Below are 144,179 nucleotides of genomic sequence, written 5' to 3'. Positions count from 1 at the left end.
CTATATATCTCTCTCCACATCTGAATTGAGACTCTCTGCGTGAAAATCCCCATAGAAGTTGGGATGTTGATTTACAAGTCCCTCTACATAAAATAATATGTTCTCTGCCTTTTGTCAAATGGTAGAACAACTGGTGGATGAAGGCGATGTGGCCTAGAGACAACCAGCTTCAACTGATGATATTGGCTTAATGCCCTGAGTGGATGATGATTGTAAGAAAGTGAAGTGGTTATTTGATCTTTGATAGCTGGTGGGTGGACATGAAGCAACCTCGAGACACCCTGTTTTAGTTGATAATATCAGTTTAATATTCCTCTAAAAACACTCTACCTCAAGCTTTAGAATCTAGCTCGGGGGTGACAATTACAAGAAAGAGTTGACTATAGCTTGTGTATGGTTGGGTGGAGAGTTTAAGTCCCAATATTAGTTGCCAAACCTTTAATTTATGAGATATGTCTTTACTCAAGCTCTTGTAGCTTGAATGTTATTCATATGTTTAATGTGTCAATTTAATTCCTACGTTGTTATGGGTTAATGTGCTGTTTAATACTGTGATATGCTGAGGAAATCAATTCTTGTATAATTCCAAGATTTCTGCCATGGATGAGGAATGATTCATTTTCGGAAGACTGATATATCTATTTTTGCTCATGTTCCATGTACTGACTATTATATGCTGGCACAAGGTCATTAATTTTCTTTGCTCAAGTTAATGACCAGGGATGCCAATTTGGCATGTATATGTATTATAGGTGCCTAGAATATATTTTAAGGAATGATTTTATTATCTGTGTTCATCATGGGCCTAGAATTTGGCTCGAGGGTTGTGTATGGTGAGATGGGAACACCTCTGTTAATTAATTAGATGTTAAAATTTGAATTAAATTGGATATTTGGCCTTGATTTAAATCATGTACGCTTAGGAGGCATAACAATCATATATATCTTAGTATTATATATATATATATATATATATATATATGTCTTTGTAGGCTACAAGATGATTGACTTTATAACATTGCAAGTATGATAGGCCAAATTTTGGAGTCAAGCCCCAAATTCTTACGAAAACCATCGTAGCCAAGACTTGGACTAAGTCCTTTGAAAAACCATTGGATTCAAGATTCATGCATATGGTTCGAGCAGGGGTTGAGCCTTAATAATTTTAGGGCCCGTGCACTAAGCCACGACGACCCATGTGCAATAGAACCACTATGACAAAGTAATGAGGGCAGAAAATAGCCCAAACCATATAGTTATACTTGTGCCGTGGGGTTGGTAGATTAAGGCTCGAAGGAGCTAGGAGGTCTGAGTCTTAAACTCCGAGTGAGCAAGCACTACGTCTAAGGGTGGAAGAGGAGGAATATGGACTATTGAGGGCTAAGAATTGTATAACCGTTGGATGAACCTTGAAAGAATTCTCTTGAATAATATGAGGGGAGCCCCAAAGGAAACTCTCGAGATTTTATTCCCGAGGTGACTTGGTGCTATGGGGCTAGTTGAATACTCTAGCACAAAGCGATGAAGAGAAAAATTGAATCAACCCATAACGCGAACATGTGCATTCCAAGAGGTCAGAGCTTGTGGTGGGACCTAGGCTGAAGAGGCCTATGACATGGTAGATAGGTGACATGGTTCCCTTGTGGTGTTCTATGTGGAACCTTGTTTTAGCCTTTTCGTGGGTCCAAGGGGGGTTGAAATCATGTGACATGTTTCGCTCTTGGAGGAGGGCACATGGGTGGTATGATGTCACCTGGTGTTTGATTGTGATGATGTCACCTTGACGCCCCGAACCTTGGAGGTTTTGAGCAGAGGCACTATGGAAACTCCAGGGATTTTATCCCTAGGAGGTCGTGGAAAGATGGGCTAATGGAATTTCAGGATTGGAGTAAGGAAACCTCATAGGCTATTTGCATCACTCGAAAATTTTAAGTGCTAAGTCATCTCGGCTATGTTTCAAGTGTCACAAGATGGAATGGTTGGGATTAACTAGCATGGTGGTGCTTTAGCGCACAGTTGAAATGAAGGTGTTGGGACACATTTGTGGCGGAGTCTGTGAGAGGTGCACGTAATCCCATAGAGATTAGTCTTGAAGATACGACGAGGGACTACAAGGCGAATTTTGTAGATTTAATCTTCAGGATGAGGTGGTAGGGATAAGCTGGCGTAATGCATGAAAGGGTTACAAAAAAGGGGCCATCCTTGTAATATATTATAGACGCGAACCATTGATAAAGGGTGTCAAACTAGTATAAGCTGGTTAGTAGCTACCACTTGGAGATGATATGGATAGCCATGTGGGAACCACGTGGAAAGTTTGATGATGTGGCACTATAGGATAGGCCATTATTTAATCATCCATATCTTTTGATCGGGGAGCCGAATTGAGACAAATTTTATATCATTGGAAAGGTCTCGTTGAGATGAACACACTGATGTCATCCATTTTAAGTTTTAAGAAAGTAAAAAAAGGTCAAAAAATTTACACCCCATTTCCATCTTGGAGGTCGAGTCATTAGAGTAACTTCCTCCTTCTACCCTTAGTAGGGGCTAGGGATAGTAGGGGGTATGTTACAAAGTGGTATCTGAGCTTTTAGGTTCAACACTTGGAATTGATGGGCTTTATCGCAAAATAAATGAAGGCATGGTGTTTGTGACACTATTAGATAGTCAAGTAGTTTGGTTATTTCTTGTTGTAGGTGATGGTTACAACACTATAATCATGTCTTGTATATTGATTGTTTTTGTGCAAGTGAATGTTGGATGTAGAATTGGGATGGAATTGTCTTGAGTTGATTGCATGCATAACCTTGATACCTTGATATATATATATATAAGATGGCAGATGCTGATGTGACATATTATTTTCTAACTAACCCCTTGATATTACAAAAGCCATTAATTGTTGACTTCGACAAAGAGGTTGAATGAAATGAACGCTGATGGTTTTGGTAAAAAGACCGATTTTAAAACTTGTGTAGGCATGATTTTAAATGGACTGATTCACTGATGTGCTTGAAAGTTTTAATTTTGAAAATTTTGCTGAGATATAAGTATGCATAATTATGTCCTAGATTTTGAGACATGTCACTAATGAATAAACTAATGTATGTGTGTAGTTGCAAGACAATATGCTTGGTATAACATGGAAGGGAAACAACCAATATGTATTTTGTATTAATAAAACTAAAAACTGAATGTAAGTGGAAACACATAAATAGATTGGTACATCAAGAAAAGGAATAGCTAGTAAGAACTCTTAGACACTTGAAACAAGAAGGCAAAATTCTAAAAGAAAAGAAAGAGGAGTGGGGCTCCCTTGACACCCTCTTATAAGCATCGAAAAAATTCCTTTTGGGAGAAATTGGAGGGGCACCACAAAATTAAAATGCTACCATGCAAGCTTGAAGAAGGCTCAAGATGAGTTTTATTTATGAACTATTGGAAACAATAAAACTCATGGGGATTGAGTTGTTATGGTTATTAAAGTTTTTATGGTTTTTTTTCTCGTTTGATTTATGTTTGAATTGTCCCTTTTACTATTGAATTGCACATGGACATGCTATCTTGTTTTGCGATTTTATGATTGTTGTCCTTTTATGATTGGGGGCATTGGGAACATTTGTTGGGCATGGCAGGAAAGCAACAAGACTCTGGTAAGAGATCCAAGGAGGCCCTACGCAAAAATAAAGTACATAAAAAAATGAGAAAGGCTAGTGGGTGATGGGTCAGGAAATACCTTCAATTGTGTGTGTTGGAGCATCACTCCTGAATGTGACAACTGACATAAATGAGGAAATATGCATGTGCTAGTTTGGTCCATGGGGATAATGGAAAACCAGATGACAACCATGAAAATGGCTCAAAGGAGGTTCCCTTGACCTTGACTCTAATTACATATACAAATGTATTTTCATAATTATGATGTTGATGTGTGTGTGATTTTTTTTATTTTTTATTTTTTTATTTTTCCTGATATTGTCTTGTCAAGAATCATTCTTGTGGAAGAATGATTGTATTAAAAAAAATGATGCAAATGCAAATGACAAGTTTGGGGCATGTACTCTACTAAGCGTAGTGTTGATGCCAAAAGAGAGTTTAGTGGAATAGAGAAGCTCTGATGATAGCATATTTGATAAACCCATGAGGGTTGTTTGTTGATAATCGTAGAGCATAACTCTGATGATAGCATAGCTAAGAAAGAAATAAGGATTATTGATTGATAACCACAGAGGAGCTTTGATGATAACACAACTAAGAAAACCATGATGCTTGCTGCCTAATAATAATAGAGTAAGGTCATATGATAGTTTAGATGAGAAACCTAAAAGGCTCGCTCGTTGATAATCACTGAGTAGTGGTTGTGCCTTATAGGGCCGATAAATCCACTAGAGACTATGCTGACTGATAACTTCTATGAGGTTGAGGCACCTAGGGCTAGTGGGTTGATAACACCTTATGGTAGTTCCACGTGGCTGGGTTGAGAACATGGGTGGAAGTTCCATTGAAAATTTTCTAGAGAGTGTGCTCTTATTCCTTCAAGAGTAATGCAACTGATAAAACATCCTCACTATTAACTATATCTCTCTCTCCAAGGTTGAACTTAGACTCTCTATGCTTTGCATGAACCTCTGCATTAATTTGTAGTCAATGTGGTGTAATAACGAGATGTTGAGTGTTGGGTTGTGTTATATTCTTTCCACGACTAGCCTACCTATGGTTTTGTGCATGGATTTCACACATGGTTTTGGGCGCGATGGTTTTCGGTCCATAGTATTTTGTAGATCTAGTCAAGGGAACTAATCTAGGGCTAATGGATTGGGGTTTATGGATGCTTCGACATGTATGTATATGTATTTTAACATTGAAAGGAATATAATGAAAAATCAATTTGGTAGCCTCATTTTTGGGATCTAGGGGAAAATATTTGTGTATATTTGTTTTATGTGTTATGCTCCTGCCATTGTTTATTTTCTGTTTTTAGAATTTATATGCAGGTAGTTTCTGTACAGGGTTAAAATCTACATTTGGTATCAGAGTTGTTTTGGCTTCAAGGGGACGCCTTTGTTGCTGAGGTGTTTTACTCGGGCATGTGGTAGACCTTGTTCAGTGGGAGATATGCATGATCAATTCTTGTGGTAAAAGAAGATGGTGAGCAGTGGAAAGATAGAGATCGAGAAATTTAATGGTCAGAGATTTGAGTTGTGGAAACTCAAGATGGATGATCTGCTGGTGGATAAAGATCAGTGGATAGCGATAGACTTAGGTACTAAACGAACGATAGTGTCTGATGAAGAATGGAAGAAGTTGGATCGGAAGGCAAAAAGCACAATACGATTGTGTGTCTCAGATTTAGTATTGCTGAATGTATCAGGAGCTATGGTGAAGGCTTTGTGGGACAAGTTAGGGACTTTGTACCAATCTAAGCCTTTGGTGAATAAACTGTTCCGACGAAAAATATATATAACTTGAGGATGAAAGGTGGAGACTCGGTGACAGAGCATCTGAACAAATTTAATACTATGGTAAGCAAGTTATTGAATGTTGATATTAAAATTTTAGATGAAGATAAGTGCATCAATTTGTTGTGTTCTCTACCAGATTTGTGGGATAGTCTGGTTGTTGTAATAGGTAGCAATGCAACTGCTTTGCAATTCGATGAAATAGTCTCATCCTTGCTGACGGAGGAGATGAGAAGGAAAAATATGGAGAGCCAAAATGGTGATTCCTTGTCTGTACGAGGATGGTCATAACTCCTTGAGTGGGAGATCTAAATATAGAGGGAGATCTAAATCTCCAGGAAAACCTGTAAAGGTGTGCTGGAAATGCGGAAAGGAAGGGCACTACAAAAGGGACTGTAAATCTAAAGCTCCTAAGAAAGGAAAGGAATATGATGATGCTCCTTCTGTAGAGGCGAAAACCACCTCAGATGAAGGTGGGGATGTGTATTTGTCTTCTTCTTCAAGTACTCATGTAGATCATGAGGCATGGTTGATATACTCAGGTGCATATTTTCACTTCACTCCCCATAGAGAGTGGTTTTGCGAGTATGAGAAATATGATGTTGGTGATGTCTTCTTAGAGGATGACAGGAAGGCTAGAATCATTGGTTGTGGAAATTTCAAGTTGAAGTTGTAAGGTGAAAGGATTAGAACACTTCCAGGTGTTCTGCATATTCTTGCATTAGCCAAAAATCTGATTTTTGTAAGCAAGCTGGATGATGCCAATGTAAAAATAGTGTTCGAGAAAGATACCTGCAAGATGGTTTGGGAGCACTGGTATTGATGTCGGGAGTTCGGATTGGAACCCTGTACAAGCTGAAAGGCAGCACTGTTGTTGATGGGTGCAACAGTTCTGTGGTCCTTGAAAGTGGAGCAGAAAATCTAGTGGTCTCTAGAGAAAAGACCATGCTATGGCATCAAAGGCTTGGACATATTGGAGAGAAGGGCCTTTGAATACTTCATGGTAAAGGTATGGTAGAATGTATGTCTAATAACTCTCTGGATTTTGATTTCTATGAAAATTGTGTATATGGGAAGCATAATCGAGTGAGTTTCCCCTCTGGTGGTAAGAAGGAGAAACATATACTAGAGCTTGTGCATAGTGATGTGTTTGGACTTGTGTCTGTTCCATCACTAGGTAAGTCTGTGTACTATGTATCATTTATAGATGAATTCTCAAGGAATACATGGATATATTTCCTCAAAAATAAATCTGAAGTCTTTGACATGTTTAAATAATTTAAGGCTTCGGTGGAAAACCAGATAGAGAAGAAGATAAAGATGCTAAGGACAAATAATGGTGGAGAGTTTTGCAAGAAGGAATTTGAAGTGTTGTGTAAGAAGTGTGGTATATCACAACAGAAGACTACTCCATACACACCTAAGAAAAATGGAGTTGCAGAAAGAATGAACAAGACGTTGATGGAAAGGTAAAGAAGCATGCTCAGTGGTGCTGAGTTAGGACAAGAATTTGGGCAGAGGCAGTGGAAACTGCATGTTAATTGGTCAACAGATCACCTTCATCAGCGTTGGAGGATAAGACTCCACAAGAGGTATGGACTGGTAAGAAACCTTCTCTTTCACATCTGAGGGTATTTGGATGTGATGCATATGCACATGTTCCAAAGGAGAAAAGAAAAAAGCTGGATGGTAAATTTGAAAAGTGCAACTTTATTGGGTATAAGGATGGTTTAAAAGGTTATAAGCTTTGGAACCCAGTAACAAGGAAGGTTGTGTATAATTGAGATGTGGTGTTTAAAGAGTTGAAAGATTTTATTAAACATGAATTCCTACCAAAGGAACTTGAGAAGATAGAGTTTGAACTAAAGGAGGAAGAATCAGACTCTACATCAAAAGAAGAATTAGAAGATGAAGAGCCACAAATTCCAGCTGTGAGAAGATCATTTCAAAAAAGAAGGCAACCAGAATGGTATAGCCCATCTACTTTCTATTCAAATTTTGTTTTATCTATTACTGATGATGATCCCAGAACTGTGAAGGAAGTAGTAGATTCATAGGATGGAAAACTATGGAAAGAGGCCATCGTTGATGAAATGACATCTTTGCACAAAAATGAGGCTTGGGATATGGTGGAGTTGCTGGCTGGAGGGAAACCCATTCGCAACAAATGGGTGTTCAAGAAGAAGATGAATGTAGAAGGAAAGGTGGAGAAATACAAAGCTCGGTTGGTAGAAAAAGGTTATTCCCAAGTGTCGGGAAATGATTTTCGTGATATTTTTTCTCCTGTTGCCAAGGTAGCTTCTATTAGATTGCTTTTATTTGTTGCTGCTACTTTTGATATTGAGGTAGAACAGATGGATGCGAAGACAAAATTTCTTCACTGGGATCTGGAAGAAGAGATGTACTTGAAGCAACCTAAAGGCTTTGCGGTGAAGGGTAGGAAAGAACTGGTATGCAAGTTAAAAAAGTCTCTGTATGCTTTAAAACAATCACCAAGGATGTGGTATAAGGAATTTGATACATTTATACAGGGACTTGGCTTCACTAGAAGCAAAGAAGATCACTGTGTGTATTTTAAATTAATTGGTGACCGTTTTATTTATCTGGTCTTGTATGTGGATTATATGTTGCTGGTTGGAAATGACAAAGAAATTATCCAGGATTTGAAGACCAAATTGTCTTCCAAATTTGACATGAAATATCTTGGTATTGTAAACTATAATTTGGGCATGGAAATTAAACGAGATCGGGCAAAGAGGAATCTCTGGTTAAACCAGAGGAAGTATGTCGAGACAATACTGCAAAGGTTTAATATGCAAGATAGTAAACCAATGAAGGTTCCTATTCCTATAGGTGTAAAGTTATTTGCTGAATAGTGTCCCAAGACACAAGAAAAGGAAGAGGACATGTCCCATGCTCCATATGAAAGTGAATTTGGTAGGCTGATGTATGCGATGGTCTGTACTAGACCAGACATTGCACATGTAGTGGTAGTATTGAGCAGGTTTATGTCGAAACCAGGGAAGGAGCATTAGACAACAGTGGAGCGGGTTTTCAGGTATTTGCGTGGCACTAGTGATTATGGTTTGTGCTACCAAGGAAGACCAAGATTGCATAGATTTTTGGACATCTGTGGCTTTGTTGATGCAGACTGGGCTGGAGATCTAGATCAATGAAGATCTACAAGTGGATATGTGTTTAAGCTATTTGGAGGTGCAGTCAGTTGGATGAGTAAGAGACAATTTGTAGTTGCACTTTCAACTACAAAGGCAGAATACATTAAAAAAAATCTTGCAAGTAAGGAAGCAGTTTGGTTGTAGAGATTGTGTTCAAGTATGGAGTTAGTAGATCGAGCTATAAGGATAGATTGTGATAGGCAAAGTGCAATTTTATTGGCAAAGAACCCTTTCAAAGACAAAGAACATTGATGTTCAATATCAATTTGTGAGGGATACGGTAGAAGAAAAAAATGTGTTGTTGGTAAAGGTGGACACTTTGAAGAACACTGCAAATGCATTGACAAAGTCTGCGAGCATTGGGAAGTCCTCTTGGTGTAGAGAAACAATTGGAGTTGTAGGGTTGGATCAATGACTAAGCTGTCATGTGAAAAGAAAACAACAAGTGGGAGAATGTTGAATTGTGTTATATTGTTTCCACGGGCACTGCTGGGGGGTGGTAGCCCCCTTGCATAGGGTTTGGGGCAATGCCCCGGGAATTTTTTTGGACCCTACATTAGGTGCGCAGACCTACTTATGGTTTTGTGCATGGATTTCACACATGGTTTTGGGTATGATGGTTTTCGGTCCATGGTGTTTTGTAAATACAGTGAAGGGAACTACGATTATGTTCTAATCTAGGGTTAATGGATTGGGGTTTATGGATGCTTTGACATGTATATATATGTATTGTAACAATGAAAGGAATATAATGAAAAATCTATCTGGTAGTCCTGGTTTTGGGATCCAGGGGAAAATATCTATGTATATTTGTTTTATGTGTTATGCTCTCGCCATTGTTTATTTTTTGTTTTTAGAATTCGTATGCATGTAATTTCTATACGAGGTTAAAACCTACATTAAGAACACTTGATAAACAAGCTTGTTAATTATTGATCTATGGCCACTGTGTTGTAATAATTAGGAGCCATTGAGAAAACATGATAAATGGCCTTTGTTAAAGACATGTGTGAATGGCTAATCAACCATTCAAAGGACAATAAAAGAGGTATAATTTATTTTTTTGAAGATTCTTTATGATGAATATCATGAGAGTTGTATACCATATTACAAGAAAGAATTGGAATTTCAAAGTCTCAATGAATGAATTTGATTGAAAATAGGATTGCAACAACTTGAAGATATCATAGTTTGCAGTAGAGGCACCAATAAGGCTACAAAGGAGCCACAAAAAGTGGCCAATCTAAGGTTAATTTTCATGATTATTTAGTTGCTGGGTGAACAACTGTATATGTGAACTATAATTGTAATCGAGCTATAAATATAAAGCTCCAAATAATACATGCTTGGGTTAAGCATGTTTTCCTTTGTTTTTGGAATCAAAACACCAAGGATGATGTTCCTCCAAGGGGGTGGGATTGTGACATCCCTTGCGGGTTAGTTCCCCTTGCAAAACTTTCCCCATGTACTTATGCAATTATAAATTAAAATGGATAAGAGAGGGACACATATTCCATTACTTGAGGAAGTGGGTTGTTGTAAATATTAGTCATGGGATGATTGAGTGGTTTTTAATGAGACAAATGCGTATTAAATCAATTGAAAAACAAATCCATGCCCATGTTCTCTTTGGGAAACAATACAAGCAAGAAATGAAGAAAAAGTTTATGAGGAGTATGGTTTGTGCTGCCCAATGTTGTGGGACCACGTAGAACAATCCGAATGATAGAACCATGATGGATGAGAGGGGGGTTGATACTCACTTAGGTAGTATAAAGATGAGGGGATACAAGAGTTACCATGACCGCGAGAAGAAGAGGCAGGAGGGTCCTAGGGAAAACAAGCAAAGAGAGGCCAAGAGGCTCTTGTAGAATAAAGTAGAGGGAGACAAAGAGGCTCCTTTTGAAGAGAAATTACATGCGATTGCATACACACAAGTAGAAAAGGGAGAAAGAAAAAGAGGAGGCTGAGAGGCTCTTGAGGATCAAGCTCATTTCTGAGAGGGAAGTGAAGGTATTAAGACTAAGATAATTTAGGGAAAAGAGAAAACTATGATGATAACACGATTGAGAAACCCATGAGGCTTGCTGGCTGATAATCACCAAGTAGCTTTGTTGATAGCATGAATAAGAAAACCATAAGGCTTGCTGGATGATAATCACAGAAAAAATCTGGTGATAACATAGCTAAGAAACCCACAAGACTTATAGGATGATAATCACAGAGTGGGCTCAGATGATTGTCCAATTGATAAACCCAGATGGGCTGTTGGCTAATAATCAATGAGTAGTGGTTGTGCCTTATAGAGATGATAAATATACTGGAGACTATGAAGGTTAATAACCTTTGGGAGGTGGAGGCACCCAGGGCTACTGGGTTGATGACACCTAATGGTAGTTCCATGGGATTGGAATGAGAACACAGGTGGAAGATTCCACCAAGATGATGGAAAATGCACTCTGATTCCTTTAGAGGTAATACAACTAACAAAACCTCCATATCATTAACTATATATCTCTCTCTCTCCACATATGAATTGAGAGTCTTCATGTCTAAATCTTGAGAGAAGTTAAGATGCTAATTTATAAGTCCCTCTGCATAAAATAATGTGTTCCTTGCATTGTGTGCAATGGTTGAATAGTTGATGGGTGAAGGTGGTGTGGCCTTGAGATACTTTGTTTCAGATAATGATATTGACTTAATCGCCTGAGTGGATGATGAATATAAGCAAGTGAAGTAGTTACTTGATATTTAATAACTGGTGGGTGGAGGTGAGGCAACCTCGAGACACATTGTTTCAGTTGATAATATCGCTTTAAAATTCCCCTGAAATCACTCTATCTCAAGCTTTCAAATCTAGCTCGAGGGTGACAATTGCAAGAAAGATTTGACTGCAAACTCATCTATGGCTGGGTGGAGAGTTGAAGTCCCAATCTCAGTTGCTAGAACTTCAATTTATGAATACGTGTTTTCTCAAGATCTTGTACTTTGAATGTTATGCATATTTTTAATGTGTTTATTTAATGCTTGCATTGATATGTGTTAATGCACTATTTAATAGCGTGATATGTTGAGGAAATGAATTCCTATATGATGCTAAGATTTGTGCCATGGATGAGGAATGATTCATTCCTGGAGGAATGATATATCTATTTTTTCTTTTGTCCATGTATTGATTATTATATGTTGGCACAAGGATATTAATTTGCTCAAGTTAATGACCAGGGATGTCAATCTGGCATGGAAATGTATTGCAGGTGCCTAAAATATATTTTAAGGAATGAGTTTATTCTCTGTTTTCATCTTGAGCTTGGAATTTGTTTAAAGGGATATCTATGGTGAGGTGGGTACATCTCTATTAATTATTAGATGTTCAAACTTGAATTAAATTGGCTATTCAGACTTGATTTAAATCTTGTAAGCTTATGAGTGATAATAATTTTTTATATCTATTTATATAATACATATGTATATAAATGTTTTTGTAGGCTACAGACTGAAGGGATTTATAAGATCACAAGTATGACATGCCAAATTTTGGAGTTAGACCCAAAATTCTTACTAGAACCACCACAACCAAGAATTGGACTAAGTCTGTTATGAAACCAGCTCACAAAAAGATAGAAAAGAGAGATCCACGCCTTAGAATTCAGCCTCTTCGAGGGGGCAACCTCCTTTACATTACATAAATGAACAATTCTTGGATGATACAAATGACAAACCCTCCTTTCTATATATAGGAGTCTAAGGAGTCACAATATAATCCAGCCGACCTAACAATAATAATATAAAGCCACAAAAATAACAATAGAGGGATTCTATGGGGCACAGAAATAACAATATGGGGGTAATAGGGGCACAACAATATAAATAAGGGGTATAACTACAATAGTAATGGGGTAATCACTAGTATTATAGGGACCCAACATGCCCCTCTCCTTCAAAAAAGTGTTGTCCTCAACGCTTGAGTAGTTCTGGATACTTCTGCATAAAATTCTCATCCTCCCATGTGGAATCTTCAGCGGATAAGTTCTTCCACTTGATAAGATACTCTGAAATTGATCGATTTCGTAGCTGTCGAGTTCTTGTTTCTGTGACTGCTTCCGGTTCCAATATAATTTTTCCTTCCTCGTCAAGTTCTGGCAATATTGTTTGAATTGGGAGCTTGTCACCTATAACCTTCTTTAAACATGAAACATGGAAAACTGGGTGCAATCGAGAAGCTGCAGGAAGCTCCAATTTGTATGCCATAGTACCAATCTTTTGCAACACCTTGTACGGACCATAATACTTTGGTGATAATTTATTATCCTTCTTAGCTTGCTTTAGGGACATTTGCTTATATGGTTGTAGCCGTAGGAATACCCAATCACCTACATCAAAACTTCTTTCACTGCGATGTTGATCTGCCTGTTGTTTCATTCTATTTTGTGCCAACACGAGGTTATCCTTTAAGAGTTGGAGGACTTGTTGTTGATGTTCGATGTGATGTTCCACTGCCTGAACCTTAGAATTTTCTCTTAAATATGATGTGATGGATGGTGGTTGATACCCATAAAGTGCCATAAATGGGGTCATTTTTGTTGCTGTATGGAAGGAAGTGTTATACCACCATTCAGCCAGAGGCAACCATTTGACCCATTGTGTCTGTTTATCAGATACAAAGCAACGAAGATATCCTTCCAAACATTTGTTTACTATCTCAGTTTGCCCATCAGATTGAGGATGATAAGATGAGCTATGAGCTAACTGAGTACCAAGACAAGAAAATAATTCTGTCCAAAAATTTCCAGTGAAAATGGGATCTCTGTCACTTACAATAATCTTTGGGTTTCCATGTAGCTTTTGAACTGTTTCCATAAATGCAGTAGAAACTGTACTGGCTTTAAATGGATGTGATAATGCACAAAAGTGTGCATACTTGGTAAGTCTGTCAACTACCACCATGATGACACTCTTTCCCTCAGACTTGGGTAAACCTGTGATAAAATCCATTGAAACCTCCTCCCAACGTTGGCTTGGAATGGATAAAGGTTGTAATAGACCCGGTGTCTTAATTGTTTCAACTTTATTTTGTTGGCAAACCAAACATTCCGCCACAAACTTTTGAATATCTGATTTAAGGCCATCCCAAAAAAATTCCTTCTTAACCCTGTGGTAAGTTTTTAAAAATCCTGAGTGCCCTCCTAAGGGAGAAGTGTGCAATTCCATAAGAATCTTTTGTTTTAGCTGGGAATTCTTACAGAGGTATAAGCGATCTTTGTACCATAACGAATCATTTTGCCAGCTAAATGTATCAGAAGTACTGGAATCTTGTTGTAGCTTTCGAATAAGTGCCCACACTTCTTCGTCATTCTTCCATTCCTCCCTTGCTTCGTTTATCCAATCTGGTTGGATAATAGAAATGGCACACAACAATGCTTCCACATCCTCATCCTTTCTTGAGAGTGCATCTGCCACCACATTTTGCTTCCCTTTTTTGTAGATGATTTCAAAGTCATAACCCAACATCTTTGTGACCCACTTTTGTTGCTCTTCAGAGGATAATCTTTGTTCTAAAAAGTATTTAAGGCTATCATGATCCGTTTTTACCTTGAAGTGTCTTCCCATTAGGTAGGGTCGCCATTTCTTAAGTGCATGGAGTATTGCCAACATTTCCTTCTCATAAATAGCTTTGCTTAAAAACTTTCCCTTGATTGGACGACTTTCAAAAGCAATGGGTCTTTCATCTTCCATTTCCTGAAGCATCACATTCCACAATAAAGGTTTTTGTGAAGTCCGGTGTAGCTAAGACCGGTGCTTGGCACATTGCCTCTTTAAGATGTTCAAAGGCCTTTGTTGCTTCCGGAGTCCATGAAAATGAATCTTTCTTCAATAATGTTGTTAGAGGTGCTGCTATTCTCCCATAATTCTTAACAAACTTGCGATAATACCCTGTCAACCCAAGAAATCCTCGCAGATGCTTTATGGATGTGGGGATTTTCCATTCCTTAATGGCTTTAATTTTGCTAGGGTCTACCTTAACTCCTTCATGAGATACAATATGACCCAAATATTCCACCTCCTGGACTCCAAAGAAACATTTGGATCTTTTTGCATATAATTGTTTCTCCTCCAATAGTTGTAGCACCCTGTCAACATGTTCAACATGATCCTTCCAAGACTTGCTGTAGATTAGTATATCATCAAAAAATACTAACACAAATTTTCTAAGGAATGGTTTGAAAATTGAATTCATCAAACCTTGAAATGTTGAAGGTGCATTGGTAAGGCCAAAAGGCATGACCAAAAATTCATAATGACCCTCATGAGTTCTAAATGCCGTTTTCGGAATGTCTTCAATCTTCATTCTGATTTGATGATATCCCGAACGAAGATCCAACTTGGTGAAGTAAATTGATCCATGCAATTCATCCAGTAATTCATCAATGACAGGAATGGGGAACTTATCTTTAATAGTGAGCTTGTTGAGCTCCCTATAATCCGGACACATGCGCCATGATCCATCCTTCTTGTGCACCAATACTACTGGAGCTGAGAAAGAACTTTGACTCGGTTGAATTATACCAGCCTCTAGCATTTCTGCAACCATACGTTCAATTTCACTTTTTTGGACATAGGGATATCTGTACGGCCTGATGTTTGGAGGAACACTTCCTGGAATCAGATGAATAGCATGATCATGATCACGCATAGGTGGGAGACCTTTGGGAGTCTCAAATACCTTGGAATGATTGTCCAGGACTTTTTGGAGATCTGGAGAAATAGATGATTCCAATGTGGAAACATCTAGCGAACATAATTGTGCAATTACACCTCTTTGCTCCTTTTTTAGAAGCTTTGTCATGCCATTAGAGCTGATTATCTTTCCTGGTTTCCCTGCAATACAACTTCCTTTCCTTCCGTAGAAAATTTGATGAAAAGTTCTTGAAAATTAAAAGCTATTGTACCCAAGGATTGTAGCCATTGGACTCCTAGTACAACATCAGCACCTCCCATTGGAATGGAAAGCATTGGGCTAGTCAATACATATTCTCCCATGGATAGCTTGATATTATGGCACTTTCCAGAGCAATTTATTGTTCCTCCATTTGCAATCATCACTTGACACTCTGGTGCTGGATATAGGAAGCAATTCAATTCTTTTGCTACCCTACAATGAATAAAATTGTGGGTGCTTCCTGAATCAATCAACACTATTACCTTTTTCTTCTTGATTTGTCCTTCTATCTTGATGGTTTGAGGAGTGGTAATTCCCGCCAATGCATTACAAGATATGGTCGGATTTATTTGTTCTTCATCTAGGCTTTGTTCCTGGAGTATATCTTCTTCTTTTGACCTTTCTTGCTCCTTTTCTTCTTCCTCTTCACAATCTATGTAGAATAATTTCTTCTCAGCACACTTATGACCTTTAGTGTATTTGCTATCACAACTGTAACAAAGCCCTTTTGCTCTTTTTTCTTCCAATTGTTGTGGTGTCAACCTTATAGGTTGTGGAAGACTAGGGGCAACAACACTTCCGTCTTTATAGTTGTGAGTGGTATGCTTCCTGGTTGCCATAATTTTGCTTTCCATTTTTCTTGCTAACCTGAATGCCTTCTCTAATGAATCAGGTTCCCAAAGGCGAACATCATGTTGGATATTATCCTTTAAAGACCCTATGAACACATCAATCCTATGCTCCTCTGGAATATCTTTTACCCTTATGTTCAATTTTTGGAACTCCTCAATGTGCTCCATTATTGAACCCTTTTGTTTGAGACTTATCAATTGGCTAAAAAAAGTGTTGCTTTTTGTATCTTCATAATGTGCTATCAATTCTTCCGTAAAAATTGCCCAAGTGATAAATTGTTTACGAGAGCAAAGCCATTGATACCATACAAACTGATTTGGTTCCAAATATAAAGTTGCCATACGTACCTTTTGTGTGTTTTGCACATTATTGAGATCGAAGAATTGCTCCATCTGTAATATCCATGTGGCGGGATCCTTGCCATCAAACTTCCTCATATCGATTTTTGGAATATGGTGATTCTTCGATCCAACATTAGCGTCTATGGAATCATGATTAACATTTCTTTTGTTCTCATCATGAGTTTCCTTTACTACCTTTTCACCATTAGTGACCCTTTCTTGTAGCAACTTCTTCAATTCTTCCATGTCTGTCTTCAAATCTATCTTCAAATCTGCCATCGAATCCTCCTTCTTAGATTCCATGCCCTTTATCTTAGATTCCATGCCATTTATCTTAGATTCCACGCCACTTATCTTAGCTTCTGTTAGCTTTTGTGAGCGTGACATTTGTTGCACTTGTTCTTGTAATTTTGATATATCATGTAGCATTTCTTCCTCTTCTTCATGAGTCATGCTAGAGCTTTCAGGTTCCTTACTAGGTGTTTGCATTTTCTTTCCTCGGGGCATCAGTTACCGATAATAATGCTTTACTATGCCCTTTGAATTCCGTTAAACCAAGCTTACAAAAAAATTAAAAAAAAAAACTACACACCTTTTTTCACTTTGTAGAAGCCTGATATTGAATCTGATGTATCTCTGTAATTTGGATCATCTAGTTCTGAAATTGCTACCTGTAGTAGCCTTCTGCGTCCTCTTTCCAATGCCACAAGTCTGAGCCAAATTGGATTCTCCAAGGAAGAGTTATGTGAAATCTCCCACAGTGACTTGCTTTTAGACTGGTTCAGTAGAGCGAACTTGTACGACGTGCCACGAGTCACTGTTTCAACCTTTGAATCTAAAACACACACACAAGAAACTACAGTCCGTCCTCTTTCTGTACCTTCTTACGAAATTTCAATCCGATCCCTAGAGAGAAAGTTATGACGATTTTCCCCAGGTCACCTGTTTTGAATGTAATTCAGGAGTCTGCAAAAAGACCAACTTCCTCAGATCATATCTCCGCAAATATCGCGAAAAAAGCTCTGAAATTCGGACCCAAGGTTCAGCGCGATTTCTTCTCAAATGGGTTTTTTTTGTGACTTCTGAAACGTCACAGAAAAAAAGTTATAGCGAAAATGCCACGATGACCTGTTTGGAGCAGCGAAACCCTAGAATCCAAAGCTCTGATACCAAATGTTATGAAACCAGCTCACAAAAAGATAGAAAAGAGAGATCCACGCCTTAGAATTCAGCCTCTTCGAGGGGGCAACCTCCTTTACATTACATAAATGAACAATTCTTGGATGATACAAATGACAAAACCTCCTTTCTATATATAGGAGTCTAAGGAGTCACAATATAATCCAGCCGACCTAACAATAATAATATAAAGCCACAAAAATAACAATAGAGGGATTCTATGGGGCACAGAAATAACAATATGGGGGTAATAGGGGCACAACAATATAAATAAGGGGTATAACTACAATAGTAATGGGGTAATCACTAGTATTATAGGGACCCAACAAAGTCCTTTGAAAAACCATTGGATTCAAGCTTCATGCATATAGTGCAAGTAGGGGTTGAGCCTTAATACTCTCAGTGCTTGGGGACTAGGCCACAACGACCCATGTGCAGTAGAACCACTGTGACCAAACATTGAGGGTGTAAAATAACCCAAACCATATAGTTATACTTGTTTTGCAGGGTTGGTATATCAGGGCCCAAAGGAGCCAAGGGGCTCGGGTCTTAAACTCCAAGTGATCGAGCACTACATCCAAGGAAAAAGAGGAGGAATATGTGTCGTTGAGGGCTGAGAATTATATAACCGTCGAATGAACCCCGAAAGAATTCTCTCAAGGAATTCAAGGGGATCTCCAAAGGAAACTCCCAAGATTTTATTCCCAGGGTGAGTTGGCACTATGGCGCCAGTTGAACACTCTAGCACAAAGTGACGAAGAGAAAGCCCAAATCAACCCATAACATGAACATGCACATTCCAAGAGGTTGGAGCTTTTGGTGGGACCCAAGTTGACGAGGCATATGACATGGAAAAGAGGTGATGTGGTGCCCTTGTGGCATGCCATGTGGAACCTTGTTTTTAGCCTTTTGTTTGGGACCTTGTTTTGGGAAAATTTCATGTGGAATAAATTATGTTTTTTCATGTATTTAAAATTTTTCATGTAGTATGGTCCGTCAATAGTATGCAACATGGGTACTCCTTGGATGAAAAATTAAATTTTTCATCCAACAAGTGATCACTCTCAAAATTAGAGTAAAATAGTAGGGAGATAAGTTGAAAATATGAGCTGAAAAAGTTATTATTATTATTATTTTTTTCCCTCCAAAACTTGATGAGGCAATCTAATCTTATTTTATTGTTTCCACTATTATTTTATAATATTCCTTAGGAGGTCCCTTTTAGACCTCAAATGTTCTCTAATGAGGGGGGATTAAATCATTATACAAGTGGTGCTCCCAGAGGAGGCTGCATAGGTGGCATGATGTCATTCGACGTCACCCTAGCATTTGATTGTGATGACATCACCCCGATTCCCTTGGCCGTGGAGGTTTTGAGTGGAGGCACTATGGAAATGCCTGAGATTTTATCCTAGGAAGGTCGTGGCAAGGTGGGCCAATTGACTCATCATGATTGGAGCATGGAAGCCTTGTAGGATATCTACATCAACCTAGAAGTTTAAGGGCTAGGTCATCTTGATCGTGTTGAAAGCATCACAAGAGGGAATGGTCGAGATGAAGTGGCATGGTGGAGCCTGAGCATGTATCCGAAACGAAGGTGTTAGGAAAAGTTGGCAGTAAGGTTTGTGAGAGGTCCAAGTAATCTCAGAAAGATTACCTAGGACTATATGAAGAGTGACTTCAAGGGGAATTCCTAGGATTTAATCTCTAGGATGAGGTGGCAGGGAGATTCTCGCGTGACACATGAAAGGTTTAGAAAGGGGGTGATAACCCTTGTAATGTATTATAGACCGAACTATTGATAAAGGGTTGTAACTTGGTATGAGTAGTTCGATAACTACCACTTGGTGATGATATGGATATGATCTGGATAGCCACGTGTGAGCCACAAGGTAGGTTTGATAATGTGGCACTATATGATAGGCCAATATTTAATCGTCCATATATTTTGACATGAGAGTCGAATTAATTGTTTTTTAATATCGTTGGAAAGGTCTTGATGAGTCCAATGCAATGACATCATCTGTTTTATGTTTTAGGAAAGTAAAAAAAGGTCAAAATATTTAGATGCCATTTACATGACTGGAATTTGGAGGTCGACTCATTAAAGTAACTGCCTCCTTCTACCCTTAGTAGGGATTAGGGATAGTAGGGTGTTTGTTGCATTTTGGATCTTCTCAAAAAATTTGGCTGCCCTATCTACTTCGATGTGAGCATGGCAGGAATGTTTCAGTGAAGATGCAATGGGCATAGCTACAATAATTGGGACCAATGGTTGGAACCCCAAGTACACTTGAAAAGGACTATGGAAAATAGAGATATGGAGGGCTCAATTATAACTATATTGAACATATGGAAGAATTTTATCCCAGGTATGAGGATGCTTGGAGTTGTATGAGTGCAAGATATGAAAAATCCTCCAGTTGACCACTTCTGTTTGACCATTTGATTTTGGATGAAAGGTAGTCGATTTGGTAAACTTAGTATCCATGAGAGACCATAGGTTGGACCAAAAGGTGCTAAGGAACCTACTGCCCCTACCTGATATAATGGTCCAAGGTAGCCAAAGATGAACCTAAACACACTCAAAGAAGAGTTTACCAATGGATTCATCTATGATACTCTTCTTGCATGGTGGCAAAATGGCCATCTTGGAGAACTAATCAGCAACCACAAAGACACAATAATTACCATGTTTTGTGGATGGAAAAACTAACATATAATCCATGGAGACTAACTCCTAAGGATTTTTTTAGGTATGTAGAGGAGTGTACAACCCCTACTTATTGATGGTTGATTTAGAAATGGCGCAGACAGTGCATGCTTTGATATATTACTATACATCCTGTTGAAGCTTTGGGTAGTAGAAATAATTTTGTAGTACTATTATTGTATTCTTGACACCAAAGTTCCCGTGCCACCTACCTGTAATGTGCCTCCTAGATCATATTAGCATGCTTTCTTGACAAAACACAAAGGTGGCCCCGATAGCACAAGAGGCATCCTGGAGGTCGAAGTCTAGAACTTGTTTTCATACCATCAACATTTGGTATATGGAACGAAGTTAGAGTCAATGTTGTATAACTGGGGCCACCTAGAGGTCTTATGCCCACACAAGTTAAGAACTATGGTTAACACCACAATTGGGGGTCGACTAAGATATTCTACGATGTGATTAGTGCCAACCTTCTTGTATTTGATGTCAAATGGAATTGTTTTAGGTGTGTGGATCATTTTTGATGGAAACCATTATGTAACTTTTCTTGTGTTTACATAAATTGCAAAGGCATGTGATCAATATGGATGATTGTCTCTTTCCCTAGAATATAATGCTTCAATTGTTGATAGGCTTTCATGGTGGAGTACATTTCCTTATCATAGGTGGGGTATCTATGGACAATATTAGAGAGTGTTTCACCATGATATGCCACCTAATGTCCTTGTTGAGTGAGGAATACACCAATAGAATAGTCAGAGGCATATGTATCAATCCCAAATGGTTGTTTCAAGTATGGAAGGGTGATGATTGTTGTAGAGAAAAGGCAGTGTTTCAAATCCTTGAATGTATTTTTCCATGAATCAGACTAGAATTTTTTTTCTTTTTCTCCTCCTTTGGTCTCTTGACTTAAGGTCCAAGTGATATAAGTGAATCCGAACAAAAATCTTCAATAGAAGTTAGAAAGGCCCAAGAAGCTACAAAGCTATGTTAGAGTCGTTGTGGCTAGCCAATATTGAAGGAATTGGATTTTGGATGGGTCCACATGCACCCCGTGTCCATCCATAATGTATCCCAAGTATTGTATTCTCTGCATGCCAAATGATAATTTTTCCAAATTGGCATACAACTTGTGTTGTTGCAGGGTGCTCAATGCTTGTTGAATGTGCTACAAATTCTCCACCCAAATTCAGTGAAAGATGAGGATGTCCCAAAATATACAACCACAAAATAGTTTGTGAATGATCACATGATATCACCCATCATCCCCATGAATGTTGTTGGAGAATTAGTCAAGCCAAATAGCATGACCAATCACTAAAAAATTCTTGTTTATATTTGAATGCCATCTTCCATATATCATTTTATTCAATTGGAGCTTATTGGTAGCTTGAATTCACATCAATCTTACTAAAGAACTTGGAATCCTTAAGTTGTTAAAGAAGATCATTATTACTGGGGATTGAGTATCTATTCTTGATAATTATTTTGTTTATGGATTGATAATCAATACTAAGTGTCCTTGTCCCATCCTTCTTCTGCACTAATACAATTGGACTCCTACAAGGTGAGGAGCTTGCTTGAATGTGGCCTTTTTCGATAGGCTCATGAATCTGACATTTTATTTCCTTATTCTCCAAGAAAGAGCATCTATATATTGGACCATTAGGTAAAGGATAACTAGGTATTAACTCAATTCAATGTTTGACTTGGTAGTGTAGGGGCACCCCCATAGCTGGAGCGAAGATATATTTGTATGTATCTACAATCTTGTCCACTTGCTTCTATTGTGTAGAGAGGCCTCATGCAAAGGTCGTGGTGGTTGCAATGACCTTCCTTTCACCTTCTAATTGAAACATGAAGAGAACAAAATTTGTAGTTTGAGAGGTTAGATTTTGGAACTATTTTGCTGAGATAATTGAAACTACAGTGGTTGGGACTACCTATAGTATCTTATAGAGTCAACCTATGAGAGTAAAAATGAAATTACAAGGACGAAACTTATAAATAGTATGGAATTTCCACATATAATATTGTATTGAAAGAAACTCAAAAACCTCAAGTGGGGAAACATCACACAATTTCTCATCTTTGAAGGGCTTGATGTCATAGGACATTCAACACTTCTTGTTGGAATTATGATTCATGTGTTTTCCTTGATGGAAACTCACTTATAAACATAATTCACAAGCTAGCTCATATGTGACAGAATGCATTACATTTCAGAGGAATCAGTTCAGAGGAATGATAAAATTGGAAGTTCAAGAACAATACGTGGGTTTTGTTAAGCCAAGTTGCGTATGCACACGAGTTTAGTGAAGAAAAGTAGCGTATGGTTTTTGTACCATGGTATTCTAAACACCAGGGGTCCTTACCATGGTATTGGACCATTTTAATGAGCATGATAATGAATATTGATCCCATCAAATATTACCACCGAAACTAATGTTTTTGGAAAGGTTTTTTGATGAATACTTCAATCTGAAGTATATTTGCATTGTAAGGGCCATAGTTATCACATTGATCTAAAATAATTATGCACCGATGAATACAATGATGGACCAGGATCATGAGACCTAAAATGACTGTTCATTGTATGTTCTGTTCAAGGATTTATTGGATGTAAGAACTGATGCATGTTTTTATCTTTGATTATTATGACCTGGGTCTTTCTGAAGTTTTGAAGAGCTGCACAATTTTAGGTCAAAATTTGTAGATCTATACGCTGGTTGGTTTCAGGAAAAGTGTGTACAAACATAGGCTCACTTATGCAAATTCACGTATATAAAGTAAGGAGTTTCTGTTCACAAATGGCTGATCAACCTGATCAGTGTTGCTATTTCTCTGCTATCTGCCAATGATCTCCTCATGTTGATATGGGTTGAGTGATAATGTATGACATATATCTAATTGAATGATGAAGTTGAATTTGGTTATTAATTGATTGAAGAATGTTAAGATTACTTACTGATTATGATTGAATATTAGAGACAGTTCTGTGATTGGCTGATAATGTTGCAGTGGATTTGAGTATGATTCGGTGTTATTTTCAGAATTTGCCGTGGTCAAGTTTTCAGTATATTAAGATATGTATGTGGGTTTCTCTCCAGAAAAGCGTGTATGCATGCAGGTTGCCTTAAGAGAAGTAGCATATAGATTTTTTCATACAAATTATCAATGTTGCAGTTGATTCTGTGTGTTGATGCATCATTCTGAGTTCTCTTCTATGTATTGGTTATAGTGATCTGACTGTTCCAGTTGATTGGCTAAGTTTTGGTTATGTAGCAATTTTTTGGGTTTCAGTGTTTGGTTGATTTTGTCAAAGATGGATGATTGTATTACAATGATGATTGAGCATAAGTGTTGATATTGTATCCAGTTTGAAAATTTGATGAAACGTGGTCCATGGATGTTGCTGAGGGTTGGAGCCTTCATTAAGGAAGTCAAAGCTTCCTGTCATTAGTAGCTGGTGATCAGATTAGGGGGTTGGAGCTCCCTTCCAATAGTAGCTAGAGAACAAGTGAAGGTTGTAGCCTTCAACAAGTGGGTGCCTGCGTACTGGTATGAGTCTGCACCAATACAAGAATTTAAGAAGTTTTTGATATTAATAAGTTTTGAAGATTGAGACGACAAAAACGATCGTTTTCTCCCACATTGTGTTTCCATCTTAAATCTTGGTGTTCATGTTTACTTATGTGTGATACTTTATTTTGTTCTACACCTGTTTATTTGTTATTAAATTCCTGATAAATATCTTACATTCTGGTTCAAATTTTAACAGACAAAGAATTAGTTGGTTTATAAAGCTTACTGGGCATACACTAGATTATTTTACAACAGTAGCGTATATATGCTAGTTGGGTTCAGTCAAGTTGCGTATACATTTTAGAAAAGAAAAATTATTATTGTGAGTTTTTAAAATATTGATTCACCCCCCCTCTCAGTATTTTTCTGAACACTACCGACTGACACAATTGTCTCATCCATGGCTCAACCAACCAATGGTGTATGGTTTGGGGTGTGGCACTATCGATAGCTTCAATATCTTGTTGACATCAGATGATATCAGGTTCTTCTGGCTCCTTCTATATGATGAAATGGAGTGGGGTCCCCTTAACCCACATCTGTGAGTGGAAGAGGCACCCCCTTCTTCAAACTCATTTAGTTCTTTCAGTTGGATATTTATGGTCATAATGGTAGCACTCAATTTTGCATCGATGATCCACTTTCCTTGATCATATTCTAAATTATAATAAGAGCCAAATTCTGTTTCCTTTTCTTTAAGCTCTGCCAATAAAGATTGTTTCGAGAAACATTCATCAATTTTGTGCTAGGTTTTTCTTTGGAACTCAAACCACTTTCTAGTGTCCCTTTTTGACTTCCCATTACCCTTCTGCGCTTGTGACTTGGGATAGTTGTATTGAGTTTGTCCCTCCCTATTTTTCCCCTTGTTTCGTGAGTTAAAGTTTCATTTTCTAGCTTCTGTTGCGACATATTTGAAGACTCAAACTCCTGCTTATTATACTGCTTCAGTTTATGCTCGATTTTGAAATTGTATCAATAAGCAACTCCCAATGAAGAGATGTCCAAGAAATCCATCTCTGTTTATATGTACCTATGTAGGCCACTACGATACTTCAAGAAAAGGCACCACTCAGAGTCTTGATACCTAGCTTTGAGCACAATGTATGGAAATTATTGGTGTACTTTGGCACCATCTGGTCTCTCTCCAATTGTAACATTGTCCATCTCGTGTATTGGTCATCATAGTTCCCTCGAGGGTAATATTCCTCCTTAAGGGAATAAAAAAATGTGGCCCAAGTTGGACCTATATTGAATATCGCAGACTCATCTTTGTTGTGTCTCTCCCAATAACCTTTCCACCAAATTTTTACATGGGGAACGAATTCCAGTAGTGCAAATATGATCTTCTCATTTTTAGATTTTTTTTGGATAGAGTTATAGCTCTATGACATATTTAACCATTTCCCTAAGGAATTTAAATCTATTTGACCTTTGAATAAGGGGATATAAAAGTTAAATTGTACCTTTAAGGGTATTGTGCCTATAAAATTGTTGCTTGTTGAAGGTGCTTTGACTGTTGTTGGTAGTCATTGAAGGATCTAGGGGAAATTTTCCATCATCTCATTCCTTTGTCTTGCAAGTGCTTCCTCGAGCAAAAACTTGATAGGATATCCTACTCCATTATCTATTTTTTCTTCTGCCATGGGAGGCTACTTGGGTTTGTGAGAGTGATCAATCCCAAGTGAAACTAGTTCGAGACCCAACTCTCTATACCATAACATTGTTAGGGATGTGCACTGAGAACAATAAGAAGCAGATTGTTGTAATACCATTGATCTAGGGTGTATAAGGAATGAAATGAAATGTCAGAAAGTAAATGGAACACACACATAGAAATATATTAGAGATTACAATAATGTGGTGGAAAGCCAAAATTTGTTAATAAATGAAATACCATAATACTGTAGAACAAAAAAGCTAGAATGGTGGTAGCTATCTTTGAATAAAGAGACATGGCAACTACACACATTCAAAAAGTATATTATGATGATGTTTAAAGTTTAATTTTAAGATAAAACAATGATGAAAAAACTCTAAACAACCCTAAACCTAATCCTAGGAGATGAAATGCCAAAGGTTTGTGGCCTTGATGTGGTTATTTGATACACCAACTTCCAGGGGTTGTAACTTTTGCATATGATATCCATTTGGCATGCTCAATAGATCATTGGAAAGGTCTCACCAAGAAGTACACATTTCAAATCAGCCTGAGCTATGCCTACAACTATCTTATGGGCCCCTTCCATGTTAAAAATAATTGTTTTTGGCCTCAAAATGAACTTAGAAGTTTTGGACCCAAAAAACAATAGAAAAAATATCAAGATGGAGAAATGTGCATTGAGCTAGTGGAATAGGTGGGTGGAAACCAATATCCACCTAGATCAAGATATCTCTTATCATACACTTAAGTGTTGATATGTTTATATTACGCCCCTCATAGATTTTTTAAGAGTTTTAATGTTTACACATGGTTTTCTTTGATGTTGGCAAGGGCTTATGAAGTCCTATTCTATGATTCTCCTCCTTAGAAATCAATGAGTATTTCCTTAAAGGGTTGTTTTGATTGATATGGGTTTTGGTCTTTTTTTTTTCTAGTCTTTTTGAATCTTGCTCGACTTGATCTATCTGCCTTATATTTTAGGTCTAGGATTGCTTTTTATTTATTTATTTATCTCAGTTTACCTTCTATATGGATTTTATTTTTTGAATAGTCACGTACATACAAAATTGATTCTTGTGGATTTTTCTGTAGATTCAACAACTCATGTGATATACTAAAACATAAGACAAGAATATACTATACTCTTTATAGAAGAATCCAATAATGATTGATGAAAACAATAATTAGGAAGAGGAAGAATATCAATCGCACATAACACAATATTTCTCTGCGGAAAACAACTGCTCAAAAACCCGACTATCTATATTGCATTAACTAGAAGATCTGAAAAGAAAATACAATGCTTTTTCACACTAGAAAAATCCCTACACAAGTATGATCTAACTCTCCGCTTCCTAGGTTGACTTTGGTAAAAACTTAGCCAATTTACTAGCCTTCTAAGCCCCTACATCCTTTCGCCCTAGTCAAATAATCTAGATGAATACAATATGATCTTCTCAACCTTGAGCTCAACCTGCACAAGTATTTTCTATCCTCTACCTGACCGACTTCCTTTGGCCAATATTAGCCAAATTTCCAAGCCTCCAAGCTATTGATTCCTTGCAGCATTCCTAGGAGAATTAGCCTCTATTTAATGCGTAAATTCCCTCTATAACTCTGCAACCCAAACATAGGTCCTCAACTGATTGCATGCACCATCTGTAAAATTCAGAAAATTATACAACTGATAGTACACTATCCCTGAACTTTATTCTCAACTGGGTCTTCCTTTGAACTGACATGCATGAGTTATTTATGAGTGAATCTTTAGTTAACTAGTGTGGTACTGGTGATGCACTAGTGCACTACACTACTAGACCTCTACTAGTTCCTCCAACAATTAGAACTAGTTTAACTGACTATAACTTAGTTAGATTGAGTTAATTAATTACAACTCAAAAGAACTCAAGCTGGGCCCTTAAAATTTAGGTATCACTCTACATGACTCTAGAAATACTTTTGAATCAAATTTCCTAAGTCAATTAAGTCAATTTAACTTAATTAACTATTACAAGTTGCTATGAGAATAGAATTACACTTTAATTCACAATTTAATTCAAGGACAAATTAAATTGGAATTTCTAGATTCTATTTTTAACATTTCTTGTTGCTATTTTAACACTCCATCTCAAAAAGAAATGAATTCAGCTCTATCTCGATCTGGTACCTTTGAAATGTTTTGCATGCAACACTTTAATGTTGTTGCTATTGCAACATCTAAAAAAAAAAAAAACTAGTTTCACTGACTATAACTTAGTTAAATTGAGTTAATTAATTACAACTCAAAAGAACTCAAGCTGGGCCCCTAAAATTTAGGGATCAGTCTACATGACTCTAGATAGACTTCCGACTCAAATTTCGTATGTCAATTAAGTCAATTTAACTTAATTAACTATTACAAGTTGCTATGAGAATAGAATTACACTTTAATTCACAATTTAATTCAAGGACAAATTAAATTTGAATTTCTAGATTCTATTTTTAACATTTCTTGTTGCTATTTTCAACACTCCATATCAACAATAAATGAATTCAGTTCTATCTCGATCTTGTACCTTTGGAATGTTTTGCATGCAACACTTCTCTCTAATGTTGTTGCTACTGCAACATCTGAAAAAAAGAAAAAAGAAAAAAAAGAAAAAGAAAAAGAAAATTGAATAAGTATGATGCATTTATCACCAAAGTCTCTGAATGTTACTTTCTCTTCCTCTATTGACCAAAAACTCCGCGCTTCTGTTGACTCTGCCTCTCTACCATTTGCATTGTTTTCAACTCTTCTACGTGCTCCCCAGTATCCGACTGTTGCTAGCCTCTGCCTCTGTCACTTTGATATTTGACTGCATCAACTACCACCAATCCATGCTGTTACTATGTATTGTGGGCTCCCGTAGCAAGGTATTGATCCATGATACAAAAACTCGCAATGTACCCTACCCAAATTTTAGCACTCTTAGGACTAATACTTCACATTACCCCACCTCTCACTTGAAGGTATGGCTGCATGTTCTCCGTCTGCCCACATGGCTCAAACTTTCTCCCTACTGGAGGTCTCTAATTGAGTGGATGCCTCCAATCGGTCTCCTCTCTACTTGTCCAATTTTGGATACTCCAAAACATATGGGGCTGCTTCTTCTCTGCTTGATTGGATTTCTCCACTTGGTCTCTGCTCCGCTTCTCCAATTGTGGCTGCTCTACAACTTTCTGAGACTACTTCTGAGGCTTCTTCTGGGGCTACATGTTGAGAGGTAATTCATGCTCCCTCTCAACCAAACAGTCTCTAACATTTTCCTTTCTCCTTAAGGCTTTGCATGCATATTGTACCTCAAGTGCATATAGGTTATTGACCCTCACACTAATAAAAAAAATAAAAAAATCCAAACTGAATCAGTATGATGCATCTGTCACCAAAGTCCCTGAATATTACTAGCTCTTTCTATGTCGGCTAAAAACTTTGTGCTTATGTTGACTCTTCCTCTGTGCCATTTGCAATGTTGTCAACTCTACTCTATGCTCTTTAGCATCTGATCGTTTCTAGCCTTTGCTTCTGTCACTATGATATTTGACTGCATCAACTACCACTGATCCATCCTGTTACTATGTACTGTGGGCTCCTATAGCAAGGTAATGATCCATGATACAAAACCTCTCAATGGACCCTGTCCAAATTTCTGCATTGTTAGGACTAATACTTCACATTGCCCCACCTCTCACCAGGAGGTATGGCTTCATTTGCTCCCTCTGCCCACTTGGCTAGAAATTTCCCGTACTGGAGGTCTATACTTGAGTGGACATCTCCAATCGGTCTCCTCTCTGCTTGTCCAATTGTGGCTACTCCACAACATATGAGGCTGCTTCTTCTCTGCTTGAGTGGATTTATCCACTCAGTCTCCTCTCTACTTCTCCAATTGAGGCTGCTCTACAACTCTCTGAGACTACTTCCGAGGCTTCTTCTGGGGCTACATGTTGAGAGGTAATTCATGCTCCCTCTCAATCACCAAGTCTCTAACCTGTGCCTTTCTCCTCAAGGATTTTCATGCATATTGTACCTCAAGTGCATACAGGTTATTGACTCGCACACCAATAAAAATAAAAAATAAAAATTTCCAAACTAAATCTGTATGATGCATCTGTCACCAAAGTCTCTGAATGTTACTAGCTCTTCCTCTGTTGAGTAAAAACTCTGCACTTCTATTGACTCTGCCTCTGTGCCATCTGCACTGTTGTAAAATCTACTTTGCACTCTCCAATATCTGATTATTGCTAGCCTCTTCCTCTATCACTCTGATATTTGACTGCATCAACTACCACCGATCCATCCTATTACTCTGTACTGTGGTCTCTTGTAGCAAGGTAATGATCCATGAGACAAACCCTCTCAATGGAACCTGCCCAAATTTCTGCACTCTTAGGACTAATACTTCACATTGCCCCACCTCTCACCTAAAAGTATGGTTGCATGTGCTCCCTCTACCCACTTGGCTCAAAATTTCCCCCTACTGGAGGTCTCTACTTGAGTGGATGCCTCCAATCAGTCTCCTCTCTGCTTGTCCAATTTTGGCTACTCCACAACATATGAGGTTGCTTCTTCTCTACTTGAGTGGATTTCTCCACTCGGTCTCCTCTCTACTTCTCCAATTGTGGCTGCTCAACAACTTTCTGAGACTACTTTTGAAGCATCTTCTGGGGCTACATGTTGAGAGGTAATTCATGCACCCTCTCAACCACCAGGTCTCTAACCTTTTCCTTTCTCCTCAAGGCTTTTCATGCATATTGTACCTCAAGTGCATACAATTTATTGACTCACAAACCAATAAAAAAAAAGAAATCCAAACCGAATCAATATGATGCATCTGTCACCAAAGTGTCTGAATGTTACTATCTCTTCCTCTGTCGACTAAAAAATTTGCGCTTCTGTTGACTCTTCCTCTGTGCCATATGCAATATTGTAAACTTTGCTTTGTGATCTCCAGTATCTGAATGTTGCTAGCCTCTGCCTCTGTCACTCTGATATTTGACTGCATCAACTACCACTGATCCATCCTATTACTATTTACTGTCGGCTCCCGTAGCAAGGTAATGATCCATGAGACAAAACCTCTTAATGGACCCTCCCCAAATTTCTGCACTCTTAGGACTAATACTTCAAATTTCCCCACCTCTCACCTAGCGGTATGGATGCATGTGCTCGCTCCGCCCACTTGGCTCAAAATTCCCCCCTACTAGAGGTCTCTACTTGAGTGGATGCCTCCAATCAGTCTCCTATCTGCTTTTCCAATTGTGGCTACTTCACAACATATGAGGCTGCTTCTTCTCTACTTGAGTAGATTTCTCCACTCGGTCTCCTCTCTGCTTCTCCAATTGTGGTTGCTCTACAACTTTCTGAGACTACTTTTGAGGCTTCTTCTAGGGCTGCATGTTGAGAATTAATTCACGCTCCCCTCTCAACCTCCAAGTCTCTAACCTTTTCCTTTCTCCTCAAGGCTTTGCATGCATATTGTACCTCAAGTGCATACAAGTTATTGACTTGCAAACCAATAAAAAAAATCCAAACTGAATTAGTATGATGCATTTATCACCAAAGTCTCTGAATGTTACTAGCGCTTCCTCTATCGACTAAAAACTCTATGATTCTGTTGACTCTTCCTTTGTGCCATCTGCACTGTTGTCAATTCTGCTATACACTCTTCAGTATCTGATTGTTGCTAGCCTATGCCTTTGTCACTCTGATATTTGACTTCATAAACTACCACCGATCCATCCTGTTATTATTTATTGTCGGCTCCCGTAGCAAGGTAATAATCCATTAGACAAAACCTCTCAATGGACCCTACCCAAATTTCTGCACTCTTAGGACTAATACTTCACATTGCCCCACTTCTCACCTAGAGGTATGGCTGCATGTGCTCCCTCTGCCCACTTGGCTCGAAATTCCCCCCTACTGGAGGTCTCTACTTGAGTGGATGCCTCCAATAGATATCTTCTTTGCTTGTCAAATTGTGGCTACTCCACAACATATGAGGCTACTTCTTCTCTGCTTGAGTGGATTTCTCCACTTGGTTTCGTTTATGCTTCTCCAATTGTGGCTACTCTACACCTTTCTGAGACTACTTCTGAGGCTTCTTCTGGGGATGCATGTTAAGAGGTAAATCAGTCTCCCTCTCAAACACCATGTCTCTAACCTTTTCCTTTCTCCTCAAGGCTTTGCATGCATATTGTTTCTCAAGTTCATACAAGTTATTGACTTGCACACCAATCTGTTTCATCTATCCCGCTGTCACATTTTTTTTTGAAAAAGAGCTAATTTTAAATCGGTGATATCTCCCTCATTGTGAACTCCGATTCTAATGATTTTTTTTTGAATTTAGGTATTTTTTCATAAAGAATATAGATCTCCTATTTGGTTTTGAAAATTTTCAACAAAAATGTTCAGATATTCTCTGCAAACTTTCCACCCAAAAAATTCCTACTCTTCAATCTGCCAATATCAATGATCACAACTGCTTTTGTGTCACTAAACATTGGCTCACTGATCTGCCCACTAGCATCCTTCTAGCTCCATTAAGAAGTATGCACATATGGTCTTCTGGATCTGCCCTGGACTAGAGCTCCATAAATCTGCAAGGACAACTTTGAATTCTTCTTTTCTATACTATCTTCAGCTCCGACACCATGCAGATTTTTCTATAGATTCAACAACTCATGTGATATACTAAAACATAAGACAATAATCTACTCTATTATTTACAAAGAAACCAATAATGATCGATGAAAACAATAATAAAAAATAGGAAGAATATCAATCACACATAATGCAATATTTCTCTAGGGAAAGCAACTGCTCAAAACTCCGACTATCTATATTACATTAACCAACATATCTGAGAAGAAAATACAATTCTTGGTCACACTAGAACAATCCTTGCACAAGTATGATCTAACTCTCTTCTTCCTAGGCTAACTATGGCTAACACTTAGACAATTTACTAGCCTTCCAAGCCCATAATTCCTTTCGTCCTTAGTCAAAGAATCTGGATGAATACTATATGCTTTGCTCAACCTTGAGCTCAAATTTGAGCTCAACTTTGAGCTCAACCTGCACAAGTATTTTCTATCCTCCACCTAACTGACTTCCTTTGGCCAATACTTAGCCAAATTTCCAAGCCTCCAAGCTCTTGATTCCTTGCACCGTTCCTAATGGAATTAACCTATATTTAATGTGGAAATTCCCTCTCCATAACTACACAATCCAAACATAGGTCCTCAACTGATTGTATGAACCATCTGAAAAATTCGGAAAATTATACAACTGATAGTATACTATCCTTGAACTCTAATATCAACTGGGTCTTCCTCTCAAATGATATACATGAATTGTTTATGAGTGAATATTCAGTTAACTGGTCTAGTACTGGTGATGCATTGGTGTACTACTACACTACTAGACCTCTACTAGTTCCTCCAATAGTTAGAACTAGTTTAACTGATTATAACCTAGTTAGACCGAGTTAATTAATTACAAATCAAAAGAACCCAACCTGGGCTCCTAAAATTCACTCTACATGACTCTAGATAGAATTCCAACTCAAATTTTCTAATTTAGTTAAGTCAATTTAACTTAATTAACCATTGCAAGTTGCTATGAGAATATAATTACAATTTAATTCAAGGACAAATTAAATTGGAATTTCTAGATGCTATTTTTAACATTTCTTGTTGCTATTTTCAACAATTTTGTTGCAACCCGTGTATATGCGGGTTTATTCACTCACAGTCATGTATATACACAAACGTTATTATCAACAATTGCATATATCTCTGGAAAAATGAAAAAATCCATTTCCCGAGTCCTCTGAAGGTTTGATCAAGTATCTGTATGCTTTTGAAGTCTTGCTGAAGTTTGAAATCTTTTGGTTAACAATCCTTTTTCATATCTTTCATTTGTGTGAAGAAATCTTGTGTCAACCTAGTGTTTTCATTTTGGTGAAGCCTTATGTATGTGAAATTGGGTTCCAAGCCTTCTCTGTGAAGTATTCGGATGATCCTCGACTTTGGAAAATTCATATTGCTTTTAATACTCTAGTTTACCCAATTGTCTCCTTGTTTCCTTTTATGACCTAAAGGTTGATCTTGTTTTCTTTTCTCTCTTTTGATTTTGAAAGGGTTTGAGGTTATTTTGTAGATTTGAGATTTTAGTTGTTTGAGGAATTTCTAATCTTCTAAATCTCTTTCATATTTCTTTACCAAATTCTTGAGGGTTTAATACCCTTGTTTAAGCTAGTCTTTTTAAATTGTTATGTTTGCAATTTTGGCTTGGTAAAATTGAGTTCTCTCCACCTATTTGGTTTTAATATCCTTGAATTACTTATCTTTTTTTGAATATTTTGGTTTCAAATTGATAAAAAGAAAAAATCATTTGGTTTCCCTTTTATTTTTGTTTTCATTTCTTTACATGGTAGTTTTTTAAGATTTGTTAAACGTGTAATTCTTGGTGGTAAATTCAAATATATTTTTCTTTGAGAAGCCTCAAGAGAGCGAAATATGTAAACAATAAAGAACACTCATGAAAGCATTTCGAACATTTGAATTCACAAAATTTTTGATAGGAGATGTACCGAGGGGTCCTACGTTTAGGTAGATCCCGTAGGGTCCAAACCATCAACTTCCTCCAAAATGTGCAGACCTACAAATCAATTACAAATGCATAGGAAGATAATATACTTTAAAGTACATACATATAGATATGTTAGATAATCATAAATAACATGATAATTTAACATTCATAAGATGATAACATATTCTGGGAACAAGAGATGAACTTCTTTATTAATGAACAAAATCAAGTACATGAAAGCTACGACTTGATCCAATCCAAAGGTACTGACGAGACCTTCCTTCGGATCAATCCAGCCTGAGCCAACATCCATAATAGATGCTATGATGGATGTTGGCTCAGGATGGAAGTGAACATCTCTAGATAAGAGAAGTGAACATTTCTGTAAGGAAACAAGGGTTTTCTATAGACTGAGAGTGCATGAGGCACAAGAAAAATACATACTTGATTTGGGGGAATTTGGGTATAATATCGATACCTCTCATATGATATCTAGTAGGAATATATATACCACCTCAAATTGGTTATTTCTGTTAGGCCATGGGATCCTGAAGGTGGGATTTTGGTAAAACCCATAAATCCCACCCAAAAAATAGTTTTTTATTTATTTTTTCAAATTTTAAAATGTTGTACATGGATACATTTAATAGGAACCATGTATGTACGTGATTTTGTAGTGGTCAGAGTCGCTTATGGATTTTGAAAAAACATTTTTTTAAGATCAAGTCAAGTCTACAAGGGAAAGGGAGCTGACTAGGCCATACAAGAGCATCTCATCTACAGGAGTGTTGAAAGATGCTATAACAAATCCACCCAAAGGGATCACTTCCTATCAGCTCAACTATGGAGCCTAAACCTAAGGGTGTCAAGAGAATTGAACTGGTGACCTCCCAATAACAAAGGTGCTTTAACGACGGGGACTCAACCAATTGAGCTAAGGGTATGTAAATGATTTTTATTTTAAAAGGAAGGAATGAAACAATTACAACACTATATAGAATCATACATGTTTATACTTCTCCTCATAATTCAACTCCAGTTGTTAATTTGTTAGTGTGTATAATAACCTATAAAAGCATGTGTAGTTGACCTAATATGTTGAGTTTGTGAAATATTTCAAATTGATATTTTCTAAAAATAGAATTCAAGGTATTATTACCATGTTTTGTTTTATTTTTTAATCCTTAATGAAAATAATTGATGGATGTTGTACAACCCTAAATATAGGTTACAACTTACAAGTAATGTAATTAGGTCATGTAGCTAAGTATGTTTCAAACAACTTATCATGCTTGGATTCATGTTAATGTTATAAGCCGTGGCTTATTGACGTCATCATCTCACAACAAATTACCAATAATTTTAAATATTCTTCTCATGAATTCCATTCATATGGCTAAGGGAGAATCAATTGGGGTTTACATAATTAGAGTGTTCAAAGCTTAACTATACTGATAGGGGGTTGAATCAACACAATGCATTCATGGTAATCAATTACCAATTTTTACTTTTCTTTTTGATAGTTGTATAAACTATTAGATAAGAAAAAATCCATCATCTGAATAACATATTTAACATGTAAAAAACATTAAATCACATCATAAGAATCAAAACATAAGAGAAACACGTGTAGACACCATATATAAGTGGAAACCTGTAAAGGGAGAAAACAATAGATTTTGTCATGATGTAAAGGAAAGAACCTGTACCTTTTACATCAATTTTTGTAGGCTTCTACCTATAGGAGGATTCAACCTCTCATTTCTTCTGCAAAATACAACTTTCTAGAAGCATCCACTCCCTCTTCTTACAGGCTCCAACCTTTTCTTTTTTAGGCTACTATTTGAAAGGAGACACCAATCCCTTGATACATTAAAGTTTTATTTTGTTGGCTTACTTGGTCATTAATTATGAATTATTCCTTATATTTGTATCTATTTTGTACTTTGTCTCTTCTCCCTTTACAACGATTTAGATCCCCTTCTCCTCTTCCTAAATTTTTCTTCACATTTTCTCCTCTTCAACAATTCTGCTTCACATCTGATCATCTTCCTCTTTCTCTCTTTTCTAGGAAATTCATGAACTAGTTCTTACAAAAATTCAATCAACATATAGTGTTTCATTCCAAAAATATATTTGTATATAACTTGTTTCCCCTTTGTATTCAAACATAAATATTTGAAACTCATTTTATCTTTGTATCCCAATGTCGTCTCTTTGTGATCCGCCCATTCCTTTCCCATTTTTCTAAGTTTTCAAGATCAAAACAAAACAAATGGAACTCGAAATATTAAAAAATTAACATATGCTAGCTCGAGTGAGTGCATAAAACATGTGCACCTAGGGGTAATTTATTTTCTATAAAAAAATAGTATCATCACATAACATGTGCAAAAACCCCAATATGCTCTTCTTCTTCTTCTTGTTGCTGCGATAAACACCCTCCAAAATTTTGCCAACATTAGAATTTTGGAGCCTACCTGTAATCCCATGAGTTGTCACCCCAAGTTGTTCATGATCACTTCGTTATTGGTTTATTTTTTTATGAGTGTTAAATCCACTTGCTAACACATGCTCAACCTTTGATACATTCATGAGCACACTTGTTTTAGCAAGCTTGAAAGTCAATGCCCACCCTTGCAAACAAACATTGTGCAATTCTCCAGAACAATGCTTGTGCAATTCCTGGAAGTAGTGCATTACGTAGTCCATGATAATAGTGCATGTGTAGTCTTTAGAGATAGTGCATTGTGTAATCCTCCTATAAAATTAATTATGGAATCCATGTCGATAGTTAGTGTGCAACTTCAGCCGACAGATTCTCTCATTCTTAGTTGTAATTGTACCATCACTTGGATGAGTTTTCTCAACTGTCACTTTTGTGAACTTTTTCTTTCACAAGTGTCACTTTTACAATTTTCTTTTTTTGTGTTCTCTTCGTTATAGTATGTGTCACTTTCACTTTCCTTAGATTTTGCAATTGCATTTTTCAATTTTTCTTAATGTCACAACTGTTATTTTAACTGCTTGTACTTTTAGATTTGTTGCAATTTAGCGCACCACTAGAGGCCGTTCTAGCACATTATTCTACATTATTTGATCATACATATCATAATAATATATTCTAGACACTCTCTTGCAACTTAAAACACTTTCTGGTTTCAATTGGCACTCCTTTCATAACTTGTATCATAAGTGTCGCCATTGTGACGTTTCAATTGTCATACTTGAAATAAGTGTCGCTTTGTTGTTGTTTCAAGGTATGCATGTGAATTTTGAGTCTATGTATCCTATTTTTGCATGTTGTTGTTATCTGAGTTTGATATCACTATTTCATGACTTGTTTGCATGTCTAATCCCCTCTTGCCTTACTGGTCCCACACTTAGCCATTTTGGATCTTTCATTGTCTTTGCAACTTGCTCAACCTTCGACCAATATTCCCACCCCTTGGAACTATGCACTGCTTAGTCATAAGCCATAGTGAAGCATCCCCTACCTCTTGAAACTACACACTACATAGAATTATATGGAAGTCTCTCTCTAGTAGCACACTGAGCAAACTTGAATCCTAGGCCATCAATCTAGCTGTCTAACCCTAACAACTGCGCAATTATTGTTCTCTCTTTACCTGAATTGTGAATTTCATAGTTTTAGTGGGAAGTGAGGCCTCTTTGTGCCACTAAATTTCCCAACTGCGCAGTTTCCTAAGCCTTCCCCTAAGTCAATGTGCATTGCACAATTCAGCTGAGAAACCACCATGCCTCCTTGACTCTATGAGTTGCCCAACTACAGATTTCTCTTCATCAGGTGAACCTCCTAATTTTCATTGTGTATTTATAGTGAACAAAGGATCATCTATGTGTCACTAAAGTATTCAACTGCACAATACACTAAGCATGTCCCTCAATCACTGCACATTTCACAATTACATTGACTAGTCATGCTCCTCCTATTGACTAAGATCCCTCACTATGCAATCCTTTGTCCTGAATTTCTCCCTACTATGCATTGCATAGTTCCAGTGGATAGTGATGTGTTCCTTCAATCCTTGTAATGCCCAAATATTAAATCCTTGTATATTCCTTGTTGGTCACTCCTAACTACAGATCATTAGTCCGAAATTTCAGTACCTTGCCTCCTGGATTCCCTAACTACAAAAGAATTCTTGTCATGCCCTCCTGTACTGTGTATTGTGTAGTTCCAGTCAGTGGTGAGGAATCCATGAGTCCCTACATCCATCAATTGCACAATTCCCATCCTCTTGCTGTCAAAACCTTTGTATGTTGTCTCATCTCAATCAACATGTTCCATGAGTAAGAAGAGGTAGAATAGGTGGTTTCTAGACTGATGATGTCTTTTCATGAGTGGTCACCATCTATAGGTATCATCATCACAACATGACAGGGTAATGATTAAGAGAAGTCATCAAAGGAGAGACCCTCAAGGAGAGGCTACATGAGAGTACTTGTGAAGAAGGAGTCGAGGAAGAACCATCATGAAGAACACAAAAGGATCCTTGGATCAAGACTAAGAAGTTGAATTAGAAGGTTTCAACATTCACCTAGACCCTTTTGGAGGGTGGAAATTAAGAAAAATAAAATCTTTATCATGAAGAATTCAAAGTCAAAGTAGCAAGGAGAGCAACTTAGCATTGCCACACCATCATGAAGTTCCATGTCATCATTTCTAAGTCATGGTTTCTACAAGTGTCATCACAATGTCATATGTGTCAATGTACTTAGCCACATGATGTGGAATGTAATTATGTATTTTTAAGAAAATGAGAAAATGTAAATATATGAAAGTCTAAGAGTCACATATGGACAAAAGAGTCACTAGGAAAAGTCAAAGAGTAGTGCAAAAGTTCAAGGGTCACTTGGAAGTACAAGAGTCATGAGGGAAGCCCAAGAGTCATAGGGATACGAAAGGTCATTCTTATTGTTATAAATACACCCTTGTAACTCAAGAAAATGGATTTCAGAGGCTTGGAATTTTGAGAGCTAGCCTTGGCATAAGAGAGCAGATCATTGTTTGGAGAAGCAAGAAGTGACTTAATGTTCCACTATTGGAGCTAGTGCCTCACCATTTTAATTGTGTACTTGGATCTTTCACTCAATTATTAGAAGATTGTTGAGCCAACACATTTTCATGCATGTATCATGAATATTGTAAGACTATTGTTTATATGTTCGCGGTATATTTTATGTTCATATGTACTAAAGAAACTAAACTATTTCATTGGATTTTGTGCTCATTTTATTGAATGTCTGTTGTATTTTATTTAATTATTGTTGTGTCTATGTGATACCTCGCTAGACAATTAACGATTTTTTCCATTCTCTTGTGTGCCTCTCTCAGGATAATATGTTCAGTTTCCTTCTAGAGACTCACTCTTTACTCCCTTCTCGTGAAAGCCTCCTTTTACACATTGCGATTGGTGTTTCACAGTGTCAACTTACTTGATGATTTCAAAGGTTATGTGCATACTGTCTTATTTTATTCATTGTAGCTAAGGAAAAACATTGAGGTATGGTGGCCGGTTCGATACTTTGGATGGGGCTCCTACTCCAAATGGTGTAAGTTCTAGTTGGAACTTCATACGAGGGAGACCCCCTTAGTAGAAAATATTTATGTACCGTCAACGTTTGGCACTAGAAGGAGGGCCGGACGACAAGATAATCCCATTGAGTCCATTTTGAATCTCTTATCTTAAATGGATAATTCCCAAATCATAATCCTAGGGTGTTTTTCTAAAAGATTAGATCATAAAATACCCGCGAGAATAATCATTAACTTGTCCCAATTTAAGTTTGATGGTGAGGGTGAACTAATTGTCCTTGGACACTTCTTTTGATTCATTCATTTTTGTCTCTCTAATGGAATTCATTGTAGATATGTTCAAAGTAGGTTTTTCATCCCCATCCTTGAATGTCATATCAAACAATGGTGTCATACATTACCAAGCATTTCCATCCATTCATTCAAACAAGTTTTTAAGGAGTTTCATGAAGCCTTTGACTAGTATGATTATCAATTTGTCTATAGAAGGACTAATTAAATTAGAATGAAATATGATGAAACATTAGAGGATTTTCTTGATTGGTTTCTTCATCTTTGTTATGAGTTTTTAGAAGAAGATTTGGATTGGGATTTCATGCCTGAAAAGTTTCAACATTTGGTTCAAATCTCTTTGAAACAATTCAAATTAAAACCCCAGGATGATTCTTCTCTTCCAACTTATATCAATCATGACACATCTCTAATATCATAGGAGGAACCTCCCACTCCTTTTATTCATTCTCCTCCTCCTTTCGATGCCGGCTTTGGGAAATTGGAAAATCAAATTTCTGATCCATTTATCCTCCCTATATTTCCCTGGTATGTGCAAGGGATCATCCAGGAAAAATATGAATGTTATCTTAATCCCTTGACCCCCCCAGACCATATTAATGTACACAACCAAAATATAGGATCTAACATCATTAAAATTTTTGTTTCTTTAAGGGACACTTGTCATCCTCTATCAACTACATTCATGACCCTTTGTACCTTGATTTGCTTCATCAATCTGCTCCACTAGCTAGTCCCTCAGGTACTTTTGATTTTCAATCTGCTAGTTCAAATTGTGATCAAGTACAAAGTGATCATATTTCACAGGTAGAGGAGCAGAAAGGTGAAGATAATTTTGATCTCTCTTCCCTATTTCAAAATCCTCCATGTCAAAATGATGTTCCTTCATTCTCGGTTGATTTAGAACCTATTCATCTTGACAGTCAATCAAATGAAATCCAAAATCTTAACCAGGAGAAAGCCTTAGGAAACTATCATTCTGATGATCATGATTCCATTGATATACATGGTGATGATTTCCTAGGTATACCATCCAATATATTGATTTATCAAGAAGATTTTATTATGGACACCTCTTCTTTAACCTGCCATTCCTTGTGTCCTACTACTTGTAATGAATTAACCTGTGATCAAGACATACCATGCTCTTCGAATATACAATTTGATGAGAAGAATTTTGAATTGACTCAAAGTGGTAAGACAAAACATGATGAGGACGAGAACAATCAAATGATTGAGCATCCATCCCATTCCTTGCAATATCCTATTTTACATGAGGACAACTCTTCAAATTAGGTTTCTCATGAGATTTCTTTGATTTATACATCTATAGATTTTCAATTAGAAGAATCTTATGAATTGAGTAATACATTTGTTGAGGTTATAAATATGATCAAACTAGTGATGTATATGTATTCCATCTCGATAATAGTGAGATTAAGCAAAGTCTTTCGGTAGAAATCACATAAGAGAAATTTTTGGCCAAAAATTTCTCTTATGTGAATTCTACTGAAATACTTTGCTTAATTCATTATGGATCACAAATCTTGAATACAAAAATAGTGATCTTGTTGATTTAACCGATAGTATCTATCCACATGCAATTGGAATCTAACTTAGTTCTAAAAATGTAGTTATCCAACTTTTCAAGATTCCAGAACTTGTCAAGGAATCAAGACACTTGAAATTTGGTTGATGGTTATGCCAGGTTATCACAATATTGATGATATCCTTGAACTATGTTAGATATGTATTTCCTCACAAAACTCTTTCCTTCATATTATTTCATTGGATTCAAACTTGTTCTTGATGGATTTTGAGTTTTTTTGAGATGATTTTTCTAATTATCAAGATTGGGTTTCTGATTAGATAAATGATTATGCTATAGCTAATTCATCTTCATGTAAACCTCTTAAATTGAACTCAGGATTGAAATATACATATTTCATGGGTGCATGCAACTATGAAGCATATCATTCTATTTTCATGATCAAGGTCATCATTGGTCGAACAGTTTATATTTGCTATGTGATTTTGTGAAAAATCAAATCCTAATCTTTATTGTGAATGTATTGAATCTAATCAATATTTTCATAGAACAATAAATCCTTTTGAGTAGCATTCATTTCTTGAATCATTTTGTGGATCAAAACCCCCACGCTGATATGGATACTAGATTTGATTTGACATATCCTTTTAACCTTGTGTCAACATGTTATTTAATCAGTTTCCTAGATTTACAAGGCCAACAATTGTTTTTAATTCCCCAAGATTTCATATTACTAGTATAATATGGAACTGGACACAAAAGGAACTAATTGAGAATCAAGAATCTTGTATGTGAAGCCACCAACCTGATCATAACATTGGGTCTAAAAACTATCATTCTAATAATCATTTTCCCAATAATATATCAGTTGATAGTTGTTTTATATTGATTGATCTCGTTTAACCCATTGATCTTTGTGATTTACCATTTTACTATTTAGATACTTGTCAAATAGTGACGGCACTTTAGCCTTTTCTGATGGTTATGTCAGGTTCTAACTTTCTTGACAAGGGTTTTGAATGAGATTAGACTATCTTTTCCTTGCAAGATTCTTCCCATGATTCAGATGTGCTAATTGAAATTTCATTCTCTAGAGAGTTTCGGGTTTTTCAAAAAGACTTTTTCGAGTTTCATGATCGAATCTATGATTGGCTAGAAACATCCTACTTATAAATCTCTGTCGCTAATAATAAGTTTCGATCTTTCATGTTGTTTTCTAAGAAAATGAAAACACAAACGAAGGTACATTCATAAGCCGCTTTTGAGGTTTGTACGAATGTTGTTCTAATCTAAAAGGTAAGGCTACAGGTTGGTTAAGGCTAGTTGTTATGGTACACCTTTTTTCCTTTAGCAAATACCTTCTATCTCTTGTGCAAATTATTCACGATCATATTTTTATTTTTTCACATTGTTCTATATTGTTTTTAATTGCTCGTATCTTTCTGTTTGTTGGTCGGGAGAAAATTCCATGGATACATTAGAAATTTCACTATAATTAACCCTAACTTTCTAGCTAGTTAGATTAGGAGTAGGTATGGTTGCATTGTAGTTTTCTTTTGCATTGAATTCATCTTCCATTTAACCCTAAATCTAGTTTGTGCATTTTCTTCCTGACATGCATGTTTCTTTTATTTTGAGTCGTGCATTTTCTTTTGTTCCTCTTGTTTTGTCATGTCTTTTATTATGGGTTTTGCTTAATAAGATCGTGCATGAAAACTTCTCTCATTTGGATCAAAAGGTGACGTAGAAATGTTTTGAAAAGGAAATTGTGATCGAGCAACTCTTAGCTAATTTTTCTTCCTCTTGTTTGTTTGTGGCTACAAATATTTTAAGGTCAATGATGTCTGAATGGAAACTATGATCCATTTGAACAGAAATAATTAAGAAGAATCCTGATGCCCACATCCATTTTAGGATCTTCATTCCTTGGCTCCGTATGGTAAATGAATGGTGTTTTATGGGCCAATCAATCAATTAGATAAGGGAAAGGGGAAAATCAATAGCGATCATATCAATTTCAGAGGTATATATAACTATCTCTCAAGGAACGATCTCTCTTTCTCTTAATAAGTTGGGATCCCTCTTCCGCCTTGGCGATATAAACATCAATAAAATGCCAATGAGCATAAAATTATAAGATAGAGGTGAAATAAGAGAAAGGCTTCCTACACAGAGAGGTGAAGCAAGCAACTTTTCTAGGGTACTGACCATGCTCGCTTGTAGTGAAGCAATGCTTGAGTTCCTATAGTGACTCTGTCGGGGCATTGAACAGGCTCCCTGGAAGAAAAGAAACACTAGAGATGAAAACTGAGACTATGAGACTATGATTATCCTAAAATCACAATTACATATTACCTTTCTCATAGATCGAAACAATTACGACATGGATTTTTTTTAATGTGTTCAATAAAGAAAGCGAATAAAGGAGACTGTATCTATAATCAGGTCAAATGAGGAAGCCAAGGAAATCCACATGATGAATCAATACTTCCTGAAGGAGTAAGATTTTGTGCTTCAAAGTAGACCTAAGAGGAGAAGTTGGAGTTCTTCCTGTTTGTCACCAAGTGTTGTCACTGTCACAAACACCCTATGAAATTTTTCCTACATTATAATTTTGGAGCCTACTTGTGATCCCATGATCTATCACCCCAAGTTTTTCACAGTCACTTCGTGATTGGTTGATGTTTTTATAAGTTTTAAATCCACTTGATAAAATATCCACAAAATTTATACATTCATTAGTGCACTTGTTTTAGGAAGCTTGAAATTCAATGCCCACCCATGCAAACATACATTGTGCAATTCTCTAGAATAGTGCTTGCACAATTCCTAGAAGTAGTGCATTGCTAAGTCCTTGATAACAATGCTTGCATAGTCTTTAGAGATAGTGAATTATGCACTCCTCCTAGAAAATGCATTGCACAAGCCATGTTGACACTCAATGTGTAGCTTCAGTAGATAAATTCCCTCATTATTAGTTGTAATTGCAACATCACTCATATGAGTTTTCTCAACTATCACTTTTGCGCACTTTTTCTTTCACAACTGTCTCTTTCACTTTTGCGACTGTCATTTTTTCTTGCTTTCACTTTCAAAGGTGTTGCTTTTGTGTTCTCTTTGCTATAACATGTGTCACTTTCACTTTCCTTAGCTTTTGCAAGTGTCATTTTCACGTTTTATTACTATCACAACTGTAGTTTTAACTGTTTGTACTTTTACATGTGTTGAATTTTAACACATGATTAGAGGCTACTTTAGAGAATTATTGTACATTAGTTAATCATATATATCATAATAATATTAACTAGACACTCTCCCACACTTAGTACACTTTCTTGTTGTAACTTGTATCGCAAGTCTCACAATGTGACGTTTCAAATGTTGCACTTAGAAATACATGTCTCTTTGCTGTCATTTCAAGGTATGCATGCATATCTTGAGTCTGTGTATCCTATGAGTGTGAGATAAATGTTTCATGGCTTTTTTGCATTTCTCATCCCCTCTTGCCTTACCTGTCCCACACTTAGCCATTTTGGAGATTTCACCATCTTTTCAACTTGCTCAATCTTCAATCAATCTTCCTGCCCCTTGGAACTATGTACTGCATAGTCCTAAGCCACGGTGAAGCATCCCATGCCTCTCGAAACTGCACACTATGTAGTCCTAGAGGGAAATCTCTCTCCACCATCACACTTAGCAATATTGAAGTTTAGGTCACCAATCTAGTTGTCTAACTCTAACAACTGCACAATTCTTGTTTCTCTTGCCCTAGATTGCACATTGAAGAGATGTAGTGGGTAGTGAGGCCTCTATGTGCCACTAAATTTCCCAATTGCATAGTTTCCTAAGTCTTCCCCTTAGTCACTACACATTGCGCAGTTCCAGTGAGTAACCCTACCTCCTTATTGCTCTGAGTTACCCAAATACATAGTTATCTTCATTAGGTGATCCTCCTACAATGCATTGCATAGTTCCAGTGAAAAAGGGATCATATTTGTTTCACTAAAGTCTTCAACTATGCAATCCACTGAGCTTTTCCCTCAATCATTGCACATTGCATAGTTACAGTGACTAGTCATGCTCCTCATGCCGACTGAGATCCCTCATTATGCAATCCTTTGTCTTGGATTTCTCATATGATGCATTGTATAGTTATAGTGGAAAATGAGGCCTTCCTTTAGTCCTTTTGATTCCAAACTGCACAATCCATGTCTCTTCCTTGCTGGGAAATCCTCACTGTAGATCATCAATAAGCAAGCTCAATACCTTGTCTCTTGGACTCCCTCACTGCGCAAGAAGAATTTTCATGCCATCCTATAATACACATTTCATTGTTTCAGTCAGTAATGAGGAATCAATGAGTCCCTACAACCCTCAACTATGTAATTCCCAACCTCTTGCTCTCAAAACCCTTGTATGTTGTCTCATCTCAATCAACATCTTCCATGAGTAAGAAGAGGTAGAATAGGTGGTTTCTGGACTGATGTTGGCTTGTCATCGATGGTCACCATTTGCAGGTATCATCATCACAACATGAAAAGGTAATGCTTAAGAGAGGTCATCAAAGGAGAGACCATCAAGGAGAGGCTACAAGGGAGTCCTTGTGAAGAAGGAGAAAAGGCAAAAACCAACATGAAGAACACAAAAGGAACCTTGGATCAAGACAAAGAAGCTAACTTGGAAGGTTTCAACATTCACATAGACCCTTTTGGAGGGTGGAAATGAAGGAAAAACAAATATCTATCATGAAGAAGTCAAAGTAAAAGAAAAAAGGAGAGAAACTTGGCATTTCCACATCATCATGAAGTTCCATGTCATAATTTATAAGTCATGGATTGTACAAGTGTCATCACAATGTCATACGTGTCAATGTACTTAGCCACATGATGTGGAATGAAATTATGTATTTTTAAGAAATGAGAAAGTGTAAATATGTGGAAGTCCAAGAGTCACATGTGGACAAAAGAGTCGCTAGGAAAATTCCAAGAGTCTTGTATAAGTTTAAGGGTCACTTGGAAGTCCAAGAGTCACGAGGGAAGCTCAATAGTCATAGGGATATGAAAGTTCATTTGTCTTGTTATAAATGCACCCTCGTAACACAAGCAAATGGATTTTGGAGGCTTGGAATTTTGAGAGCTAGCCTTGGCTTCTCTAGATTGGCATAGGAGAGAAAATCATTATTTGGAGAAGCAAGAAGTGACTTAATGTTCCACTATTGGAGCTAGTGTCTCACCATTGTAATTGTGTACTTGGATTTTTACTCAATTATCAGAAGACCGTTGAGCCAACATATTTTCATGCATGTATCATGAATATTGTAAGACCAAGAAATTGAACTATTTCATTGGATTTGGTGCTCATCTTATTGACTGTGTGTTTTATTTTCTTTATGAGCATTGTGTCTATGTGAACTAATTTTCTATATAATTAACAAATATTTCCATGCTCTCATGTGCCCCTCTTAGGATAATACTATTAATTTCCTTCTAGAAACTCACTCTTTACTCCCCTATCATGAAAGCCTCCTTTTACACATTGCAATTGGTTTTTCACAATGTCAACCTCCTGATTTCAAAGGTTATGTGCATACTCTCTTATGCTATTCATTGTAGCTAAGGAAAGCCTTTGAGTTATGGTGGTTGGGCTAATTCTCTGAATGGGTCCCCTACTTGAAAAGGTGTGAGGTCTAGTTGGGACTTCATACCGGGGATAACCCCTTAATTGACGGATTTCCAACACCATCAACACTTCCATATGATTATTTTAATTACTTCCATTAACATTCAAGTTTTTTGAATGAATACTAATAGATCAGTCTTGTAGGCATAACAACAACCTGTCTAGGTTAGAGGGATTCTTTTAGGGCATCTGTGTATATGATCATATAGATTTAACCAGAAAATCTGCTATAGGTTTTCTTAGATGACCTATGTGTGAAGATGTTATGTTTCTTGTAGGCATGGTGAAAATCAACAACTTGAAATATCTCCTTTAAATCAACAACATACTGGGTGCTCCCATGAAGTGAATGTTCCTCTATATTTTCTATATCCTGTTGCCCCTTGTCATCAATGATACTTTTGACTGCATTCTAAATTTCTTTAGTAAATTTGCATGTCAAAAATAATTTATGGATGCTCTATAGTTTCTCTTTACACAAGATGCAATATGCCTTAGCCAACCATGAATTGGTTCCTTAAATTTGCTATAGAAACATCACTAGAATTTTACCTTAAGGACTAAAGGTGTGCTTGTAGAACCAAGCAATGGAAGTTTCAACCAATAATTATTACACAACATATTTGTTTCTCACTATTTCTAATGATAAAAAGTTGGTCAAAACTTCAAAATACTTGGGAAGAAGAGGAAACTATCCTTGATGAAGCGAAAGGAACTCCATTAGAGCTATATCCTTCTGTTTTGTTTGTCAAAAATACATTTTCCAAAAAATGATGAAAAAATAAGTCATCAAAAATATATCTACAAAATATGTATTGGCCTCACTTTTATACAACTCTTCATAAGAATATACTATTTCCCACTGCAATTGGACTAGATCATCTATGCAATACAAAGGCACACACCTCTCTATAGAGTGAAAATATCTTCTACAGTCAAACATGCCATTCAATACTTTCAAGGTATATTTTATATGAGTTTAATGGCATGTATTGATACTTAGATAACTAGCCGAGATATGAAAAAGAAAGGGAGAACATTATGCATTCCAAGATGTATAAGTTTCACCGCATTACAACTTCATAAGTTTCCTCCATTACTGCTGCATTGCATTTTTTGTGATATTTATTTTCTTCCCTACTTTGTGAAATGTCATCAAAATAAAGTATGAAGAGCTTTATTTTTGCAAACTTTAAATGAAAGCCATAACATAGAGAAGAAGTGCATCAATGAGGATAATCAAGCCTCCCTGCCACAATCTTAGAAAAGGGTTGTATTTTCAATTTTTTCAATCATCCTTTCTACATCCTTTTCACTTGCATCCTTTGCATGATCTTTCTTGAAATACCCTACTTGTTGTCTATATGTAAGTACATTGCATTGTACATATCTTAAACAATTAACAAGATGGTCATTTTTCATCCCTACTACCTATATGAATTAATACATGATTGTAGGCCCTTCAAAATATAAACCTATTTTCACCAGATTCTTACTGATTACGTCTTCCTTTGAAATTTTCACTAGAACTTGTCTGACATTTCTATAAAGTTGATAATTGGCTTGTGATTAAAAAAACTACATCAATAGTTATCAAATGTTATGAAATCCTCTATAATCTTAAGCATGTTTTTAGCGTCGTCCATGATTCCACTAAGTTTTCCCTCATAAAGCATCATGTTTTTATTTGAATTCATAGATCTTATTTTCTTCTCTTCAAAGTTTTCCAGAATTACAAGATCAAATCTATAAATGACTTCTCTTTATTCTTCTCTCCAGTGCTCTCATGCGCCAATGGACAAGAGAAGGTGATTGTGGCCCTTTCCCAGTTGTTGTGATAGATCCAACAAGAGCTGTGTGTGCCTTTGGTGACACAATTATACCAGGAATAACCAACGATTACTACTCCATGTATAAGTGAGAATAAATTTGATGTAATCCAGTAATAGAGGATTCTAATGTTTGGCATCAATGCCAACTTTACCAACAATATCCCTCATTGGTATTGAAGGAAACACTAATTTGGTCCTCCCCCTATGGTATTGAGAATTATTTCTTCTTATTTGTCCTTACCTTCCCCTTTGACATCAATGGTAAGTGGTTCAGTTTGTAATGAAATTCAACTAAACTAAAAACATAAACCCAGAGACTGCTTTTGTGACCTAAATATTTGCACCATTTCTTGTAATTTTTGAATTTAAACCTCTTTGTGACCACTTTTAGTGCTTTGTCATCCAATTTTACCTTCATCTCCTTCAACTGAATCCACTAGATCAACTGAAAAATCTATTAGAACTATATTTGTTAGATTGAAGGAAGGTAGGCAAGGAACTATTGCTTTAGGATAGGATATAGGATATGCTTACAAAAACTACAAAAATCATCACACTTGTTACAGGTTATAATTTGTTTGAACTATATCTACAGACTCACCACCACCCTTTCTCTTGCTACTTGCTTTGCTTTGAGGTATTGATTGGTTTCGAATCCAACTTCAAGCATCTCCATTTACGTTAATAGTCCAAGATCAATTATTCATGATTATGTAATCAATTTCTCTATAACGTATCTATACACATTGGAGTCTTTCTATTAAGGATTAAGGCTCAAGTTATGCACTCTTCTTCTTCGACTTGGGAATTTTCCTTATGTGCACATTTGCAAATAACAAAATTAAGTACTCCCTTTGATTGGCCTCATTGCCTTTTTGCAAAGAATCATACATTACCGCCAAATCACTTAGCTGAGATTTCATGGCTCCATTAAAGACTTATATAAATATTTGAATGCATAAGCACGCTAGGCTTTCCTCCGACTTTTATATTGATCTGGATTTACTATTGTTGATTCCTTGACAATTGGTCTATAAGGTGAAGCCCACACTTGTAACTACATTTGTGTAATTTTTGGCATCAATTGCTCTTACTTGGCAGAAGGTTTGTGTAACTATTCTCAAGTTTGAGATTCTCTTAGATCTGGCATCTATAGTTATGGCATATCTCAGATAAAGCATCTACTTTAGCTATTTTCTCTGGAATTCACACTTGTTTTCTTTTGTGTGTATACAATTAAATCATAACGCTCCCACTACTATGTAACACTATCAATTAGGAATATGTTTTGCAACTCTCCATACTATAGGTCTACTTCAAGTCTAAAGATGGTATAACATACCATTGCAACTTATTTCTAGTATCTATGTAATGCACACCTTGACCGATCCACAAAATATGCAACATTCCATAGATCCACACTTGTATATAACACATACCATAGATCTAACTTCTTACTTCTGGCTTGTAACATATATCATTGTCTGTGTAACACATACTTCTTGTAATACATACTGCTATGGATTCATTGAGTTGGCAAACTATGTGACACAGGGGAAATACCTTAGGTTCGTAGATTGGACTAGATTCCTTGACTTGTAACTGATATATGATTCACATTTAGACTAGGTAATGGTTCCACAAGTGATGTAACACTTCCATAGTCTAACATACACTCAGCTCAACCTCACCACTTCTTTCTGTAATATTTATTTTTGTTTCCTCAGTATTGCTCCATTTCATGATTTTCATCTTCTCATTTTGTGTGGAGGAAACATTTCTCTCATTGCTATTTATTCATGTTGTTCATTCATTCTTGTAAAAGAATTGTCTCAGTTGTTTTTTCTATGCATTTTGTTGTATTTTTTTTATTATTGTTTATTGATATAGCTCTATATTAATTATAGATGTTATCTTTGTCCTTTTCTTCTTCTTTCAACTGATGACTACTTTGTTTTCTTGACGGGTACATTCAACAATTGTAATAGATCAGTCATTCAACAATATTTATTAACACCTTTCCATTCCTTGATGAAGAACATGATCAATTTTCAATGATCTCAACCTTGGTTCTTTAGGCCTCTCAAGTCCCGTGATCTCTCTCAATTTCTATCTTATTTAGTTTGTTAAGGAACTATATGCCTTAGTTCCATGCATGCTTTTGTAACTTATTAGGGTATTTTAAGTGTGTCTTGATCTCCAACATTGCAGATTCACAATCATCACAATCATTCTGCTTTCTATTTAGAGAAAGAGATGACGAATCACTGCACATACTAACAAAACTCCTTTGGATTGATAGTTGCAATCTCTAAGAAAATGGTAGGGGCATAGTGGTTGACCATTGATATACACTCGGTACAGAAAACACCAAGTTTTAAAAATGTCTGGTGCAAAACAGTATAAGCCTCAGACTGAGTCATGTTCTGACTAACATAATTTTTTGCATCTTCTATAAATTGCTCACACATTGCACAAGTTGTGTCATCACCTGCATCAAATGAATGGGGGTATTTTCCTATATCTAACTTGTATTGCAAATCATTTTTGTTGTTTCCATTACATAATCCTATATCAATGCAAATATTATCTTCACTAAGGCACTCTTGCATAGTTTAAACAACCTCTTGTATATATGTTCCTAATTTTTCATGACACTTAGACTTAAATAAAATGGCAACTCCTTGTAGATAATTTTTGCAAGCTTTACAAAATTTTCTAGCATCTCTAGGTCTAATAGAAATTCCTTTGAAATCTCCATACATGAAAAAAAATACCAAGTGATCCATGGAATTTAAGTCCCCCACTTTTAGAAACTATTTTCTCCAAAGGGACATGAGATAGGAGGGGTTCGATATTTAACATTTTCCACACACTTTCAATAATTTTCTGATTTACTCTTGAAACATTTGGAACTGATTCTGGTGTGTATCCACTAAGATTTACTCATTGAGCCTCCTGAACATATTCTCCAATAACCATTAAGCACAAAATACATGAACCCACTAGCCATTAGTAGCCATCTTAAAACCATGACCGCTCAAAACACCACATAGTGCACACTTCACATCACAAACATAACACACAAATAAATACATCGAGCGATCCACAAATATTGCAATGATGGATCCATTTTTCTCACACCATACTCTAGTTCAACAAAATATATAAAAAATAATTAATACATGCATAATAAGATCATATGATTAGCTTCCATGTCTTAAAGGAACACCATTGGAACTTCTCTCCCATTTAGGTGTTTCATATTACATGATCGCTACTGTAATATAAACACTGATTGGATTCTTATTTACTCATGACTTCCTTCATTTCCTTGAGTAGCTCCCCTTGAGATTATGCAATTATTCTAATCTTGTGGACCCGTCTTTGGATTTTAGGTACTTAGCCACACCATGCTTATACTGTGGTTGCATCTTCAATGATCCCTCATGCAACTCATGATGTCGCCGTATGCTCCCCCTAAGGCCATGTTGACTTCAATTTTTCATCGAAGTCACTCGCTGTTCTTTCTTCTTTTTCCACATTTTGGTGGGTTTCCTTATGATCTGTGCATCTCCTTTGGATTCTTGTTTAGTCTGATTTGAATGACTTCCTCCTTTTGTATGGATTTCTTTAAATAACTGGGAAACTTGTAATCTTTATCCATGTGGCCAATATTGTCACATATATAACATCTTGTGTGACCCAGAAAGGAGGGAAAATACTTGTGCCTTATGATGCCATTATCCACATACAACTTTCCCTTTGCATACAATGCAGTCCTAGTATTCTTTGCATAAGAACTATAGTTAATAACCTTATGGAAAAAATATTGCATGAATAACAATATCCATAGAAATAAATTATATATTTTATGGTTGATGATCTTCGCATAGGGACTGATATTCCTTGATTGCTTGTTTGAGAGATCTTACATTTCTTCTGCGTCTTTTGCTGATGAACCCTTCATATTTGATTGCACCTACAATTAGCTGCAACACAACCAACATTATTGCAACAATAACATTCAACATTATTCATTATGGGAGAAAAAGAGTTGCTATTCCTACTTTGGAACATTTAACACTTACTAAATCCATCTTTAGAAGTAGATGGCATTCTTGTTTGTTTTGAGAATTTGTTTGTAGGTAATTTCTGTATAGAGTTAAAACCTACATCTGGTATCAGAGTTGTTTTAGATTCAAGGGGACACTTTTTCTACTGAGGGGTTTTTCTCGAGCCTGTGGTAGGCCCTATTACAAGGGAGATCTGCAGGATTGATTCTTGCGGTGAAAGAAGATGGAGAATATTGGAAATATAGAGATCAAGAAATTCAATTGATAGAGTTTTGAGTTGTGGAAGCTCAAGATGGAGGATTTGTTGGTGGGTAGAGATCAGTGCACCACTGTAGATCTAGGTACGACACCAATAGGAATGTCAGCAGGAGACTGAGAAAAGTTATATCAAAATGCAAAGAGCACAATACGATTATGTCTCCCAGATTCAATATTGTTGAATGTATCAGGGGAAGATATGCCAAAGGATTTGTGGGACAAGTTAGGGACTTTTTATCAATCTAAGTCTCTAATGAAAAATCTGTTCTTGCGAAAAAAGTTATATAACCTGAGGGTGAAGGATGGAGACTCAGTGACATAACATCTGAATGCCTTTAATACTCTGGTAACCCAGTTTGTATATAATGATATTAAAATTTTAGATGAAGATAAGTGCATTAGTCTATTGTGTTCTCTACCAGACTCATTGGATAGTCTTGTAGTTGCTATAGGTAGCAATACAACTACCTTGAAGTTTGATGAAATAGTCTCATCCTTGTTGCCGAAGGAGATGCGATGAAAAAATATAGAGAGACATAATAGAGATGCCTTGTTGGTAAGAGAACCATCCTAAAACATAGAAAAAAAATAAGTCCTCAAGTGGGAATCTAAATCTAGAGGGAGATATAAATCTCTGGGAAAATATGTAAAGGTATGTTGTAAATGTGGAAAAGAAGGGCACTACAAAAAGGATTGTAAATCTAAAACTCCTAAGAAAGGAAAGGGATATGATGATTCTCCTTCTACAGAGGTGAAAACTACCTCAAATGAAGGTGGGGATGTGTACTTGGCTTATTCTTCAAGTACACATGCAAATCATGAGCCATCGTTGATTGACTTAGTTGCATCCTTTGACTTCACTCCCTTGTTGGGTGCAACCCAACTTGGCCTAGTTTTTTTGCAAGAAATCTGCATTTTATGGAGCAGAGTGCACAGTGGAGTGTGCAGTGAAGTGCGCAGCGGAGTGCAAAGTGGACCACACAATGGAGAAATTTTGGATATACCGCATGGTATAAGGGTTTCGGGATAGGGCCAAGCCCCTTCCTTTTGTAATTTTATAAAAGATTAATGGTTTTCAGATCATAGTTTCTTATATTAGGGAGTCCATGGTATATGGACCATGGTATTGTAATGATGTATCCTCGATGTAATAGTATATATATGGTAATAATAAAGAAGAAGTTGTATACTTGTGATCTGTGGTTTGGAAGAGAAGGTGAGGCTCTGCAACTGAGCGCACAGATGACCTGTATCTTAGTGCATAGGTCAAGAATTGTTTATTGTACAAGAATTATTATTATAAGAAACAGTTCTTGTGAACGTAGTCCCACATTGGGATGGACCATGGTAAAATTGGTGTCTTCATGTTTATATATGCTTATTATCTATTGTAGAGTAGCAATTTATTACAATTGCATTTTTATTACAGCGCAGTGATGATTATGGGTTTATATGATATATTTATGTGATTAATTGAATGTGACGAAGTGATTTATGAATATTAAGTGTAAGAAAACAGAATAATACCACATATCCACATCTCTCAAGGCTACAGAAACCTAGTTTTACATCCTCCCATAATCACTTCGTGTGACACAATGATTTGCTTGCAGGTTGTTGCCGAAAGGGCCAATGATTTAGGGTTTTGTTGGTGCATAGTATAGATCAAACCTGGGTCAGCCCAAATCATAACCAACAAATGGTTCCATTGCCCCGACCAGGATATGTTTGAGATACATGTTTATGTAGCATCCGTCGAAGAAGGAGATTCAATATTGGCTAGAATCGAAGAAGCGAGAATTTGCAGGTCAAGAGAATAGAAACCATCTTTTAAAGTCTGAATCTTCGTTACAAAGATATATTTTCACACATTAATACAAAATTTTCTTCGCATTATTTCATGTTGAATTGTACAAGTGGATATCAAGGTTGACTGAAAGAAATACCTATTTTAAAGGTGGAGAACCTATGATGTGGAATCCTAAATTGATACAACGACTCAAGAGCACTGGAAACAAAATTTCAAGGGCTATCGGTTTCTGGATTGATAGTATCTTGGTAGGATTCATTAATAAGTTCACAACAGACCAGACTGTTTCCTAGAATGAAGCAGAATGACAATTCTTCAAAGGACCGTGAGGTAAGTATTTAAAATAATTGAAACTTTGGGATAATATGCTTCTATGTGAAAGGGGATTATTACAGATGCAGCCAAATAGTTAGTTTATTTATGTTTGGAATAAGAGAGAATAAATTTGAGCCAGAGATCGCAGTAACGCGAAGTGGAAAAATATATAGAGTAGATACTAGAAAAAGAGTTCATGGAAAAGACCCAAAGACATTTGTAGAAACTAAATATAGTCCTCTATTGAGTGACTTTGAAAGTGAAAGGGAAGATAGCCACCCCGATAAGACCCAGGTAGCATTGCAATATTCACCTTCTAAGCCTGAGAGTTTGTAGAAGCCAGAATCTAGCAAGAGCGAAGATATTTTTGACTCTCCCCCTGCCCCTCCCTCTCCAAGAACATATATGGATGATGATATAAAGCTATCTATTTTCAAAGTAACTGGATTGGAAGATCCAAAGCAGTTTTGGTTTTTATGTGAAGATGTATAGACTGCGAAGCAGATAAATGATGAAAATATAAAGAAAGCGCAACTCATTACGACGCTCCGAGATAAAGCATTTACATGGTATATGAAGTATTCAAATAATCATATTAGAACATTTGAAGATATTCAAGCAGTGCTGATAAGACAATTTAAGAAGCCAAAGTCTGAGTCGTGGTGCATTAGTCAGTTAAAATAAATTAAATAGAAATCTACTGAGTATATTTGGGAATTTGATCAGAGATTTAAGGAATTCTTGGATCAAGTGAGCTTAGAAATAGCTCCGCAACAACATCAAGAATGTTTTATAGCTGAGTTGTTACCACATATTAAATTACCATTGATGCAACTAAAGATAAAAAGTCAAGATGAAGCTCTTTAGATTTCGATGAAGTTGGAAGCTTCACTTATAGGAGATACTAATGCAGGTATGCAATAGATTCAGAGTCAGTTGGCAAAACTAACCCTGCAGATACAAGATATCAAGAAAATAAAAGAAGTCAAAGAAGATGTATGGTGTACAAAGTGCAGATCGGAGGGCCATTATAAAGAATAATGTCCTATATTTAGGGATCACATTGTTATTGGGGCATCGAATCCCTTAAATGTAGGATCCAACGTGTGGTGCAAGATATGCAAGACTAGAGGCCAACATCACTCAGAAGATTATTACATGTTAAAGAAATATGTGCAAAATCCAAAGAGCCTATATTGGAAATTATGTAAATCAATAGGACATGATGAAAATAATTATTGAGCTTATGAACTAATGATGGAGCGCAGTGTTGGCACTTATAGAATGCAAGAAGAAGAACACAGACTGAAGGTAGTGGATAGTCCGATGGTCGAGGAGGCTACCAATGAAGAGGTAGAGGTGTTGGAGATGGTCAAGATGTGGATAGACCATTTGCTATAACTGTTGATAGGAAGGTCATTTTGCAAGAGATTGTCAGAACCCTACAATGACATGTAAGTAATATAAATCCTTTGACCATGTAATTGAATAATGCCATGTACTTATGGAAAAGATGCAAGAAAAAATGTATCAAAAACTGACACAGAATATTCAAATGATGATTGCTAAAAGGAGGACCGATGAACCTCAAATTAGTATTGTCACTAGAAATGGAGCTATGACTGGAAGTGATAAAGTAGATGAGAAGAGATAATCTAAAAGGACATGCGTTAGAAAAACTCTTGAGAAAGCTCATGTTTTTGATATTTATAAGGAAAGAGAAGTATTTATGGAAGAAAAGTGAAGCTTTATGGATGTTGGAGCTTCGACCTCAAGTGCGTAGCCAAATCATAGAACTAGCTACGACGTGTCATCAACTTCGACATAGAATCGAGCTTTGAAGCAGAATCGAGCTTCGATACAGAATCGAGCTCCGACACAAGACTAGGATTCATTAAATCAAGTAGGTATTTTAAATACTTTTATGCAAACTTGTATGAAATTATTAAGAGATCAAAAGGCTGTAGAAGGGCTTCAAGAATTGATAGATTCATGTGCTTCCAAATAAGCACTGCGAAGTGAGATGCACGTAGTCAATAATTTCATCAATAAAAGAGAACTAGAAGAGAGATGAGGCTTAGTGTGTAGATAAGAGTATATGAGATGGATCAAGTTATCCTAGATCCGGATCCAATGCTAATGTCTTAAAAAAGAAGACATGGGAATTAATGGGTAAGCCAAAGCTACAATGGTCACCTATTCAGATAAGGATGGAAAATCAACAAGGTCTTCCCCTTAGGAAGACTACCAGGTGTAACAGTGGACATTGAAGGAGTTCACACTACAACTGATTTTGAAGTAATAGAGATCGTTGATGATAGTAACCCCTATCCTGCATTGCTTGGGATTGATTGAGAATTTGACAATATGGCTATAATTAAGCTGAAGAAGAGCTAGATTATATTTGAATAGACTAATATGAGAGTGATTGTTTCCTTGGACCCATCAGAAGGAGTAAGATATATAGAACCAGTTAGAGAAGAATACTACGTAACTGAGATAGATAATATCTATCAAATGACAACAAAGGAACAAGATTGGGTTAAACCTACCATAGGAGGAAAGTTGACTTGGGATCATGATAGTTCTTTTACCTCAGATTCATAAGAAGAGTTGGAAAACTGGCAGAATAGGTTGAATGAATTATCCACAAGGCGTTGTTCAAGAATCACCAAATCAGTTCACTGTATGATATCTAAGGAATGTAATCTACCTTCTTATGATGGCTTGGGTGATATAAATACTTTTCTTGATGATTTTTAGGAATAGGTTCCAGAGAATCAAAGGTTGTCAGCCTTGGATATAGCCCTGAAAGCTACCCATACTAGATGATGGGGTGCACACAAGAAGAATATAGGAGATTGGCAGGAATGTCAAAGGTTGATGTGTATAAGATTTGGTTAGATAAATACATGGATGGAATAAAATACGATGGTCAAAATAATCCTAGGGAGAATGTCCAATAATGTACTACAACATGGAAGGAGATTCCACAATAAGAATGGGTACATGGATTCATTCATACATTAGAGACAATACCTAAGAATTGGTGCCTAGAAACAAAGCTTCAACATGGTACATTAAACTCGGCAGACATGGTTGATGGCTTCATATTAACATTCAACTTTGAGGATGATTGTCCATACATAGATTTGGCTCTTCAGACAGTTAAGAAGAAGATACTTGAGAATGAAAATCCATTGACATGGCAACAACCTGATTGGGCTGTGTAGATAGAAAATGCACTAAAATGTTATAACCTTACTGCAGAAGAAGAAAAAGAAGAAGATACTCATAACACCAACATAGCAGAATTAGAAGGATACGATGAAGTAAATGGACCTGAATTAGAGATACCAGGTATAACAAAGCCATTGAAGACTAAGAACGTGAACATAGGATCAGAGAAGGAGCCTAAGTTTGAAACAATAGGAAACTATTGGGATGAAGAGACAGTTAGTAAAGTTACAAAGTTACTTCATGAATACCAAGAACTGTTTCCCACCAAGTTTTCAAAGATGAAGGGCATACCAGGAGATCTAGAAGTCATGAAGATTACCCTTAAGCCTGATGTAGAGCCAGTCAAACAAATACCTTATAGGCTCAATCTGAAGTATAAGGAGAAAGTAAAGATAGAACTTGATAAGATGATAACAACATGAATTATTGAATCGGTGGAAGAATAAGAATGGGTGAGTCCTATGGTGGTCTAAGAAAAGAAGACTCAAGGAGATATTAAGATCTGTGTTGATATGAGGAAGTTAAATGATGCATGTTTACATGATCCCTTCCCTACCCCTTTCACAGATGAAGTACTAGACAATGTAGGAGGTCAGGAAGTTTACTCATTTATAGATGGATTTTCAGGTTATCATCAAATTAGGATTGCACTTGAAGATCAGTATAAAACCACATGTTCTACAAAATGGGGTTCATATCAATACACATTAATGTATTTTGGATTAAATAATGCCCCTAATATATTTCTAGAGTGGTGGTTGCAACTTTTAAGGAATATATCCACAAATTTTTAGAAGTATACTTTGATGATTTGACAATATTTGGGTTGTTAAGAAAAAATAATGGAAGCTTAAGACTTATGCTTAACACATGTAGGAAATATCAGGTCTCTTTGAACCTAAAGAAGTGCATATTTTATGTACCTTTTGGCATATTGTTGGGACATATTGTTTGCAAGAAAGGACTAATGGTGGACCCTGCTAAGATTGTTATCATTGTGAATTTGCCTCCACCTAAGCCAGTAAGACAACTTCGTGCTACATTAGGACATACTGGGTATTATAGGAAATTCATCAAGGGGTATGCGCATATTACTACGCCTATGGAGAAATTTTTGAAGAAAGATGAAACTTTTCAATGGAATGAAGAATGTCAAAAGAGCCTCGACATATTAAAATAAAAAATGGTAGCTTCGCCTATACTAGTGTTCCCTAATTGGAATAAGGAATTTCATGTCGATGTGGATGCCTCTTGTACAACTTTAGGAGTAGTACTGGCACAACCTAGTGCAGGAGAGATTAACCACCCTATAAGTTTTGCAAGTAGAAAGTTATCCATAGAAGAGAAGAACTACACAACTACAAAAAGAGATGGATTGACTATGGTATATGCTTTGTAGAAATTTAGACATTATTTGTTGGGATCACACTTTAAAATGTTTACAGATCATTTTGCATTGAAGTATTTTGTTAATAAACCCATCTTAGGAGGAAATATTTGCAGATGGCTATTGTTATTCCAAGTATATGACTTTGAAATCATTGTTAAACCAGGAACACTGAAAGCAGGACCTGATCATCTATCAAGATTGGAAACATGGGAATAAACAACAAATATAGAGGGTAATCTTCCTGATGCACAGTTATTTGCAATAAGAATTGCAAATGACAATTTTGCAAACATCATCCACTTTTTTAACAAAGGAATGGCTCCTTCAGAATATACTACGTAGCAGAAGAAAGAATTAGTGGTCAAGGCATCTGAATTCTCATTGATAGAAGGAAAATTACATAAGATGGGACCAAATGAGATACTTGCGCAGGTATGTTCCTAAACATGAAAGACAAATTATTCTAGCAGAAGCTCATGGTGACGAAACTGGTGGAAACTATGTAGGAAAAGCTACTTCCCAAAATATTTTGGGAGCATTATTGTGGTGGCATACACTACATAAAGATGAAAAGTAATATTACAGAGCATGTGATATGTGTCAAAGAACAGGAAAACCTTCAAGAAGAGATGAGATGCCATTGGTACCACAAGTTACATTGCAAGCATTTGATAAGTGGGCTATTGATTTTGTTGGACCCATCAACCCACCTGGGAAGAAGACTGGTGCGAGGTACATAATTAAAAAAATTGATTACTTGACAAGATGGGTCGAAGCACAACCCGTAAGATACTGCAACGCATATACTATTGCAAAGTTTATTTTTGAGTATAGATTGCCTAGATTTGGATGTCTAAATATTTTGATGAGTGACCAAGGTTCCCGCTTCCTAAATAAGACTATTGAGGCATTGACTGAGGATTCAAAGTTTATCATCAAAATAGTACCCCTTATCACCCTCAGACCAATGGAACAGTAGAATCATTTAATAAGATTTTGGAGAATACACCGACTAAGGTATTCAATGTGAACATGGATGACTGAGACCTTAGAATTACCACAATTTTATGGGCTTATAGGACCACATGTAAAAAGTTGACAAGTCAGACACCATTAATGTTATTTTATGGGAAAGAAGCTGTGATTCTCATGGAATACATTGTGCCTAGCATGAGGATTGTGACTTTTACATATATGGCAGCCCTTGATATAATGGAAGAAAGAATGTCACAGTTGATTATTTTGGAAGAAGATAGATTTATAGAAGGATTCCATCAACATGTACAAAAATAAAGATAAAAATCCTAGCATGATAGGCAATTAAGCAGAAGAAGTTCCAAGTAGGGGAACTTGTTCTCCTTTATGACAGTAAGTTTGTAAAATTTCTAGGAAAATTCAAGATGAATTTGTTGGGCCCCTACATTATCAAACATATTACTGATGGAGGCGCAATTCAATTAGCGAAGTTAAATGGAGAGTTGATCCAAGGAAGAGTAAATGACAACAAGTTGAAGCTATACAAGGATAACCCTGTCCCTACAACCTCGCTCTAAAGAAGAAAGGGGGAAAGTCTTAGTGCCACCCGCAGTTGAAAGTGGGCACTAGACTATAAACTACGTTGTAGAGAGCTTCGAAATAGGAAGTTACTTTTCTATAGTCTAGATTATTTTGAAGTACATAGGAGCTGTGATGCAATATGGGATGTTCGCTACAATATAGATGTGTCGAAGTTCACCGGAAAAATATGATTGTTAGAAGGGAAAAGTTAACGTTAAAAACATGTGGAAATTTTCATTTATGGGGACAAATTGAAAAGATCTAGGGATAGATATGAACTTAATGAACACAATATGAATAAAATCTAAGCTAATGATGGGATTAGATATTCATAATTGCTATAAAATAATGCGTCCTGTCCATATTTGGAACTTTGATGAATTGAGAGTTCAAGTGTTTATTCTGCAAAGAAGTTGCATAAATTCTCGCTGTCGTATGTCGTCTGAATGTTCTTTGGAAGAAATTGTTCTAATTTTCATGAGAAGGGCTTATATGGAACCATGGAAGATGGTACACCCGTAACATCATCACAAAAACAATGGAGATCATCGAGGAAGAAACCAACACAAGATAAAATAACAAAGAACAAACATGACAAGAAACTTGTCGAACCTCAACAAAAACCCGAGAAAGTCAAAGACAACAAAGAAGAAGTGGAGGAGGTGTAGATGGAAATAAGCAGCGAAGAATTTCCATCGCCTCTACCACCATACATTCCACCAAGGAAAATGAATGCTAAACCTATCAAATACTCAAAGGATGAAAATTTAGGCACCTTCACGCCCCTACTACAGAGAAAGTGCCATTTACTAGGCAATTTCTTGGAAAAATACCGCATTTGAAGTTTAGAGACAACTACTTCAACGATAGAAATAAGTACACACAATTCTCTCTATACCGATAACTAAAGCAAGTAAACTACTCCAAGAGAAGCGTGACAAGGCTAGATCCACAACAGTGGGAAACAAATTGGTGTAGTCAGGACTAATGAATATGTTAAATGTGTCACACTTTGGCAGAAGTTGGGGGAGCACAACTTATGTGCGTCATTTGCTCGTGCTATTGCATGAAATATGCTTATGGATGGGGAAGAGGATTCCCATGTACCCAATGTTGATATGGAGGATTATGAGACTACCATACCAAGGGTAGAACTCGACAGAAGAGTTCATTGGAAAGGATCAGGACCGTGCCATAAACGAAAGTATGAAGAAAAAGTTCGGATTGACAATTTAATTAGTGACCAAGGGGTTCACTTTGCATCACAAAGATTAGATGGGAAGATTATAAGAAAGCGTTGGGCTAATGAAGTCCTTGCCTCAGTGATTTTGTTAGTTGCACAATGTGCCAACGGGGTTCAATACAACTGGACTGATTCCCTGTGCAAGGAATTTCTGGATGATTGCTGCGAAGTCCAGGAGAAAAGTACCACATTCCATTATGCGTGGTTAATTTTGATTATTGAAATGTTAGAATGGAGAGAGCCGGAGGATTCATAGTCCCCCTTGGTAGCATCAGATTTCTGTGAAGCCACATGGTATGCCTCACTATGGTTTACCACCCAACCGCCGCGAGCAATGGAGAACATGATGTTCTTCGTATTGTATCATATGGATTTTCATATGCTAGTGAACCAACACCCTTGCCTGTTGCCAAGCCTAAACGAATTAATATAGTGCTATTGCAAAGTTTAAGGCTAATTTTCACAGAGTGTATGTACAGGCTCGCAAGGATACAAGCAAGAAATGGCATCCCCTGCCATATTTGGTTACAAAAAATGATATCTTAGAACAAGCACAATAGTGGCCTCCAGGAAACATAGAAAAAAGATAGTGCAATATAGGAGGATACAACGCAACATGCCAAAGCAAGTGGAAAATATAAAGACAAGGATGCACAAGAATTAGAGGAAGAGGAGCTACATGACGAAGGTCACCAGGATCCTCCAGAAGAGCAGAACATACAATAAAAAAAGATAGAGACAAACCTTGCCATCATAGAAAAAAAGGAAGGCAGAGGGCGAAGCTGACTCAAAGAGAAAGAAGAAGCAGAAGACCAATAAGACAAAGGGTGTCATGAAAATGGTCCTTACCGAAGGGGATTTAAATAAAATTGGGGACATGATACATAAAGAAAAAATAGAATCTTGGAGAAGGTTATAAGATTGCTACGATGCACTTCTGACTGATATCTAAGAGCAGATCAAATAATTGAAGATACTGGCACGAACGGTTAGACAACCAACATAGATAGAGGAAAGGGTTGGAGTAGAAAGGCAGATAGAGCCTACACTTGTAGTGAAGTTAGCACAAATACCTGCAGGAGCCCTACAATTATGATCCATTGAAATACAACAATAGGCTAAGGAATGAAAGCATGTCAATATGAACATCGTAGCAGTTTCGTTGCAAAGATTACACAAGCTGCACTTGGAAATTATAAAAGAGATGAGGCTTGGGAACAACACACCTCATAGATAAAAATTCAAGTATAAAAAGAGCGAGTTGTGCTTTCGTAGAAGCTTACGAAGGTGATCCAAGAAAGGGATCAAGTAGCATAGCAACACCGGAATATCAAGGAGGAAGTGGAAGCAACGTGAAAATAAATTCCGTAACTTGATGTCTGAGAAGAAGAGCCGTGGAGGACAAGGTCACAAAGATCGGCCTTGCAGTGAAAGGTTATAAGGATAAAATTACCGCAGTGCAATTCAAATATGAAATGCATATCAGTGAGCTACAAATGAAGCTGCAAGTAACCATGCCACAAGATGTAAGAGATCAAAGGGAGACCAACCTAAAGGCTACAATGTTCGGCATTTGCGCAGTAGTGGAAGACTGTGGAAAACTTTTAGATGAGAGTTTACAAATTTTGACTTCGCTTCAGGAAGATCCAAATGTACAGAAACTACAGGAAGACATTTAGCAGAGGCAACAAAGTTGGAAGAGATTCAAGCAACTACGAAGACCTTACCAATATCGTAGAAGCTTGACAAGATCAATGAGGAAAATTCCCTACAGAAAAAGATAGAAGAAATGAAGAAGGAAGAGCAGGTTTTTGTGGAGAGAATTCAACCATGGTAGGATGAGGCTCTTTAGCTATCCTAGATAGTAGATGAGAAGATTCAAGAGCTTCGTTAGAGGAGCTAATGATGGTGTAGAAAGCTACAAAACATGTCACAAAAGAACTATTAGAGGAGGTATGCAACGAATAAAATAAGGTCACAAAGTTTTTTGCAATTGTTCAACAACACATACAACAACATCGCAACAAAAATCAGAGGCAAAGAAACCGAGTGACTCGGGACGAGTCATATGTGAGTGTTTGGGGTCTATTGGGCACAACCCAACGTGGCCTAGTTTTTGGCAAGAACTCTGCATTTTGTGGAGCGGAGCAAGCAACAGAGTGCAAAGTGGACCACACATCAGAGAAATTTTGGATATACTGTGTGATATAAGGGCTTTCGGATAGGACGAAGCCCCTTACTTTTGTAATTTTATAAAAGATCAATGGTTTTCAGACCATAGTTGCTTGTATTAGGGATTCCATGGTATATGGACTATGCTATTGTAATGATGTACCCTCGATGTAATATTATATATAAGGTAAATAATAAAGAAGAAAATGGTCTGATAATCTTGGAATGAATTGAATGGTTCTATTCTTGTGATATGTGGTTTAGAAGAGAAGGCGAGGCTCTGCAGTTGAGAGCATAGAGGCCTGATTTTACAGGTGAGTGTGTAGACAACTTGTAGCTTAGTGTATAGGTCAAGAAATATTTGTTGTACAAGAATTATTATTATAAACAATATTCTTGTGGACGTAGTCCCACATTAGGATGAACCACGGTAAAATTGGTGTCTTCATGTGTATATTTTCTTATTATCTATTCTAGAGTAGTAGTTTATTATAGTGTAGTGATGATTATGGGTTTATATGATATGTTTATATGATTAAATGAATTTCATGAAGTGATTTATGAATATTAAGTGTAATAAAATAGAATAATACCACATCTCCACATCCCTTAAGGCTGCAAAAATCTAGTTCTGCATCCTCCCATAGTCACTTTGGGTGAGACTGTGATCTGCTTGTAGGTCATTGCCGAAAGGAATAGTGATTCAAGGTTTTGTTGGTGCACAATATAGATCTAGCATGTGTCAGCCCAAATCATAACCAACATCCCTATAGGGAGTGGTTCTGCGAGTACAAGAAATATAATGGTGGTGATTTCTTCCTAGGGGATGGGAGGAAGTCTAGATCATAGGATGCAGAAAATTCAAGATAATGTTGTAAGGTGGAAGGATTAGAACACTTCTTGGTGTTCTGCATATTCTTGCATTAGCCATTAATCTAATCTTTGTAAGAAATATGGATGAAGTTGTAAAAATAATGTTCGAGAAAGATACCTGTAAGATGGTTCAAAGAGCATTGGTATTGATGTCGGGAGTTCATATTGTAACTCTTTACAATATTCTGGGTATCACTGTTATTAATGGGTGCAACAGTTCTATGGTTCTTGAAAGTGGAGTATAAATCTAGTGGTCTTTAGAGAAAATATTATGTTGTGGCGTCAAGGACTTGAACATATTGGAGAGAAGGGCCTTCGAATACTACATGGTAATGGTATGGTAGAAGGTATGTCTATTTTCTATTTAGATTTCATTTTCTGTAAACATTATGTACATGGGAAGAAAAATTTGGTGAGCTTCCCCTCTAGTGCTAAGAGAGTGAAAGGGATATTAGAGCTTGCACACAGTGATGTGTTTGGACCAATGTTAGTTCCATCACCGGGTAAGTTTGTGTACTATGTCTCATTTATAGATGACTTCTCGAGGAATACATGGATATATTTCCTCAGGAATAAATATGAAGTCTTTGATAGGTTTAAATAATTTAAGGTTCTGGTGCAAAATCAGGAAGAGAAGAAGATTAAGGTGCTGAGGAAAGATAATGGTGGAGAGTTCTGTAAGAAGGAAATTGAAGAGTTATGTAAGAAGTGTGGTATAGCACAACATAAGACTACTATATACACACCTAATCACAATGGAGTTACAGAAAAATGAACAAGATGTTGATGGAGAAGGCAAGAAGCATGCTTAGTGGTTCTAGGTTAGGACAAGAATTCTGAGTAGAGGCAGTGGATACTGCATGTTACTTGTTTAACATATCACCTTCATCAACGTTGGAGGATAAGACTCCACATGAGGTATGGACTAGTAAGAAACCATCTCTCTCACATCTCATGGTATATGGCTGTGATGCATATGTACACGTTCCAAAGGATAAAAGAACTAAGTTTGATAAGAAATATGAAAGGTGCATATTTATTGGGTATAAGGATGGTTTAAAAAGTTATAAGCTTTAGAACCTAGAAATAAGGAAGGTTGTGTACAACTGAGATGTGATGTTTAGAGAGGTGAAATATGTTATTAAACATGAATTCCTATTAATGAAACCTAAGAAGATAGAGTTTGAACTGAAGGAGGAAGAATCATACTCTACAACAAACATGAATCAAAAGAGGAAGAACGACACACTCTAGTTTTGAGGAGATCAGTTCGAGAGAGAAGTAAGCCATAGAGGTATAGTCCATTTTCTTCATGTTCAAATTTTTCTTTATTTATTACTGATGATGATCTTAGAACTGTCAAAGAGGTAGTGGATTCAGAGGATGGAAAACTATGGAAGGAGGCCATGGTTGAAAAAATGCCATCTATAGACAAAAATGAGGCTTGGGATCTGGTGGAGTTGTCGGGTGGAAGGAAACCCATTAGTAGAAAATGGGTGTTTACGAAGAATATGAATGTAGAAGGTAAGGTGAAGAAATATAATTCTTATTTGGTAGCAAAAGGTTATTCCCAGGTGCTAGGAATTGATTTTGGTGATATTTTTTCACCTATTGCCAAGTTAGATTCTATTAGATTACTTTTATCTGTGGCTTCTACTTTTGATTTTTAGGTGGAATAGATGGACGTGAAGACAATATTTCTTCATGGGGATCTTGAACAAGAGATCTGTATGAAGTAACTAGAAGGCTTTGCAGCAAAGGGTAAGAAAGAATTGATATGTAGGTTTAAAGTCTTTGTATGGGTTAAAGCAGTCACCAATGATGTAGTATCAAAAAATTTATACATATATACGAGGAATTGGCTTGACTAGGAGAAAAGTGGATCACTATGTGTATTTTAAATTAATTGGTGACCCTGCTATTTATTTGGTCTTGTATGTGGATGATATGTTGCTGATTGGAAGTGAGAAAGAAATTATCCAGGATTTGAAGAGCCAATTGTCCTCTAAATTTTACATGAAAGATCTTGGTGCTAAAACTATATTTTGGGCATGGAAATTAAACGAGATTGGGCAAAGAGGAAGATTTGGTTAAACTAGAGGAAGCATGTCAAGAAAATATTTTAGAGGTTTAATATGTAGGATAGTAAACTGGTGAAGGTTCCTATTCATGTAGGTGTAAAGTTATCTACTGAATAGTGTCCCAAGACACAAGAAGAAGAAGACGACATGTCCTCTGTTCTATAAGCGAGTGAAGTTAATAGCATGATGTATGAAATGGTCTATAATAGACTAGAAATTGCACATGTAGTGGGAGTATTCATCAGGTTCATGTCAAAACTAGGAAAGGAGCATTGGACAATTATGAAGCAAGTTTTCGGGTTTTGAATGGGACTAGTGATTATGGTTTGTGCCACCAAGGAAGACTAGGATTGGACATAGTTTTGGACATAAATGACTTTGTTAATGCATACTAGATTTTAGATCTAGATCGAAGAAGATCTACAAGTGGGTATGTGTTTAACCTATTTGGAGGAGCGATCAGTTGGATGAGCAAGAGATAACTTGTGGTGTCACTTTCAACTATAGAGGCTGAATACATCAGAACCACTCATGCAAGCAAGGAATAAATTCAATTGTAGAGATTGTGTTCAAGTATGGAGTTGGTACAATGAGTTATAAGGATATCTTGTGACAACCAAAGTGTAATTTTCTTGGCAAAGAACCCTGCTTTTCATCAAAGAAAAATCACATTGAAGTTCAGTATCACTTTGTGAGGTAATGGTTGAAGACAAAAATGTGTTGCTGGTAAAGGTGGACACTTTGAAGAATGTTGCATATGCATTGACAAAGTCTATGAGAACTGAGAAGTTTTCTTGGTGTAGAGAAACAATGGGCATTGCATCCCTGGACCAATGACCATGCACTCTTGCGACCCCCCGTGTGTAAAGAAAACGACAAGTGGGAGAATCTTGGGTGTGTTATATTATTTCCATGACTAGATTTAGGTGTTGTTATGTTGCACTGGGCATAATAGGGGGGTGTCGGGGGGCAGTAGTCCCCCTGCATCGGTTCAAGGCAACGACCCAATATTTTTTTTTTATGCGAACCCAATAATAGTTGGGTGGAATTTGTGAAATATCATAAAAATAAAGTATGAATAACATTGTTTTGTCAAACTTGAAATGAAAGCCATACAATAGAGAAGAAGTTCATTAGTGAGGAGAATCAAACCTCCCTATCACAATCTTGGAAAATGTTGTATTTTCAATTGTTGCAACTAGACTTTCTACATCCCTTTCACTTGCATCCTCTACTTGATCTTTCTTGCAATGCCCTAATTTCTATGTATCTATAAGTACATTGAACTATTCATATCTAAAACAATTTAAAAGATGGTCATTTTTCATCCCTACTACCTGTAAGAATGAATACATGATTGTACACCCTATAAAATGGAAACCTCTTTGCACTAGATCCTTGTTGACTACCTCTACCTTTGGAATTTTCACTAGAAATTTTCTGGCAATTCTATAAAAGTTGACAATGGACTTGTGATTAACAAAACCCCATCAATATTATCAAATTTTTTTAAATCCTCTATAATCTCAAGTATTTTCTAGCACTATCCATGATTCCATAAAGTTTTCCCTCATAAAGCATCATGTTGTTGTTTGACTTCATAGATTTTATTTTCTTCTCTTCAATTTTTTTCCATAATGACAAGATCAAATCCGTAGATACCTCTTTTTACTGTTCTCTCCAGTGCTCTCATGTGCTGACGGATAAGAGAATATGATGGTGTCAGTTTCTTAGTTGTTTTGATAGATCCATCAAGAGTTGTCGGCACTTTTGGTAACAAAGGTATCTCAGGAATAACCAATGATTACTGCACCATGTACAAGTGAGAAACAATTTGATGTAATTCAGTAGCAGAGGAGTATGATCTAATATCAGTGGCAACTCTACCAACATATAGGTTAGCACATTATGTTAAGGCCCTTAACTTAAGGGTTTGAAATTTTATAGTACATGTGTGCATTTATCTTTAGCAAGGTGTGCATATTCTTCCTTAACATGTAAAAAAATAATTCCATGCATTCAACGTGCATTTTTACTTGAGGGCATGCATGTTTTTCCTAAATAGGAGTGCATTTTCCTCAATGATCTACTTTCATGAAATTTCATAAGAATATTGTGCATAATTCATCTAAAGATATGAAAATTTAACTAAGATTATGATTTTAGGAAGTTATCATGAAAATCATAACACAAGGGTTGCATTGTTCACTCTAGGGCATGTATTTTACAACATGCTTTGTTTTTATGCAAAAAACACATAATCCATTTTGAGCATGCATTTTCTTCTTAAGGAATACATTACTCAATAGCCTTTATATTCACCATATAATCATACAAAATTGACCATTAGGAGTGCATTTCCCTTAAGTTGACATGCATTTTAATAAAAAAAAATTAAACAATTTGCTCTCTTTTCTCCATAACACAATTTTTGGTGTTTTTGAACAACAAGGGGTTTTAAATTTCTAATTGTAAAAACAAAGGTATAGGCAAATGATCTAAAATGATCATATGTTAAACTAAAGTAGAATTGATTAATTCCAATAGTGGACTGAATGTTAACTTAAAGTTCTTTAATTGTGAGAATTGTTTAAAAGGAAAGACTTTACGACATATGAGAAACATAAGCAATATGTAAACTGAAGTGAAAAGCAACAAAACACAGTGATACCAAACAATGAGATTGATTACGGAGTTCATCCCTGATGGGCTACGTCTTTGGTTCTACTTTCAAGATGGGTGACCGCTTTATTAGGATTGAATTCGAGGAGGTTGATTGCATAGAAAAATAACTAGGCTGATTATGCATTCAGGAACTTCTAGTCACTGTCACAAGAAAGCTCTCTGAAATATCTTTCCAATGGATATCACGGTTCCCAATTCTGACTCTGGATGCTCCTGTTACACTGAAAACAAAAACTGCCTATGACCTCTAGAATCTGCACACAAAACTTCAAAACCACTAATGCCTTCTTCAAAGAAAAAAAATACCTTTATAACCCTGCAAATGCATTCAAACTCGTTCATGCCAAGTTTAGGAATGAACTAGCTACTCTTTAGGGTTAAATTATGGTTTATGGTTAAGATTTAGTGTCACATAGTGACATTCACCACTTGTTTTAATTAATTTAACAAAAACTGTAACAATAAACCCACTTTAGAACTTTAGTTTAGCCCGAATCCATTAGTGGCTAGCTAACTGGGCAGAGGAAGTGCAGACATCGCATGTGATTAGGTGATAGACTATTTGTGGTAGGCTCCAAGCCGGTGGTTCTGATGACTCACCCTGACTGTTCTCATGTGCAGTGATGGTTGGCGGATAGACTGGCGGTTCAGACGCGGTCTCCCCACCGTGGTTTTGCAGATTTTTTCACATGTCAGAGCTAAACCTGGCCACAACTATCAACACAAATGATAGAGACTACCTTCTATTTGCACGGTCTGCCACCTTATGTTCACACACCTGCAGTTCCGATGCGGTCTAAACCTTGCGGTTGGGGACCTGTTTTATATATATTTTTCATTGTTTTGTGTTTTATATGGTTTGTAATATAACATGGCCCAAATGGGTTTTGTAGGTTAGGGTTAATGCTTTATTTTTAATGTATGGTTTAGGTATAGTTTAGGGTTTAGGGTTTGTATTTGTTTTGTACCATAGCTTTTTAGGGCTAGGAGTTAGGTTTAGGTTTTAGTCTTTACATCATTTTGTTCTAAAAACCCATTTACAACAAATTGTCACAAAGTGACATTCAAGCCCACGTGACAATAACCATGGACCAAAATTGACAAGAAAACCCTGGCAGAGCTAATGATGAACATGAGTCGAGAATCAAACCCTGGCGGAACTGATGACAATCACATGTCGACAACCAGTTTACAAAAACCTATCCTTTGAACACCATGAAAACCATTGACATCACCAAACAACCTACATCACTGTCGAAGCTGAAGACACCAGACACTGAATGCTAACTACGACTACTGGCAAAGCTGATAAAGTTCAAGACCTCATCAACCAATGATCATTTGATGATCACTTCGATGTTGAACCACTCAAGAATCTTCTTATGCTGGACTGACAAGATCCTCCTGGATCAATCCTCTCCACTTGAAATATTTTGGACCACAAAAGTTTGACTAGATAGATAGCAGATGAGGGTAGAGCTCCCTCACTTTCCTCCTTGCCCTGATGATGTAGCAATACATTTGATCAACCACCTGAAAGTGATGACCCTAATGATGCTGATCATGGCACATTTTGAATCTGTGAACTATTCCATCCATCTGCAGTATGCACAACTTGCGAAGATGGTCAAACAACCTGTTATGAACATGGCAATTGACTTCTTTCCATGAAGTACCATGAATTAGTGATTCATACACATCTTTGAAAACAATCTCTACATGATATTGTTCAATACTATTGACATGTATTAACAATCTATATTGCGGAATGACAAAGACAATCAAAGACATTTTTGACATCAAACCAACTCCTTGGCTTGATATACTTTCCTGATTCCTCATTACTAAGTGAACTTGATGCAATAAATCCATCAAATTGTAATGTGAAAACTGCTACAACTAGTTTGATTTTGAAAGTATTGAAGTGGCTATTGATTTGTTTGAATCACTATTTCTTCATTTATTAAATGATGTTTCCATTGATTAGCACTTTCCCCTGATGCATAAGTTTCCCTTAGGTGTATTGAACATTTTGACACTGCTTTAGAAAAGGCTTTGATATGAAAACAAATAGGCTTCCTCTCCACTTTAAAAGAGGCTTAAAACTGTTTGAAACATGAAATGATGACACAATACAAGAGAAAATTAACACTCACTTTCCCCAATACTGACTTGCATCCCTGTAACTGATAACTTCCAAACTTGGACTGAATTGATTCATTCTGACATTAGGAAGAGGAGCTTTAGGCATCAACTGTAACTCATGTTGTATTCCCTTCTTATGAGTATGATGTTTGGTTTCTATAAATAGAACTGAAAACATTTCTACCTCTTCGATCAAACTATCTTTAAACTGGGACTCATAACTTGAACAAACATCATGTTGATTCTTATGTTGTTCCTTTACACACATGATTACAAATCTCTTATTTGAACTTATTAATCGCTTCATCTGATTAGCAACAACTAAATTCAAGTGATTTTTACTTTGATGTACCCTGACAATAAATTCAACCCCATATTTCTTAAGGTGATATTTATGCTCTTTCCTATAAAACACTACATCACGATCATAAATATATGGACTTCCTAAGACAACTCCACATATGTCTACTGGAACCACATATAATTCCACTTCATCAATGTAATTAGCTGTAATGGAAAATCTTAATCGACACTGTTTTATGACTTTTATCTGAGTTGATTTATTTAGCCATCTTAATGGGTAAGGTCTTGGATGATTCCATGTCTTCAAACCCAAGTTCTTAACTAAATATTTAGATATCAAATTTGCCTGTGATCCACTGTCAAACATTGTATCTATTTTTGTGTTCTTAGAAGTTATCATTATGTTAAATAATTCAACTCTTTTATCCTCATTTGAAGGATTTATGTTTGAAGAATATGCAATAGTATTCGAACTTGAACTAGTGTCAAAAGTTTTACCTGTCGAAACTATGGCAGTTATCCTCCTTTCATCACTTGAGTCGGAACCTAGGTCTTGCTGGATTGCTGCAATTGATTTCTTTTCATCCTTCTCTTTAAGGAACTTTTTGGGCTTAAGTTTGGGATGAAGTTTCCAACACTTAGATTCATCATGACCGATTCTTTGGCAATGAGAACAAGTAGTTATTTCCTTCTGAGCTATCGTTGATTTCTTTCTCTTCGAATTGTTCTTCCCCTTACTATCATTGGAATCCTTGATTTCCAACTCTTTAGATGATTGTGGTGAAAACTTGAATGGTTTGCCACCTGATTCAATATGTATGGCTTGAACACACACTTCATCAAAATCATTAGGATTAAACATCAATAATGTATGTTGCAAATATGAATCTAAACTACCGATGTATTTTAATAAAGTTTCACGTGTATCCAATGAAATACCAAGCACCAATGCTTTCTTTCTGAACTCCCGAGTAAACTTCTGAACACTCTACCCTTTACCTTGCCTCAAGTGCTGCCAATCAATAACAACTTTCTGCATGTATCCTAAAGGATAGAATTGTTTTCTAAGAGATTTTAAAAACTTAGACCATGAAGAGATGACTTTACCTTTTCAATTTACATCTATTTGAGTTTTACTTTCCCACCAGATTAAAGTTGTCCCCCCCATTCTAAGTGTAGCTAACTAAATTTTCCTTTTATCGTCAGAAATGTTCTGAATATGAAAATCCACTTCTAACTGCTTAATCTAGTTATCTAACTTTTCAGGATTCATTTTTCCATCATAAATAGGTAACTCAAATTTTACATCAAGTTTCAAAAGAGATGTTTTCTTAGGTTTATTTTCTATTTTAGATTCTAAACTGGAAGAAGAAGAAGAAGATGATGATGATGGAGATGATGGAGGTGAAGGTGGTTTATCAGCCTTGCCTTTACCTTTGTCCTTCTTTGATGTATTTGAATAAGAAACTGCATCTCTTGCCTTCTTATATTCATAAAGTTCTCCCAAAATCTACTACATACTCAAGAATGCTTGCTGAAATTGTTCCTCGCTTATCTTAGTTTCTGGGGTTTCACCTACATCAGATCTTTTCATGGTCGACTCTTCGCTTTCCAATCTCTGGATCAATCTCCTCGAGGATTCCTTCTCCATGTTGTGACTTTGACCTGGTTAACATTCACTGACAAATTCTACAAATGCAACCTACTCTGATACCAAATTATATGATCTAAAATGATCATATGTTAAACTGAAGTAGAATTGATTAATGCCAACAATGAACTGAATGTTAACTTAAAGTGCTTTAATCATGAGAACTATTTAAAAGGAAATAATTTACGACAGATGAGAAACATAAGAAATATGTAAACTGAAGTGAAAAGCTGCAAAACACAGTGATAGCAAACAATGAGATTGATTACGGATTTCGTCCTTGATGGACTACGTCTCTGGGTCCGCTTTCAAGATGGGCAACTGATTTATTAGGATTGAATCCGAGGAGATTGATTACAAAAAAAAATAAAAACCAGGTTGATTGTGCATGTAGGAACTTTTTGGTCATTGTTACAAGAAATATCTCTGAAATAGCTTTCCAATGCCTATCACGGTTCCCAATTTCGACTCTGAATGCTCCTATTACATTGAAAACAAAAATTGCCTATAACCTCCAGAATCTGCATGCAAAACTTCAAAACCACTAATGCCTTCTTCAAAGAACAAAACTGCCTTTATAACCCTACAAATGCATTCAAACTCCTTCATGCCAAGTTTAGGAATGAACTAGCTTCTCTTTAGGGTTAAATTAGGGTTTATGGTTAAGCTTTAATGTCACATAGTGACATTCACCACTTGTTTTAATTAAGTTAACAAAAACTGTAACAATAAACCCACTTTAGAACTTTAGTTTAGCCCGAATCTGTTAGCGGCTAGCTAACCATGTGGAGGAAGCGCGGACAACGCATGTTATCAGGTGATAGACCATTTGTGGTAACCTCCAGGCTGATGGTTCTGATGACTGACCTTGACTATTCTCATGCACGGTGACGGTTGGCAGATAGTCCGGTGGTTCTGATGTGGTCTCCCCACCATGGTTTTGCAGAGTTTTTCACATGTCAGAGCTAACCCTGACTGCAACTATCAACCCTAACGACGAACTACATTCTGTCTGTGCGGTCTACCACCTTGTGTTCACACGCCCGCGGTTCTGACGCGGTTTAAACCTTGCATTTAGGGACATGTTTTATATATATTTTGCAATGTTTTGTGTTTTATATGGTTTGTAATATAACATGGTCCGAATGGGTTAGGGTTAATGCTTTATTTTTAATGTATGGTTTAGGTATAGGTTAGGGTTTAGGGTTTGTATTTGTTTTGTACCATAGATTTTTAGGGCTAGGAGTTAGGTTTAGGTTTTAGTCTTTACATCATTTTTTTCTAAAAACCCATTTACAACAAATTGTCACAAATTGACATTCAAGCCCACATGACAATAACCTTGGACCAAAATTGACAAGCAAACCCTAGCGAAGTTGGCAATGAACATGAGTTGACAACCAAACACTGGAGGAACTGATGACAATCACATGTCGACAACCAGTCTACAAAACCCTATCCTTCGAACACCATGAAAACCATTGACATCACCAAACAACCTGAACCATAAACATCACTATTGAAGCTGAAGACACCAGACAATGAATGTTGATGACGACTACTGAAGAAGCTGATAAAGTTCAAGACCTCATTGACAAATGATCATTTGATTATCACTTCGATGTTGAACCACTAAAGACTCCGCTTATTCTGGACTGACAAGATCCTCTTGGATCAACAAATGTACAATTTTTTCACAACTCTACAACTTTTATTATTTCTTGTAGGTCTACAAAATGAAATATCAATAAGCCTTGTAAATTCACAACAAAGTTTCTTTTTTATTCAAACATTCTACCTCAACTTTCTATGTGTTTGTATATGCAAGCAATATATGTGAAATTCACCAAGTTTCCCAAATACACCAATTATGAATAACATCACAACATGATATTTCACAATTAAACAAATGGGTGTTTTATGTGTGTGTGTGTGTTTTTGTAATAGTTAACAAATATAGTAGACATTGAATGGTTTTTTCATTGATGCTAATCCAGAAAATTTTCGTGAGTGCTTTCAAACAAAAATCCCCATCATACAAGACCTTTTACTGACACTTACATTTTCTTGTGAAATCATGAGTAATGTGAATGATTAAACAACTTCAACAAAATATCAATATGAAAGAAGGAAAAAATAATCATGAAGCAGACATAAACACACAATATGATAATGGAGTTCACCCAATGTAGATTATGTCTCCAGGCCCAGTGTCAAGAATGGGGAGGCCTCTTCATTAGTTGCTGTGAAAATATGAAGAGTACATGATGCAATCTCTATTAATACAAGGATGAACCCCCTTATCTAGAGTGGCATGTCTCTCCACGAAACGTTCTACTATAATAACTCACTCATGAAAATCTCTCCTCCAACATGACAAAGGAACAATCTCTCACATAAAGTGGCATACAATGATCCTCTCACAAAGTGACATACATGGGTCTCAAATGAAAATCATGATGTCAACAAAAATCAAATGAACACATGGAAATAATTCACCTTATACCTCCATGTTTGGGTATGACCTGAAAATTGGCTACTCGGATGAAGAAACAACATGCACTAGCATGTTCCCTACGAAAACCATGAAATCTAAGTTAAAATCGATCCCTTTTTTTCTCGGTCAAATATGGGCTTCTCGAGAATCTCAAAGATTCCTCAAAGATTCTTCTCTATGGGTTGACTGAAATTTAGTTGCTCAAATGAAGAAACTTATCACGCCATCACATTCTTAGTGAAAATTTGAGTTAGATGAGTATAAAGTTAGCTTGGTTTTGAAATTGTCAATTTTGGGCCTCTGTGGGAATCTTTCAGATTCCATGAAAATTACTATGTCAAAGTTCCATCTTCATGGTTCTACCCTCAACATTTTGTCTCTGGAAAATCCACTACTCAGATTAGAAAACTAATCACTCCATCACACTCTTGGTGAAATTATGATCAATCTGAGTATAAACTTGGCATATTTATGATACCTTCAAGATTTCCCCCTAGGGAATCTAAAGATTCCTCACAAGCATAAGAAAAATTATTTATAAATATTCCCCTCTCAGGATTCATGAAACATGATTCCACCATCATGGTTCTATCTCGACTCTGGGTTACGACACGTGTTCTCAGGTCTGCATCTCTCCATTCACTTGTGGGAAAATGGAACTAAGTTATATACAATTCCTGGGTGATGAAACCCAAGCCAACCCCATTGGAAACTCGGTTGACAGAGTTAAAATGAGGAATGTGGGTTGGTAGGGACCCATGGTCAAACCCCGTCCATGACCACATTACATAACAAAAATTTGGTTTGCGTTAAAAATTGGTGTCGTTCGTTTTGTTTTTGGAGGTTGTGTTGAATGGGCACCATTTGGTTTAATAAGGCCACCGCATTAGGCGAGCGGACTACCCAACGAATGTAGGTTCAAATCTCACCAATCTCCATTTATATGGTGTGCTGTTACAAATGGTTGGGTGGCGCATCCGCCATGGCATCCCACCCTTGTTTATACACACACACACACACACACACACACACACACACACACACACACACACACACACACACACACACACACACACACACACACACATATATAGGGATGGGGGATGGTAGGGTTTGACTGCATGCCATTCCAAATTTTTTATAATATTTATTTTATTTTTAAAAGAAACCATTCAAAAAACACCCGCCGGATATTTAGGGTCATCAACAAAATTAAGTAGGTGACAATTTTGCTAGTTCTATCCATCATGCAGTGTCAAATTATCACTCTGTTAGTGGCCTCCAAATTTAGTCAGACCTCTAGATTTGGTGAGCCTCCATATTTAGTTAGTGATTTGCTAAATTTAGATAGTGAGGCCAAGTTGACCAAAAATTTGACTGTGAATATCTTGAGAATACTAATTTGGATTTGAGTTCCATTTGCATTGTTGGAATCAGGATGAAGTTCTCTACATTATGGTCATGGTTTCGATGAAATCCAAAGACTCCGATTTTTGAACCTTTTCGGAGCCACTTGGATCATTCCTCCCCACTGGGAGCTTTTGGTCCTCCAAAAGCATGAACACAATCTCCAATTTGTTGTTATCCCTTATCTACAACACAAGTTCCCTAACAGGCCACACTTCCTTCTCCTTCACATTTTTCCTTTGGAGCCATAAGTTATGAATCGACACCTACATTCTATGCAAACCTGTAGTACATCTTACAAAATACATATTCTTATTACAAGACAAATCATGGCCCAAGAAAACCCCATAATTTCCAAGAATAACACACTCTTTTGTCAAGTTTACATCATAATCATAACAAAAACCAATACCCAATCTATTAACAAAAAGGAAAAAAATATCACTATGTTGCATTCATAAGTGATGGAAAACAGTTCATCACTTCTACAAACATCTCACAACATGTGATTTACAAAATGTGGCCAAACTCAACTATTATCCAACTAGGTTGAAGGGCTCTCTTCCTGTAACTAGATTTCTCATTGATCAACTTCATTGAATCATTCTTTTACAAGTTCTTTCTGGTCCTCCTTCAGTCGTTGCTCTAGATGGAGCTCCCAACATGCGGCTCTCTGATGTACATGCTTGTTACAATGGTTGCAAAAATTCTTCTTCCTCAATAATTTTTTTACCTTCTTCCTGCCCTAATGTGGAGAAGGTTTTTCATGTCTTGTCTTCTTTCTTGCTCCCATTCTCTTCCAACACTTGGCAACAACATGGTTATATAAGCCACAAAAAGTACATGGTATTCTATGCCATTAATTTTTTTCATCATTGTCAATCTACTTGTAGTTAAAAGGAACATTAGAATAACAAGGCATTGTATACCTTGCATGGCTGTCTTTGGTGCAAATATGGTGAGAAGAACTTGCCTTAGCCATTCTTCTACAATGCTCACTATCATAGGAATATTGTGACATGCTTTCAACACCCTCTTTTCTTGATGGTTTCGACAATGGCTTGGATTCTTTGTGTGAAGAACCTCTTTCTTATGATTCCTTCGAGCACTCTCCTTCAATGTACCCCAATCTTGGAAATTGATTCCTTTCCACAACCTCCAATGGATGAGTCATTCCTTGGCCATTAACACCAAGTGCTCCTCCTTTATACCCCATGTTGGTAAGGAGTCTCATGCTGGTTCTTGAAATGGGTACCTCAATGCTTCCAACAAAAATAAAATCATGTGAAAATGAAACTGAATAACTATCAACATTGTTTACCTTGGTTGTTGATTCTGAAGTAGGCGACGATGGCTTTGCTAAGTCTTCATTACAATTCAACTTTTCCAACACCTCTTCAGTGGCTTGTAATTGAAGCTACAATCTCCGCTTCTCCTCTTCTTATTCTTATAGAAGCCTCCTTAATTCAACATTCTCCACTTGAAGGCTATCATTGATCTCTTCATTTGAATGATGAGAAGAAGATGAAGAAGAAGAATATTCACATGAAGATGGATATGGAGCATCATCCTCTACTCTCTCTTTTTCCTTTTACTCTTTTGCCACATTCTCCTCATAATATGAAGACAATATATCTACCATGTTTTCCATCTTGTAGAAGTCCTCATAGAGATATTTGTTCTTCTCAATTTTCCTTCTTGTTGCATGTTCAATTTATGGTTATCATTCACACTTGCAATTCACATCAGCAAGAAGACCGTTATGATACCAAACTTGATCAGGAAAATTTTCGTGAGTGGTTTCAAACAAAAAGCTCCATCATAGAGGACCTTTTATTGATACTTACATTTGTTTGTGAAATCATGAGCAATGTGAATGCTTAAAAAACTTCAGCAAAACATCAACATGAAATAAGGAATATATAATCATGAAGCACACATAAACACATGATATGATAACGAATTTCACCCAGTGTGGGCTACGTGTTCAGTCCCAGTGTCAAGAGTGGGGAGGGTGCTTCATTAATTGCTGCAAGAAGATGATGCGTACATTATGTAATCTCTGGCAATACAAGGATGAATCCCCTTATCTAGAGTGACATGTCTCCCCATGAGACGTTCTCTTATAAGAACTCTCACTCATAAAATATCTCTCCCAACACGATAAACGAACAAACTCTCACATAAAATAGCATAAAATGATCCTATCACAAAGTGACATACATGGATCTTAAATTTAAATCATCATCTCAACAAAAATCAAATGAACTCATGGAAATAATGCACCTTTTCCTCCAAGTTTGGGGATGGCCTTAAAATTGACTACTTGGATGAACAAACAACATGTGCCATCATGTTCCATATGAAAAACCGTGAAATTTGAGTATAAACTTGACCCTTTCTATTTCGGTCAAATATGGGCTCTTTGGGAATCTCAAAGATTCCTGCAATATTCTTCTCTGTGGTTTGAATGAAATTTGGATGCTCAGATGAAGAAACTAAACATGCTATCATGTTCCTCGTGAAAAATTGAGTCACATGAGTATAAAGTTGGCCTAGTTATGAAACTATCAATTTTGGGCTTCTTTGGGAATATTTTAGATTCTATGCAGATTCTTGTATCAAGGTTCCAACTTCATGGTTCCACCCTCAACATTCTGTTTCTAGGAAATCGCTACTCAGATTAGAAAACTAATCACACCATTAGACTCTTGGCGAAATTATGATAAACTTGAGTATAAACTTGGCATATTTTTGATACCTTCAAGATTTGCCCCCTAGGGAATCTAAAGATTCCTCACAAGCATCAAAAAGATTCTTTGCAAAATATTCCCATATCTTGGGACTCATGCAACAAGATTCTGCCATCATGTTTCCATCTCGGCTCTAGGTTCTGGCACATGTACTTGGTTTCGTAGCTCTCCTTCTGCTTGTGGGCGAATGAAACTGGGTTATATAAAATTCCTATGCGATAAAAACCAAGGCAACCCCGTTGGAAAACTAGTTGGCAGAGTTAAAATGAGGAATGTGGGTTGGCAAAGACCCAGGGTCAAACCCCTCTTGCAACCACATTACATAACAAAATTTTGACTTGTATTAAAAATTGGCATCACTCGTTTTGTTTTTGGAGGGTGTGTTGAATGAGCACCATTTGGTTTAATGAGGATGCCGCATTGGGTGGGATGACCACCTGACCAACGTAGGTTCAACTCCTGTGGACCTCCATTTATATGGTGTGACAATACAAATGGTTAGGTGGAAGGTCTACCAATGGCAGTCCACCCTTTTATTAGATATATATAAAATAAATCATTCAAAAACTGTCGAACATATTTTTAGGGCCACCATAAAAATTAAGTAGGTGACAATTTCGCCAGTTCCATCCACCGTGTAGTGCCAAATTGTTGCTCCATTAGTGGCTGCCAATTTTAGATAGGCTCCAGATTTGACGAGCCTCCAAATTTAATTATCACTTTGCTAAATTTAGCGAGTGAGGCCAAGTTGACCAAAACTTTGACTACAAATATCTTGAGCATACAAAGTCAGATTTGAGTGTCTTTTACACAGTTGGAATCTGGACAATGAACTCTACGTTCTGGTCTTGGTTCCGATAAAATATGAAAACCATGATTTTTTAGCCTTTCCAGAGCCACCTAGATCAGATGCCAACATCAATTTCTAAAAAATCATAATATTTGTATGGATTGCATCAGTTGGAAGTGCTAAAGGACAATAAGCCATGGAATGATAAGATACCCCAAGTTTGATAAATAGTTTGGATAGTAATATCTCTATATTTTCACTCAAGACCATAATAGGAATATTCTCCTCGTCATTCCAATTCCAATGGTATACGGCATGCCTCATGGCTCATCTCGATTGTGGATATATGATTGATTAAATATTGAAACCCCTTCTTGTGGTCAAAATCCACAAGAGCGATGATGAGGCAACTCATCATTGGTTAAGAATATTTCTCAAATATTGAGGACAAGAAGTACTTTTAATGAATAATTTAATTAAATATTTGAGGTAAAATTTCATTTCTAAGCCATGGTTAAGGGCTTAAAATTAATTAAGTTTTGGGAACAAGTCAACCTCCTAAAAATATTTCACTTTGGTTCTAAAATTTGAATTCAAAATCAAGTTAGATTCCCCTTCTTTTGCTTCAACTCTACTCCAGATGGGATCCATCCTTTCTCCTCTATAAAGGGCACTCATTTCCTCCACAAATGTATGGATTAGGCATTGATAAAAAGTAAGATATCTCTGTAATATTCTGCGGCCAAGAGGAGCCTTGAAAACCTGATTTGGAGGTTGAATATCTGAAGAGTCATGAGCTTATTTTCTTGTCTTTTGGGCTATGGTAATTTGTTGGATTATGAGCAATCTCTGAGCTTATTTGAAGTATCTCTTGAGGCCAGGTCTGAAGTAAGATGAAATTACTAAAATTTGAACATTTGCAATGGAGGGCTACTTGTATCATCTTAAATTCTAAGGTTTCGGACTACTTATTTTCTACTTTGAACGAGTTATTTTGAAGTCATGCTTGCAATGGTTGAGAGTTATAAAAGGTTTGTAACATAACGTCTCAATTTATGAACCCATTCTTGTAGAGTATACACAAGAATCCACTTCAACCCATACATGTATTATTGAAACCTAAATTTCATATTTCTCTTGTGGCTAATCCAAAGTTTCTGAGGCTCCCCAAATCGACCTTAAATAGTTACTATGGATGGTCATCTAAGGTTTTTGTGGGTAGAATATTCAAAGAGATTTGGGAGCGTATGGTTTCAAGCCTATTTTGATGATAAATTACGTAAGGATTGTGGCATTCTGATCCTCCAAAAGAACTCTTATCAATACACACATAGTTCAACCCTTCTTCAATAAGGTCCGTGACTTATTTCGATTTTTGTTGAAGTCACACTTATCCTAAGTTTGTAACATAAAAATATACATAGTTTGTTCAAATGATTAATGCAAGTTCCTCTAAAGAGCGCTCTCATCATAATTTTAGGATGAAGATCAGTCCAAGGCCTAATTTGACTCTTTCTATAGTAGTCATGTGATTGAGGTAAGGATAATGATCTTAAGCATACTGAACCTACTCAAGCCATCTCTTAATTATAAGAGGCAATTTGAGGTGGCATATTTAGATATCTTATGAAGTTGTGAAGCCTTATTCCAATATGTGTTGAAGCTTTGTGACCTAATTAATATTTTTAGTTTTGAAGTGTATTTGAATTTTTTTGAAGTTTATTCTCATAGGACTGAAGTTACTGACACATGAATATTCCATTGGAGCATATTTTTTTACTGTTGTTTTTCAAAGAATATCCTTGGCACATCACTTTGTTAATTTTCTGTCTCAAGGATTGCCTAAAGTTCTATAGAAGGTGCGATATTTTTCTGAAGTGGCATCTATGGTTCACAGTTCTGAAGGTGAAGTTTGTAGGAGATAAGGACAATGAAGGTCATATCAGTATTGTAGACAACCTGCATCAATATACATCTCCATGCTTTACATTGTTGCAAATCAAAAGAGAAAAGTGTGTCAATTTAAAGAGAAAGTTATGAGGTTTTGAAGAGTTGAGGAAGGTTGACTCACCATTCCATTTCTGAAGATTACATCAATATTCTAGAGGGTCTACTATGATTGATTGAGAATATGTAGTGAATTTGTATTACTGACTATTTCCACCATCATATGACATTGTCAAAATTAGTTGTATCAGTGTTGATTATATGACTATCAAGAAGCATCTAGGGTTTGATATGATACTGCTACCTAAATGAGAAAAAATATCTTTGAATATGTGCATTGTAGAGAAATTTGATATTGATGCATGTTTGACGAGTAAAGAGTATTGTTGACACAAAACAAAGAGAAGACAAAGTTGTTGATTTCTTGCTATATTGTCCATCTAGGGTTTGGTGCATAAGCATATTTGATTAAAGATAGAGTTTGATATACAAATTATGGAAAATAGATTTGATTGAAGTTAGGGTTTGATATACATATTATGTAGAAGTAGATTTAGTTGAAGCTAGGGATTTATGTACGAATTGAGCAAAAGTCGATTGTGATTGAATAGAGATTGAATCACTGTTTATTTTGTATTGATTTTGAGCATGAGTGAATCCAATCTAAAAATTATGAAACATGGTTCACTTGCTGAACAAGATGGTTGGGCAGTGTAAGGAAGGAGAGTGGAATCTCCTTCATTTCGGAGCTTAAGAACACTTCAAGGTGGCAGGGTGGTGCTAGGGTAGGTTGGAGCCTATGTAGGGCATTGGAGCATCCTTTTAGTAGGAGATGATAGAGGTGGGGCATTGAAGAATCCTTCTAGTTGGACCTAGTAAATAGGGATGTTGGAGCCTGTAAAATAGGGGATTAGAGCCTCCTTTAGTTGATGCAGTAAATCTTGGAAGTTGGAGCTTCCTAATTGATGTAAATTTTGAAGATCTATATTAAAAGGTGTTTAGTGCTTTTTCTCTTAGAAATGTTTCCACCTAAAATCCTTGTGTCTACTATCTCTAACATTGTGAATTGTTGAATGGTGTTGTTGATTTATGTTTTTGATCTAATGCTAATTTTAACTAATTCTCATTGAAGTTAAAAATTAACTAATTGAAAGGAAATACTAATTCACCACCCACTCAGTATTTCCAACAATCGGAATCAGAGCAGATTCCATTAGTAGCAATTTAACCACTAGAAGGGAGATCATGTGATGCACAAAGATCAAAGTTCTAGTATTTAATGGAAAAAACAATTCGCTTTGGAGTGGAAGGATGAAATCATACCTGAAAGCACAAGGATATGTTGTTTGGCACTCTGTAATGACTGGATATACACTACTCCTCCAACGAATGATGTAGGTAGGAAGATTTATGACAGTAATGCTAAAGCTATGTGTGCTATTTTGAATGGTATAACATAGTTAGTATATGTCAAAGTAATTAATTGAAAATAAGTTAAGGATGTTTGGGACACACTCCAAAATATATATGAAGGGGACAAGAAGGTCAAGGATGCCAAGCTTTAGACATTCAAAGGAAAATTTGAGCAGCTAAAAATGAATGAAGATGGAAATATTGCAACTTATTTCTCTGGGTTGATGTAATAAATGCCATACAAGGATTGGGAGAACCAATGGAAAATAAGGTAATTTTCAAAACAATACTGAGATCACTTCCAATGAGATTTGATGCTAAAGTATCAAAGATAGAAGAAAGACCAGACATAGAAAATGTCAGCATGGATGAGTCACATGGAATACTTATAGCCTAGAAAATGAGAACAGAGCAGGAGAACCCATCCAAAAGAGAAGAAATTTTTACAACATCCAAGAAGGTAGGGAGAAATAAGAAACAATCTAATCCATGCCCTAGTTGCAGTTGTAGTGAATTTTCAGATAAAGAGATTGCAAATTTTGTGAGGAAATTGAAAAGAAGAATCATCAAATACAAAGCTAAGCTTCCCTTGAAGTGTTTCACTTGTGATGAAGTTTTTCATTTTGCTTCAAAATTCCCTTATACAAAAAGTTTAGATAATGAAGAAGAAAAAAGTGTTAGGAAAGAGAAGAAGAATCAAAGAAGATACAAGAAGCAAGGTAAGAAGAAAAGCTTCAAGAAAAATTTCGACTCAAAGGAAGATAGCTCTTCATGCAAAGAAGAGAGTGATAATGATAGTGAAAATGAAACAAGAAGAGTATTATTAATGGAAAAGGATAACTGAAAAGAATCTCCTAAAGCACAATAAGAATATGAAGAAGAAGAAGGTCAGGTTGATCTAGAAGGAGAACTTATCAGTACCCTAAACTACCTTAAGGTGGAAAGAAGAAATGTCAAGACATTGGAAGCTGAATTAAGTAAAATAAAGACGCATGCTAAAGGTCTCATGAAAAATATAAAAGAGTTAAAAAATATTATCATCAGTCTCAAATTGCAGTTGGAGGAGGAAAATAAAATCAAATAATTTCTCAATAAGGAGTTGGAAGATAACATCAAGCCAAAGGAGGGTCTAGAAGCAAAGATAATCTCTCCGTGAAAGGAAGTGTAGAAAAGGAATGTCCAATAGAAATTTACTAACACCTCCAAAGTATTAGATGAGATCATTAGCATTCAAAGACCATTTTACGATAAATATGGACTAGGATACAAACCCTCTCATGTTGAAAAGGGCTCAAGCTCCATGACATCAAGAAAAGAAGTAGAGCATAAAAGGTGTGCAAGTGTCATCAATGGTTCCATAAAAAAGGAAGATCGCACACCCTCAAAAGAGATAAAAGAAAATAGAATCAACAACTTTCAGTACATAGGACTCAATGTGAAGCTTACAAAAGAGATGCACCACCAAGAATATTGTCCCCATCTAGGTATTCTAGCATATTTCTTAGTTATGTTTATTCATGTACTAACTCTGGGCACATGTCTTGCAGAGTTTACGATAGAAATGACTATCAAAGTCATTATCAAAACCATAGAAGCAAGCTTGTAATAAAACAAGGCACATACCTAATTCCACCATCATTTAGGTATCACTTAGAATTCTTAAAATGGCACAACTATGGACATATGGACCGTGACTACAAAATCATGATGAAGTCCTCCATGAGAGAAAAGACCAATTTCAGGAACAAGACTGTTTGGAGAAGAAAATAAGAACAAGGAGAATAGGTAAACAAAGAAATCCCATAGAACATGATTTCAAGAAATGAAAATACACAAGACCATGTTGAATTTACTGGTGGAGAATAAATTGATATTCAATATGATGATCTTGAAGAAACACATGTTCATGTATCATTCTTAACAATTGAGCTTGATGACTCCATGTCCTGTGAGTTTTGAAGAGGGGGGGGGGGGTATATATAGAAATATGTGCACATTTGAAGATTTATCCTTTGACAAGTTGGAATATGGAAGAATTCGTCAATGTAGGATTCAAAATTAAGGGATATTTCAGTGGAGTCGTCGTCATGGACAAAATTGCAAGAGGACTCGTTATCGTTGATGCATATTGACAAGAAAAATTAACTGTGGTAAGCCATGAGAAGCATATCATGATAGGGGAAGAAAAGTAGTAAAAGCGAGACATGAAATTTTATAGGAAGATAGAGGAAGATATTTCATTAGGGGGAGTAACCCTTTGCCATTTATGTTAAAGGTGTAGAGAAATCAGGAAAAGAAGATTAGAGTTAGGGGGAGCAGTGATCGTAGGGGAGTATGTGTTGCAATCAATGAAAGGAGGGGGGGATTGTTGAATGGTGTTTTTATTGATGCCAACATCAATTATTGAACACTCTTAATACTTGTTTAGATTGCATTAATTGTAATCTCCAAAATATAAGAAGCCTTGGAAGGATAATATACCTTGTTTTTGATAAATATTTTGGATAAAAATATCTCTATATATTCACTCAATACCATCATAGGAATATTCTTCTCATCATGCCGATTCCAATGGTATATGGTATGGCTCATGGATCATCTCAAATTTATAGATATGATTGATTAAATATTGAAATCCCTTCTTGTGGTCAAAATCCCCAAGATGAGATGATGTGGCATCTCATCATTAGTTAAGAAATTTGCTTAAATAATGAGGCCAAGAAGGAATTTTAATAAGGATTTTAATTAAATATTTGAGGTCAAAATTCCTTTGATAATCCATGGTTAAGGGCATAAAGTTAATTAACTTTTGGGAACAAGTCGTCCTCCTAAAAATATTTCACTTTGGCTCCAAATTTTTAATTCAAAATCAAGTTAGTTTCCCTCCTTTTTCTTCAAGTCATTTACATATGAGATCCGTCATTTCTCCTCTATAAAAGGGCACTCATTTCTTACATAAATGTATATATTAAACACTGATCAAAAGTAAGATATCTCTATAATCTTTCACGACCAAGTGTAGTCTTGAAAATTTTATTTGGAGGTCAAATTTCTGAAGGGTCTTGGGCTTAATTTTCTTGTCTTTTGGGCTATGGTCATTCGATGGATTTTTGACAAATATATGAGATTGTATAAAGTATCTCTTGAGGCCAGGTTGAAGGTATTTGCATAAGGATATTTCAGCCTCCTTCTTGAAGCAACTCCACTATGATTAAGGGCAAATTATGGCATGTTTATGAGCTAAGATTTTCACTAGTTTTTATGTTTCTTTTTTGGTAAATCAACCCTCTGTAATAGGTCACGTATGAACTAAAAAGGGAAAATATTTGAATTATTTAAGGTGATTTACCTATGTTCTAATTTTGGCCTTGTGTATTTGAAGTATGATCAAATTCATAAATTTGAACATATTCAATAGAGGGCTACTTGTATCGTCTTAAAGTCTGAGGTTTTAGCATCCTTATTTTCTACACTAACCAAGTTATTTTGAAGCCACATTTGAATTATTTGAGACTCATTTAAGGTCTCGAACAATGAGTCTCAATTTTGTGCCCATTCTTGCAGATTATACACAAGAAGCCACTTCAACACAAACCTAGATTAGTGAAAACTAAAATGAATCATTCTCTTACGGCTAATCCAATGTTTTTGAGGCTCCCCAACTCAACCTTAAAAAATTACAATGCATGGTTTTATAATGTTTTCATGCTAGAATAACATTCACACAACTTCATAATGCGTATGGTTTCAAGCTTATTAGGACTATATCATTTTGATCCTCCAAAAGAACTCTTATCAATAACCATATAGTTTGACCCTTCTTCATTAAGGACCATGACTCATTCCAAGTTCTGTTGAAATGACACTTTTCCTAAGTTTGGAATAGAAAAATAGACCTGGATTGTTCGAAGGATTAGTACGAGTTCCTCTAAAGAGTGCTCTCATCATAACTTCAGGGTGAAGATTAGTCCAAGGCCTAATTTGAATATTTCTGGATCATTCATGTGATTGAGGTAAGCATAATGATTTGAATCATATTGAACCTACTTGAAACCATCTCTTAATTATAAAAGGCAATTTAAGGTGGAATATTTAGGTATCTTATGGAGTTTTGAAGCCTTATTATAATATGTGTTGAAGCTCTGTGACCTAATTAAGATTTGGAGTTCTAAAGTGTATTTGAATTTCATCAAATTTTATTCTCGTAGCACTAAAGTTATTGGCACATCAAGCTTCCATTGGAGCATATTTATTATGTTGGTATTTTTCATTGTTTTTCAAAGAATATCCTTGTTAGGCCCCTATACTACTAGTGTAACCCCTTATTGTTATTAGTACAACCCCATTATTATGTTGATGTACCCATGTAGTGCCCATATTGTTACTGTTGTGCCCCATAGAAGCCCACTATTGTTATTATTGTGCCCTTACATTATTATCGTTATGTCGGCTTTGATTATATTATGACCTCTTAGACTCTTATATATAGAAAGGAGGTCTTTTCATTTGTATCATCCAAGAATTGTTCATTTGTGTAATGTAAAGGAGGTTGCCCCCTCGAAGAGGCTGAATTCTAAGGCATTGTTCTATCTTTTCTAACTTTTTGTGAGCTGGTTTCATAACATTTGGTATCAGAGCTTTGAATTCTAGGGTTTCGCTGCTCCAGATAGGTCATCGTGGCATTTTCGCTATAACTATTTTTTTGTGATGTTTCATAAGAAAACAAAAAAAACCCATTTGAGAAGAAATCGCGTAGAACCTCAGGTCCAAATTTCAAAGATTTTTGCGCTATATTTGCGGAGATATGATCTAAGGAAGTTGGTTGCTCTGTAGACTCCTGAATTACATTCCAAACAGGTTACCCGGGGAAAATCGTCATAACTTTCTCTCTGAGCATCGGATTGAAATTTCGTAAGAAGTTACAGAAAGAGGACAGACTGTAGTTTCTTGTATATATTTTTCAGAGCCAAAGGTTGAAACAGTGACACATGGCACGTAGTACAAGTTCGCTCTACTGAACTAGTCTAATCAGGTCACTGTGAGAGATTTGGCATAACTCTTCCTTGGAGAATCCAATTTGGATAAGACTGGTGGCATTGGAAAGAGGACGCAAAGGGCTACTGTAGATCATGATTTTAGAACTAGAAGATATGAAATTACAAAGTTACAGTTGTTTCAAGATCGAGCTCCTAATATCAAGAAAAAGCGAGATGAGGAAGTTTGATGGCAAGGATCCGTAAATTGGATACTACAGATGGAGAAATATTTTGATCTACATGGTGTACCACTGTTACAAAAGGTATGTATTGCATCTTCATATTTAGAACCGGATCAATTTTTATGGTATAAAGGGCTTTGTTCTTGTAAACAACTTGTTACGTGGTCAATTTCACGGAGGAAATGATAACACATTATCAGGATACAAAGAGCAACACCTTCTTTAGAGCAACAACACAACAATTGGAAAGAGTAAAAGAGATTTGTTACATAGTGGAAAGTAAAATTATGGCAACAAGGAAGTCTACCCCTCACAACTATAATAATGGAAGTGTTGTTTCTCCTAGCATTCCACAACCTACAAGGTTTACACCACAACAATTGGAAGAGAAAAGAGAAAAAGGGATTTGTTACAATTGTGATAGCAAATGCACTAAAGGTCATAAGTGTGCTGAGAAGAAATTATTTTACATAGAGTATGAAGAGGAGGAAGAAAAGGATCAATAAACATCAAAAGAAGAGGATATATGCCAGGACCCAACCCCAAAGAAAGAGGAAATGAATCAGACCTTATCTTGTAAAGCATTGGCAAGAATTACCACTCCTCAAACTCTCAAGATAGAAGGACATATCAAGAAGAAAAATGTGCAAGAAGTGAAATATCACATCGAGAAAGAAGAAATGAATCCAACCATATCTTGTAATTCATTGGTTTGAATTACCACTCTTCAAACTATCAAGATAGAAGGGCATATCAAGAAGAAAAATGTTTAAGAAGTGAAAGATCACATCGAGCATCAAGAAATGAATCTGACCATATCTTGTAAAGGATTGGAAGAAATTACCACTCCTCAAACTCTAAAGATAGAAGGACATATCAAGAAGAAAAAGGTTCAAGCAGTGAAAGATCACATAGAGCATCAACAACAAGTTCTCCAATTTTTAAAGGATAACTCCACTTTGGTGCAAAATCAAATGAAACAATAGGTATATCAACATCGTAGTGAAAAATGTTTTGATGTAGGTTATTTGGTATTTTTACTACTACATCTCAAGCAAGCTATTTATGAGAAGGAAATGTTGGCAATACTACGTGCACTTAAGAAATGGCAACCTTACCGAATGGGAAGACACTTCAAGGTAAAAATGGATCATGATAGTCTTAAATACTTTTTAGAACAACTATTATCTTTATAAGAACAGAAAAAATGTGTCACAAATATGATGGGTTATGAATTTGACATCATCTATAGAAAATGGAAGAAAAATTTTGTTGCAGATGCACTCTCAAGAAAGGATGAGGATGTGGAAGCATTGTTTTGTGCTATTTCTATTATCCAACCAGATTGGATAAACGAAGCAAGGGATAAATGGAAGAACGACGAAGAAGTATGGCCACTTATTCAAAAGTTGCAAAAGATCCCAATTCAAACAATATTTCCAGAAATTGAAGAGGAAGGAAAAATCATATTGGACCCTGGAGCAGTCACAGAAACAAGAATCCAACAGCTATGAAATCGATCAATTTCAGAGTATCTCATCAAGTGGAAGAACTTACCTGCTAAATATTCCACATGGGAGGACAAGAATTTTATACAGAAGCATCAAGAAGTACTCAAGCATTGAGGACAACACTTTTTGAAGGAGAGGGGCATGTTAGGCCCCTATACTACTAGGGTAAATCTTTATTGTTATTAGTACAACCCCCTTATTATATTGATGTACCCATGTAGTGCCCATATTGTTACTATTGTGCCCCATAGAAACTCACTATTGTTATTATTGTGCCCCATAGAAACTCACTATTGTTATTATTGTGCCCTTACATTATTATTGTCATGTCACTCTGATTATATTATGACCCCTTAGACTCCTATATATAGAAAGGAGGTTTTTTCATTTGTATCATCCAAGAATTGTTCATTTGTGTAATGTAAAGGAGGTTGCCCCCTTGAAGAGGCTGAATTCTAAGGCATTGTTCTATCTTTTCTATATTTTTGTGAGCTGGTTTCATAACAATCCTTGGCACATCACTGTGTTAAATTTCACTCTCAAGGAATTTCTAAAGTTCTACAGAAGGTGTGATATTTTTCTGAAGCAACATCTATGGTTAACAATTTGAAGGTGAATTTTGCAGGAGATAAGGATGATGAAGGTCAGATATGTATTTCAAACATCTTTGGGATTTAAATGGTTGCAAATAAAAAGAGAAAAGGGTGTCAATTTAAACAAAAAATTTCGAGGTTTTGAAGAGCCAAGGAAGGTTGACTCACCATTCCATTTCTAAAGCCTACAACAGTTTTCCATAGGGTCTACTCTGATTGATTGAACACGTGTATTGAAGTTTTCTTGTAGACTATTGCCATCATCATATGACATTATCATAATTTTTTGTATCGGTGTTGGTTAGATGACTGTCACAAAGCAGCTAGGGTTTAACATTATAATACCACCTAGATGATTAGAATTGTTGTTGATAGTGTGCATTGTAGAGAAATTTTGTAGTGTTGCATGTTTGATGAGTTAGGATTTGACAACTTGACAAGTAAACAATATTATTGACAAAGAGAAGAGAGAAGATAGAGTTTTTGGGTGTTGCTACATTGTCTAGCAAGGTTTTGGTGCAAAAATATATTTGATTGAAGATATGATTTGATATATATATATATATATATATATATATATATATATAGTGGAGAAGTAGATTTAATTAAAGCTAAGGTTTGATATATAGATTTTTTAGAAGCATATTTGATTGAATCTAGGGATTGATGTACATTTTGAGACTAAGTAGATTTTGATTGAGAAAATATTTTATTGAAGTTTGTTTTGTATTAATTTTGATCACAGGTGGATCCAGTTTGAAAATTATGAAACATGGCCTTCTTGTTGAATAGGGTGGTGTTGATGCCTCGAAAATCGCTGAAACAACATTGGGGGATAACCACCCGGTCCGGACCTTAAAGCAGTTCCTTTTCCGTTTGGTGTGGTGGCTCCGATTGGTTTAACTAGGTCCAGTTACCTTCTCCCTATTGCTATTGGTTTATAATGTATCTTTACCTACCAATAGACAGGGATATCAGATCACTTCTTCTTGCTGATCAGGCAAGAGAATGACCCTTAAGCTGATTCGGGTTCAGCCAAACCACAACTAAAGTTTTGCCTCTTTGAGGAGAGGACTTAAAAGAATGTAGAATTTACTCTAAATGCAAGCTTATTCTATGATGCAAGCAAAAGAAACTAATCTAAATCCTATCTTAATTAGGCAGATATAGATCTAACCCAACTAAGAGCAAGATAATTAAAGTATTGGGATTTAGATATGTCTTGTTTATAATGAATATCAAATTAATGAAGTAGTTCAATTAACTGACATTATGGATACCAAAACACATCCTATTGAGACCTCTTAACTGAAATAATAAACCAACAACATTCAGGAAGTAGTTCACAAAAATGATATTGATTATCAAATCAATAAATCCAATAATTGAATAATGATATGTGGAAATAGTTCACAACACATTACCATTCAATAAATCAGTTTCATAAGACAGATTTCTGAGTAAGTAGTTACTCAAAAATCAGATTTTAATTCATAAGAACAGAGATACCTAATAACAATATTGAGACAAATTACCCATGTTGACAATAATGCACAAACATGAATAAAATGAGACATTCATGTTACCATAAAAATGAAACCGATATTTGAAACAGTAGTATTAAAAATACCAATTTATTGCATGCATTTCTCTGATCTTGGTCTTCAACAGTCCTTTACATTGCTTGAACTTTTGTCTTCAAAACTAGAGCCACAATAGTGCAAACTCTGTCCCTCATACATAATTCAAGATACAAAGAAAAAATCCTCAATAATCCCCAGATCTGAGATTTTCTCTCCTCTCTCCTACAACTCTAAATTCCTATTACAGTAGTGCTTTTAGAAGTCTAGAATTGCAGAGGAGAACAGCCTTTTATTACATTCTGCAATCTATTACTTATACTATCTGTGAAGGAATTCTTGAGAGGAAAGTTTGGTGAAGAGAAATCTGCTAAATCCAATTGCTGGAGCATTTTCATTGATTGAGATCCTTTTTCTCCATATTTCTTCCACTGTTTTCCTGCAAAAAGAAATCAAAATAAATTAAAATGCAACAATAAAATCAACATGGCATTGCTGGCATTTAAATCAAATCCAATCAAATTCTATAAAATATAAATTCTCTATTGATGCCTGGGATGATTTAATTGGCCAAGAATATCATTGACGAGTGAATATGCAATTAGAAGAGGCCTGGACCAATGAAAATAAAACTCAGAAAAATGATTTTGTTTTCAAAATTCGGAGCTTGATCTTCTGCCTGATTTTTGACCCAATAAATGACCAAATCTGTCAATGAAATCTCCTCAGAAATATTCTCCTTGATTTTATCTTTCCAATGAGCCGTCCTGAGCCTCATTTGGCCAAGTATAACTCATTCTATGAGCTTCCAAAGTTGATGAGTCAAATCTGGCATGAATTTGGAAATTCTGTTGCTGGGCTAAAAAAATGTAATTAAAAACTAATCCTAAATTAGTCTCTAATTAATTCTAATTTAATTGCTAATTATAAACTAAACTAATTATTAGTAAACTATTTATTAATTAATATATAACTAACTATTATAATTAACTAATTACAAACTATATAATATTAATCTAAATAATAATTACAATTTTATTTATTTAAATTAATTATATTACATATATTAATTAATTTAAAATTAATTATTTAAATTAATGTATAAAAATAAATAAATAAATATAAACTACCCCCACTTATTCTCACCATTAAATATTTAAACCTTTTAAACTAAAGCTATTATCACCCTACGTTATTACATAAGCCTCTTTAAAACCATGAATGGAGTTATGGTAAGTACCTTATGCCTTTCGCATCGGCAAATCGGAGGATGGAGGGGCTCATTAAAATGTGTCAAGTGAACTTCCCCGATCCGATATCACATCGGGGGTTATGGTGTGTATCGGGGGTTTGTAAAATGCATTGCGAACAAAACTTCCGACCCGATATCGCATCGGGGGTTATGGTGTGATATATATATATATATATATATATATATATATTTTTTTTTTTTTATATATTAAATTTTAGTTTAATTAAATTAATTATATTCTAAATAATAATTAATTTAATTAATCTGAAATTTAATATTAACACTCAATTTTGATTTTGATTTTATTTTAGGAGGGTTATTTTATAAACTACAACGACTTTTAATAAAAGTAAAAATAAAAATAACTACAGCCACTTCGAAAATTTTTGGTTTTCGAGATTAATAATTGATTTAGAAATTGGAGTAAATTTCTTAAATCTCGATACTTAATGATTTGGCCGCATAACTAAAAATGAAAAATGTTAGTAAAAACTCGCTACAGGTTAATATTTAAAATGAATGCCTTATTGAACTAATTTATTTACAAAATGCAATATTGTACATTTTATGCATTTTTAACCCAGGCTAGATAAATGATGAGACTTCAAAGGAGTGCCATTTTCAAACCAGTTGACCAAATGAGGCGAAACAAACGTCAATGGGAAGCTTATAAAAAATCGATTCTAACAAAGCAATCAAAACAAGAATCCAAGGAAAACAAAAAATTAACAAAAGCGTAGGGCAATCAACTAAATAAAAATCCAAAAAGGTGTTTAGCCAAATTTTTTATAGAAAGGGTCCCCATTATTTGAGTTGAGCAAGTCAAGAATGGGGGGGTTGTGTTTTTACCACAACAATGGCGACACACGGGAGAAGAACCAGTTATCTCTCTTTGATATGAATTAGATTTAAAGTAAAAATAATTAAAGAAGAGAGAATTATTTTTTTGGAATGCTTGACTAGGTTCATTAATCTTAATAAAAACAAGAATCATATAACTATAATTTTCCTCAAAATTTCTCATAAATTAAAATATTTCAAAACTCTATATCAGTCCTTAATTAGTTGTAGAGATAAAGCAGGGGTCACTTTACAACTTAGCTTTTAAAATATACTCCTTTGTCATAGGTAGAGCCACTGCTGCCAGCAAACATCTATAGTTTCGACAGGGTTACCTTTTATTCATAAATGATTCAGAATCCCATCTTTTTAAGAATTATTGATCCAGAGATAAATCCATTTATATATGTTTATTTATTTATTTTTTTGAATTTTATTTGTTTATAAATCTGAAAAGCCATTGTCCCGGTTTGGTGGCCAGATAGTTGACAATGCCATTCACTAGCTATAATCGGACTGAACAAGCTGGCTCGTGATGAGACCCCTTGTCTTATAATTGTTTGAAATCATAAGCCATTACCCTGGTTTGTTTAGCAGTGTTGGTAATGTCAGCCTATTTTTTCCCTATGATCATGGTAAGCAGGCTCATGATGAGACCTCTTATCTTTTAAGTTTAAATATATTTCTGGATTATACTCTAGAAAAATAAGACTCTTGGGGACAGGGAGAATCATTGACTCCTTAAGAGTTAAGAATGACAATTTCAAAGTTGAAGGTGCTTTGCTGTAAAGTGTCTTTACTTGGTTAAAAATAACTTTTCTTGATTGATAATAGAACTCTGAAAGATCCTAATGAAATTTTGAAATCTCAAAATGATTACAATTTGATGAAAAAGAAAATTTTCAGATTTTATGATACTTTGCCAACTTCTCTTGATTGGTAATCTCTTCCTTAAGTATGTCTACCTTTATAATAAGAAAATCAAACTTCACTAAGAGATTCAAGCTAATAGGTGACTATTAACAATTTTTCTCCATGTATCCTGACCATTGTTAGGTAACAAAAAGAACTTCCACATAAATCACGGCAAAGTCACCAAAATCAAAACTGAAAACCAAAAGAAAAGAAGTCTTATGCTAAAATGAGAAAAGAAATCAGCGAACAAAAATTAAAACAAAGAAATCTCTAAAAATGGAAAGGAAAATCCAAGTTTCGCAAGATAAACTCAAACAAGAATGTTTATACCAATGTCTCCACAATATGAAGAAAAGAAAATAATCATGTAATCATTCCTTCTTATGTTGAGATTTAGAAAAATCATACCTCGCAGGGTTGTGAGTGTTTTAGGCTTTTTTTGGATAGCAGCGACGATAAAATTCAACCACAATGAAAACTTTATGTTTGATAGTAATCTTCTTGTTTCAAAGCATCATCTTAATCATTTTCTAATAAAAGGAATGCTTAAAGAAACAAACTAAAGGTTCAGAAACTTCCTGGTATCGCTGTTTTGATGAAGATTATCACTGCTTCTTGAAATAAAGCCAAGAGAAGAGTATAAGACTTTGAAAATATGATCTTCAGATGGAGGATTGGAAACTTCAAATGGAGAGCTGCAAAACAGAGTTTTATATCAGCATAATTTAAAAACAAAAATGAAACTAGAGTGATGAAATGGAAATTAATGAAAGTGGGCACATGAATCTTACCATTGGATAATTGCTTTTGATCTTACTTGAAAGGTATCAATTTCTCCAAACTAGCTGACTCCTTATTTTAATTAACATTAAAAACATGAAGAAGTCACACTAACCAAAATCCTATAACCCAAAATCATTATTTATTTTATTTAAACTAAAGCAAGCAGTAAAATGTCAAAATAGAATGCTTAGTGTTCAGGGGAATTGAAATTAAAACAAATGCATCAGAAATGAGAATGAGAATTTGCAGTAATGACTATTCCTCAGAATATTATACATTTCATATAAACTCCATGATTTGATAAATTGTCCAGAATCAAGACCAAATCCAAGATAATAAAATTTAAATATGAAGATAAAGGTCTTGAATTCCATTTTTTAATTATGGAATTATATATTTAAAACTAAAATTTATGAAAAATTGAAATGATTTTTGTATGTTGCAAATTTGTCATCAATTGTCTTTTTCCCATAGTGGTTACCCAAGCTCGTTTTAACACATCGCCTCATCGGATGATCCACACAACATGTTTCTTCACCATGCTTGAATTTTAATTTGCAAGACTTCAATTTTATTGCTATGCCATATATTGATTAAATGTTAACGGCTTAGAGACATGCATTGGAAGTTCTCGCATCAAATGTTGCAATGGCGAATCGCCGATATGAAAATATGCGATGAGAAGTTGTGCTATGAGATGGAGTGATCGCATCTTTAAAGAAATATTATATCGGGGATTGGGGAATATTGACACTGTGCTTCCCACATCGCGCATCGCACATCGCAGAATCAGAGATTTGATGTAAGCATAAATAACAATGCGACGAAGCGATTGCGATATCGGCGATTGGCAAACTTTTGGTACCCGATATAACACGATATGATTCTTGCGATGCCGATATGCGATAAATGACGTGGCTAGTCGGCGATCGGCAATTTTAAGCACATGGTGTAACAATATTTGATATGCCGATATGCGATGAAGAGTGGACCCGATAACTTTATGATGAAAATTTGATAACATATCGGATCCGAGACATCGACCCTTTAAAATTATGTTCCTACCATTATTGTGATTAAACGGACGCGATATTTTTTAAACTTGATTTGAATTTCATATCGGGTCCAGAATTATGTGTTTATCGCAATATCGGTAAAGTTGATTATCAGAGATCGGCGATTCATGATAATGGAAGTATATGTCAACTGCAAAGCTCCGATATGCGAAATGCGATATGGCATATGAGTAAGATAAAACATCGGAGGTATTTTATGAACAATTTGTTATCAAAAGAAATGCTAAGAACTACTTCCGATGGAATCTTATGATGCGAATGCTCTTATGATATTCCTTGAAATTTCAATTGTGTTTTCTAAGTGAATAAAAGCAAAATTAAAAATGCTTAAATTCTAATGCATCACAAATAAAATTTCCCTCAGCCTATTGCAAATTTGAATTGGGTTTGCTGCTTACTTCAAGTTTTGAAAACAAATGAAAACCTGCAAATAAAACAAAACACAAATCAAAAATAAACTAAGGAAAATATGAACTAATAATGGATGAGAATAAACTTGTAAATGCGTACCTGAAAGGAATTTGTCTGTAAATTTTACCTTATGAATCTTCAAATTCTTCCTTCGATTTATCCAAATTTTGACTTTGTTCAAAATCATCTCATCATTTATTCTAAATCTAAGTGTGCAATCAGCCTAAATAAAGTCTGTTTATTCATGTCCAGGGAATATAAAATTTATCAGAAATAAATATTAAGCTATGCTTCCCTTTCGAAGTGAAACAACAATTTATTACCTCTGCTCATTCTGAATTATTCTTGAGAAAAATCTGTATTGTTATAGTGACTGTTCAATAATGCCTTCAGTAAATAAAGATGATGCATTTTACAGCATCAGATAATAAACTAAAGATTAGAATGAGATTAAGCCACTAATTGTAGAAAAATATCAAAACAGATTTGAATGTGTGCACTTGGCAAAATGGACATCCTTAAAATCAGCTTTTAGCAAACTCCGAGGAAGATAATATGAACTTCATATGATTACCGTGAAAGGTTAGACTGATTAATAATGATTGAATTAAAATTAAGCTTATGATAGACAGTGACACATTTCATGGGATAATGGGGTCATGAAGCTTTTTTTTTTTCCACTGGAAAAATCATAATCTTTTCATTATATGGAAAAAATTACATGTTGTAGATGCGTTTAGCATATGCTGTATGTTCATTCCGCCATATAAGCGTGAGGTTGTTTTTACTTGCTGTACTAACAAAAAGAGCAAAAAAAGCATCTCATAGGATGTTCTGTTATCATCATATATATAAGTTGCCACTCAGGGCTATCAATAGTTTCATTTTCAGCTATGTACAATATTGTTCAAAAATAAATATCAGATCATATCATATTCATGGGCTGGCTGCCCGGGGATACTGTGCATCTATATACGGCCGGTGGTAGTATTGGTATGCATTGTCACCGCGCTGCTCCTGTATCATCCACTCGCCTCTGGGAAGTGCCGTAGCCTCCTTGGATAGTTGATCGGCACTGCTGTTGTGTTCCCTATAGATATGATATCAAGAGATATCAATAAACTGTGCCTTCAATAAATATATTTCGTCCAATATGCTGCTGAGTGTGTGAGTATGACATGCAGTGTTATTGTTGAACCAATCTATGATAATCTTTGAGTCTCCATATATGTTCAAATGCAAGCAATTGTGGCTCAATGCAAAATGTAGAAGATGGCAGAGAGTGATGAGCTCAGCGAAATTATTTGAACCAGCACCCAAACCCAGCTTAGCTTTGTAGTAGTGTTGTTCTGCTTTGTAGAGTATAAAGCCCCCTCCAAGGTCATGAAGCTTTTTATCCTCAAATCCTTACCATATAAATTTCAAAAGAAAATTTTAGAAGGAAATCCCGAAATGAAGAAAAGTGGCTTTGAGGCAATCGATACCAAGTGCAACTTTAATTGAATTTAATCAAGACATTATTCGAAATAGGCAGAGTAGAGGTATTGCTGTAAGAAATTTAAAAGAAAGCAAGAATTAAAATTTTCTGATAGGGAAAAATGTTTTCACTGAACATGTATGAGAATGGCTGATTGCTTTGTTTTATTTTTAATCTACAAAATTGTTAAAAATAAATTATCTATACAAAACAAACTAACTAAATTAATTCTACTCCTATTCTAACCATATACATGAAAATGACTAGGTATAGTCATATTTCCAGTGTAGCCATTTTCTCATTTTTATTCCCGCGTTTATGTACAGTTCAAATGTTAGTAATAAAAATACAGATTTGACTAAACTAAGGAAAATAAATATGAAATCAGAATGTACAGTTATTGTTAGGAACTTAATTAAAATCTCTCTCTCTTGAAATTTCCTTTCCAATTGACTACCAATTGGATCATAAAAATCTGGATGGATTTCTATTAAGGATTGAGAAATGTTCAAAGGAAGAGATAACAGGCCAGATTGTGAAGATGAGCTTTTAGATTCTTTGACCTGAAAAAATTTGTTAGTGTTATGTACAAATGTTAAATCATTGACAATTTTCCTTGAAGGAAAAATTTCCAAACAATTTTCAAATGAGTCAATGAAAAATGGATGGAAGCCTTTCAAATAAAATGACAATTTATTAATTGAATTGAATTGCTGGCCAGATTGCAAAAATACATTCTCTTGTTGACATTGCCTTTGAAAAGATAGAAGCTTTTGATGAAACATTAGCATTGATATAAATTGGAATATTAATATCTTTCGATGCTGATGATTATAATATGAAACTTGAATTTCCAAATTGGGCAATACATCAATTGAGTGTTTGATAGTAAGGTATTCAATATGCCAGCGAAAAGTGTGGAAAATTTGAAAAATTAAATTTGATTTTATACAAAATAAGTGGGAAAATAAAAATAAAATGAAATTACTATTTTTACAACTAATGTTACAGCACATTTGGGATCGTTTTGAAATGATTTCAATTTCACAAGGAATGGCCAGAATTATGGAATTTGGGTAATTTCGAATTCCAACTTGTGAAATAGAAAATGAATTATGATTATGAATAGGAATGGGAGTTTGATCCTCATATGAATCATAAATTGGAATGATTTTTTGAATGGTGAAATCATGAAGATAATTTGCTGCTCTAAAATGAGGATTAGTTGGGATAATTCCTAAATTGAAGCGTTCCTCATCCTCAGATGTTATTTGAATTTTATCATGAGGATTCTCTTGAGAATAATAGATATCAACATCCTCAATGTCAGAGTAATCATCATAAATGACCTCACAAGATTGTCTGGAATTCCCTTCGATTTCATCCAATATACCAAAAGGAGGAACAAAAATCTCATGTTCATTAGTGGCAAAAGAATGATCAATTATTGTTTCTTTATCTTGATAAAAATTTAATGGTAATTCATTTAAATCATCCTCTTTAATTTCTAAAATATCATTGATACTAAGAGGAGAAAAATTACTATCATTAAAAATATTAGGATAAAGGGAAAAATGTGAACCTGAAACAATGCATTTAAAACTATCTCTGTTTGAGAGCTCTTGTGCATTATGCTCATTGTAAATTTCAGATTGCAGATCATTCCTTTGCATACTCATGCTTTCTTGAAGAAGGCTTCTTTGCTGCTCTGATTTTGGCATTTGCTCATCATGGAGAAATTCAGAAATTTGTACAACAGTTTGCATTTTATTTACTTTGATTGCTGCTTGTACTTGCTGATTTGCGATTTGATTCTCCGAATTTACTTCAAAGTAGCTTTCATATTTCAAGGCGGCTTTTTCCCTAAAATTGCTATTGTTGTCTTCTTGCATTTGAATGGAAATATTTTCCAAGCTTTGTGAAACCACTTCATCACCATTTATTTGCACATCCATATTGGAATTCTCATTTATATTAGAAGGGGATGGAACAAAGCTCGAATTAATTTCATATGGATTGGGAATGGTTGGAAGAGAACAAATATATTCAAACCAATCTAATGATTCTTCTTCCATAGGTTTATCTTCGTCTTTAAATCTTAAGCAATTCAAATGAAATCAAATATTAAAATCATTAACAGACTCATTTTCAAACCTACGTGGATATTCAATTTCTTCACATACATGTTCATAATCATAGCTGTCGAATTTACAAATGAAAATTGTAACAAATTGATCCCAGCTGTGGATTGAAGCAACTGGAAGAGTTCTACACCAGCTTCTGGCTTTTGCCGCAAATGTAAGAGTAAAAATTCTGCATAAGATGCCTTCATCAATTCCTTGAAAATCATAATTTGAAACATTTTGAATAAATTGAAAGACATGGTTAAAAGCAGAAGAATTTATCTTACCATTGAATTTTATGTGAGACAAGAGTCTTACCACTTCGGGTGGAGTATTGGAGGATGCACGTCCATGGATACAACTCTAAATTGGAAGTTTAAGAGGAGTCATCACAATAAATAAAATATTAAATTTGAAAAGACTCCAATAGACAAAAAATCTCAGGCCCTCCTTTTAGCGCCAAAAATGTTGATGCCTTGAAAATCGCTGCAACAACATTGGGGGATAACCACCCGGTCTGAACCTTAAAGCAGCTCCTTTTGCGTTTGGTGTGGTGGCTCCGACTGGTTTAACTAGGTCCAGTTACCTTCTCCCTATTGCTATTGGTTTATAATGTATCTTTACCTACCAATAGACAGGGATATCAGATCACTTCTTCTTGCTGATCAGGCAAGAGAATGACCTTTAAGCTGATATGGGTTCAGCCAAACCACAACTAAAGTTTTGCCTCTTTGAGGAGAGGACTTAAAAGAATGTAGAATTTACTCTAAATGCAAGCTTATTCTATGATGCAAGCAAAAGAAACTAATCTAAATCCTATTTTAATTAGGCAGATATAGATCTAACCCAACTAAGAGCAATATAATTAAAGTATTGGGATTTAGATATGTCTTGTTTATAATGAATATCAAACTAATGAAGTAGTTCAATTAACTGACATTATGGATACCAAAACACATCCTATTGAGACCTCTTAACTGAAATAATAAACCAACAACATTCACGAAGTAGTTCACAAAAATGATATTGATTATCAAATCAATAAATCCAATAATTGAATAATGATACGTGAAAATAGTTCACAACACATTGCCATTCAATAAATCAGTTTCATAAGACAGATTTCTGAGTAAGTAGTTACTCAAAAATCAGATTTTAATTCATAAGAACAGAGATACCTAATAACAATATTGAGACAAATTACCCATGTTGACAATAATGCACAAACATGAATAAAATGAGACATTCATGTTACCATAAAAATGAGACTGATATTTGAAACTGTAGTATTAAAAATACCAATTTATTGCATCCATTTCTCTGATCTTGGTCTTCAACAGTCCTTTACATTGCTTGAACTTTTGTCTTCAAAACTAGAGCCACAATAGTGCAAAATCTGTTCCTCATACATAATTCAAGATACAAAGAAAAAATCCTCAATAATCCCGAGATCTGAGATTTTCTCTCCTCTCTCCTACAACTCTAAATTCCTATTACAGTAGTGCTTTTAGAAGTCTAGAATTACAGAGGAGAGCAGCCTTTTATTACATTCTGCAATCTATTACTTATACTATCTGTGAAGGAATTCTTGAGAGGAAAGTTTGGTGAAGAGAAATCTGCTAAATCCAATTGCTGGAGCATTTTCATTGATTGAGATCCTTTTTCTCCATATTTCTTCCACTGTTTTCCTGCAAAAAGAAATCAAAATAAATTAAAATGCAACAATAAAATCAACATGGCATTGCTGGCATTTAAATCAAATCCAATCAAATTCTATAAAATATAAATTCTCTATTGATGCCTGGGATGATTTCATTGGCCAAGAATATCATTGACGAGTGAATCTGCAATTAGAAGAGGCATGGACCAATGAAAATAAAACTCAGAAAAATGATTTTATTTTCAAAATTCGGAGCTTGATCTTCTGCCTGATTTTTGACCCAATAAATGACCAAATCTGTCAATGAGATCTCCTCAGAAATATTCTCCTTGATTTTATCTTTCCAATGAGCCGTCCTGAGCCTCATTTGGCCAAGTATAACTCATTCTATGAGCTTCCAAAGTTGATGAGTCAAATCTGGCATGAATCTGGAAATTCTGTTGCTGGGCTAAAAAAATGTAATTAAAAACTAATCCTAAATTAGTCCCTAATTAATTCTAATTTAATCGCTAATTATAAACTAAACTAATTATTAGTAAACTATTTATTAATTAATATATAACTAACTATTATAATTAACTAATTACAAACTATATAATATTAATCTAAATAATAATTACAATTTTATTTATTTAAATTAATTATATTACATATATTAATTAATTTAAAATTAATTATTTAAATTAATATATAAAAAAATAAAATAAATATAAACTACCCCCACTTATTCTCACCATTAAATATTTAAACCTTTTAAACTAAAGCTATTATCACCCTACGTTATTACATAAGCCTCTTTAAAACCATGAATGGAGTTATGGTAAGTACCTTATGCCTTTCGCATCGGCAAATCGGAGGATGGAGGGGCTCATTAAAATGTGTCAAGTGAACTTCCCCGATCCGATATCGCATCGGGGGTTATGGTGTGTATCGGGGGTTTGTAAAATGCATTGCGAACAAAACTTCCGACCCGATATCGCATCGGGGGTTATGGTGTGATATATATATATATATATATATATATATATATATATATAGATATATTTTATATATTAAATTAATTATATTTTAAATAATAATTAATTTAATTAATCTGAAATTTAATATTAACAATCAATTTTGATTTTGATTTTATTTTAGGAGGGTTATTTTATAAACTACATCCACTCTTAATAAAAGTAAAAATAAAAATAACTACAGCCACTTCGAAAATTTTGGGTTTTCGAGAATAATAATGGATTTAGAAATTGGAGTAAATTTCTTAAATCTCGATACTTAATGATTTGGCCGCATAACTAAAAATGAAAAATGTTAGTAAAAACTCGCTACAGGTTAATATTTAAAATGAATGCCTTATTGAACTAATTTATTTACAAAATGCAATATTGTACATTTTATGTATTTTTAACCCAGGCTAGATAAATGATGAGACTTCAAAGGAGTGCCATTTTCAAACCAGTTGACCAAATGAGGTGAAACAAGCGTCAATGGGAAGCTTATAAAAAATCGATTCTAACAAAGCAATCAAAACAAAAATCCAAGGAAAACGAAAAATTAACAAAAGCGTAGGGCAATCAACTAAATAAAAATCCAAAAAGGTGTTTAGCCAAAATTTTTATAGAAAGGGTCCCCATTATTTGAGTTGAGCAAGTAAAAAATGGGGGTGGGGTTGTGTTTTTACCACAACAGGTGGTTGGGTGGTTCTAAGATTGAGAGTGATGTCTCCTTCAGGTCGGAGCATGAGAACACTTAAGGGGGTGGTTCTAGGTAAGGTTAGAGCCTGTGTAGGGTATTGGAGCATCATTTTAGTAGGAACTGATAAGGCTGGGGTGTTGGAGCACCCTTCTAGTTGGATCTAGTAAATTAGGGTGTTGGAGTCTCCTTTAGGTTGAATCTTGTAAATTAGGGGGTTGGAGCCTCCTTCAGTTGATGCAAAAAATATGTGAAGTTGGATCTTGCTAACTGATGTAAATTTTCTAGACCTATATTAAGAAGCGTTTGGTGGTTTTTCTCCCAGAAGGGTTTTCACCTAAAAATATTATGTCTATTGTCTCTAATATTATCCATTGTTGAATAGTGTTGTTGATTTATATTTTTGATCTAATGCTAATGTTAATTATTTCTCCGTGAAGTTAAAAATTAACTAGTTGAAGGGAAATATTGATTCTCCTCCCTCTCAGTATTTCCAACAATTGGAATCTGAGCAGGTTCTAGAAGCTAGTAGTCTAACCACTAGAAGGGAGATCACAGAGTGCACAAAGATCAAAGTTCCAATATTTAATGGAAAAATTTATGTGCTTTGGAGTGGAAGGATGAAAGAATATGTACAAGCATAGGGATATAATGTTTGGCATGCTATAATGATTGGATATACAAGACCCTCTACTCCTCCAACATATGATGTAGGTAAGAATATTCATGATAGTAATGCTAAATATATGAGTGATATTTTGAATGGTATAATAGAGTCAGTATATGCCAAAGTAATGCATTGAAAATCAGTGAATGACATTTGGGACAAGCTCCAAAATATATATGAAGGGGATAAGAAGGTCAAGGAGGCCAAGTTTCAAACATTCAGAGGAAAATTTGAGTAGTTGAAAATGAATGAAGATGAAAATATTGCAGCTTATTTTCTTGAGGTTGATGAAGTAGTAAACGCCATACAAGGATTGAGAGAACCAATGGAAAGAAAGGTAATTATCTGAGTAATCCTGAGATCACTTCTAATGAGATTTAATGCTAAAGTATCAACGTTAGAAGAAAAATCAAACATATAATATGTTAGCATAGATGAGTTTCATGGAATACTTACAACCTACGAAATAAGAACATAGTAGGATAACCTGTCCAAAAGAGAAGAAACTTTTACGACATCCAAGAAGGTAGGGAAAAATAAGCAAAAGTCTGAGTCGAGCCCTAGTTGTAGCTGTATTAAATTTTTAGATGAAGAGATTTCAAATTTTGTGAGGAAATTGAATAGAAGAATCATTAAATACAAAGGTAAGCTTCCCTTGAAGTGTTTAAATTGTGATGAAGTTGGTAATTTTTCTAAAAATGCCCTTATACAAAAAATCAGATAATGAAGAGGAAGAAACTCCTAGGGAAGTGAAGAAGAATCAAATAAGATACAAGAAGCAAGGTAAAAAGAAAAGATTTAAGAAAAGTTTCTACTCAAAGGAAGATATCTATTCATCCAAAGAAGAGAGTGACAACGACAATGAAAAAAAGAGAGTATTATTCATGGAAAATGATAACTGAAAAGAATCTCCCTAAACACAAGAAGAAGATGATGAAGAAGAAGTCAAGGTTGATCTAGAAAGAGAACTTCTCAACACCCTAAAAGACCTTAAGGTGTAAAGAAGAAATATCGAGAAATTGGAAACAAAATTAAGTAAACTAAAGAAGCACACTAAAGGTCTCAAGAAAAACATGGAAGAGTCAGAAAATATTATCATTCATCTCAAAGTGCAGTTGGAAGAGGCAAATAAAATTGAATATTTTCTCAAGAAGGAGTTGGAAGACAATTCAAAAGAGGGTTTAGAAGTAGAGATAGTCTCTATGTGAAAGGAAGCGTTGAAAAGGAATGTCCAACAAAACTTTGCGAACAATTCCAAAGTATGGGATGAGATCATTAGCAGTGAAAGACCATATGATGATAAATATGGACTAGGCTAAAAACCCTCTCATGTTGAGAAGGGATGAAGTTCCATGAAAACGGGAAAAGAAGCAAAGCAGAAAAGTTGTGCAAGTGTCATCAAGGGTTCCATCGAAAAGGAAGATCACATGCCCTCAAAAGAGATAAAATAAAACAAAAAAAAAACCTGCAGTAGATAGGACTTAGGATGAAGCTTACAAAAGAGATGCACCACCAAGAAGATTCCCCCTATCTAGGTACTCTAACATATTTCTTCATGTACTAACTTTGGGCACATGGATATGGATTGTAGAGTTTACAACATAAATGTCTATAAAAATCATTATCAAAACCATAGAAGCAATTTTGAAAGAACACAAGGAAGATACCCAATTTCACCATCATTTAGGTTTCATGTAGAGTGCTTCAAATGCCACAAATATGGAGATATGTCTCATGACTGTAGAAGAGTGATGAAGTATCGCATGAGAGAAAACACCAATTTTAGAAACAAGAGTGTTTGAAGAAGAAAACAAGAGAAAGAAGAACCGCTGAATAAAGAAATCCCAGAGACCATGTTTTCAGGATTTGAAAAGACACAAGACCATGATGAATCTACAGGTGGAAAAGAAATATAGATTCAAGATGATGATAATGAAGAAACACGTGTTCATGTATCATTCTAAAAAATCGAGCTTGGCGATTCCATGTCTTGTGAATTTTGAAAAGGGGGGGTCTATGTAGAAAAAGGTGCACATTTGAATATTTACCCTTTGATAGGTTGGTATATAGAAGAAGTTGTCAGAGAAACATTCAACATTAAGGGAAGTTTTAGTGGAGCAACAATCATAGAAAAAATTCCAAAAGGACTTATTGTCATTGATGCACAAAGGCAAGTAGAATCAGTTGTGGTAAGCCACGAGAAGCATAACATGTCAGGGGAGAAAATTAGTAAAAGTAAGACATGAAATTTTATAGGAAGACAAAGGAATATATTCATCAGGGGGAATATCCATTTGCCATTGATGTTAAAGGGGGAGAGAATAAGGAAAAGAATATTATAGTTGGGGGGAGTATGTGTTTCCATTAATCAAAAAGTTGAATATTTTTGAATGATGTTGTCATTCATGCCAACATCAATTCTTCAATGCTCTTAATATTTGTTTGGATTGCATCAGTTGGAACCTCCAAAAGACAAGAATCCATGGAAGGATAAGATACCCCATGTTCGATTAAGATTTTTGATAGGAAGATATCTATACTTTCCCTCAAGATAATCATAGGAATATTCTCCTCGTCATGTTGATTCCAATGGTATTTGGCATGCCTCATGGCTTATCTCGATTGCGTAGATATGATTGGTTAATATTGAAAATCCTTCTTGTGGTCAAAATCCCTAAGATAAGATGATGTGACAACTCATCATTGGTTAAGAATTTTTCTCAAATAATGAGGATAAAAGGGATTTTTAATGAAGAATTTAATTAAATATTTCAGGTCAAATTTCATTTTCTAAGCCATGGGTAGGGGAATAGATTTAATTAAATTTTGGGAACAAGTCAACCTCCTAAAAATATTTCACTCGCTCCAAAATTTGAATTCAAAATCAAGTCAACTTCCTTAATTTTTCTTCAATTTGGATCCATATGAGATCCACCCTTTATTCCCCATAAAATGGAACTAATTTCCTCCAAACACGTTGGATTAAATGCTGATCAAAAGTAAGATATATTTGTAATATTCTGTGTCCAAGAGTAGTCTTGAATATCTAATTTGGAGGTCACATTTCTGAAGGTCCTTGGGCTTAATTTTCTTGTCTTTTTGGCAATGTTCATTTACTACATTTTTGAGCAATCTCTAAGATTATCTGAAGTATCTCTTTAGGCCATGTTGAAGGTATTTAAAGAAGGATATTTCAGCGTCCTTTTTGAAGCACATCTGCTCTGATTGAGGGCTAATTATGGCGTGTTTTTGAGTTAATATTTTTGTTTGTTTTTATTCTTCTCCTATGGTAATTAGACCTTATGAAATAGGGCATGTATAAACTAAACAATGATAATATTTGAAGGAGTTCAAGTGATTTACCTTTGTTCTGTTTGCGGCCTTGTGTATCTAAAGTAAGATCAAATTCCTGAATTTGAACATATTCAATGGAGGGCTACTTGTATCATATTAAAGTCTGAGGTTTCAGCCTCCTTATTTTCTACATTGATCGAGTTATTTTGAAGTCATGTTTGCACTATTTGAGACTTATTCAAGGTTTGGAACATAGTGTCTCAAATTTTGAGCCCATTATTGCAGACTGTACATAAGGAGCCACTTAAATGAAAACATAAATTTTGAAACCTAAATTGCATCATTATGCTTGTGGCTAATCCAAATTTTTCGAGGCTCCCCAACTCAAACTTTACTAGTTACAATGCATGGTTGTCTAAGTTTTTCTTTGGAAAGTCATCTACATCGCTCCATGGAGTGTATGGCTTCAAGCCTATCTTGATGACAAATTAGATCAGATCTGTGGCATTCTGATCCTCCAAAAGAAATGTTATCAATAAAGACATAGTTCGATCCTTCTTCAATAAGGTTTGTGACTTATTCTAAGTTATGTTGAAATCACACTTGTCCTCAGTTTGGAACAAAACAATAGACTTAGATTGTTTGAAGGATTAGTGCGAGTTCCTCTAAAGCGTGCTCTCATCAAAATTTTAGGGTGAAGATCAGTCCAAGGTCTAATTTGACTCTTTCTATAGTAATCATGTGATTGAGGTAAGTATAATGATTTGAAGCATATTGAACCTACTTGAAACCCTATCTTAATTACAAAGGAAATTTAAGGTGGAATATTTAGATATCTTATGGATTTCTAAAGCCTTATTCTAATATGTGTTGAAGCTCTATGACCTAGAATTAGAATTTGGAGTTCTAAAGTGTGTATGAATTTCAATGAAGTTTATTCTTGTAGCACTGAAGTTATTGGAACATCAGTGTTCCATTGGAGCATCTCTATTCTGCTTGTGTTTTTCATTATTTTTCAAAGAATATCCTTGGCACATCACTTTGTTAATTTACAGTCTCAAGGATTGTCTAAAGTTCTATAGAAGGTGCGATATTTTTTTGAAGTAACATATATGGTTCAAAGTTATTAAGGTGAAGTTTCCAGGAGATAAGGACAATGCATGTCATATCATTGTTGTAGACATCTTGCATTAACAAACATCTCCATGCTTTACATTGTTGCAAATCAAAAGAGCAAAGTGTGTCAATTTTAAGAGAAAGCTATGAGGATTTGGAGAGTCATAGAAGGTTGACTCACCATTCCATTTCTAAAGGCTACATCAATATTTCAGAGGGTCTACTCTGATTGATTGAAATGTGTAGTGAATTTTTCTTGTCGACTATTTCCATCATCATATGACAATGTCAGAATTTGTTGTATCAGTGTTGGTTAGATGACTTTTAAGAAGTCTCTAGGGTTTGATATGATACTGCTGCCTAGATAAACAAAATTGTTGTTGAATATGCGCATTGCAGAGAAATTTCGATTTAATGCATGTTTTACGAGTTAGGATTTGACAACTTGATGAATAAAGAGTATTGTTAACAAAGAGAAGAGAGAAGACAAAGTTGTTGGGCTTTGCTACATTGTTTAGCTAGGGTTTGGTGTAGAAGGATATTTGATTGAAGCTAGGGTTTGATATATATAATGTGGAAAATAAGATTTGATTGAAGATAGAGTTTGATATACAAATTATGCAGAGGAAGATTTGATTGAAGCTAGGTTTTGATGTAAAAATTGAGCAGAAGCAGAATTTGATTGAGCATAGATTGTATTGGAATTTGTTTTGTATTTATTTTGAGCACAGGTGGATCCAATCTAAAAGTTGTGAAATTTGGTTGGCTTGCTGAATAAGGTGGTTGGGTGGTGCAAGATAAAAGAGTGCAATGTCCTTTTGTTCGGAGGATGAGAACTATGATAACCCTAAGCTTAATGATTTCATTGTAATTAAATATGAATAATTTTAATTTTGATTTAGTATGCTACATCAAAAGACGAATAAACATTTAGTCATCAGTAATATTTCTGATGATAACTATTTGTAAAGTTTTAATTATGTTTTTTTTTAATAAATAAAGACAAAATTTGGGAAATTAGTGGCTAAGTATAGATGGATGAAAGAGGAAAAATGATGAAATTTAATTATGAAAAGTTATTTTATCCATCAACAAGTCCTAGGCATCTAATATGTGTGATTAGATTTAATTTATAAATTATGGTATTGGCTAATTAAATGTTTCATAGAAGACATGGAGTTGTCCTCAGAAGTGGGAAAAAAGAGCTCATTATTGAGAAATTAACTACCTGCCACCTATTGGTGAGGTGAAGGCAGTTAATAACTACTAAAAGAGTGGTATATGGATATTATCTAATAAATCTCTTGCTTTTGTCTCAATTATTCTAAGAGTGAAATTAGAGAGACTAAAGAGAATCAAGGAGGAATAAACATAGAGATGAATTGAAGGCCTAGTTTGCTTAGGGGGACAAGCAATTTTTTATGTCAAGGTTGGGAGGAGCCAAGTACTTGACTCTTAGTTTCCCAGAGAGATTTATCAAGTCGGTTTTTCTAACTTTATTTCTTTCCTAACGTATTTGGAGTGAAAATTGTTAATATGTTCTTGACTGGTTCAATGTTTTCTAGTTAGAATGATAAATGAAAAGAATAATTTATTGTGCTAAGCATGGATTATTTTTATCTTTTACTTATGTACACAGATGTTATTAGATAAAAAAATCTATAGGACAAAGAGATAACATTTATTTTACACAAAAGTGCAGACTCGATATCAGTAACATAGTATTAATAATAATGATAATAGAGTAATTTGTATAAGGAATCACATATGTAAGTTATATGAAAATAAATATATAACAATCATGAGCCGAAGTCACAATAATATTATACAAATAGAATTGTGAATAATGGTGAATACATCAAGATGAATATTTGAGAGTGTATAAATATAGTGCAACCGAAAGAAAAAGGTAACCTTTCTTGACTTAAATAAATCCAAATATAGATGATTTATTTTATCTTTTACTTATGTATGCATATGTTATCAGAGAAATAAAACTTTAGGACAAAGAAATAATATTTCTTTTATACAAAAGCGCATATTCGATTTCTATAACAGAGTATTAATCATAGTAATAATAGAGTAAACTGTATAAGGAATTGTAGATGTAAGTTATATGAAAATAAATAGATAAAAGTCATGAGTTGAAGTCACAATAATATTATACAAAAATAATTGTGAACAATGGAAAATACATCCAAAAGAATATTTGAGAGTGTATAAATATACTCCAACCCAAAGAAAAAAGAAATCTTTCTTGACTTAAATAAATCCAGATATATCAATTTCCTTATATCTATATATATATATATATATATATATATATAATTGTTCCTGTAGGGGTACAATATAAGAATGTATAGTGATAGTGAATATATTAGAGAAAACAGAAAAACGTTAGCGCCAGAGATGTGTAATAGAAAAAAAATTATAAACAATAAGTAAATAGCCCTTGATATAGAGCTATATATAAAAAAATGTAGTAAACAAATAGTAGTCATAGTATATATACATACTTTGAGAGTTTACAGAATATTGTTCTTTGTAAGAAACCACTCTCGAAAACAGTAAGCACATTTTGTCAAAATACATGGTGGAATTTTCCAGTTATAAATAGTGATATACACAATATATTAAAGAGATAATTAGAACAAACATTGTTCTTCTTAGGGACTAAAAAAATATCGTTGAATGGTACATAGATTTGAATGGAAAAGTAGCTCGTTATTAAACATAAACTTCTTCAGTTCTAGAAAAAATGTATTTCCTTGTCAAGTAGCATGACAAAATAATAAAAGATAACAAAAGCACAAATAGTCTTCATATATATATAAATTTCCCCTTTTTCCAATGAGAAGCCAAGAAGTTTGAAGGGTTTTCCACCCTGGAGAATGCATAAATTGAAAGTTAAAGTTTAAACCTAGGTAAAGAAGTTCATCTGCCAACAACAATGTTGTATTAATGTGTTTTGGATCAATTTGAATCGTAGATCCCTGTTACAAATAGAGAAAAAAACACAATATATATCACGACTTGGGTAATAACCTGTCAAAATTAATGAATTTACGAACTAAGGTTTTATTCAGAAGTGGAAAAATAACACTACCTGGTATGGCTGCCATGTCTTTTGCAGGAGACTCCTTTGCATAAGAAAGAGGGGAAGATGGTTAAATGAATACCACGAAGGAGAAAATATTTATATAAGGAAATGATTAAAGTTATAACCAGAAAATGGAGCAATTAAAATTGTTTAGGACAAAACATTGCAACATGGCACATAGGTACAAAGGCCAAAAATTCCACAACTATTTGTGAGGAAAAATTGAAAAGGGAAAAGTAATAAAAAAATAAAGAATTTCAATATAATAGGCTCAACATGACTAGCCAAAAGTATAAGCACACATTAGTAAATAAAACCACGAACCACCATATGTGAGTCTTGATGTGAAAAAAATAAATGAAAAGAACCCTTCTTGCAGTTAGAAAGCCTAGAGTTTAAAGTGAGAGAAAAACCCTTTTCTTTTAAATCTAGTATCTACATGAATGCTTTGAAATCTGGGTGATAACTGAATGAGGGAAATAATGATTTCACTTTCAAATGATTTGAAACCAAAAAAGGGTATTTCTTTATTTACCTGGTTTTGAGTCCAGAGACACACTGGGAGAATGTCTCATAGTTCCTTCCAGGGAGCTACATGAATACAAAGATTCACCACCTTAAGACTCAAAAAGTATCTCTTCTAACCTACAAACAACATAAGTATTAGCGTTAGTGATGCATATATAATAGTTCAACTATGAAATTCTTTTAAAAACTGGAGCATACAACTGTTACAAGAGTTAATTCCTACCTCTGGAACGATTAACACATCACAAGTGGAGAACAACTGTCGCTCGACATAACGTAGAGTCAACTGCTTCTGCATGAAATATGGAGGCAACATGCTTAAGGAATGTAGTTAGAATAAATATGTAGGAAGTATTCCGATAAAAATGGTGGAACTACTATCGAAAAACTAGGAAATAAACTTAGCCATAGAGTGGCATGACCAAAGAATGCAATGAGAAATGAGTCGACATAAAAAAAACCTAGCAAGGTGTTAGGCCACTATACTACTAGTGTAACCCCTTATTTTTATTAGTATAACCCACTTATTATATTGATGTACCCATGTAGTGCCCATATTGTTACTATTGTGCCCCATAGAAACCCACTATTGTTATTATTGTGCCCTTACATTATTATTGTTATGTCAGCTCTGATTATGTTATGACCCCTTAGACTCCTATATATAGAAAGGAGGTCTTTTCATTTGTATCATCCAAGAATTGTTCATTTATGTAATGTAAAGGAGGTTTCCCCTCGAAGAGGCTAAATTCTAAGGCGTTGATCTATCTTTTCTATCTTTTCTTGAGCTGGTTTCATAACATTTGGTATCAGAGCTTTGGATTCTAGGGTTTCGCTGCGCCAAACAGGTCATCGTGGAATTTTCGCTATAACTTTTTTTTCTGTGACGTTTCAGAAGTCGCAAAAAAAACCAATTTGAGAAGAAATCACGCTGAACCTTGGATCCAAATTTCAAAGCTTTTCGCGTGATATTTGCGGAGATATGATTTGAGGAAGTTGGTCTTTTTCCAAACTCCTGAATTACATTCAAAACAGGTGACCTGGGGAAAATCATCATAACTTTCTCTCTGGGGATCGGATTGAAATTTCGTAAGAAGGTATAGAAAGAGGATGGACTGTAGTTTCTTGTATGCAGTTTTTAGATCCAAAGGTTGAAATAGTGACTCGTGGCACGTCATACAAGTTCGCTCTACTGAACTAGTCTATAAGCAGGTCATCTTGGGAGATTGTGCATAACTCTTTCTTAGAGAATCCAATTTGGATCAGACTGGTGGCATTGGAAAGAGGACATAGAGGGCTACTACAGGTCACAATTTCAGAACTTAAAGATCCAAAAGTACAGAGTTACAGTCATTTCAAGGTAGAGCTCCTAAAATCAAGAAAAAGCAAGATGAGGAAGTTTGATGGCAAGGATCCGGTAAATTGGATACTTTAGATGGAGCAAGATTTTGATATACATGGTGTACAACTATTACAAAAGGTATGTATTGCATCTTCATATTTAGAACCAGATCAATTTTTATGGTACAAAGGGCTTTGTTCTCATAAACAACTTGTTGCGTGGTCAATTTTCACGGAGGAAATGATAGCACAATATGAGGATACAAAGAGCAACACCTTCTTTAGAGCAACACCACAACAATTGGAAAGAGTAAAAGGGCTTTGTGACATAGTGGAAAGAAAAACTATGGAAACCAGGAAGTGTACCCCTCACAACTATAAAGATGGAAGTGTTGTTTCTCCTAGCCTTCCACAACCTACAAGGGTTACACCACAACAATTGGAAGAAAAAAGAGAAAAAGGGCTTTGTTACAATTGTGATAGAAAATGCACTAAAGGTCATAAGTGTGTTGAGAAGAAATTATTTTACATAGAATATGAAGAGGAGGAAGAAAAGGATCAAGAAACAACAAAAGAAGAAGATATACGCCAGGACCCCACCCCAGAGAAAGAAGAAATGAATCAGACCATAGCTTGTAAAGCATTGGCAAGAATTACCACTCCTCAAACTTTCAAGATAGAAGGACATATCAAGAAGAAAAAGGTGCAAGAAGTGAAAGATCACATCGAGAAAGAAGAAATGAATCCAACCATATCTTGTAATTCATTGTTCGAAATTACCACTCCTCAAACTATCAAGATAGAAGGACATATAAAGAAGAAAAATGTTCAAGAAGTGAAAGATCACATCGAGCATCAAGAAATAAATCCGACCATATCTTGTAAAGGATTGGAAGAAATTACCACTCCTCAAACTCTAGAGATAGAAGGACATATCAAGAAGAAAAAGGTTCAAGTAGTGAAAAATCACATCAAGCATCAACAACAAGTTCTCCAACTTTTAAAGGATAATGCCACTTCGGTGCAAAATCAAACGAAACAGCAGGCACTTAAAAAATGGTGATCTTACCGAATGGGAAGACTCTTCAAGGATGAGGATGTGGAAGCATTGTTTTGTGCTATTTATATTATCCAACCAGATTGGATAAACGAAGCAAGGGATGAATGGAAGAAGGACGAAGAAGTATGGCCACTTATTCAAAAGTTGCAAAAGATCTCAATTCAAACAATATTGCCAGAAATTAAAGAGGAAGGAAAAATCATATTGGAACCTGGAGCAGTCACAGAAGCAAGAACCCGACAGCTACGAAATCGATCAATTTCAGAGTATCTCATCAAGTGGAAGAACTTACCGGCTGAATATTCCACATGGGAGGACAAGAATTTTATACTGAAGCATCAAGAACTACTGAAGTGTTGAGGACAACGTTTTTTGAAGGAGAGGGGCATGTTAGGCCACTATACTACTAGTGTAACCCCTTATTGTTATTAGTATAACCCACTTATTATATTGATGTACCCATGTAGTGCCCATATTGCTACTATTGTGCCCCATAGAAACCCACTATTGTTATTATTGTGCCCTTACATTATTATTGTTATGTCGGCTCTGATTATGTTATGACCCCTTAGACTCCTATATATAGAAAGGAGGTCTTTTCATTTGTATCATCCAAGAATTGTTCATTTATGTAATGTAAAAGAGGTTGCCCCCTCGAAGAGGCTAAATTCTAAGGCGTTGATCTATCTTTTCTATCTTTTCTTGAGCTGGTTTCATAACACAAGGTCATTAACCGGAGAATAAAACCCTAAATTTGTTTTGAACATTTATTTTACAACTAATAATCCAAGCCACTAGATGGTTCAATTTAGTGGATTATGTGTGGTGATAGAGATGAATCTCCTACCTTTATATAGAACCTTACCAAAGTATTTCAATAACATATACAACTTAGGTTAACAATCCACTAATACTACAGGGAAAACATAATAATAAGACCATACCACATACATTAACCAGTTATCATGCATCAATACATCCAAATAAAGAATATGTTTAAATTAAATGAGTCGTATATAATGGTAAACCACCAAGTATTATGAATGTTTGGTCGAGCTAAATAAATTGGAAAAAATCATGATTAGACATCAAGGCAGTGTGACATAAAAACCTAATAATGTGAATAGACTAATATTCATCTTTTTATAAGGTTCCAAGATTAAAATACCACATGAATCAACCAAACGATAAGGAAAACACATAAATAGTTAAAGGTTAGGTTATTTGTGAAAGGAAATAATTCAATATTAATATGAAGTGGTAGTTTAAATGTGGTATTGTTGTGTTATGGCTTGAATTTATATATGTTGAAGTTGAATTGAGAACCATTGTATTGATTGTTGGCATTATGTTTCTGGTATGGCTATATGTTACAAATGTTGTACTTGATGGCAACTCCTGTGGCAAGGCTCTCAATTTGTTGAAAATTAAGAAGTACGCAGGAAAGCAGTTTAGAAGGTGCGTACCCGCAGGTACACCATGCAGGGACCGCGTCCAGATACGCAGGCCAGCTGTTCAGGAGGTGCGTACCCCCAGTGCACACATTTCAAGGCAGAGAAAAGCACACGTGGGGGTTTCTTATGTTTTACTCTTGGTATCTAGCCGACGGTATTGTGTTATTATGGTGTCGGCTCGTGGTATTGTTTCATGATTTGAGGAGGAGCTTGCCTATATAAAGCAAAGGAGATCACTTGGCTAAGCATCTTTTGCAATTGAATATCTTTAGATCTGAAATATTAGGTTATGGTCTTAAAAGCTTGATCTATATGAAAAGGAAGTTGAAGGCGAATCTGTGAAGGGTGATCTCTCAAGCGCATGATCAGATCTGAGCAACTGTGCCACTCTGGTGGACTGCCTATTCGACCCTAATCAGAAGGCCGCAGGTGTTTAACAGAAGAGTTGCGTGGGGACGCAGTGCAGTAACAGGAGATCTACGTGGGGACGCAGTGCAGTAACAGGAGATCTGCGTGGGGACGCAGTGCAGTAATAGGAGATCTGCGTGGGTACGCAGAGCAGAAACAGGAGACCTGCGTGGGTACGCAGAGCAGACTAAGGTTCAGGTGCGTCCGCATAGTAAAAGTACGCGGCGCGATAGTACTTTTGGGTGCGTCCCTGCAGTAACAGTACGCGGCGCGATAATGTCTCTGGGTGCGTCCCTGCAGTAATAATACGCAGCGCGGTTCAAGGAACAGTGCGTGGGCACGCAGTTCGGCAGAAGGATCCCTGCGGGTATACGCAGGAAAGCAGAAGGTGAACTGCGTAGCGACGCAGGCCACAGAAGGGAAAACTGCGTATCTGTATTAAAATGTTCTGTTGATAAGGTGTTCTGGGTTAGTTCTGTTATTGCTGATCTGATAACTGTAGTGGACTGTAACTTTTATGTACTTGATGATCATTTGATGCTTTATGAAAAGAAGTAGGGGGTTGTAGCTCCCTTCCAGGAGAGACTGGAAAACGAGAGAGAGAGAGTTGTAGCTCTCTGCAGGTTGCAGCCTGCGTACTGGTAAAGGACTGCACCAGTACAAAACCATTGTAAAAGAAGTTTCTAATTTGAAAGAAGATAGAGACATATTGCAGCAGGTGGTTTTCACCCACATTGGGTTTCCACCTTACATCTTGTGTTCTTTGGTGTGACTATCTGTTTTCTTTGTTCATTATTTTATGGTACTGACATGCAAAAATAATTCAAAGAACAAGTAAGGAAGATTTATTAAAAGAATTAGATAATACTGATTCACCCCCCCCTCTCAGTATTATTTTCAACAATTGGTATCAGAGCAGGTCCTTCAGAGAAGCTTGATCGCTTGAAGGTAGATCGTTCATCATGAGCAACTACGAGAGAGAAGCATCAATCAGGCCACCGGTTTTTGATGGGACAAACTTCAACTATTGGAAGGTAAGAGTTACTGCCTATCTTCAATCTCTTGGTACAGAAGTTTGGGACATTGTAGAGACAGGCTATGCTTTTCCTTCAGCTACTCCTACAGATGCAGCCGAGAAAAAGAAGTATGAAACAAATGCGAAAGCAGTCAGTACTCTATTAGGATGTATATCTCAATCAGAATTCATGAAGGTAATGCACTATAAATCCGCAAAAGAGATATGGGACAAAATTGTCACGAGCTATGAAGGAGACGAACAGGTAAAGCGTGCTAAACTTCAAACTATCAGAATTCAGTATGAGACTCTCAAAATGTATAATGATGAAAGTGTGGCTAACTATTTTATTCGGGTAGATGAGGTTGTTAATTGTATGAAAAATTTGGGTGAAGAAATAAAAGAGGCTATTGTGGTTGAAAAGGTCCTAAGATCATTGTCCCCCAAGTTTGAATCTAAAGTATCTGCAATAGAAGAAAAGGAAAATCTACGAATTCTTACTATGTCTCAGCTACATGGAATTCTAACTGCTTATGAAATGAGAAAGGGAGGTCCATCAGATATAAGTGAAGCTGCTTTCAAGGCATCAGGAAAAGGAGATTATTATGAAGCAAGCCACATCCCAGAAGAAGAGGAAGAAGAATCAAATTTTGTCAGAAATCTTCAAAGGGGTTCTGGAAGGTTCAGAGGTAAGTTACCTTTTAAATGCTTTGCTTGTGGAAGAGTAGGTCATTATGCTGCAAAATGTCCTTATAAGGATAAAGGAAAGGAACCTGCTAGATGGAACAAGAAACAGAACGCAAATAAGAAAAGCTACTACACTCATGAAGATAGTGATGGTCTATCAAACAGTGATGAAGATGAACAAGGTAATGAATATAAATTATTAATGGCATTTGAAGATGATGATTATATGGATGCTGTAGATGTGGATAACCTTTATGATGAAATTACTAGACTCAAGAGATGTATAGAAGAAAAGAACATGATCATTGATACTCTACAATTTCAAATTGATGAAAAGGAAAAACATCTTGAAAAACTAGAAGGTGAAATTGTTGGTCTTAGAAAAGAGATTGAGAAAACAAAAGCTATTAATCTCAAGTTTGTCAAAGGATCTGAAACTTTGGATGAGATTATCAATGTGCAGCGGTCTCCACTAAACAAGACAGGTCTGGGCTATAATGGAGAAACTTCTCAAGCATCCACCTCAAAAAGTTATCTTGATGCAGCAAGAAGAAATGAGCAAAAGAACAATGAAGATCAACAGGTAAAGCAGGGATGAATTACAAACAGAAACTATCAAGGGCAATCCATCTTAAGGGTGAACAAAAGCTACAACCAGCCACAGGTAAAATCTTCTCAATTTGGTTCAAGAATAGATGAAAATAGAAATTACAATCAGTTGGCTGGTAGATTCAATAACCGCAGAAGTTTTTTCAATGAACAATGCTTTTCTTGCCATAACTTTGGTCACAAAGCAGCTCAATGTGTTGCATATAAAACGATCATGACTAGGGAAGCTCAAAAACAAAGAAGTATGACAGGGATTACAAAAAGGACCTATAACAACTTTTCGGTTCTTGAAAATGAAGTTGAATGTTCTATTTGCAATAACTTTGGTCATGAAGACTCTAAATGCAGGAGCAGGTTTCAGCAGAAAAGGGAACAAGCCTCAAGCACCAAAACATGGAGAATAAAGGAACCTCAAACAGAAAGATGTGGGATAGCATTTTATGCAGAGGGACAGGAAAATCTATGGTACATTGACAGTGGATGTTCGAAGCATATGACAGGTGATAAAGAAAAACTTGAGTCTTATTCTGCTCTAGAAAAGGGAAAGAAAGTCTCTTTTGGAAATGATACTCCTGCAACTATAAAAGGAAAAGGCATTGCTCAGTTAAAAGAAAAGGTCAAGGCTGGAAATGTTTTGTATGTTGATGGATTGAAGCATAATCTTCTAAGTGTCAGCCAGATGTGTGATCAAAGAACCGAGGTTATATTCAGATCAAATGGATGTCTTGTTCGTGATCTTGATACAGGTAAAACAGTGATCAAAGGCAAAAGAACTCCAAATAATCTGTACATATTTGAAGAAGGAAAACAACAATGCTATCTGAGCAAGGATGATGAGCACTGGTTATGGCATCGGAGGTTGGGGCATCTAAGCTTTTCACAAATAAGGAAAGCATGCAAATATCAGGCAGTTCGCGATCTTCCAGATATCAAAATTCCTGACAACACCATATGCAAATCATGTCAGTTTGGAAAACAAACCAGAACTAACTTTCCAGAGAAGGAAGGATCAGCTAGCATGCCTCTTGAGCTAGTACATACAGATACATGCGGTCCATTCAGGAAAAGAACACCTAGAGGAGAAGAATACTTGATATTATTCATTGACGATTTCTCCAGGTTTGTCTGGCTAGGACTTATGAAGCACAAAGATGAAGCATTCGAAAAATTCAAATCCTTCAAAGCCTTGGTTGAAAATGAATCAGGTCACAAAATTAAGTGCCTCAGATCCGACAGAGGTGGGGAGTTTACCTCAAATGAATTTTTCGATTTCTGTGAAGAACATGGGATAAGAAGAGAATTCTCTACAGCTAGAACTCCTCAGCAAAATGGAGTTGTGGAAAGAATGAACAGAACAGTCCAACAAATGGCTCGTGCTATGCTTGATGAATCAGGAACTCCCACAACTTTCTGGGGTGAAGCTGCACATGCTGCGGTTGTTATTCTCAACAAAACAAATGTCCGGGTGAACAACACTCAAACTCCTCATGAGCTCTGGAGTGGTAAGACTCCTTCGGTAAAGCACTTCAAAATCTTTGGGAGCAAATGCTATATCAAGAATACTGATGAGCAGCTTGGCAAACTTGAACCTAGAGCAGATGAAGGCATTCTTCTTGGTTACTCTCCACATAGCAAAGCATACAAATGCTACAATAAAAGACTTGGCAGAATTGTTGACAGCATTGATGTAGTGGTTGATGAGAAGGGATACATTCCTAGGCAAGTACATCATGAAGACATCAAAGAAGATGAAGGCTACCCTCAAAGACAGAATGATGAAGAAGAAGAACCTCAAGAAGAACCAGAGGAGCAGACAAGAATAGAAGAAAAGACTCCATCCAGATATGTTCAGAAGAATCATCCAGAATCTCAGATTATGGGGCAGAAAGAAGCAGGTGTACAAACAAGAAGAACAATTGCAGAAGCTTCAAGCTATTTGGCATTACTCTCCTCTACTGAACCACAAAGTGTGAAAGAGGCATGCAAAGATGAATGTTGGGTGAAAGCAATGGATGAAGAACTTGAGCAAATCGAAAAGAACAACACTTGGGCGCTGGTTCCTAGACCAAAGGATAAGAATGTTATCGGAACAAAATGGGTCTTCAAAAACAAATTGAATGAAAATGGAGAAGTAATTAGAAACAAAGCCAGACTTGTTTGTAAAGGGTATGCGCAGCAAGAAGGAATAGACTTTGAAGAAACCTTTGCTCCTGTTGCAAGACTTGAGGCCATCCGAATGTTCCTTGCTCTCTCAAGTTTTCAAAACTTCAAAGTATTTCAAATGGACGTGAAATCAGCCTTTCTGAATGGAGACTGGAAGAAGAAGTATACATTGAACAGCCAGATGGGTTCATTCTTGGAAATGATCCAAATCTTGTATGCAGATTGAAAAAGGCCCTCTATGGTCTCAAACAAGCTCCAAGGGCTTGGTACTACCGGTTGGACAAATATCTTCATCAACAAGGTTTTTCAAAAGGATCAGCAGATAGCAATCTTTATATAAAAGTTGAAAATGACAAATTGCTAATACTTGTTGTGTATGTAGATGACATTATTTTTGGGAGCAATGAAGAAGCTATGAGTCAAAGCTTTGCCTCGGTCATGCAGAAAGAATTTGAAATGTCTTTGCTAGGAGAACTGACATATTTCCTTGGTTTGCAAATCCAACAAAAAGAAGGAGGAATCTTTTTATCTCAAACCAAGTATCTCAAACAGATTTTGAAGAAATATGGTATGGAAGATGCAAAACCAGTATGTACACCCATGGTCACAGGATGTAGCCTCAGTGCAAATGATGAATCTGCAGCAGTACATCAACCAACCTACAGATCTATGATTGGAAGTTTACTTTATTTGACAGGTACCCGACCGGACATCATGCATGCAGTTGGAATAGTTGGAAGATTTCAGGCAAATCTGAAGGAGACTCATCTTCAGGCAGTGAAGAGAATTTTCAAATATCTTCAAGGGACTCAAAATTATGGCTTATGGTATCCTAGAGATACAGATCTTACACTTCATGCTTATACAGATGCAGATTGGGCCGGAAGCGTGGATGACAGGAAAAGCACAAGTGGTGGTGCGTTCTTTATGGGTTCCAGACTGGTATCTTGGTTCAGCAAGAAACAGAGTTCGATTGCCTTGTCTACAACTGAAGCGGAATATGTTGCTGCTGCATCTTGTTGCACTCAACTCCTTTGGATGATGCAGACTTTGCAGGATTTTCAAATCACTTGTACACCACCTATCCCCATCTTATGTGATAACAAAAGTGCAATCAACATCTCAAAGAATCCGGTTATGCATTCAAAAACCAAGCACATACCAATCAAGTACCATTTTCTCCGGGAACAAGTACTTGAACAGAAGGTCAAGTTGGAGTATGTTCCTTCTAAGGAACAAGTTGCAGATATTCTCACCAAACCATTGCCCAGGGACACTTTTGAATACCTCAGGCAAAAGCTGGGGGTTGTTGATGCATCATCTTATTGTTGAACCTTTTCTGACTGATGGTACAGGTTCAGGGGGAGCATATAATGCATTTTTGGCATTATGGAGGATGGTCAGAAGGAGATCTTGGAAATAGCTGCAATATGTCTCTATCTCTTTCATGGTGGATTATGGTTCTTTGTTGCAGATCTGGTTCATTTTCAGGGGGAGCATGATCTTAGGGGGAGCATACCCCTTTGCCCTTGATGTCAAAGGGGGAGAATGAAGCTGAAGTTTGTGAGGTTGCCATCAAGTCCAAAGGGGGAGATTGTTGGCATTATGTTTCTGGTATGGCTATATGTTACAGATGTTGTACTTGATGGCAACTCCCATGGCAAGGCTCTCAATTTGTTGAAAATTAAGAAGTACGCAGGAAAGCAGTTCAGAAGGTGCGTACCCGCAGGTACACCATGCAGGGACCGCGTCCAGATACGCAGGCCAGCCGGTCAGGAGGTGCGTACCCCCAGTGCACACATTTCAAGGCAGAGAAAAGCACACGTGGGGGTTTCTTATGTTTTACTCTTGGTATCTAGCCGACGGTATTGTGTTATTATGGTGTTGGCTCGTGGTATTGTTCCATGATTTGAGGAGGAGCTTGCCTATATAAAGCAAAGGAGATCACTTGGCTAAGCATCTTTTGCAATTGAATATCTTTAGATCTGAAATATTGGGTTATGGTCTTAAAAGCTTGATCTATATGAAAAGGAAGTTGAAGGCGAATCTGTGAAGGGTGATCTCTCAAGCGCATGATCAGATCTGAGCAACTGTGCCACTCTGGTGGACTGCCTATTCAACCCTAATCAGAAGGCCGCAGGTGTTTAACAGAAGAGTTGCGTGGGGACGCAGTGCAGTAACAGGAGATCTGCGTGGGGACGCAGTGCAGTAACAGGAGATCTGCATGGGGACGCAGTGCAGTAACAGGAGATCTGCATGGGTACGCAGAGCAGAAATAGGAGACCTGCGTGGGTACGCAGAGCGGACTAAGGTTCAGGTGCGTCCACATAGTAAAAGTACGCGGCACGATAGTACTTTTGGGTGCGTCCCTGCAGTAACAGTACGCGGCGCGATAATGTCTCTGGGTGCGTCCCTGCAGTAATAATACGCAGCGCAGTTCAAGGAACAGTGCGTGGGCACGCAGTTCGGCAGAAGGATCCCTGCGGGTATACGCAGGAAAGCAGAAGGTGAACTGCGTAGCGACGCAGGCCACAGAAGGGAAAACTGCGTATCTGTATTAAAATGTTCTGTTGACTGAATTTTTCTGTTGATAAGGTGTTCTGGGTTAGTTCTGTTATTGCTGATCTGATAACTGTAGTGGACTGTAACTTTTATGTACTTGATGATCATTTGATGCTTTATGAAAAGAAGTAGGGGGTTGTAGCTCCCTTCCAGGAGAGACTGGAAAACAAGAGAGAGAGAGTTGTAGCTCTCTGCAGGTTGCATCCTGCGTACTGGTAAAGGACTGCACCAGTACAAAACCATTGTAAAAGAAGTTTCTAATTTGAAAGAAGATAGAGACATATTGCAGCAGGTGGTTTTCACCCACATTGGGTTTCCACCTTACATCTTGTGTTCTTTGGTGTGACTATCTGTTTTCTTTGTTCATTATTTTATGGTACTGACATGCAAAAATAATTCAAAGAACAAGTAAGGAAGATTTATTAAAAGAATTAGATAATACTGATTCACCCCCCCCTCTCAGTATTATTTTCAACATTGATAATCCTTCGGGAGTAAGATTTTATAATGGATGGTATAGTTGGTATATGAATAAAGGAGTTTCCTAATAGAAACTCTAAAATTGGTTCTCAATACAACCTTTCAAATATAAATATCAGTGTAAGAGATGATAAGAATACAACCTTTAAAATATCAGTGTAAGAGATGATTTTATAAAAGGACAATGGGCGGTATAGTTGGTATATGAATAAAGGATTTCCCTAATAGAAACTCTAGAATTGGTTCTCAATACAACCTTTCAAATATAAATATCAGTGTAAGAGATGATAAGAATACAACCTTTAAAATATTAGTGTAAGAGATGATTTTATAAAAGGACAATGGAAGGTATAGTTGGTATATGAATAAAGGAGTTCCATAATAGAAACTCTAGAATTGGTTCTCAATACAACCTTTCAAATATTAGTGTAAGAGATGATAAGAATACAACCTTTAAAATATCAGTGTTTTCAAATATCAGTGTAAGAGATGACAAGAAAACAACATGTAATATAGTTGTATTCTTTTAACAATGAATTGTGGAATACCACGTCCTTTTAGGTATTACAAATACTAGCAAAGAAAATAACATGTGGAATACCACGTCCTTATAGGTATTACTAATACTAGCAAAGAAAACAACATGTAATATAGTTGTATTCATTTAACAATGAATTGTGGAATACCACATCCTTATAGGTATTACTAATACTAGCAAACTGTCCATAAATTGATAACTATATTAGTGTAAGAGATGATAAGAAAACAACATGTAATATAGTTGTATTCATTTAACAATGAATTGTGGAATACCACGTCCTTATAGGTATTACTAATACTAGCAAACTGTCTATAAACTGATAACTATATCAGTGTAAGAGATGATAAGAAAACAACATGTAATATAGTTGTATTCATTTAACAAGTAATTGTGGAATACCACGTCCTTATAGGTATTACTAATACTAGCAAACTGTCAATAAACTGATAACTATAAAAATGTGGAGATTTAGTAAATAGTTGATATTTGTTATTAAACAAAAACAATTAGTTGGTATATTGAGGGTCTTTACAAGAACACTTCAGGGTGGTAGGGTGGTGCTAAGGTAGGTTGGATCCTATGCAGGGCATTGGAGTGTCTTTTTTGTAGGAGCTGGTAAAGTAGGGGCGTTGTAGCGTCCTTCAGTTGGAGTTTGTAAATTAGAGCATCAGGGCGTTCTTTAGTTTGGAGCCTCCTTCAATTGATACTATAAATCTTGGAAGTTGGAGCTTCCTAAATGATGTAAATTTTGAAGACATCTATTAAGAAGCATTCGTCAGTTTTTCTCCCAGAAAGGTTTCCACCAAAAAATCTCATGTCTATTATCTATAATATTGTGCATTGTTGAATGGTGTTGTTGATTTATGTTTTTGTTCATATGTTAATGCTAATTAATTCTCTATGAAGTTAAAAATTAATTAATATAAAGGAAATACTGATTCATCCCCCTCTTAGTATTTCCAACTATTGGAATCATAGCAGGTTCCTTCACTAACAATCTAACCTCTGGAAGGGAGATCATGGAGTGCATAAAGATTGGATTTCTAGTATTTAATGTACAAAACTATGCGCTTTGGAGTGGAAGGATGAAAACATACATGTAAGCACAACGATATGATGTTTTGTTCCATGTAATGACTAGATATACTAATGATCCGGATTTAAACAGGAACGCAATAGATTACAGAGATAACCATAAATACAGAGATGCAGCAGAAATAATACTTCATTTCATTAATGGAAAAATACCGAAATATGCTTACAACCAGAAATGGAAATAAACCAGCTAGGGCAATGGTAGCTTATCTCTGAGAAGAGATGTGTCGGCTACATGCCTTTGAACTGTTCTGAACTGTGTTACAATGAGGCTCGAAGGCCTATTTATTGTTGAGAAACAATGGAAAACCCTTCACATCTCGAAACCTAACACTAGAAGATGAAACGCCAAATTGTGGGCCCCGTTTGGGTAAATTGGTACATCAATTTCCCGGGGTTGTAACTTTTGGCATACGATCTCCGTTTGATGCGTACGATAGCTCGTTAGAAAGATCTATCCAAGTACTACCACTTTGGGAGGCAACATCGGTACATGGACCCATGTTGCCCCAGATTCCCAAAAAAATGTCGTTTAGGGCCTCAAAACGGCTCCGGAAGTTCAGGACCCGAAAAACTGCTAAAACTAGTAAACTGTGCTGCAATTTAGGAAACTGAAAAGACTGAAAGAGACAGTTGTGGGGGTCCAATTGGGATAGGTGGGTGGCCACCAACATCCACTTGGATCATTCCTCCCCCCTTAGGAAGCAATGGTCCCCATTGTGTTGAGTTCCTCCCTGAGATGAGGAAGCTTCTGCTGAGCTGGGTCTCCGGTGAGCTGTTCTGCAATCTCTGATGTGTCTAGAAATGGTGGAAAGCATGGTCGACAATGGTCCACACTGAACACTCGGTGCAAGCGAAGGAATGGAGGAATGCTGTGCTTCAAAGCATTGTTGCCTGTAGCCTTGGTACTGGTGTACGGACCATGTCAGAGTGGTCTGAGTTTCTGATGGGTTCTGGTAAGGCGCTCCCTCTACAGATGTAACCAAACTTTGTCGCCCACCTGAAACTTGTGTGGTACCCCTGTGGGTGAGGAGAAGTTGTTCCTGTGTCTTGTCATGACTGTATCCCTTTGCTGCTGCTGCTGCATGGAGGAACCCTTCACGGGGGTCATGGATGTGATGGCAATCTTCCCCTTACTTTGGGAGTGAACCAGACAGATGAATTTCCTGGTCTATGAGATGAGCTTGCTGCCTTTCTTAGTGGTGATCAAAGTTGTGGCGGTAGGTGGGGTTACCTCCGGTATCTTGTATAATGAATTATTCAAAGAAATAATGACAGCACGAGGCCTTGACTCATACACAACATGTCACCTCCACAAGTATGGTTGGCCTAATAATACATCACAAACATCCAGAGGTGTAACATCACACAATACCTCATCTGTGAAGGGCTTGATGCTGTAGGGAAGGTGGCACTGCTGGTGAACTTTGAGATCTCGTCCTTCATGAAGCCACCCGATACTATACGGCTGTGGGTGTGGTGTAGTCGGTAGGCCCAACCGCTTCACGACCTCTGTTGAAACGAGGTTCTTTTGGCTACCACTGTCGACAATGAATTGTAGCGGCGAACCCTTCACCCACATCTGTGAGTGGAAAAGACGCTCCCCTTCCTATGGATTTTCGGGCTCATCTTTCTGGATCTTGGCGGTGGCAATAGTGGCGTTGGGATCCGCATCAATGATATGCTTCCCTTTGCCATTCCTCTTGTCGGGTTTTGGCTCAGGGTTGGAACATGCATCTGATTCGGAAGCCTTCAACTCAGCCACCGGCGACTGCTTGGTCCGACACTCACTTGTGTTATGAGTGGGACTCTTGTGGAACTCACACCAATTCCCTGTGTCCTTCTTCGGCTTCATGGTGTTGTTCTTTTCTTGCGGCTTTGACGGGTTGTCTTAGGTCACCTCGCCTTGGCTTTGTCCTTTGGGCTTCGGATTTGCAGATCCAAAGTCTCGCTTCTTCTGTTTGAACTTTTGCTTGATTTTGACAGCATATCGGTACGCCGTGCCGAGCGAGGAGATGTTCAAGAACACCATCTCTTCCTGGATGTATCTGTGTAGGCAGCCATGGTATTTGAGTACCAGATGCAGCTAAGAATCTTTGATACCCAACTATGTGCGAAGGGTATGAAAAATGTTTGTGAACTCCGGCACATCTTGGTCTCGTCCCTGCCGCAGTGTGGTCCATTTGATGTATTTGTCCTCATAGCTTCCGACAAGGTAGTACTGCTCCTTGATGGCATCCCGGAAGTCATTCCAAGTGGGTGCGGCTGAAAATAGTGAGCCTGTACTTTCATCCTTCTGCTCGCAGTAGGTTTCCCACCAGTCCTTGACATGGGGGGCTGCTTTGAGAAGAGCAAAAACAATATTTTCCCAACATGAAAATTCGTGAACAGAAAAATACCCATCTAGCAGATTTAACCATTTATCTACGACATCTACGTCTATTTGACCCTCGAAGATGGGGATTTCAAAATTAACTTGTACCTTGAAGGGTGTGGCATTTCTAGAGTCGCTGTTGGAAGCTGATGCGTCACCTTTGGGTAGCCGCTGAAGGATCCGCGCAAAGCTATCCATCATCGCATTCCTTTGCCACTCGAGCGCTTCTTCGAGCAAGATTTTGATAGGATCTCCTGCCCCCTCGTCTTTCTTCTCATCCGCCATGGGAGGCCGTCGGGATTTGCGAGGCTGGTCTTGCAAAGGTTCGATCGGTTCAAGCCCTAACTCCTTATATCCCGACCTCGTTGGGCCATGCAAAGAAAGACAGAGAAAAAACAGACCCCTCTGATACCACTGATCCGGATTTAAACAGGAACGCAATAGATTATAGAGATAACCATAAATACAGAGATGCGATAACCCTAAATACAAAGATGCAGCAGAAATAATACTTCATTTCATTAATGGAAAAATACCGAAATATGCTTACAGCCAGAAATGGAAATAAACCAGCTAGGGCGATGGTAGCTTATCTCTGAGAAGAGATGTGTTGGCTACATGCCTCTGAACTGTTCTGAACTGTGTTACAATGAGGCTCGAAGGCCTATTTATTGTTGAGAAACAATGGAAAACCCTTCACATCCCGAAACCTAACACTAGAAGATGAAACGCCAAATTGTGGGCCCCGTTTGGGTAAATTGGTACATCAATTTCCGGGGTCGTAACTTTTGGCATACGATCTCCATTTGACACGTACGATAGCTCGTTAGAAAGATCTATCCGAGTACTACCACTTTGGGAGGCAACATCGGTCCATGGACCCATGTTGCCCCAGATTCCCAAAAAAACGTCGTTTAGGGCCTCAAAACGGCTCCAGAAGTTCAGGACCCGAAAAACTGCTAAAAATAGTAAACTGTGCTGCAATTTAGGAAACTGAAAAGACTGAAAGAGACAGTTGTGGGGGTCCAAATGGGATAGGTGGGTGGCCACCAACATCCACTTGGATCATTCCTCCCCCCTTAGGAAGCAATGGTCCCCATTGCGTTGAGTTCCTCCCTGAGATGAGGAAGCTTCTGCTGAGCTGGGTCTCTGGTGAGCTGTTCTGCAATCTCTGATGTGTCCAGAAATGGTGGAAAGCATGGTCGACAATGGTCCACATTGAACACTCGGTGCAAGCGAAGGAATGGAGGAATGTTGTGGTTCAAAGCATTGTTGCCCGTAGCCTTGGTACTGGTGTACGGACCATGTCGGAGTGGTCTGAGTTTCTGATGGGTTCTGGTAAGGCGCTCCCTCTGCAGATGTAACCAAACTTTGTCGCCCACCTGAAACTTGTGTGGTACCCCTGTGGGTGAGGAGAAGTCGTTCTTGTGTCTTGTCATGACTGTATCCATTTGCTGCTGCTGTTGCATGGAGGAACCCTTTGCGGGGGTCATGGATGTGATGGCAATCTTCCCCTTACTTTGGGAGTGAACCAGACAGATGAATTTCCTGGTCTGTGAGATGAGCTTACTGCCTTTCTTAGCGATGATCAAAGTTGTGGCGGTAGGTGGGGCTACCTCCGGTATCCTGTATAATGAATTATTCAAAGAAATAATGACAGCATGAGGCCTTGACTCATACACAAAATGTCGCCTCCACAAGTATGGTTGGCCTAATAATACATCACAAACATCCAGAGGTGTAACATCACACAATACCTCGTCTGTGAAGGGCTTGATGCTGTAGAGAAGGCGGCACTGCTAGCGAACTTTGAGATCTCATCCTTCATGAAGCCACCCGATACTGTACGGCTGTGGGTGTGGTGTAGTTGGTAGGCCCAACCGCTTCACGACCTCTGTTGAAACGAGGTTATTTTGGCTGCCACTGTCGACAATGAATTGTAGCGGCGAACCCTTCACCCACATCTATGAGTGGAAAAGACGCTCCCCTTCCTCTAGATTTTCGGGCTCATCTTTTTGGATCTTGGCGGTGGCAACAGTGGCGCTGGGATCCGCATCAATTATCTGCTTACCTTTGCCATTCCCCTTGCCGGGTTCTGGCTTAGGGTCGGAACATGCATCTGATTCGGAAGCCTTCAACTCAGCCACCAGCGACTGCTTGGTCTGACACTCACTTGTGTTATGAGTGGGACTCTTGTGGAACTCACACCACTTCCCTGTGTCCTTCTTCGGCTTCATGGTGTTGTTCTTTTCTTGCGGCTTTGACGGGTTGTCTTGGGTCACCTCGCCTTGGCTTTGTCCTTTGGGCTTCGGATTTGTATATCCAAAGTCTCACTTCTTCTGTTTGAACTTTTGCTCGATTTTGACAGCATATCGGTACACCGTGCCGAGCGAGGAGATGTTCAAGAACACCATCTCTTCCTGGATGTATCTGTGCAGGCAGCCACGGTATTTGAGTACCAGATGCAGCTCCGAATCTTTGATACCCAACTGTGTGTGAAGGGTATGAAAAATGTTTGTGAACTCTGGCACATCTTGGTCTCGTCCCTGCCGCAGTGTGGTCCATTTGATGTATTTGTCCTCATAGCTTCCGACAGGGTAGTATTGCTCCTTGATGGCATCCTGGAAGTCATTCCAAGTGGGTGTGGCTGAAAATAGTGAGCCTGTACTTTCATCCTTCTGCTCGCAGTAGGTTTCCCACCAGTCCTTGACATGGGGGGCTGCTTTGAGAAGAGCAAAAACAATCTTTTCCTGACTTGAAAATTCGTGAACAAAAAAATACCCATCTAGCAGATTTAACCATCTATCTACGGCATCTGCGTCTATTTGACCCTTGAATGTGGGGATTTCAAAATTAACTTGTACCTTGAAGGGTGTGGCATTTCTAGAGTCGCTGTCGGAAGCCGATGCGTCGCCTCTGGGTAGCCGCTGAAGGATCTGCGCAAAGCTATCCATCATCGCGTTCCTTTGCCGCTCGAGCACTTCTTCGAGCAAGATTTTGATAGGATCTCCTACCCCCTTGTCTTTCTTCTCATCCGCCATGGGAGTCCGTCGGGATTTGCGAGGCTGGTCTTGCAAAGGTTCGACCAGTTCAAGCCCTAACTCCTTATATCCCGACCTCGTTGGGGACATGCAAAGAAAAACAGAGAAAAAGCAGACCACTCTGATACCACTGATCCAGATTTAAACAGGAACACAATAGATTACAGAGATAACCATAAATACAGAGATGCGATAACCATAAATACAGATATGCAACAGAAATAATACTTCATTTCATTAATGGAAAAATACCGAAATATGCTTACAACCATAAATGGAAATAAACCAGCTAGGGCGATGGTAGCTTATCTCTGAGAAGAGATGTGTCGGCTACATGCCTTTGAACTGTTCTGAACTATGTTACAATGAGGCTCGAAGACCTATTTATTGTTTAGAAACAATGGAAAACCCTTCACATCCCGAAACCTAACACTAGAAGATGAAACACCAAATTGTGGGCCCCGTTTGGGTAAATTGGTACATCAATTTCCCGGGGTCGTAACTTTTGGCATACGATCTCCATTTGACGCGTACGATAGCTCGTTAGAAATATCTATTCGAGTACTACCACTTTGGGAGGTAACATATGGACCCATGTTTCCCCAGATTCCCAAAAAAAGGTCGTTTAGGGCCTCAAAATGGCTTCGGAAGTTCAGGACCCGAAAAACTACTAAAAATAGTAAACCATGCTACAATTTAGGAAACTGAAAAGACTGAAATAGACAGTTGTGGGGGTCCAAATGAGATAGGTGGGTGGCCACCAACATCCACTTGGATCAACTAAACCCTCTACTCCTCCAATAGACTATGCAGGTAATAAGCTTTATGATAATAATGTTAAAGATATGAGTGCTATTTTGAATGGTCTAACAAAGTCAATCTATTTCCAAGTAATGAACTGCAACTCAATGAAAGGCATTTGAGATAAGCTCCAAAATATATATGAAGGGGACAAGAAGGTCAAGGAGGTCATGCTTCAGACCTTTTAAGGAAAATTTGAGCAGCTAAAAATGAATGAAGATGAAAATATTGTAGCTTATTTTCTTCGAGTTGATAAAGTAGTAAACACCATACAATTATTGGGAGAACCAATGGAAAACGAGGTAATTTTCTGAAAAGCACTGAGATCATTTCTAATGAGATTTGATGCTAAAGTCCCAGTGTTTGAAGAAAGTGTTATGGTCCTATAAATATTGTAGTACATGTATGGTTATTTAGCCATCTATCCCACAGGGATATTGTAAATTATTTTTCATTTTAAATTTTTAGTCTTTAAAAAAAAATAGAAAAGAAAAGAAAAATATAAAATGGAAAAGAGAAACATAAAAAAGAAAGAAAATAAAACTGGGAATGAAACCCCGAATGACACGCTAGTTCAAATGTCACTGATTGAAATTGTTTTATTAAAGTTTGTTTTAAAAGTTTGAAATAAAGTTGATACGAATTTTTGTCGTTTTGTATAAAGAAATTTCACTTTCCGACAGTTGCAATCGTCCCCGCCCAAATCAACGATGGGGGATGACGTTCGGACCTCCCCCCTCGGGAGATTTCGGGACTTAATGGAAGGGGAGGGGGGAATGTGGTTTCCAAATAAACCACCCAAGTTATGTGTTATCTTCGCAGTGTTTTCGGGGGGTCCCCTCCTGATACCATTTGCCACTCTTGCCCCCTGAAAACCACCATCTGACACTCCCTTTTGCTCGTTCATTCCTGCACTATCCACCCACGCCATTTTTCACTCATCCATATATCCACGTCACCTACCCTCCATGTCATATGACTATTATCATTCAAATCACCTGCCAAAACTCATGTAAATGTTGGATAATAAATTTCTTCCACGAACGTATAAATTTCCCATTAATGGCACACTCCAAAAATGGTAACAATCCTGTTATAAAAATCCCACCTCAACGTGCAAATTTCCATTTCAACAATTGTTTGATTTACAGAGGTTCATCTTGAAGCATCTATAAATCCTACCAGTGCCCTCTGTAATTTGATCTCCTTTTGCGAATCTCATTTAACTACAACCCGGTAACTCTGTTTCCCCAATTTTCCCATTGAAATTAATATGTCTTCGCACAACAGAAAGGTAAATATTCCTGATGAGAATGATATGGTACCCCCTATCCCTGATTTAGATAAGACCCCTTTAATTGATACACAATACAAGATAGCATAAACTCAATGTGAGTTTGATCTGTATGAGCTGCATAATTGGGAAAAGCATAATTATTTAGACCATAGTGACGATTTAAATATCTGGGAATCACTTCTACCTTAATTTACCTTTCTCCAGACTCATGCTTTCCCATAATTCACTACTTGGTGTCATCTCAGGTACCTCGCCAACCAGAAAGCAGTAATTGCCTAAAACAATGAAGTACTGTTTTCAATTTCCCCATAAAGCATTTGTTAAGCTCTTCAAATAAATCCTCAAGCCTCTCTGCACCCATTTTCCATTGATGCACTCATGGAAATATATAAAAATCTTACTTTCCCCCAGCGAGCCCATATTTTTGAATGTTTTCTGTATGAGAATTCCGAATTTCCTAGAACAATCCCCCCATACTTTGTTTCTATTTTCCCGGAGATGTCAAGACAAGTTATTTCCATGGTTACTTTTTTATTAGGTTATCATATAGACTAGTGGGTAGACGAGGTAGTGTTAGGGTTCTTATCAATATTTTCAGTTGGTCAGAAGCCTTCAATTATTTTCAATTACAGTCAGTTCTTATCAGATGTTATACATGAGCAATTTCTCAAGTTTAAAGTTGAAGGTGTGTTCAAACACCCATCAGTTTTATTATATCTGATGATATTTTACTAGGCATATAGGTTCAAGTTCCAATTATAGAATATGGATGATCAGGGAAGTCCATTATCAGTCATTCACTAGACTTCTTTAGTTAGAAGAAATTTAGAAGATTATTCATTCACCGATTTTGTGGATAAGTTTCTACATACATCCTTGTCTCTACTCAGCAGTGATGCTACACCAAGGATTTCACCAGAGATAAAGAAGGTTTTGCATCTTTCAGAGCAGTCAAAATTTAGAGACTGGTATCTCTACCAAAACTATACAGAGATTCAGATCTATGGGTGTGAGCTTCCTCCCTATAGATTACCAATTTTTGTACCAGTAAGGATTTTTTCTTTGGAATACGCTAGATAGATGCTAAACATGGATGAATTGCATTTTCTATCAAATAAAATGACGACACAATTTAAATTGAAGGAAAATGTTGGGCCTTATGTTATAAATAATAGAGAAATAGTAGAGGAAGTGGAGGAAATATTAAAGCAAATGAAATTTAAACCAAGCTTCACTTGGTCTTATGATCCATTAGGGATAATTTCAAAGCTGAGAGTTGAGCGAAAGTATACTACATATGAACATACACCTAGGTTAGAGATAGATCAATATGCTAATCAGCAGCAGTGGATAGAAAACACATTACAAGAGGATGAAGAGCAAATACTCAGTCAATCATATATGCAAAATCCTATCCCAAAAGACAAAGAAATTGAGAGGTCAAGGGAAAGTATGTCCCCTACTGATTTAGAAGCTCAGGCTGTAGACTTCCGTGTCTTCAATAAGAGAAAGAAATATCCAAAGGCTAATACGAAGACTAATCCTTAGGTAATAAATATTCAAGAAGAATCCTCAGAAGAAAAGGATTCACAAGAGCAAAGTACAATGGTTTTGACAAGTACTCCTACCTCTTCTTTCCCATATGTAGAGGAGACAAATGAATCTCATATCTCTTCTACATCTTAGATTCCAACACAATAGAGTATTTTTGCAAGAATAGGGAGATGAAGAATGAAGCTTTGAAGGCTTCAACATATTCAGAGTTTTGGAAGAAAACTTCCACCACCCAACATAGGTTGTTATCTGCATTTGATACAGAAAAGTGGCAGTTCCAAATGGATTTTTTGGAACCTGTTCTAATTTTGAAAAAAGAAAAAAAAATTTGTTGCATTTTTGTGCTTGAGTTTTACTTTATAATATATCTGAACCATTCCATTTCCAGCATGAACAAACCATTTTCAGAATGAGTACTTCTATTTGTTGTTTTTACTTTATATTATTAAGGGAATTATTTTGGACCGTTTAAGTATTGTTCATGTATCTTTTGTTTCTTCATTTAAACACATACACTATTTATGTGTGAATTAAATTTATTATTAATACAGTAAAAAACAAAAGAACTATATCATATGTGTTGAGCTTATTATTAATTTGATTAACTGTTTAATCAAAATAATACTTTTGTCAATATTATAAAATTTTAGTTTTTGAGAATCTTTATTTTCATTAAATAGTGTTATCATTATATCACATATGTTTTGAGAGACTCGGGTAAAGCAATATATTAGATTATTTTTCACATTTATTTCAGTATTTATATTAATTTAATACAAATCCACCACCACTACCACCGTTTTCATTTTCCACATGGACTTTTTTTTTATGAGTGACTGGACCCAAAATACCAGTTGGAACCACTATCCCAAATGGATAAGAGTCTAATTTGGGGCTCTAACTGGGTGGATTCCCAAATGTTGCTGCAATCAAATTTTTCCATCAACATTTTTGGCGCTAGAAGGAGGATCTCTTGACTATGAATGGCAATAAAATCACACATTAAAACCAATAGTCATTCCAAGTGTCAATCTTCGCCCCAATCCTCACCTTCAACTTCTATATCTCATTATCATTCTCCACCTCCTAGATCTAAAGTTACCCAACCCTCATGTATATCTCCTAGTCCTATGAGAATATCCTCTAGTGAATCATCAATGAACATTACCCTTCCTATTGAGCTCCCAAAGTCTCCTGAAATCAAAACTATTATACATAAGCTTGAAGGATTTTCAATCTAAGCATAACACTCCCAGATTCTAGAAACTTCTTAAGGAAGTGTTCCATCATCTTTATCTTCTCAAGTTTTAACTAGAGCATAAAGTGAAAACTTAGGAAATAATCCTTTTTAATTTCCTTTACAATCTCATCGTAATAAAAAACCCATTTTTGGCTCTGTTTTGGCTGCTAGTGAGAATATCACATCTTCTTTGCCTCCTCTTACTCCTACTATTCCATTGGTCACATCACAACCTTTACAATATTCTTCTATCCCTCCTCCTATTTCTAATTGATCGATTACATATTCTAGTTTTGCATCCTCATCCTCATTTATCCTTCCACCCTTATATATTATTATTTCTTCCACATCTGCTACTAGATCTTCCACCATAGGTCCTATTATAATTGCCAAAATGGAAAATCGACCTTGGAATTCCCAGGAGCTATAAATATAGAACCTCCTTTGCATCATCTTCACAAACATCCATAGAGATGGCTGCCTAAGTATAATCTAGATGATGGTATTCCACCTAAAGAACACATTCACAATTTCATGTTGTCCATTAATCTCAATGGTGTCTCTGTGGACGATGTTGTTTGTAGTCTTTTCCGTTATACATTTGAAGGATCAGATGGGTCATGGTATTTTTCTTTGCCCATAGGTTTAATAAATAACTGGGATACCTTTGAAGAACAATTTCTTAAAAAAATCGGAGAATACAAAAGTCTGACCACTTTAATTAATGGTTTATCCAATCTTAAAGTCGAACCTAATGAGAAAATTAAATAATTTAATTCCAAGTTTAATAAACTCCTAAATAAAATCCTAGGTACAACAAGGCCAGGTGAAGAAGTACAAGTTGGTTGGTACATTAGTGATCTCCGTTCCTCTATAGCTATGTTCACCAATAAGGCACAAAAACAAACACGCGTAGATAACATGAACAAAGCGCTGACCATTGAAAAGAGAATATTGGCATTGGAGAAGAAAGTTGTTGCTGAAGAAAGGAAGCCTATGAAGAAATTGATGTTTAAATATGAACCAAAGAAGAAAAGCACCAAGGATTCATATGACATGGAAGGATTACAAAAGGTTCTTAAGACAATGTCAAACGAAATGGTTGAGTTAAAGAAACAAATAGCTAGAATTTCCTCCTTAATACGATCTTTTAGACCTATCAGAAGGACTCAACAAGTTGCACCCACTGCTCAGTCACCGACACATATATCAATCATTGCTGAAGATGATGAAGAGGAAGAAGAAGACATTACAAGGAAAATACCTTCTGGCAGAGGTTTTTGTGGAAGCCCCTATAAAATAGCCCAAAAATCCATTTGTAACAAAGGTCACTAACAGAGGTAGGTGGGCAGATGTTTTAGCAGATGTTTTTTTTTATGGTGTGTCTAAAATATGCAAATGCAACAATACTTTATTATCAATACAGGCACTGGTGTTGCATATAACATGGTGTATCATCATAAACTTATTGTTTTAAATAAAAAAAAACATGGTGCACTAAATAACATAACGCACTAGTGCTTGAATGATCAATAGCATCAGTGCCCTTCATATAGTAAAATGTCTCGGTGCATACTAGTAAGGAGCACAACTATAGTTTTAAATTTCAAAGAAATGTGATGTTATTTTCCAATGAATCCTTGATGTGGTAAGCTTAACAAAACACCTCGAGGCATCTTCTAAAGAGCACCACTAGGCCGTTTTTAATTTCTAAAAAATAGCAGTGCTATAGTAAAAACACAACATTGGAACGATACTTGTACAAAATTTCTCTGGGGCATCTCTCAAGAAAATCACCACCATATTTTTTAATTAAAAAATGTGGTTCTTTTGGATATATCACGCACTAGTGTGTATGGAGAAACACACCAGAGGAGGGTTAAATAGCAAAAACCCTCCCATCCATAATTTTCATTTTTACAATATACAGTGCAGGAGAGGTCTGAAGCACTGGTGCCACTGTTTCCACATGCAAGCACCCTGATGTGAGTGCTTCTCTTAGTCACCATCATTCCGTATCGTGCTCACTACTTGAGTTTCTAATTTTTTCAAATTGTTCTAATTTTTTTTTCTCCATTACGTGTCCACAACGTCTCCCCGATGATCAAATGTCTAGGTAATGTCTATGTTTCTTTGTAATTTAATGTTTTGGTGGATTAGAATTGTAAATTCGGCTAAATTTTCCACTATTTTAAAATAAAAATAAAAATCACTGCACGGTGCCTTCAATATGTTTGCCTCGCACCGGGAACAGTGTGCCCTGTAAATTTATAGGGTGCACAGTGTTTCGATGCGTGAACATAATGCACCATCGTTTTTTGCTGTGTGTTTTGTAAATAAAAACATTCCGGAAAATATTTGACAGATTGTACATCGGTGATTCACTCTTGGTGTGTTTATATTTAACAAACACACCACAAAAATTATATTTAAAAATGTTGCTATAGCTTGGTGCTTTTGATAAATTGAATGTTCTATACAAATGCGAAAAGGTGATATGTGTGCACTGGTGCACAAGTGTGTTGCACCACTATCAAAAGTTAAATTTGTGAAACAACAAAGATGTGCCATACTTATGTGTGCACTGATATTGGTGTGGTTGTAGTTGAAAAAGCATCGACATTGGTGTATAACTATGTTTTGAGTGCACCAGTATTATGTATGAGGCTTATGTATTTTATATGTCAGTCATGTAGCAGAGATGTCAGCAGAGGGAGCAACAATAGGAGTAGGAGTAGTAGGTGGACCCATACAATATGGTTTGAACATGTTAGTCCAGAGAGAGGGAGAGGGATTTATACCCTCTCCCTAATACTGGAGTGACCAGTGCGCTATTGAGGAATGTAGGCCTCCTCAAGTACTATGAGGAGGCTACATCCCTAAAGGTGGACTATGTCTTATTGGCACATCTGATCCATCGATGGAGTGCCCAGGTGTAGGATTTAGGTGTTAGTCCTGGGACATGGTATAGGCCCATTTAGGAGGACATATAATTTATCACTGCCCTATCCAGGAGGGGAGGATTTTCCCCAGTCCCTTGTTGTCCCCCACGGTGTTGTAGCTGAGAGTCAGCTTGCATACACTCAGAGATATGTTGGGCTTCATGCGATCTGTCTATCATATTTTCAGGTCTGTGGTGGAAACTACAAATTTATTCTTTGTTGAAAAGGAGGTTAGGTGCCTCTCGTTATTATTCACCACCATTGCACACTTTAGTAGTGATGTGAAATGCATTAGTTTCCCTCTTTTGTATTATGTTAATTCTTTAATTCAGGTTCCACGTTGCATCAGATGGTCTGGCATCTTTTTGAGGTAGTTTTGCATGGATTTAGATAGATGTTGTGCATTGAGACATGGGAGGGAGACCTTCCCTTTCGCTTCTAATATTTTTATTTTTATTTTTTGAGAGGTTTCCAGAGACGAGATCTACATTTTATTGTTGCCCTCCAAGAACGATCATTGATGTTCAGATGCGCATGTGGGGGAAGATTTATTCTGAGGCACTGACGCTATTGGCCAGTGAGGATGACCATGTGTTTGTCATGTTGGCATTTCCATATGTGGGGATTGATTGGAGAGTGTGTACCAACATCTTATTCACAGCGGTTGAGCCTCCACATGATATAGGTAATATTAGTGTTTTATTTAAAGTAATCTAGTTTCATTTTCTTGTTTTAATGATTTAGAATAAAATTTATTCTAACACATTCTTTAACTTTCTTTATTAAATTGTTTAATAAAGTTGTCTAATTATTTTTTAGTACTATATGTTTTGTAGATATTGATACATTTGATGGGGACATGCCTCCTCCCCAGCAGATGTCAGAGTTGATGAGGAGATGGGCAAGGCCCAAGAGGGTGAGGCACATTCTCAGGGGAGTGTGGGCATCTTGGTCCATAGGGATGGTCTACGATTTTGGACAAACGATTATGACTATTGGCCATATTTTTGTTTGATGTAGGAGTTCACCTGCGAGGGCTCAAGATATCACCATAGATCCTAGTTCTGTGGGTTTGTACAGGGATTGTCTGCGTGACATGATGTCTCTTATGCAGCATATCATCAGAGCTAATAGGTTACTTACAATAATGAGGGATGAAATCCAACATCATGCAGTAACAGATACATCAGATGAGGGCAGTGATGATGATGATCAGGGTGATGAATGTGATCATGATGATGAGGGTGGTGATCATGATGATTCTGGCAGTAACACCCCCTCGGATCATGTTCGTCAGGGTTTCGGTTATCCTTGTAGTATTACACCTCCTCATCAGTTGCCTGATGATGAGATTCCAAAGCTAAAGGATGTGCCTCATGTTTCTCTTGGAAGAGTAGACCAACCACCTCCTCCTCCACCTCAGAGTTCGCCAAACTGTGTTGACGGCATAGATGTATTTGACCATCCATTTTCTTCTGCTCATGCAAGCCAACCACCTCTTCCTCCAGCTAAGCTAAGTTCGATAGACGTTGATCATGCAGTAGTTGACTGTCCATCGTATTCTACTGTAGACTAGCCTGACACTACATCTGTTTTATCGGATATTTGATTGCACTTATTTGACTTGATGTAGTTATTTGACTTGTATATATACAAACAAGTCAAATATATATGTAAGAATTATATGTGCGTTTAACTAATATGTATTGGTTGGTGTGTGTCATGCGGAGCCACAAAATGAACAAGATCGATAAGATTATTTCTAATCTAAATGCAGAAGAGTGTAAAATCCTAACAGAAAAATTATAGAATGATGAATCAGGTGAATGAAAAAATACTATTGAATATGATTTATTTTT

General features: G+C 36.2%; 1 pseudogene; it reads right to left on the bottom strand.

The window, feature by feature from the left end:
• Positions 1 to 51,357: 51,357 nt before the first annotated feature.
• LOC149204309 (uncharacterized) lies at positions 51,358 to 136,218 on the bottom strand (annotated as a pseudogene).
• Between the last annotated feature and the right edge of the window lie 7,961 nt (positions 136,219 to 144,179).

Source organism: Pinus tabuliformis, chromosome 1_2 (assembly GCF_031772625.1).
Source record: "Pinus tabuliformis cultivar Carrire ecotype Pingquan chromosome 1_2, CPIR1, whole genome shotgun sequence".
Classification (NCBI taxonomy): domain Eukaryota; kingdom Viridiplantae; phylum Streptophyta; class Pinopsida; order Pinales; family Pinaceae; genus Pinus; species Pinus tabuliformis.
The sequence above is the reverse complement of the archived record's forward strand: the minus strand, read 5'-3'. Positions and strand labels throughout refer to the sequence as shown.